The 137,437-nt window shown below is 41.9% G+C and overlaps 7 protein-coding genes across 16 annotated transcripts; 5 read left to right on the top strand and 2 right to left on the bottom strand.

The window, feature by feature from the left end:
- The first annotated feature begins 18,032 nt into the window (after nucleotides 1-18,032).
- On the top strand, nucleotides 18,033-56,042 carry ESYT3 (extended synaptotagmin 3). Of its 3 annotated transcripts, none has more exons than XM_075757124.1 (23): nucleotides 18,033-18,128; nucleotides 28,928-28,969; nucleotides 29,534-29,668; nucleotides 30,215-30,291; nucleotides 36,629-36,695; nucleotides 37,304-37,393; nucleotides 38,464-38,519; nucleotides 41,188-41,308; nucleotides 42,281-42,454; nucleotides 42,980-43,062; nucleotides 43,508-43,556; nucleotides 44,212-44,301; nucleotides 45,157-45,219; nucleotides 45,315-45,383; nucleotides 46,735-46,800; nucleotides 48,181-48,267; nucleotides 49,098-49,247; nucleotides 49,770-50,212; nucleotides 51,398-51,487; nucleotides 52,046-52,177; nucleotides 53,583-53,688; nucleotides 54,236-54,285; nucleotides 55,202-56,002. In XM_075757124.1, exons 3-23 carry the CDS (start codon nucleotides 29,570-29,572, stop codon nucleotides 55,236-55,238), a joined length of 2,199 nt encoding a protein of 732 aa, XP_075613239.1. In that variant the 5' UTR covers nucleotides 18,033-18,128; nucleotides 28,928-28,969; nucleotides 29,534-29,569; the 3' UTR covers nucleotides 55,239-56,002. The 3 variants fall into 3 exon arrangements, with proteins under 3 accessions (XP_075613239.1, XP_075613238.1, XP_075613241.1); XM_075757123.1 differs by lacking the exon at nucleotides 18,033-18,128 and adding an exon at nucleotides 22,526-22,953 and having other exon boundaries at nucleotides 55,202-56,042; XM_075757126.1 differs by lacking the exon at nucleotides 18,033-18,128 and adding an exon at nucleotides 23,126-23,202.
- Nucleotides 56,043-56,492: 450 nt separating this feature from the next.
- On the bottom strand, nucleotides 56,493-68,248 carry CEP70 (centrosomal protein 70). 4 transcript variants are annotated; one of them, XM_075757131.1, is made up of 16 exons: nucleotides 67,866-68,248; nucleotides 67,262-67,361; nucleotides 66,983-67,106; nucleotides 66,487-66,667; nucleotides 66,001-66,170; nucleotides 64,758-64,817; nucleotides 63,978-64,077; nucleotides 63,504-63,592; nucleotides 63,070-63,144; nucleotides 61,843-61,945; nucleotides 60,985-61,155; nucleotides 60,179-60,325; nucleotides 59,500-59,668; nucleotides 58,112-58,226; nucleotides 57,082-57,161; nucleotides 56,493-56,711 (listed from the first exon to the last, which is right to left on the bottom strand). In XM_075757131.1, the coding sequence occupies exons 1-16, from the start codon at nucleotides 67,872-67,874 to the stop codon at nucleotides 56,650-56,652; spliced, it is 1,755 nt and encodes a 584-aa protein (XP_075613246.1). In that variant the 5' UTR covers nucleotides 67,875-68,248; the 3' UTR covers nucleotides 56,493-56,649. The 4 variants fall into 4 exon arrangements, with proteins under 4 accessions (XP_075613246.1, XP_075613247.1, XP_075613248.1 ...); XM_075757132.1 differs by having other exon boundaries at nucleotides 67,980-68,248; XM_075757133.1 differs by lacking the exon at nucleotides 66,983-67,106.
- Nucleotides 68,249-70,464: 2,216 nt separating this feature from the next.
- FAIM (Fas apoptotic inhibitory molecule) lies at nucleotides 70,465-73,918 on the top strand. Its single transcript, XM_010311581.2, has 5 exons — nucleotides 70,465-70,560; nucleotides 71,204-71,339; nucleotides 71,715-71,943; nucleotides 72,493-72,542; nucleotides 73,769-73,918. The coding sequence occupies exons 1-5, from the start codon at nucleotides 70,517-70,519 to the stop codon at nucleotides 73,916-73,918; spliced, it is 609 nt and encodes a 202-aa protein (XP_010309883.2). The 5' UTR covers nucleotides 70,465-70,516.
- A 1,989-nt stretch (nucleotides 73,919-75,907) lies between these two features.
- On the bottom strand, nucleotides 75,908-85,721 carry PARP9 (poly(ADP-ribose) polymerase family member 9). 2 transcript variants are annotated; one of them, XM_075757130.1, is made up of 8 exons: nucleotides 85,294-85,721; nucleotides 84,751-84,788; nucleotides 81,990-82,821; nucleotides 81,045-81,120; nucleotides 80,228-80,602; nucleotides 79,300-79,448; nucleotides 78,044-78,215; nucleotides 75,908-76,816 (listed from the first exon to the last, which is right to left on the bottom strand). In XM_075757130.1, exons 3-8 carry the CDS (start codon nucleotides 82,812-82,814, stop codon nucleotides 76,509-76,511), a joined length of 1,905 nt encoding a protein of 634 aa, XP_075613245.1. In that variant the 5' UTR covers nucleotides 82,815-82,821; nucleotides 84,751-84,788; nucleotides 85,294-85,721; the 3' UTR covers nucleotides 75,908-76,508. The 2 variants fall into 2 exon arrangements, with proteins under 2 accessions (XP_075613245.1, XP_075613244.1); XM_075757129.1 differs by lacking the exons at nucleotides 84,751-84,788; nucleotides 85,294-85,721 and having other exon boundaries at nucleotides 81,990-82,850.
- On the top strand, nucleotides 85,431-92,250 carry DTX3L (deltex E3 ubiquitin ligase 3L). Of its 2 annotated transcripts, none has more exons than XM_075757128.1 (5): nucleotides 85,431-85,605; nucleotides 85,878-86,107; nucleotides 87,502-89,035; nucleotides 89,529-89,618; nucleotides 91,233-92,250. In XM_075757128.1, exons 1-5 carry the CDS (start codon nucleotides 85,431-85,433, stop codon nucleotides 91,280-91,282), a joined length of 2,079 nt encoding a protein of 692 aa, XP_075613243.1. In that variant the 3' UTR covers nucleotides 91,283-92,250. The 2 variants fall into 2 exon arrangements, with proteins under 2 accessions (XP_075613243.1, XP_075613242.1); XM_075757127.1 differs by having other exon boundaries at nucleotides 87,502-89,037; nucleotides 89,401-89,618.
- Nucleotides 92,251-93,601: 1,351 nt separating this feature from the next.
- LOC104631757 (protein mono-ADP-ribosyltransferase PARP14) lies at nucleotides 93,602-113,689 on the top strand. Of its 2 annotated transcripts, XM_075757121.1 has the most exons (19): nucleotides 93,618-93,972; nucleotides 94,095-94,201; nucleotides 94,281-94,314; nucleotides 95,260-95,334; nucleotides 96,093-96,287; nucleotides 97,848-98,108; nucleotides 99,942-100,178; nucleotides 101,050-103,304; nucleotides 104,701-104,934; nucleotides 105,223-105,444; nucleotides 106,065-106,155; nucleotides 107,103-107,252; nucleotides 107,790-107,852; nucleotides 108,868-109,035; nucleotides 109,910-110,116; nucleotides 110,216-110,809; nucleotides 111,991-112,136; nucleotides 112,679-112,853; nucleotides 113,074-113,689. In XM_075757121.1, exons 1-19 carry the CDS (start codon nucleotides 93,762-93,764, stop codon nucleotides 113,361-113,363), a joined length of 5,715 nt encoding a protein of 1,904 aa, XP_075613236.1. In that variant the 5' UTR covers nucleotides 93,618-93,761; the 3' UTR covers nucleotides 113,364-113,689. The 2 variants fall into 2 exon arrangements, with proteins under 2 accessions (XP_075613237.1, XP_075613236.1); XM_075757122.1 differs by lacking the exon at nucleotides 104,701-104,934 and having other exon boundaries at nucleotides 93,602-93,972.
- Nucleotides 113,690-114,924: 1,235 nt separating this feature from the next.
- On the top strand, nucleotides 114,925-137,073 carry LOC104631735 (protein mono-ADP-ribosyltransferase PARP14). Of its 2 annotated transcripts, none has more exons than XM_075757119.1 (17): nucleotides 114,925-115,512; nucleotides 116,478-116,617; nucleotides 116,708-116,741; nucleotides 118,951-119,202; nucleotides 119,786-120,022; nucleotides 121,308-123,610; nucleotides 125,205-125,441; nucleotides 125,688-125,909; nucleotides 126,372-126,435; nucleotides 127,400-127,549; nucleotides 128,247-128,309; nucleotides 129,703-129,870; nucleotides 131,230-131,436; nucleotides 131,524-132,132; nucleotides 132,709-132,854; nucleotides 134,181-134,355; nucleotides 135,901-137,073. In XM_075757119.1, the coding sequence occupies exons 1-17, from the start codon at nucleotides 115,320-115,322 to the stop codon at nucleotides 136,188-136,190; spliced, it is 5,490 nt and encodes a 1,829-aa protein (XP_075613234.1). In that variant the 5' UTR covers nucleotides 114,925-115,319; the 3' UTR covers nucleotides 136,191-137,073. The 2 variants fall into 2 exon arrangements, with proteins under 2 accessions (XP_075613234.1, XP_075613235.1); XM_075757120.1 differs by lacking the exon at nucleotides 114,925-115,512 and adding an exon at nucleotides 116,033-116,108.
- Nucleotides 137,074-137,437: the final 364 nt, after the last annotated feature.

Below are 137,437 nucleotides of genomic sequence, written 5' to 3'. Positions count from 1 at the left end.
TTACTGTCCACAAAGAAAATGTCCAAACAGATTTCATTAGCTGTTCAGGGGTTTAATACAATCCACAGCTCTCTTGGCAAAAGGGTGCTTGGGTTTGGGCGATGAACTCCAGAGCCTCCTGAGAGACCTGTAATCCTCAGGGTGTATTCCCTAGGAAAGGAGATTTCTCAGCATATCACCTTTCAGCTGAGATATCTCCTACTTTCTTGTGGGCAAGCTGGACAGCAGACAAAATTGGTTTTATTCATAGTGAATTGAAGAGTGGTCCAGGCTATTTGTGCTGAAAAGAACATATCTTCTATACTAAAAGGCATGGAAAATGCAGCAATGCATACTACATTCCTAGGAGCCATACTTCTTTCCAGACATACTTAAAAGCCCTAAGAAAAGTTGTTTATTCCAGAGAGAGGAGATCAGTGTAGACACACTGTAAAAAGCCCAGCGAGACAGAAAATGGGAAAGTAGGCTGAAAAAAAAGCCACAGAATAGCCTGTATTATACTAGCTACATGCTATCTCTGCTTACTTCCAAGAAATAAAAAGCTGTTAAGTTTCTGCTAAGTGTCTAATCAGCAAGGGATTGTTCAGAATGCAGGTCTGGATATCTGCAGAGCTTCTCTGACTACAAACAACTGCTTAAATATGTACACATTGCTTTTTTTCTTCTGCAAGTTTGAGGAAAGCAGTTGATCTTTTAAGAGGCACACTAAGACTTGAGCATGTTTCTTAACATGACCATGACAAAAACATTCTCACAGTTTACAGTGAAAGCATTCACAGTTCATAATTCACAGTTTAGGTTAAATCAAGCATAGATTAATTCTTAATCCATCAGTTAAATTTCAATGTCTAGTGAAGATGGAGTAAGTGTTCAGAAAAAATGGTGATTAACCAGAGTTGATCTCTTTTTTTTCTACAGCAGTATCCTCTTTCCTCCTTTCTCCTCCAGTATTTCCTGGTCATCCCAATGGAAACTAGTCATGTTTCTCCATTCTCCAGTGGCAGACATCACCCTTCAAAGAAATGAACCTCCTTTCTATTTAAGTGATCCTCCTTTATGTGTTTTAAGGCTTTTCAGTGTGCAGAGAAGGTAAGAAAAAGCTGTTATCTTACCATAAATTGTTCCTAAAATACAAAGGGACTGTTTTAACAGCTAGTAATGCACAGACCTCTGTGCATTATATCCCTCCAGGATACCTCATAATATGAAGTTAACTCTTCTCAAGGTGATAAGCTGTCAGAGGCAATCCAGCTGTGTCTAAGAATACCAAATTTGGCTAAATAATTAGAAGTCTTAGATTTTAATATATGAGGCCACTTAAATATCCTCCTGATTGACTACAGATCACTTTCAGAAATAGGATATAAACTATAAGAATTATAACCTGCAGCTGGTGGTTATTCACAGTTCTATGTCTGTTCAGTGTTTCATGAAAAGGACTGAGGTATTACAGAAAATAAATTGGAAGAAAAAGGAATGATGTAATGGAAATTGTGCTTTTGGTGTAACATTACCCAGTGCACTGGAATATTTCTGACGGTTGTTTTTATCTGGATTATCATCTGTAATATACTGAAGCAGAGCATAAATTTTGGAGTGCATTTATACGTATGAAAGACATGTATATATATATTTGTCTTTAACAGACTGCTACTACTTGTTAATAAACACTTGGATGCTTTATAGGGTCTGTTTTAAGGATCAGCCAGCAGGATTCAATAGCAATTGTGTGAAATGGCAACATTGAACATCAGTGCTATTTAAAACAGCATTAGTACAAACTTCAGCCTTAGGGCTATGTTTTTACAATCTGTGGAAAACAGTTTATTAAGGCATCTTTTAATCTGCTTTCTTACGCTTCTGCTAAAGATGCAAATCACATTCTTTTGAAGGAAGTGTAGCATTCAATTCTAGATTAATCCCATGAATGTGCAGATTGAGTTTACATATGGATTGCAAACTAAGATCAATTAATATATTATATATAGCCATATTTCCATACATTCTAATGTTAATTTGTGGATTAACTTATTTTGGGAATCAAAGGGCTGCATTCTTACTGATTTAAGTGGGAAAGTAAGAATGTGTAAACTGATATGCAGGACGTGACAAGTTTATTTCCATTCACTGCAAATGAAATCGCTGCTGCTTCCCTTGTTTGGAAAGGATTAATTGGCTAAATGACAATGCAACAGTTTTACCAATTAAGATATATCCATCTTACCTGAAAAAGCCCGTCTTATTAGCAAGGTTAGTAAACACAGAGTCACGCTTTAGCTTTTCTCCCTTTAATTACATAAGAAATGAGCATTAACCTCTAAATCAAATAAAAAGTGCATTTTAAAAATGAATAAAATGTTCATGTTTTTATATGGCAATGATCCATGAGCTTAACTGCTCAGTAACTGGGTTATTAATCTCACTTACCCATCAAGGTCTTTACAATGTAAATTAATTATATTTTATAAGAAGGCTGGGAGAAAAACAGCATTGTGTATCTATCTGATGTAAAGAGGTGAGTGAAATTCTGTTTTCAGCTTATAAGAATAGTTTCATGAACCCTAAACTAAAGAACCCTTGTTACCTTTGGATTTGTAACACAAGGTGCAGTTATTCCAAGCTCCAGTTGAAGTTTTTCTTGTGGTCTGGGCATTTATTTGGTCTCTCTCCTGCACAGGTTTTATTGTGTCTAATAAGAGCTATGTTCACACTGCATCCTTTGCCTTATGGAAACACTGTGAAGGCTTCTCTCCAACTGTTTAACCACGGAGGATTTTAACTCTTGCTGAGACCTCTCCTGCTCCTTCAGTTTGGTTGCAAATAGCCAGCAGGTTTGGAATTTATCAGGTGAGATATACACAAACAGTGTCATTTCCTTAGAAAGCTGAATAAAGGCAGAGAATAAGGACTTCTCTGTGTACTAGTGTGGGTAAATTTATTTGTAAATGCAATTGTGCAGTGGTGCTCTGCAGTGCCTAATTCCTACAGGTCCTGGAGAAACACCAAACAGGTGATGTGCTGAGGCCTTCTAAGACCTCTGAAAACCACAGCTGTCACTGATGTACCTAGGTTTTGCATAGAAGTTATTTTAAAGAAGAATTGGTTTAAAATTGTTCTTTCCTCCTCTGTTTTCTGCTACTCCTGCTGTCAGCCTGTGCACTGAGTGCCGACAGTGGTTGCTTGGAATGAGTCCTCTTCTTCAAACAGTTGTGGCTAGCAGTATACAGTGGTAAAACAGCCTTCTCAAAACCTTTGGGTTTTTTTTTTTTTTTTTTGAAAATGTAAAAAGCCTTCAGAGAGGACTTCTAAAGCAGTGAGCAGTGTCTACAGCTGTTTGGTCTGGTGGCACAGGAATCAGTTCTTCTAGCTTGAGCAAGCTCTTCGATCTCCTCCAGCTCTGCCTGCTGCCAAAGGGTGGTCAGTGGTAGCTGCTTCAGTGTAGGGCTCGGAGAGCTGTGAGGAATACAGTGCTACTGTCACATACAGTTCTTCTCTGGGCCTTGTGGTGTGTGGTATTGTCAGTAGCAGGCTCTCAGTCTGTGTTCAGAAGAGACCTCCTGCTGTTCCCAGGAATGAGTCCCGTTCATACCACTCCCACAGACTGAAGGACTTGGTCAAAACTGTCTTGTGATTCTTCATTTTTATGGACATCTGAAGTTACACGTGTCATTTCTACAAAGCTGGAATTCATCAGAAGGCTCCCATAAATACTGCTTTACTGAGCCATCCTTTCATTGGTTATGTCTCTGTCCTCTAAGAAAGCTGAATTAATCAAAATGAAAACCAGTGCAATATCATGGCAATAACTTCAACCACAAAAAAAAAGATCCAGAAATCACATGATTTGGCAAAAAAAAACCCCAAAACAACAAAACCAGACACATCTGATAGGGCTATCTTGTGCCACTTAACACCTGCAGAAGCTAATTGGTCGTGAGGGACTTCCCAGATTATGTCTGTATGACCACAGCAGGAACTTGAAAATTAAATCAAGCAGCTCCTGAAAAACTCCAGGTGATTTCAGAACACCTGCAGGAAGAATTTTTCCAAAGCACTGGTACATCAAAAAACCATCTTCTGATGAGCTGCTCACTTGTGCCAGGCACTGTTTAGTTCCAGCACATTCATGTTTTACCGTCCAAAGGTTAAACTGCATTTAAGTGGGTGAGGGCTCTCCAGGGTGAAGAGCAATAGTATGTCCTTATGCCTTTAAAGAAATAAAATTTCCAGGACCCAATCCTACTGCTAATTGAGTTCATTTTTAAATGGTTGCAATTTTTTCCTGCTGTTAGAAGGCCTAACTACTTCAGTCAGGTTCTATGAGCTTTTAATTGCACAAGGGACTGAGTTAACAGTGCATTATTTTTAATCAGTTTATTTTATCTGACTTCAGAATTCTGAACCAAATTATACCTCCATCACCAACTAATTACTGGTTTATAATCATTTCACAGTGTGGAGTCTCCAGTAATCCAATATGCGTTGCCTACAAGTCAACAATGCACTTTGTCACCTCAGGGATATTGGTTGTATGTATTGCTGGCTGAGTTTCAGAGCACCAGATGAAGAAACCAAGGGTTATTTCCCTTGAGTTTGTATTTGCATGATTAGTTCTCTGTATGTTACCCTGAAAATGGGCATCAAGTATCAAGAGAGAACTGCTTTTGAACAACTGTCTCTTTGCTTCCCTGCCTCTGAAGCACCTTTCCCTGCAGGCAGCATCCTGTGTCAACAAACTTGCTACTTTGGTAACTCAGTAGGCACAGATGTCCCCATGCAGGTACTGTCAGCAATCATGGAAAGTAATTTTATATATTGGTACAGAAAGCCAGATACAGCTCAGGATGCTGAAAAGTGTTGTTGATGACCAGTGTCCACCACCAGAGCTAGTAGACAAAAAGCTTCTGATTCCCCTCATAGCTAACAGAACAGGGAATCTCAAATTTCTGAAGTTCAGCTCTTCCTGCTAATAACCTCTCCATGTCAATGCGAGGAGTATTTCCATCCACTGCCAGAACACAGCATAATTTGTAGTAGCTGTTTGGTAACACTGTAGAACAGCCGAAAAGGAACAAAGCCGCTATGTCTGCTATGACAGTAATACCCACCTTGGCCACTCACGTATCCCTTCTACAGGCACCTCTCTACCTGCTTCTATGCACTCTTCCTCAACATATCCTTCCTCCTGGAAAGTTCTGGAGATCCTACTGATGAGTTTCTTTAAAACCTGCCTTCCAGAAACACAGTTCTGGGGTCCTAGCCCAGCGAGGGTTTCCTGTCCACAGCCTTCCCTTGTCATTGACACCACTGGAAGTACTGGTTTATGGAACCAGGGGAATTTCAGTGCCATTCCTAGTACATCATCCATCATTTTGCTATCAGTCAATTTAGTGTAGTCACATTCTTGCCTTGCTAAAAGCAGGTGAAATAGCAGCTGTGAGCTTCTATTCATAGTATTGATATAGGCATTCACACACTTGCTGGGAGGAGTGACTCAAGCTAAACCGGACAATTCAAATCCTGGTAGCAAAAAAGGCAGATGCCAGTGCAGACTGGTCACTGACATCAGTGTCCAGCATCCAAGGAGGCTCGCAGTGCCCACATTTAAATCAACCTTGATTAAAACTAGCATGGACAGCTTTTTTGTGCTGCAGTCACACCTCCCACCTTAGCAGAGAAATGCCTGAAGGTTCCTGCATTTTAGAGTGCAACTCTACTTCTTCAGAATTAAAAGTTAACAGTGAATAAAAATAACAGTTATATATGATGAGTGATCCTGATTACTCAAATAACCAACAGGAAAAAAAGTGGAGATCTGAAAGAGAACCCCTGGGTATCAGCATGAAGCTTCAGCTGATGTAAACTGATCCAGCCCTCTCCTGAGAACACATAGAATTTTTAATGTTGTGTTGTTTGTAGTTCATATTTAGGAAGTGAGGGAAGAAGAGGTCCGTGTGGTTTCAGCGTTACAAATGACTGTCAAAAGGCAAGACTGCTGGCCAGATCTTCAGCCAATGTGCTCAGTAATGCCCAACACAGACATTTAAAGCTCGAGCCAGATCTCCAGAATGTCTGGATTATTTTTACTCAATCTGCATTTTTTTCTCTTTTACTTCTGGTTTCTGAACTGCAAGGTTATGCTCAGAGTACATTCTCAAGCTTTGTCTGAAATTATGAAAGCTGGAACCTTAATTTCAGATATAGTAAATTAAAAAATGTGTTGCTTAATCATCCACAAAATAGTCATTTATAACAGCACCAGACACTGTGAGACTCCAGACTGTTACTGCTGGTGTCCTAAAACTGATATTTCTCTCCTGGTATCAATAAAGATGAACCAGCTTCACCTGAAGACTGGTTTAGGGTCTGGTCCTGTTTTTACAGGGCTAATCAAGCCTCTGAAAAATCACCATGTTTAGATATGTTTGATTCTTTCTGCCTGTCAGTGTTTGAATTTGGCTGTCATCCTTGATGCTTTCTGGTCCAAAGAAGCTGCAGCAAAGGGGTAGCAGGTCTCAAGAAAACTTCAACAGAATACCTCTGTAAGAATTAAACTGTAAACAGCAGAGTCTGTGCTAACATTAAAACTACTTTTCTGCCATTTCCTTTGGGGACTCAAACACTGCATTGGTCAGAAATTCCTGGTCATATCTGGCCTGGGTGTGATAATTGTGGCTATGTCTAGCCATTGTTGGATTCATTATCCTGATGTATTATTTAGAAGACTCTGTTTATACCAATAGGCAGATAAAAAGAAAGTTTGTTTTGCAAAAGTGACATACTGAATTTTTTTCAGAAGTTTTGAGTTTTGGCTCTGATCTGCCTCAGCTGAAAACAACAGGCATTTTGTCACTGATATCAATGGCATTAGTATTAGCCCTTTTCGGCTATGATGTTTCTTGCTACATTAAACATTTGCCATTGACATAATCCTGTATTTAAGGTGATAGATTGCACTTGGTACCCAGGAGACCATTTCATCCTGCTAGGCTGGGATTTCACAGGAGGGGCCTGACAGTAGCCTGCTTTCCTTGGAAAGCCTTTACTTTGTTCTGCTGTGAAACGCTGTTAAACGTTCTCTGTTAAATCTTGTATGTTTATAATGGCATCAGATGCTGCTGCGAATCACCGAGGGAGCAGATGGCAAGGAATTCAAGTACCTAACTCCCTTTGATGCCCCTGGCATTGAAGCATCCAAATATCTTCATAGATTTGAGCCAAAGAGCTGTGCCAGAATGCAAACAAAGGAATCTTTAACCTCAATTGTTGCAGCAACTTGCTGATTGTGGACAGTCTTCCCTTCAGTCTCTCAGACCCCACAGGTTGTTTGCGTTTATTTCTCTGGAGTCTGTTAGACTCCCAAAGGGACAGAGTAACATTACTAATTTATACTAATCACTCTAAAAATAAGCAAAAAGCTGTGGAATAATATCAGGGAGGAGGCAATGGAAAAGCACAACTATCCTATCTGCTGTTCCAACCCCACAAACATACCAGATCACAGTGAAAATCTCCTTTTTCATGAAACATGGTGACATAACTTTATAAGTATGCTGAAAGATGTCAAAATTTCCCGCTTGGTGTACTGATGGCATCTCACACAGGAGAAGTAAAGCTATTCATGTACTTTTGGGAAAGAAGTGATGAACTATTACTGTGATTATGGTTATTATTTAAATGAGTGTCTGTTCCAGGAGTTGGAGATTGAGGGAATTAAATGTCACTGCTAAGGTGGAGTTTATGTATTAGATTAAAATAAATATTCAAGGTAGGAGGGATACATAGTGGAAGAAAGTGCTTCCCAAAAGGATGAACTGAGAATAGATAAAGTCCATGAGAGTAGCCCAGTTGAAAAATATTTTCCCAAAGGGTCTCTTTATCAAATCAGAACAATCCAAATCTGATAAAATGTTGATAAAGAAAACCAAAGGGGGGCATCTGTGACGGAAAGGTCCCTGTGTTTGATCACTGGATTTTTTGGCTTTAAGCGAAAGTTACTGGATGAGACTGAACACATTGACCATGCAAGAGGTCATGATAGTTTCTCTTACCCTTAAGATAAGTGAATATACTAGTCTGTCTCCATTAAACTATGCAAATGTGCAATCTGATTTTAGGCCCCTGAAAGTAAAGACATCCAGACATGATGACACAGAGGCAAAAATAACTATTCGCATCAGCAATTATTTGTTTAACCTGCCGGCAGAACGCAGATCAGTTTAAAGTCATTTATATACAGCTCAGCACTGGAAAGTCTTGCATATGTCCAGACTCTTGTTTGGTTTTGTAATTTCTACATCTGCCTATCTCTGATCTTGTTCCCTTTGAGTATTTGCTGCACTTGCTATGTGTAACAGAAACAGTGTTCATAAATACCCATCAGAAGTCTAACAACACAAAGCTTTCCAGTGATAGCAATGGAATAGTACCTTCTTGGTATTATTGGAGCATTCTTGGAAGGCATATTTACAGATAATATACCTGAGATGAATTCTTACATTGCCAACAGTAGTACAATCCTGGAGTTTCAAGGAGAAGACCCTAATAATTTTTTAATTTTATCACTCAGTGTAATATCGGAGTTACTGGTCCTTTGGCTTCACCCATGGTAGCCAGATCTCAGAAAGGTACTCGGCTCTAATGGACTCTCTTTCAGCTGGAAAGATTCCTGGACACTTCTAACACTTGAACCACTGAATGCTTTAAGGCGTGCTGCCTTTTACAAATATTCCCCAGAAGACTCTTTTTCAAATACGTTCTTCCTGTGACTGACATGTAACATGACAGTTTTACATTTTCTTGTGTTATACTAGACACTGCCAGGGAGATATTTTGTTTCTTATAAAAGTCTTTCTCTCTTTTCTTCAAGATACGATTATACTTCTGGTTTTCTTCAGCAAGAAAGGCCTGACTTTTTCAGACCCATGCAGTCAAGATAATCTATTTCCAACTGTTTATTTGGGCACTTCACTGTTTGTTTGAGGAATTCTTAGCATCTTTTCTTTGATAAGATTAGCAGCAGCAACTCTAAACACATCAGTAATCATTACTGATGAAAGTACCCATATCATCACCTTATTGACATCTCCAGGTAAGGCTTTAGTTCATATGATAGAAACAGATAATAATTTATGTAAAAGCAGCAGTGCTAGACTTGAGCAAATGTCTCCATGGCTGTTAGCAATCTCAAATTTGAGTTATTCTGACTTAGATCCTGATTCTAATTTAGACCAGCCTTCAATTCCTGAAACAATTTCTGTAGAACTGTATTAGTTTCTATCTAACCGTGTTAGCTGCATTCTGTATGAGCGAGGTTTTCAGAAAAGGCTATAGATATTTCATGTGACCAACATTAAAAACCACGAGAGGGGTATGATCTTAGGGACTCCATGTGATGGTAAGGTGTCTCCAGCCAGGCACCCAGAATTTCTAGTCAATTTTAGAACTTGGCTTGAATTATTTCATTAAAAGACAGCAATTTATATCAGAAAACTATTTGACAAAAAGCTTACTGTCTCTGAGCTATCTATCTAATGCATTTTGAAATCTTTTGACTTAATGTATTTTAGTTTGTCCACATCTACTCGAGTAATGTAAGAGGGAACAGCTTGTTTCCTTTGGAATGGAGATAGTATTTGTGAAAGAGCCTTTTCAGGAGTGAGTCACTGATGAAAGGAGGAAGTTCATTTAATATGCTCCCATGAAAACTGCAAAAAGAAAATTGAGTTTTCAGTTTGTCTGAAAGAAAACTGAGGGTTCAGAGAGTCAGACAGCATTAAATATGGGATCTTCAGCTGCCACATGAAATAAACTCTTTTGTTCTGATTTTGATGGCACTCAAAGCAAAAAATGGTATCTGGTTTGTCAAAGGTTTAGCATCTCAAACTGCTGAGGCAAACTCAGTCCTTGCTAGAAACAAGTGCAGTATGAAGTATTTGATCCAGTCACATGTAATTAACTCTGAGGCAGAGCCATCTCCATGGTAGTAGGGGACTTGGCAGTAGAGAGTGCACAGATTGCAAGTCCAGGGAGCGGGACATCAGGTGCCCACCCAGAACAGTTCTTTCCTGAGCATGCCCTGGTCTGGCTGTGAGTCTGAGGTGGAGCCAGACACCACTTCTGCTTGTGCACATCAAGTGTGTCTCTGGACTGTATGCACAGGCATAGAAAGGACCTCCTGTGAGGCATCTTTCACCCCAGTGAGCTGAGATGACAAGTCCTGCATGGCCATGCCAGAAAGTAGTGCTGCTGTGAGAACACATGAAACCTATGGGCCAAGTTCAGCCCCGGAATTCATCTCCACTGAATTCATTTGGTGGTTGTCTGATCAGCACTGTTGGGATCAGTCCTGTTGGGATTTGCTGACTTCAACTAATAATTGTCACGAAATGTTTATTTTAATTATAGTCAAAGTCAGAGGCTTCATCTAGGACCCTTCTTATTACACATGAACTCTTATTAGACCTTTCTTATTAAAGCCTTTGTTTTAAAGACTATACATCTCAAGTCATGAAACCATTCAGAAAAAAGACTGCCTCTTAGTTCTTAACTGTTGAGTTCTGATTGACTCATGACAGCTTCCATTCAGCAGAACATAACTTTTTTATCTTTCCTTCTAGGCCTTTTCAGTATGTATGTTCTGCCAGATTCAGGCCTGCCCTCCAGTGGATGTATTTTCTGCACTTTGATCTGACTTAAATTTTCTATAAGAAAAAGCATTACTGAAAACTACCACCCGAAATCACATAGTAGTACCGGAAAAGCTGAACAGTTCTCAAGGAGATAATTAAGTCTAGTGGGCCTTTGCTCTGCTCCTCTTAACAAAAGACTTTGTGGTAATAAACATATTAGAACAAATGAAGGAACTGGAAAGAAAAGAGCTTTTTCAGCTATAAGCTAATTTCCAGGAAGAAGAAAACAGATGCAAAAGAGCTTGGACAAAGAGAAGGAACAGGGCTACTACTGTGTTTCCAGTTTGAAATCAGTCATGACTTTATTGGCCGTGGTGCTTAGAAGAGGAACATTTTCTCAGGAAACAGTATCTTTGTTTTTTCACACTCACTCAGTTGTGAATGACATATCCCATCTCACCAGATTTTGCTGGTAGATGGGATAGGACAAGCTTTTGTAACTACTATTAGCCTACAGGCTACATTGGGACGCTCTGACTCTGCCATTGTTGAAGAAGCATCCCCAGATGGCACTTTATTTGAAACAAATGGAACATTTTAGCCTTTTGCAAAAGAACTCACCTAAAAAAAGAATTATACAGGACTCAGTTTGTATCTATGATTTCTCTTGCCACCACAGTGGATGTCGTTAAAAAGACAATGGAGCAGTTCTGCTGGTGGAGATCTACAAATAGTTTGCATCTGGCCCCCAGCCACTGTAAAGGGGAGTGTGAGGGAGCGGGATGTACAGTTGGGAGGGTAGCTGTGCTCACAGTACAGCCACTACACCGTGCTGAAGGGTTCCACGGGGTGGGCTTAGCTCTTGCCTTACTCCCACCTTCACGTCCCTCAGCAATACGTAATGGAAAGCACCAAGCTGTGACCATACCCTGGGAGGGGATAAGGGGACTTCTCACCCCACCCTATTGCCTTGTATCATGGGAACATAAGAGCGACCATAAGGGTTCAGACCAGAGTTATCCAGGTATCCGTAAGCAACCACGTAGGGAAGAGTAATGACAAGCACTTACAACACTCGCCCAAAACTCTTCCAGTCTCCAGGTGTTCTCATCTCAGGGATTTCCTAAACCTCAGCAAACCTCTTCTCTCAGCACTTGTCCAGTTTCCTCTGGAATCCACATGATTTTTTTCCATTCCAATTTCCTTTAGCGAGGGGCTCTAGAGTTCTGTTACGCATGGCATAAAGAACCTTCTGTCATGTTTTTCCCAAAGATTCACAATTGTTCTTTTATGTGAGACAGAATGATAGGAACATTCCTGCCTTGGAGTTTTCTGAGTCTTCTCTCTTTTTTATTTATTTTAAAACATTGTGCTTTTGCACCTAGTCTTTGTTTACATTTCTTAGCGATATAGTTTTGACTACTGATTGGCTGCAAGGTAGTATGTATCATCTCAGTTATGTACACATAACGTCAATGCTAATGGCAACCTTAAGCTTACATTCTAATGATTGGTTTTCTTGCAGTGAAAGAGAAGTTCTTAATGATCTCAGTAAGGAAAAGCCTAAAAGCAAAATCTCCCTTAAACCTTTTCCATTTATTCCCTTAAATATTTTCCATTTCTTTGAGAGCACTTCTGTTCACACCTTTACCATAAAAATGCTGTTCTTGGAAGAGTAGATCACACTCAGCCATGCACACTCCCAGTCAGTGTATTCTTTTATGATATTCCTGCAGCACCACGTAAAGCTGAAGGTTTAACAGATGACTCAATTTCAAATCCAAAGACAGGAATCACATCCAAAGTTTAACTTCAGTGATTTTGATTTGCACCCCTCAAGATTTTTTGCCAGAAGTATTTCATGTCCAAAACAAGAAGCTGTAGTGGAACAGTGATGTCTAATGAGAACTTTCTTCTGCCATCTGTACTGGACGTGGTAAGGATATAGGAACTGACATGAATCTCTCTCCATCAGCTCTGTGTTTTCTGGTCTGTTATATGTCACCTTCTTATGTAAAATGCCAGACCTACAAACCTGACTTTCCATTCTTTGACTTTACCAATTATGTCTTTCCTGTTTCAACTTATTTCTAACTTACAGTGCCACCTTGCATGTGCTGTACACCAGCAGTACAAGCCTGAGTCACTTGTTTGTCCACTTCTCTGAGCAGTGTCTTAGCATGAACCATTTTGATTCCTGTCTCCCACTGAAATTGCTCCTGTTGGGTACATGGATGTGAAACAATCTGTGAGTTTTTGTAGCTCAGTGTTCAATCGGTTCCTTGGCCGGTTGCAGGCCACTGCACACGGATCCTGCCAACATTTTAGGCTTTAAACCCTTTCCCAAAAATATTTCATAATGATACTTTTTTCTCTTCCTCTTTTTTTCCCCCAAGACTTATTTTGCTGGGGTTAGTCATGTTTATTGTATATATGTCTTTTTAAAAGAAAGTGAACTAGTGAAAAACTGTCTCACATAGCTGAGGTCACTATTAAACATACCCTAATCCATCTGATTTCTTTGTACACTTGTTGCAACTCCACTTCTTGCATCCATCTTTAAATTAGATCATAAGTTCTTCAGAGACTGACCTGTATTGTGGAAGAATGTAGACAAATGAGTTCAAGAAAGCTATGATATGACTACGGATCCTTTATTTTTTTAATTTGTTGCTTGCAGCAATCTGGAAACAAGGTTGCATCATGTAGATCACAATTGTGAGCCAGACAGGACAATCAGCAGCAAATGTATTGGACTGAAAACACCCTCTGTTTAAGGGAAAAAATGCCGATCGCTTTGCTAATATGAGGAAGTTTATCTCCACTAGGTCTTTCCTCTGTATTCAGTGACAGAAGCAGTTCATCAGAAATGTCAGCTGCTCTCTAGCCAGGTGCAAAACTGGTATCTTAGTAGTCGGCCCAGAAAGGGATTATAGTGAACAAAGCTAGCTCCAAGCCACAAAACTGAGGTTTTGTGGAGCAAGTGACACATAGTCCGTTCCCCCATGGTTCCTCTGTAACACAGTGTACTATAACACAGAGATACAAATTCCTATGCTCTGGACAGCAGGTAGCTCATTTCTTCATTGATTTTTTTCCCAATCTCAAGCTGTTTCAGAGACTACTAAGACATACAGTAGGATAGCATTGTACAAAAAGTAAAGAGTACAAAAAATAATATAGCCCTTCTGCTAATAATGTTCCCTGTGTGGATTAAAGAAACTCTCTCGGCCTGTGACAGTGCCTCTCCTTCCTTCCCTGCTTGTGAGAAACTACAGGCACTTGTGCCTTCTCTTGGCAGGAGGAGAATTTCTTCTCTCATTGACAAATACTTCCTCGGAAAAAAAATGTTTTGTTCCTTAAATTTCCTGTGTATTAAATTTGACCTGGTAAAGGATGGTTATAAATTAAGGTGGTGAGCCTGAAGTTGTAGAAACTGAGTGGCAGAAGCTAGCTAATTTTCCAGACAAATGTTTTTTCTAGTGCAAATACACAGTGAAAACATAAGAATTTGTTGTCCAGAGTTCCAAGTGATCACACTGAAATACTACTTCCTAAACACCTGTTTGTGAGCACTTAATATGCAACAATTGAATTTACCCTGAGAATGAACAGTATTTGCCATCTGAAATGAAACTCATAAAATGGCGAGATTATATCAACTGCTACCTTTTTTCTAAAGCAAAAAATATGATTTTAATTTGGAGGTTGTGTGTTTTGAGTTTTTTAAAACCTTGGAAGTCTAAGCATGAGAGCAGTAAACAATGACTCCAGTTAGCACAAGCTCAGATGTAGTGCTGGCTCCCCTGACTCAATAACTCTATCTCTTCTGCTTTCTGAATAAGACCGAGGCCACAAATATACTGCAAACATTGGCTTGGAAACCAGAGACCAGCTAGAATTCCTCATTGTGTCACCGAGCCAGTTGTTTAACTTCTCTACCCCAGTTTCTGGCCTTAGAAATGGGCTTTAATGTTATTAGTGTTATGATGTTGAACTGCAGGTCAGACAATCAGCTGCTCTGTATTAATTTGTCTCCACTAAATGTAATGGAGCCAAAATAGTTTGCAACAGCCACTGATGTGTTTCTAGTCACTTATTCTGGTATTCCTCAGTGCTGAGCATTTGCTTACTTTTCTATGCACTTCTTTTTTTATCCATAATGGAGGACATCTACCCTTGAGTACCAATCTCAATATAGCACTTAGGCCCTTACATACCACTTATGCACTTTTATCACTTACCAAAGACTTGGGTGACAGAAGAAGTCTTTGGGAAGATTTTTCTCTAGGACATAGAGCTAGGAGAGCCTTCCATACCAGCAAGGATACCCTGCACTTGCACAAAAAAGTGAAGTAGGAAAGACTTAGAAAAGCTGGGCTATTTTGCAAGGCTCTTGCTATTGTATTGCTGTCAGAGACTGACCTGAGCAACATGCATTATTAATGCATTATTAATAATTAGTTATTAATTATTATTGCTGTTGTCACCAATGAAATATCTATGTAAATCAGATTCAGGACTGCTAACACTTAAACAGATGCCAGTATCTCAGTCCTGGCCAGCAGAGGCCACTAAGAGATTGTAGGAAGAGCTGTTGTACAAGGCCCTGGAGGCCTTGTCGTTCAGCACACTCACTGCTGGAGAGATAGCTTCTTGGCTGTGCATTAGAACTTTTACTAAAAAGAAGGAATCTTCTTAGGGTTTTCAAACTTTCCATGTTTTTTAAAATAACCTTGGGATGAATATTGCTTTTGCTGCTGGTCTGCGTTCTGAGTGGGCTGGTGCTTGCCAGCAGTGAGCTGCAGCAGGTGCAGAGGGAAAACTCTTTAGAAAAAGAGATCCAGGATACTCTTCTACTTGCACACAGTGCTAGGGAGGACTTTGTAACAACACCGTGCAGTTTGGTACAGCTACCCAAAGACAGACTGCCAGCATGCTCGTGTCAGGGTTTAATGGTCAAGCTGAGATGTCGCCTGTCATCCTTTTTGGATGGACAGTTGTAAAAGCTCAGGTGTAGCCCATGGGGCCCAGCTGTCTGTGTCACAGGGATGCAGCAAAGTGGCTGAGATGGGCTTTGAATCTGCTGAGTTTACTGTAATCTCATGTTCCTCTTGATGGGGATTTTGTGTTTGTGAATGGCAGTGCTAGCTTACTCCAAAGTTGTCTTCTTTCCTCAAGTTTTTCTCAATCCCTTTGGGTTTTATAAAACACACCTAATACCATCATGTCTTTCCCCAGAATTCATCATTCTGTGCCTAACCTCATTCAGTTCTAGGGTACACATTGCTGCAAAGGGCAAAGCATTGGGTAAACGAAGCCAATTTTGGCTTAGTAACCTACTTCCACAGTACTGTGCAATTCCTTTAAGTCATGAGCTTGTTTGTGTGCTGCATCTGCTCATGACAAGCTAAGAAAAGTCATCTGAAAATTCACCCAGTGCACGTCTTCAAGTGTAAAACTCTGGCACAGAGCAGTTCTGCCTGCTCAAAATGGTTTCAGGACACTATTGGATTCAGCACTGACTGCTGTGAACAGGCTTTCCACTGACCCTTCTGGAGCTTTGAAGGCAGCACTTCCCCAAATTCAGGTCTTCATTTTAAAGCATCAGCTCTTTGCTGAAAGCACACCCTGAAAACAGGTGTTAGGAGCTCTTCAGTCAGGCTGTATATATTTTCCTTTCTTAAAGAAAAGGCTAAGCACACTAAGCGGAAACTCAGCAGGCGCTGGGAGGCACATCCTTGCAGAGAGGCAAGATGCTGTTACTGCTCCCTGGCAATAACTTGGCTCAAGGAAAGTGGCTTCTGACTGAATTCCCAGCCCTGTGCCAGCCTGACTGTGCCACTGCAAACTGTGCCTGTGCCGTCTTTGGCAGCCCACACTTCGAGTGGGAGATGGCAGGCAGGTGTTCCTGTGTCAGGATCCATTACCATGGAGGGATGTCTGAGCAGGCAAAGACGCAAACAGCGTTCCTCACAGTTTCACATGCGTTGTTACTCCTGTTGTTACTCTGTAGGTCTGACTCTGGTCTGTGTCCCATGCTGTGTGAAATACAGATCACAGACATGAATAGGCCTCAGGCAAATCTGCACTTTAAATGGACTTTATTGAAGGTACATTTATGACTGAGCCCTGTAGCAGAAAGAAAGGAGCAGAAAGTATCAGGTTTTACCTCCCTCCTTTCCTTCTGGGGAGAGAAAGTGTAGCAGAAGATGTATCCATTACTTCTTCAAAGCCTGGATATAAAGAAAGTAGCTTCACAGGGATGGTGTTATTAGGTAAAGCAGGTACAATTTATCAAGAAAAGTCTTTATTTTGTGACAGTCCAAATGGAAAGTATCGGGTAAACAAGATGTAGCCCCCCCCCCCCCCCAGAAACATAACCCACAAAGTTCCTCCTTCCTGGTTTCACCACTGATGGGGTGGTACCAGCTGGGACAGCAGTTCTGTAGCTCATGGATTATCTTCTCCACTGCTTGACACTTTTCATGTGTTCCACAAAGGTTGAGCACTCAAATTCCTTAAAGAAAAGGTTCCTGTGAGCTCAGTCAAGTCCTTTAAGCACTTGAAATACAGCAAGATGTAAGTTTACAGTTTACAGAATACAGATTACAGACTATGCTCTAAATTATTAATAAGCTTGTTCTCGAACTTCATCATGGACTTGAAAGGCAATTTTTACAGCCTAATGTGTGTCAGTAGCCTGTACCAGCATGCTCATTCACTCGGCAAAGTAGAAAAGGATTTAAAAGGACACGGAGACAATTTTTTTTCCTGGGGTTTTCTTGCTGCCTTTCGCTAACATAACAAAATCTAGAAAATATTTTATTCTCCAAGAAATGTGTTGTGCTATTTTTAGATTGAAGACGTTGTATCTTGGACTCGCAGATCCTGTTGCAGATACAATTGTTCAAACTGAAAAATGGAATGAATTCATGTTATAACAATGGCAAAATTTTAAACAAAAAGATTTAACAGGCTGTGCTTCTGAGATTAAAATGTATACTACGATAACAAAAGTTGTACTCGGCAAAGACTTTTAAAAATGAGCTGAAGTTCCCCTGGCTTGTTTCAGCTCTCTGCTGATTCTGTTACACAGTCTAATTTCAGCAATATTTGACTTTTCAGGTGAGAAATTATTTTTCCTCAATCCAGATTGCAGATTATGTATCAAATCTAGTCTATATACTAACATCTATGATGGGATGCTAAGCCACTTTGTGACAGCATCCAGGGATCTGTCCTAGGCAAACAGGTCATAACTACTTTCAGGTAAGTGCTGCTCTAGCTCTATTTTCTGTACCCTGCCTACCTGAAGTAAAAGCTGTTGTGTTCAGCAGGTGGCACCAGCTGCTCATGGGTCAGTGCAGGCTCCGAGATGACACGAAGTTGTGCTGATGTGTCCTGTGACAAAATTTGAGTCGTCCCCAGAGCCAGGAAAGTGACACTCCAACTCACAGCCCATCTCTGGAAGCACTGGAAAATGCTGTCCTCACTGTAAGGGAAGTTTATACTTGCTCCCCTCCACTACTGTCACAGATTGTGCTTTGTGTTCTTTCAGTTTCTTGTGCCTCACCTGTTCCATTATATAATTTGTGTATACAAAACAGAGCTTTTCTCAGTGCTCTGCTAACCCAGAAGGCCACTGCGACTTTCAGTGTCAGAGCAGAGTGGGATTTGCTGGCAGGGTTGGGCAAGGGGCTCTGAGACACACCACACTTTTACCTGCTGTAGTAGATGCTCCGCATCCTGCTGCACTGCCATCACATTAATGGCCCCTCTGTAGAAAGAACAAGTGGATGTGTGAAATAAATTGCTGTTACTGGGTTTGTTATACTGCCAAAAGTACCAGCTATTCAGTGCCTCTCTTTCTGCCCGTTGTATGAAAGCAGCGAGAAGCCATGAACAAGGCAGACACAAGGCACGGTACGGGGGAGTGAGCTCAGTGAGGCAGAGCCTTTAAAAGCAAGGGTCATGTACTCCCAGCCTGGCTTTGCACATATTCCCAACTAAAGCCCTGGTCTTGCAGTCTTCCACACATGATTATTTTCCTCATGAGAAGAAGTCTTACTAGCTTTACTAGTGCAGACCAGGTTTATCATTAATACCAGTTAGTCCTAGATTAGGCATGGTTTAGCTAGCCAGTATCCCACAGCTAGGCTTGAGGTTGGTATTGTTTTATGATTCCCAAAACAGGACATACATTCATAATTATTTTCATGACCAAATTACACATCTCCAGCCAGAATAATATACCTGGTTGAACAATGTAACACAGGCTCATTTTAGCTGCCCAGCTCATATTTAATTTCTGGACAGAACTGGACAGAATGGAGAAGCCACAGCTTTCCCTGGGGAAATGCATTCCAGACTCAGCGCAGACAGTATGAGTAGATACAAGAGGTTTGTCCTATGATAGGCAGAGTCTGGATATGGCTTTTCTTGACAGTGTGAACAGCACATGAATGGAGAGTACGAACTCAGAGGAAACTGAACAATAATTCCCTGTCAAGTGACAAGGAGTGCCAAAAGGGGCAACTACTTTAATCAGGTCTTGATACAGAAGTCATTCTGTTAATGCAAGGAGTAAGGCTTTATCCTTACATAAGTGTTTTCTTTTTTGCTGTGGATGCACAGAGAAAAGACGTAGTACACCTCTAATATTTGCTAGCATTAATGTGGAAATTTCACACTGGTCACAGACCCTGAAGCCACAAGAAAGTTAGAAAGTCATCTTCAGTAAACCCTTTGATATCTCATTGGTATGTGCTTAAATGGGTATTTCAGATTAATTCCTTTGCATGTTCTCTATAGTTAAAAGAAAAAAGCGTTGGCAGTGGTTTTTCATAACTCCCCACCTTTAAAGTGTGTTGCCTTAGTTACCATGGCCAGCTTGAGAGACAGCAAATTTAGTACTAATACATTTTCAAAGCCCTGCAGTTTCTGTAAAATCTCTGTGTCATAATCAGCTACAACATATACTTTTATCATCATGTTAATAAGCTACAGTGGTGATGTCTAGCCAAGTTCAATCAGAGGTGCAGATTGTCACAAGCCAGAACAATAGCCTTGGGTCATTACCTTAGTGACTATCCTGTGTATATTGGGAGAAATAGGTTGTGGAATTTCCCCATAAATGGAAATGAGATTGGCTTCAAGTGGCTCAGATACCTGGTTCTTGAAAGCAGCCTGCTGTAGTCAAAAGTCATACTTTCCCCAGCAGGAAATGGATAGGTCTTAAGTTGTCCTCTTGATTGACGATTCAATATGTCCTCTGACAAGTAAGAAAACCACAAGAAACAATTATTCTTTAAATGGTAACTCCATCATAAACAGAGTTAACAGAGGTCTCAAAGGCTATTGATTCATCTTGTTCTCGTGAGCACAGTATTTGGTTTGAGAAGAGCTCTCTGTGTAACCTGTTGTGATAGAAGTAATTTTTCACCTCTACTCTTTTTCTTTTGTTCAACTTTTAAAATTTTAAGTAGTATGAGCTTAAGTTTAAAGAAATTTTATATTAGTTCTGTAATTGTTTAAAGTTTCTGGAATGTCTTTAGAACTAGAAAGACGCTGTCTCTTCACAAGGTAAAGAGTTGGCAGCAAAGGAACAAGCAGTGCTCAAGAGAGCGTGGCTGGGGGACAGTGCAGAATGGGACGGAGTTCTGCTTTCATGGAAGCATCTCCTTCACTAAACAGCAACTGCGGGCAGTGTTGCAGGACTCAAAGTGCTGTGTTCATTTGTACAGAGGGAGCTCTCTTATTATCCTTGAGCCTGAACCTAGGCTTTTTGTGGTCAGCTGAGTGAAGAATAAGAAAAAAACAAAAAAATTGTAGGTTATTTATTAAATTAACCAGTATGTATTTCACTGCAGTGCCACTGTTTTTCCTACTCAATAAGCTGCCACCTGTTGGTGCTTCTAAACTGCGTAGCTCTCTGAGTTTGAGCTAAATATCTCAAACTCTGTAAGAGCAGTAATTCAAAGGAGGAAAACACTGGACCTGCCTTTTATTATAGCTTCTCTTGGTAGCAAAAGCAACGTTCTAAGTCTTCAAAGCACTAATAGAGTGCCCTGTTTTTTCAGAAGCTTCTGTTTTTCTGAAAGGTCAGACTTTGGGGCTAAGATTATCCATGTGAAGTTTCACCCCATGGCTGAAATGTCATACTGAAAATGTTTTACAAAGCTTTAAATGGCAGTGGGGAAAAATAAATAACAAGTCAGCCTCAGTCATTGATCACGGATAGGAAAAAAAAACAGGTGTATTTTTGCATGTAAACATATGTCCTGATATATGCAATTGTGCAAACTAACCAGTGTGTGATTTTTAATGTATGATATCAAAAGGGCAGATATTCCTTCAGCTGTTGGATCCATCTGGGGATCTAACTTCTGGGGGTCATGCCTTCTGGGGTCAGACCACTGGTCCACTAGCTCTCGGTAGAGACAGGAGTTGCTGTTTAGGGAGAGAGCAGGAGCTCAGTCATTTTCTGTAGTCCTTTCCTCTCAGCCTCCCCCAAAATCCACAACTGTTGTATCCAGGATGTTAGTGAGAACGTTTATGGGCCTTGTTGTTTGAGAATTTATCTAATCCCTTTTTGGACCCGCAGATACCGGTCTGCCTTGCAGCCTCCTCCAAGTTCTAGTGGTTTACTGCTCACTGTGTAAAGAAGTACTTTCTTAAGTGTGTTTTATAATGATTTATCTTTGCAACACCCCCAGGAAGAACAGCATATTCTTTTTCATTCGACAGAAGGGAAAGATTATGGGGTTTGTTTCTAAAAGTACCTGTTAATAGTAGATGTCTCATGCATGAGTTTGTCTAATGTGAGGCATTTGAGGCTTGATTTTTTCAGATGCCTGAACTGATTGCTCTCCCAGATCAGTCATGCACAATGATTAACATACAAATGAGGATCACTTGTGGTATTGCTTGATTTATTGACTGACCAATAGTTACATACCAATTCCATGGCAAAGCAGAGACCAAACCTAGTTCTCCCCAGTCGTGACCAACTTCCTTTTCTTGGAGGTTTGTGTCATTTGTTTTCTTGTGCAGCCGATATCAAAAAGGGACCACGCTAAAAGCTGGCATTATTCACTGATGTTCCAGACTTATCCACTGAACAAAGAGTGGCATTTGCCTGATCCAGGGAAAACTGAAGCAGAAAACACAGTGTAGAACTATGCAATTGCAGCCTGTCTCTTAAGGCATATGCAGAAAGGTATAGAATTAATATTGCTGGGTTACTCTCAGCATCTCAAAATGTGTCTTATGGTTCCCAAATAATGCTGCATTCCCTAATGCATAATTCTCGGTATTTCAAAATCTGAACCCCTACAATATCCCCATCAAAATCAAAGGAGCAGGAGAAAACAGTAATTGTATTCTTCAAGCAGTGAGTGTGTAGAACCAACAGGTTGTTTCTGCCTCATATCCTTCTGTATTGAGCAGCAAGCAATCACCGTGGGATTTGGTTAGATCCACGGGAAAAAATGGCTAAAGGAACCAGGCGCCTCTACGGGCAGTCTCCTTTTCAGTGGTGGGTGTTCCCCCACCTAGCCTTGGGCAGGTGGGAACAGCCCCTTTTCAGCAGCTCTTCATCAGCCGGTCCCTGCCTTTCTACGTGCGTGCGTGATGAGTTCCCTCACTTTACCCGCTCCGATGCGGTGACTGTCCCCTCACCTGCAGGCTACCGGTAGGGCCGGTGCCGGGTGACCCTGGGGGAAGCCAGGCTGACCGGGAGGGCCGCCCGCCCCTTGCGTGCGACAGCGGGGGACGCCCCGCGCTCGGCCCGGGGAGCTGTGGGGGGACGCCCCGGCGCGGCTTGCCCCGGCGCGGCTTCGCGACGCGCTCGCTGGGGGGCGCCATAGTGCGGCGGGGCGGGCCGTGGCGCGCTAGCGGCGGGGCCGGGCCGGGCGGGTGCCCCGGCGGCGCGGGGCGCGCCTCCCCGCCGGGCGGAGGCAGCTGCCGCAGCGGTGCGGCGATGGCGCACTCGGTAGGGGCGACCCCTCGGAGTCGGGGGGCTCCGGCGAGCACCATGAATCCCGCGGCTGCCTCCCGCCCCGCCGCCCGGCGCTCGGGTGTCCTGCCGCGGCTGTTGCTCTCGTCCGCGGCACGAGCGCTGCTGTGGCTCGGTCCCGTCTACTTGGCGGGGTACTTGGGGCTGAGCGGCAGCTGGGTGCTGCTGGGGCTGGCGCTGTGGCTGTGCTGGGGACACAACCGGCGGTGGAAGCGTGACCGGCTGGCTGCCGCTTTCGCGCTGCTGGAGGACGAGCGGGAGGCGGTGTGCCAGGGCCTGGCCGCCCGGCACCTGCCGGCGTGGGTGAGTGAGGACCGGAGGGGCAGAGATGCTCTGCGCCCTCCGCTCTGCCGAGCATCCCTTTGCAGCAGCGGCAGGAGCCCCTGGGAGCGGGGACGCTGCGGGCTCCCGCTGGCGGGCGTGCGGGTGGCTCTGGGCTGCGTGGCTGAGGAGCGCCCGGCTCAGTATGGAGAGCGGGGTATTCTGTAGTGAGCAGCCGAAGGGCTTGGACCGAGCAGTAACGGCTCTAATTTCGAAGTCTTCCTCAGTAAAGTGAGTACTAAAGTGGAAGTTGTTTTAGTCCAGGAAATGTGCATGTCGCTGTAAACGTGCTTGTAAAATAGACTGCTATATCCCCAGGGAAATCTTTCAGATATGTGCTGTTGCATTGCAGCTATTTTGATGTAGAGGATGCTTATTTTAGACCTTCTCATCCAGAAGGCTTTCTCCCCTTCTATTTAGTGTAATTTGAAAAAAAAAATCTGTAAACATTATATTCTCTTCCTGTAAAACCCAAATACTTTAAAGAGCCATCTCTTGATGCTATGGAAAGCATGTTTGCAAACACCTGTTTGTTCTTCACATTTGTTCCTAGCAAATCTAGGTTTTAAAGTGAAGAAACTTGAAACTGAACATTTTATTCTACATATTTGATTATTTATTGGGTTGGCTAATGGAAAAGGATGAGGGTTTTTTTTCTTCATCGTAATTTGCTTGACATTTAAAAACATATCAGCAACTGGCAGGGAAATGCTTTTCTTGTAAGAAAGAGAATATCAAAGAGGTCTATTTGTAAGGAATGTTGCATGGAGACATTTATAGTCAGCAAACTGTTTTATATAGCCTACAGCACTTGGCTCTCCTGAATACTGTGGGAAAGGAAGGCAGTCGGCACTTCTGAGAAGCGAGGCCAGGGTCTCCTAGCAGAACTGGTGCAGCTCCATGCACATGTTCCCTCCCGCTGGGTGCCGAAGTCTGTCTCTGAATGAGGTTTCTGCTTGTTTGTATTGACAGAGCATTTAAAACAACTCGGAGCATTAATGAGTGTGGTGGTGTCAGCTCTTGCCCTGATGCTGTGAGAATAGTGTTGTGTTTTATCCTCAAGTGCCCTGAATCTTGGTAACAAGAAATTGAATTTCTTAGTCATCAGTGAAAAATCAGAATCATCCCCTCAACACACACACACAAAATCTCAAAAGTTTGTAGGTTTTTGTGGTTGAAAGTGTCAAGCTTCATTAGTGCATGGGCAGGCAGTTGATGGAAGGGATTTTTGGTGGCCCTGTACTTGGCATTCACAAGGCTGCACCAAGAGCGCTGTGTCCCCCAAGCACAGGAGAGGTTTTGACAAATGGGAAGACTCCAGCAGAGCCCACTGAGATGATCAGGGGCTGGAGCGCCTGGGGTGTGAAGAGAGGCCGATGGAGCTGGGGCCATTCACCCTCCTTTAGGGGATCCTCGGGGGGCATCTCACTGCCATCTCCTACTGCCTAGCACATCCTCACAGAGAAAGTGGAGACAGATTCTCTACAAGGCCTCGCTCCTGACTTGTGAATTCTTGGAGTTGGCTGCTGGAAGGCAGGATGTAGGACCTAATGGTAAAGGGGCTGCACCATGTGCTTTTAGTTTTAGCTTTTATCTGTGTTGCCACTTCTCCTCCTTTCCTTTTCTGTGTCAGTAACTTTTGTTTTTCATCAGTTGGTGTTTGCTTCCATGCTTGTACTTGATGTTTTTTAACTCCCATTCCTCAATGTGATCTTCTACTTCTCTGTGCTAATCTTGGAGGCTGATTCTCACCTATTGTCTATTCAGTATATTCCCTGCAATGTTGTCTCTTTTTCATTTTTGCCTTTCAGTGTTCATGAGCCTTCAATTGAAACAGTTCTAAAAATGTCCCTTCTGTTCTTCTCTCCTGATACGCAGAGGTGGGAGTAGGAATACACTTCAGGCTAGAAGGAGCATGGATTGGATTTGCAGTGCGTAATCCTAGGAAAGGTTCTGGAGGTGTGAAGCAATGGCAGTGTCTTAGGAGACTGGTAAAGAGTTGTCTCCTCACATACCCTATAGTAAAATGAGTAGGATCTGCCCAGTGGAGATTTAAGACCAGTCACTGATGGAGCTAGTTGATTAAAAACCATTCTTCGTAAGAGCAGTGCAGTGTCTCCTTCAAATGTGACTCAGGTTCCGCTCAGTCTTGGTATCAGTTGTTAGGAGATGTATTCATATTGCAGCCTTTCCTTCAGGGGGGACGCTGGGAGGGTTTCCCTCATCTACTCAACCATCTGTTTCAGGGAATTTGCAGGGTTACTTTGCAGCACCAGTTTCTTGGCTGAAACCAGCCAGTGAGTTTGGAATAGAGGCATTCCTGTGCTAGACAGCTTACGTGGGCAGGCTGTGCTTCCTTAGGAAACCAGGCTGGAAATCTGCGTCAGATCTGTGTCTTGGAGAGGTGAGACTTGCTGGCTTCAGCCTATGCAGCCTTTAGCCTGACTTTTGTAGAACCAGTCAGTGCCCAGAGCAGAGGGAGCCAGGCTTCTGGCTCCTGGGGGTGGTGGTGACTTCTCCATGTTAGCAGGTTGCAGGTGAGAACATCTGAGTATGCTGAGTTTCTTCCTGATGTAAAATTCCTTTTACCAGGAGAAATTGATATTACTGGGTACAGAACAGTCCTTTTAAAACTTTGCCTGTAAATTCCTTGTTCATGCAAAAGGCTTGTTTAGACATTTTTTTTGTGCCTCTGAACTGGGAGCTAAAAAGCCCGTCCCTTAAAAAAGAACCCCACACCTCCAAAAAACCTAACAAAACCCCAGACAAACCACCAAAACCCCCCTGATGAATAGATTCCTGTGTTGTACTTGAACAAAATGGCACGTTGTGTCAGACATGGGTTTTGCTTTTGCTGTGATCCTTGGTGTAGCTTGCTCCAGGGCAAGGTGGAGCCATGCAGAAACTTACACATTTCTTTACCTCCTAGTAATTGGCCCTTACCTAGTGTTTTTGATCTTCAAAGCTCTTTTCAAATGCTAAGTAATTTTTGCAGCATTCCTGAAATATTGGCAAAAGTATGCCTGCTTTTGTAAATGGAGAAAACTGATTTTGATAGTGTAACTGGCCCAAGGCTACAGGAGTAAGTCTTATTCTGAGACAGCGTTAACTTTGGCAGCTCTTGGTGGCTGATTTTGGGCATAGTAGGAAGTGTTTTGTGCTTCTCTTACCTGTGATGTACTGATGACAAACTCGAGGACGAGACCCTGCTGCCAGGGCTCTCAGCAGTAATGAGGGTCAGAAGTGAGTCTGAGGTCCAGAGCACATGGCTAAAAAGTATGGAATTGTGGATGTTTTTTCCCACAAAAGTATTAGGACACAATAAGTTCTTGGAGTAAGCTGTTGGGTCAAGAAGAGAGCTTGGTGAGCTCTGGGCTCAACTAGAGCAGAACTCATCTTCTGCTAGAGGGACATGCATGCTATGGGAATACCCGGTGGGTAGGAGAGGCTTTGCTCAGAGTTTATGTCTTACTAGACAGAAGATAATCTAGATGCAACACTTGGATACCAAGCTCTGTGTCTTCTACAGAACTGCTCATTGAATTCATACTATTGAGTGCAGCTGACCTTTGGTATTGGGAACCCACTGAAATCTGGTGGCCTTTCGTAATAGGCAGAAAGCTGTTTTTCAGCAGAGACATGTAGTTGGCCAATTTCTATGGTGTTTGCCTCTGTGAGAGCACTGTTGTGTTAGCCAAGGAGCTCCTGGTGGTCTGTGGTACCTTTGAGCTACAGCAGTGTTATTTCTTCCATCTGACAAAGGAAACTGAGGCACAGAGTGCCTGGGTAGGAGCTGTGTTGCAGACACGTGAATGAGGGGGTGCCAAGTGGGATGGAAATGTACCACAATCACTGCTAATCCTATCACAGCAATCTGAGGTGTGATACAGGGATCTGTGATTCATTGCGGTTGCTTTTGGAGTTTGCCCTGGGCTGTCTGGTTTAGGTGTCTGTGGCTCAAATAGTGAATTCAATTTTGTTTTTTTTTTTTTAAGGTGGGTCTGGCTGCTGCCTCCTCATGGTTTTTTGCCTATTTCCAGATGCTCCTATATGCTGTTCCAAGTCTCCTTGGACACCAGCTTGCTTCTTGGATGCCTCTTGCAGTTGCACCTTTAGCAGCTTTGGCTCTAGTGAATAATTCCAGCCAATTTTAGTGATTTATTTTGTGCTATGTTTCTCCTCTTAATGTTGGTGGGTTTCACACAAGGGCTTTCTCACTGGGATGTGGTGACCTAACTGTTGTCCTGAGTCCTGGTCTGTCCTTCCTTTTGGGTCACGTCCCTTTCCTCACTGTAAGATCTTTTGAGGACAGCTCATCACACTACTTCCGTCCCTGCTCTGTCCTGCCTGTGGCTGATCCAGGGCTGTGGAGCAAATGCTGTTGGACATTGGTGCTTGGCAGTTGTGTTGGCGCTGGGGACAAACTGCCTTCAGGCCACCCAGGATTTACGTGCCCTGGTGGAGGACCTTTTTGTGAAAGATGAAAGGCTGGCAGGTGAAGTGGAGGTCCCTTGATTCATATAATCAGCCTTACTGTAAAATGTCAGCTGTGTTTTATCTGTATTGATTGTCCCTTCTGGTGCTGTATTCTCACTTTATCATGCAAATAGGGCTGGGTAGGCTGACATTTCAGTGAACTTGCGTAGTCTTGTTTAATGGAAAAGTTGCTATTCAAAGCATCAAAAGAAATTGCTTATAGAGAATATGGTAATATCACTTTGGGTTTTTTTAATGTAATAATTGGAGATAATTTGAAGCATTATTTGAGCAAGGGAAATGGGCTCTGAAAACATACATCAAGCTGGAATAAAAGGCAAGCTGGTGTCCATTCCATCCCAACATCTCTGAGCACCTCTCTGAAAGCTGCTGAATTAAACAGCAAGCCTTTGCCTGAAGAGTGTAATTCATAGCTCTTGTATCAGGAGGTAATTTATTGTCCTACCACTGACTGTTATCAGGCTAGATGATAGTCAAAGGACTCCCTTTGTATTCGGGTGCTTTTGTAGAACTGAGCAGGGCCCAAATGCCCATTCTGAGAAGCTGCTGCATCATCCTTCGCTTCTGCAGTAACCTGCTACCAGCTTGTAGCATTGGCTGAAAATACAGCATCTGTTAGACTTTCATGTGTGATTGTAGTAAGGTGATTGTGGCTCTTCACTCAGCAGCCTCTTGGTGACGTCAGTTAGTTACTTGAGAGTGGCCTCATATCTGACTGTCCTGATTCTGATTAAACAAGTCATCGCTTCAGGGAACTGGAGGGGTTCTGTAATGAACACACACACTTCTTGTTGGCATTTGATGTGTCCAACATGAAAACATGGTGCATTAATGACTACTTCATTTTAATTTGTCCTTAGATCTTAGAAAGCTCTGAGAGGTGAAAATACTGGACTGTTACACGACAGTGTATGCTAATAGACTTCAACTCCTACAGTGCTGCTTTTCCCTGAAGCCGTTGGCACTACATTAGTATTAGTGGAGAAATGCTGCCACAACCAATAAATTGAGTTTCCCAAGCAGGTTCTTGTTTTCCAAAGTGCGCTGTCCTGGGTAAGGTGAGGCAGTGCAGGAAACAGGTCCTGCACAGCTCGTGACCTTGAAGGGAAACAGGTTCTCGTGGCTTCCCAAGGCATGACCAAGAGAAGGATGAGAAATCTAACGCTGCTTTACATCACGAACAGGATATGACACTTGCTTTAATCATATAAATGTGCCTAGAGGCATGCTAGTACATCAGTGCACGTGTGTTCTTTTGCCTTTTACTATTTTTTACTATTTTATTTGCCTTTTACAACTTTTCAAGGAGGTAGTAAATTATAAAGGGTGTATGTATGAGTCCAGAGGGATCTCAACTTACCGCAGAGCGTGGAACAAGTTTTAGAGTATCTTTTGCATGTGTTGCAGCATGCAGAAACAGATGGCATGTGGCACTCACTTCATTTTTCTTTGCATGCAGGTTCACTTCCCTGATGTTGAACGAGTGGAGTGGCTGAACAAGGTGAGGAGCTCTGAACTCCAGTTCATGAGGCCATCTGCTCTGAGCTGCATCATGGCACAAACTCTGCGGGCCAAGTCTGAGGAAGTTATCAAGTCACTACAATATGGCTCAGTCATATCAATGTCTGTACTTAAGTCTTGGAGCCACTTAAGTGTAGAGTTACCACTAAGGTTTTGGTGAGAACCAAATGTGTGCCTGGCTGATACAGGTTTGATGAATTTGACCACAACACTTCATTCTGAGGTTAAAAACAAAAAATGAGTGTGTGTGTGTATATATAGATGTATATATATGTGTATATACATATGTGTGTATGCGCTGTGGTTAGAAGCAGTCAATAGACTCTGTGGTGCTGAAAACTCATCCTTCAGTTCTTAAATTCCTTTTCTGAGGAACTTAGATGGATCCTTCCGTAAGGATGACTTAAGAGCACAAATGTGACTTGGTATTTTACAAGGACAGGCATTAATAGCCAGGTGTTCTGTAATGTGTGTGTCTGTTTCTCAACAAAAGGTATCTTATACAAAGAATCTTCAGTGTGTTTCTGCTTTTGCTGTTCTTTAGGTCCTTGTACAGGCTTGGCCATACTTTGGGACAATCATGGAAAAAACATTTAAAGAAGTTCTTGAACCAAAAATCAGAGCAAAGAACGTACATCTGAAAACATGCACGTTTACCAAGATCCACTTTGGCGAGAAGGTAGTGTGAATCCTTTGCAACACTGGCAGTTCAGTCTCTTCTGAAAAGTTCAGATGCAAGGGGAGTCCGATGTTCAGCTCCTTAATAGCTCTGAGTGTTTAACAAAATGGTATTGGTGCAACACTGCTGCCTCCTTTGTTACCTCCTCATGTTGACTTGAGTGTCTTCACTGTGAAGGAAAGATCATATACAAGACACACACATCCCTTCCCACCAGCTGTCAGTATCACGGGACTGGAGATAGAAAAAGGGGCATGTATCCACATTTCTTTCTGTTATACCCGTGCAATAGGAGTTGTCAGTGCTTCCTAAGGCTTGCAGCCCAGGCTGCTTGCAACCAGCCCTGTGTTTGAGGACTACCAAGGCTGTTCACGCTACCTCTCTAAGCAAAAAAACTTGTGGGGTTTACTCATAGTTTACATGCAGTTGTGCAAAGTCTTTAATGGATGCTTCTTTACTCAAATCGACTGAAGCAAGTAGGACTTCTCACTTAGGCTTAACTTGAAAGATATTAACTATGCTGTATCTTGTTTGTCTATGTTTCAGTGCCCTAGAATCAATGGAATAAAAACCTACACCAAAGAGATCGATAGAAGACAAGTTATCCTAGACCTGCAGATATGGTAACATTGAATCAATGATTATGTAAATGGTGCTTAACTCACTGTCCATGTGACACCTGTGCGTGAGTTGTCATGCCGGACTGGAGATGTGGTCCACTAAGATCAGCATGAAGTGGAGAAGTCCTTATCTTATATCAACCTAGAATGATATGAGATAATCTGTCCCCCAGCTGGATGTCTTCCATACTTACAGAAGGGAGACATTGTGCATCAGCCTTTAATTCAGAAAGCAGTGTCACCTGCACAGGTCTAGGTTTTACCTACTGTGGCCCATCACTGCTGCCATGGGTATAAGAATGTGTACCTTGGCTTTGCCGTTCATGGCAGTAAGAACCCAAGTTTTTGAACTATATTCCATGTTCTGACAGCTCTTGGGCACGGATGTGCTTGGTCTGTCTTGCCCCATTATGGTTCCTCTTCAGTCCAACCTCTCCAGTTCTTCCAGAACTACTTGTGCTGTTTATTTTTTCATTTCTTCCTCTAGATTAATCCTCGTTTTACTCACCATTAGTTCCATATGCCACCCAACACATTTGCTTTTTTTTGATTACAGCTGTTCTCTGAGCAGCAAACTGCCTCTAGCTCTAACAACAACAACAAAATTAGATAAAACATTTGATACCTCCCAGGCTGTTTTGAATGAGCTTGTGTGTTTTGTTAACATCAGAGCCACTGCAGAGCTAAACTCTCTCCTGGTTTATCCTGGAGAATGGAATTACTGGGGGAATTACCACTTGCATGCTGCTGTAGCTCTATAAGTTTAGTGGGCGATTGAGCTGCCTAATTTAAATGGCTTTTCTTCATGGTAGTGCCAGGAAAAAGCAGTGTGAGATTACAGAGAGTCTTGGCAACAGCACAGAGCTGCTCAGAACTGTGCCTGCTGCTTAATGTGGCAATGGCATGGCAGCATCCCCAGCCCTGGCAGAGCACCATTGCTCCCTGCAAAATGAAATGCTTGATTTTCAGCCAGAACTTGTTGTGCTTCAGTGCTGTCAGTGAAGTGCTCTTTGTAATAGCTGGACCAGTTTTAGGGCCTTTGGCAAATCATTCGTGCTTTCCACGTTGAGATTGAGGGATTTGATGCCTTTAAGGCTCTGCAGGAGGTTGCTGCTGTTCTCTGTTAAACTACTTCTCCAGGCTGCTTCTCCCACATACTCATTTTCACTGTCTTTTAACAATCCTCTGCAGAGGGATTCCCCCACCTCCTCATTCCTGTCCCTCTGGCAGACCCATCAGCATCTCCAAATTGGCCAAACACTTCTGTTCCTCATCCTGACAATGTCTTAAACCTGAACTGTCATCTGATAACCGACGTATTTTCTGTATTCACACGGGAGTGTTCAGACTACCTTGTCTCTCTGATGGGGGTCTCTTCTCCTGGGCTGTGATAAAGGACCCAGCTTCTCTTATGTTAATATATTAACTTCAGTTTCTGCAGCTAAGCTGGGTACAGTGTCCATGCTCTCCAGGGATGGGCAGAAACAAATCTATGAACAGGGGTGTTATTTACCCGCCTTTTTCTGGATTGCCAAAGGAACATGGTTTTTTTGCTTCAATAAAAGAAACGGGCAATCTCCACTTTTCTGGAGTGAGGCAAACCCCCATTACAAAATAGACTCTCTTAGCTACACGAATAGAGCAGATGGACTTGAGCTGCCCCAATGTGAAGCTGCTGCCCTTTGCACTACCTCTCGATCACTGTATGCTGATGAGGTTTAAATGGCTGGATACATTCACAGAGCTGCATCCTGGCACCACAGCTCTGGAGAAGAGAGGGATGTGCTGTGCGTGCCAGTGCGGGGCACTTAGTCACTGTGGTCTCGGCATTGCACTTCCATCTCTTGGATTAAGTTTCAGAGAAGCGTAGCTATGTTGCAGCGATCATTAAAGGATGAACGTGTCTGCATGTTATAAACATGACTCCTTTGCCTTGGTGCTTGCTAGCTGTAATTTTGTGGGAGTTCCCTCACTGGTGAACCCACGTGAGCTTGACCTGCCTGCTGCGTGCAGCACTGCCCAGGGCGGCTGCAGCGGGGAAGGCCGAGCAGCTGCTTCACGCAGGGTGCTGTTATCCTGGTGGACAGCACTCCAGCCGTGGCAGCAGCCCTGCCTCGCTCCAGTTACCCTTTGTGTTAGGCAGTGTCTTGCATCCAGAAATCTCAGCAGGCTCTGTAAACGCTTCTTGCGTTCAGTCTCACATCAGTACAGGAGGAAGGATTTTTTTCCTCCAGTTTTATCAAGGAGGCAACTAGTCTTTGAAGCTGAGAGTCTTTGACTTGGCCAGGGAAAAACACAGGAAAAGGACAGGAGTAGAAAAAACCTTTCCCTCTTAGCCTTTCTTTGTGGTCTGTATGGAATAATTTGTGTCGTTTTAATAGCCACTCACAGGCATATGGTCCATCAAGTGCTTCGTTTAATATGTTTGTGCTCCTGATCTCCGTAACATGATGTGGCGCTGAATGCCATGGTTCAGGCATTCTGTGCTGTGTGAAGAAGACCTTCCTTTCCTCTGTGTTAAATTTGTGATGTAATATCAGAAATTGCATCCTTTGCTTGGGAACTGTGAAAAATAGCACATAGAGGTCCCTTACTTGTATGAGCAATACCTGTCAGCAGAGCCAGTGATGCAGTAGATCTGTTATCACACCGAGTTACCAAAATGAACTTGAGAAGTCCCTTTGATTAAATCTGTTAACAACAGCTTACACACCCAGAGCATTGGGAATGGTTATGTAGAATATTGTCTCATTACAGTCTTGACTGTCCCATGTGCAAGGACTATACTTGAGGTTTTGGCAGAAAAAACAAGGGTCAGAGGTAATTACTTGTGAGGCACAGAGAACCTTTGGCAAAGGCAAGGAAGGAGGCTATAAGTCTTCTTTCAAAATCTGGTGCTTGGTCCCTGAGATGATGCACCCAGTTGGTGTAAATCAAGTTGTGTAAATTTTGTCACGGCTTATAGGACTGAACAGAAATGTTGACATAATCAGTGCTTACCCTCAGGTCTTCTGTACAGGCAAAGTTTGTCATTTATCTGTCTGAAGGTCCTGGTGTCTGTACTCTGTTTATGTATCTGCTTTCCAGCACAAATATACCTGATCTACAACTTTCACATGACATGTAAGAAAGTGTCAGGGTTCTTGCAGTGGCTAAATGAAATATGAGATCCCCACCAGACTGGGCTCTGAAATCCCCAAATCTGAAATATGAGTTTCTAGCTGGAAATAAACTGGCAATACTCTGGGATCTCCAAACAACTTGCCCTAGATCTAAATCATGAATCAGTCCCCTGAGCATAGGGAGCTGACAGTTGCATTCTCCAAGTGGATTAATGTCAAAGCATTCTAGAAATGTTCTCCAATAGTGCGTTTTCCAAAATGGGAACTTTTCAAGTGCAGCCACTTGGCCTCCTACAGCTGCTTTTCATCCCAGTAATTCTGCAGTTGCCTGAGCCACTGTGTAGCCATGTAATCATTGGCTATAATTATCAGAATTTCAAAGTATTTGAAGGCACTGTTACCTCCCAGAAGAATATCTTGGAATCCAGTTGCTTGCTATTTCATTAATCTGATTTAGTACTCAATTTTTCATTGGAAATGTTTTGAATTTTCATTTCCATGCTCTTCTGTGGCGCTCACAGTACATCAGATGTCATAGAAGAGTAGTGTAGTAATTAGTATGTATATCTTAATTAAAAATATAGGTGCATTGCAATTTACTCTTAAAAGAGAATCTCTGGACTTCCTAACTGGCGAGTTTTCAAATCTGGAAAGACAGTCTCTGTTATCTAGTGCAGAATTGGAGAAAGCAGTCAAAAGAAGTGTGTGATAATATTTTGAGCTTTGGTGGAGTTTGGACTGCCTAAGTTTGTAGGATCTTGCAAGAAAATAAAAGCATTTTGGAAACTTGTCAGTCTTGAGCAGAAAAGGAACACTTGCCCTCAGGAGCCTGACTTGATAGGCAAAGAGGAAAGGCAGAGGTGGTCTGTTTTTTCTCGTATTCTGTGGTACTTGGTCATGTTTTCTTGTCTCTCTTATTTGTGTGATACTGCTTGCTCATTTACCCAAGTCCAAAGTCAAGCAGAATAAGCAGTAGTCTGTTTTACAAAGCACTGGAGAAGGCTGGACTAAAGCCGGCTTTTAGCATGCGGGCCAATGAGAAGATGGGGCCCATAGGGAGTTACTTTATAGGGTGAGAATTGCACGTGCCCTTTTTAAAGGCATACGTAGAAATCCAAGTTAGTCCAACTTGTCGTTGTGTGCTCTTGTAGTATCCCTGCCCTCAGCCGATGGATTGCCATTGTATCGTAAACACTGGGCCCAGCTTTTCCACCTGAGCATAGAAAAGATACAGATACATGCACTTGTACAAGCTTCTCCAGTTCTCATTCACAGTGCAAGGCATGCTTAGCTGCATCTCCTTGTGCCATACGCAATTTAGGAGAAACAGATTCCTCTTCCACTTCTCACAGGTGGGTAAAGCGTTGCCCTGTGGATAGTGGCAGAGGGGTTCAGCCCTACACACTTTTGAGTGTCAAGGCTTGAGTTTGGCTCAGGTGTGCTCTGTCTGGGAGAGGACAGCAGAGCACAGCAGGGTTACACTGAGCAGAGGGGGCAGTTGAAAGCACAAGCAGCTTGGACTGGAAACGAAGAGTAAAACTAATGAACAAAGAGTGCATCCTTCCTACCAAGCACCATGGCATTGGGTGATGCCAGTATGAAGCAGACTTAAGGATAATTAAAGGCTCAGGCTCTGATAAAAGGGGTAAAGGGTTCTCTGACATCTAGACTTTAAAACATGGTTGCATGTATCAAAGTGTTACTGGAGAAAAGAAACATCTAGGACTGGGTGGGAAGAGTTTTTGACTGTGTGAAAAGGCATAAAGGTTGTAAATTGAAACACCACAACTATTATTTGTTGTGTTGGACACTGGCAACAGCTGAACTAAATCCTCTTGGATTAATTACTGCAAATTGAGGAACTAATTTTGGCTTCTCATTTAGACTTCTATTGCGACAAAGTCTATTAGCACCCAGTGTAATGAGCCATAAGATGATGTCAAAATTGTAGAAATTAATAAACGTAAAAATAAGTTTGTTTAATTCTGTGACTAGCTTATAAGGAAGATTGTGTTAATTTTGGCATGGCCTGTGAGGTTGATTATTTAAGAAATGAGAATGCTCTAACTTTAAAGGCTTTAATTTGTATGTTATGAGCTTTTTAAATTCTGCTAAGTGACTCTCTGTAAACAAATATTTGAGAACTTTGCTTGCAAAAGTGGAGACAAATTCACAGGATTATACATTCTTAGCAGCTTTTTTGGCGGGAGGAGGGAATCTGTCTATATGCAAATAACAGTGTGAATTAGTGGCAACTGCCGCACTATTTGCCCATCTACATGTGGTCAGAGCAAAAATTTTGTCATTTTTCTTTGATTATGGGGTGAAATTATGCACACAGGTGGCAAGCACAGCACATTCAGTTTGCTGCGGTACCTTTACACCCTGCTTTACCTGCAGGGTGTTTGTGTGTCTGCATCCAGAAAGAGCTATTTCTCAGAGAACTGAAAGGGAACTCGGTAGCTCCCCTCAATTGTTTTCTGCCAGCAGCATCAACAAATCTGCTAGGTTCTGCTCCCTGGGGAGTGGCTATCAGGTTTTGCATAAGGTGATGTTTGTACTTTTACTAAAGTTTAAGGTGGTTTCCAAATTGCAAAAGTACCTCGCTTGGCATTCTTTTTATTTAAAGCCTGATGTTCTTCATGGCAACTGACCAAAACCTGATATCAGTCACTCTCTTTTAATTCAGTCTCAAGGAAACCAGGTTATTTTTAGTGATGAATTTGTCCTTCAAGTGGGCTTTTGGGTTGTGGGCAAGATGAGGACCCCATATGTGATGGCAGGATGGCTCTGCATCAGCTTGGGAGCTGGGTCACCAGGTTGTGCGGTGGGATCAGGTCTTCAGCAGAGAATGGAGCAAGAGGGCACTTGGCTTGTGCCCTCTTGTGACTTTGAATTTCAAATGAGCCTGTTGATCCCCTTCTTGGAGCCAGCTTGCCTCAGCCAACTGCCAGTCTTAAGAATGGAAAAGTAACCTTGAAATACAGATGTTGCTTTGACATTTTGCAGGTAAATCTATATCCCAGCTGACTGCAGGGTTTCTCTTGTGAAGATCTGACCCTTGTTCAATGTGCTCAACTTTCCCTTTTCAGTTGCTTGAAAATCTGTCTCTGCCTGTGGGGTCAATCACTAAATTAATTTAATTTATACTCTGTACAGCCCAAAATTTGTCATTGGACTATTGCAAACTGTGAAATAATGTGAGAATTTTCTTTCAGCTACATAGGGGACTGTGAGATTCACATGGACATATCGAAATTTAATCTTGGAGTGAAAGGCATACAGGTGCGTGCAGTGGTAACGTTGTCTGTTCAAGGCGGTGTGTGGCAGGAGGTAGCATGTCCCAGTGGGGAGGTCACGACACTTAACTGGGAAACCACCAACTAGCAGGCTTGGAATGATTGGCTTTATCTCCTTGTGTTTTGGCTGGGGAAATGATGCTGTCCTTGGAAAGTACCTAAATACCACTTTTAAGCTTCTTAGTGTGACTCTTAAACAAAATCAGTCCTAGAGTGTTGAGCTTCTGCCACTGGAGTTCAGAGGGGCTGTGTGTTGGTAGAGAACTTCAAAAGAGCCAGTTCTGCCAGTGTGTTCATAAACTAGTTTAGATTAGACCAACAACCTGTTCATACAGTGTTGAAAGCTAATAGGCAGATCACTCCATTGTATGGCAGTCAGGATGGCAGGGAGATTCCACAAACTTAGAAAACATTGCCTGACGTCAATAGCAATGGTTTGGGGGGAGGGAGTTATTTCTGTTACTAAACTGTTAGTAAAATGATTTCAAGTAGGATTTTTTAAAATTATCTCCATCACTGAAAAGCTCACAGTTTTGAGACTGTATCCTGAGAGTACCTTCAGACTCAGTTTTCCTTGGTCTATTCTGTTTGCAGTTGTATGGGACTCTGCGGGTGATACTGGAACCTCTTCTAACCGACCCACCTTTTATTGGAGCAGTGACCTTGTTTTTTATGCAGAAACCGGTGAGTCACTAGTGAACTGCACTCTGCAGCCTTCTTGATACTTGGTCTGTCTTAAAGCATGGAATGATCTTCAGCAAGTGACACATGGTGTCCATCGCTGTAACCCAAACTGCATGGCTGAATGCCTCACAGTGCAGTTGTTTGAATAGCAAATTCCTGATTGTTCACTGCTCCTCTCGGACCCCAAGAGAATGGGAATGAATTTGCCCTATTCTTTTGTAGTAGTTAGTAGTGCCTAAAAAGTTACTTGCTTCACTCTAAGAGTAGGAGTCCTTTCGATGGTGATGGCACAGCCGCCGTTTCGTAGGCCTTTGCTGCAGGGTTCCTAGCAAGTGGATTTTAAATCTTCCCAATCATAGATTTTAAATGCAGTCATCTTGGAGACCATGCAGTCATGGTCATGCTATGAAAGTTTGCCTGTGTAAGGTCATGTGCCTTGTGGTTGAATTGTGGTTTACTAAAATATGAGAAACTTTCTAGTCTTGTAAGACCCAGTTATCTTATAGCACGCAGCTTTGTTTGCTTGTGGGTTATGCTCTGCTTGAGTTCATGGAAGTCATACATTTTTGATCTTGGTTGAGGTGTTTTTGTGGTTAGATGTAGTAACATTATTTTAGAACATGAAAAAAATCCTTTTTGTTTATTTTGTGAATAGAAATACAGACTTCTGAAGTCAGGTGGTGTTTGTAAATCCCCCTGCCTCAGGGCATAGGCCAACCCTTAAGTGAAAGGATGAGGAAACAACTTCAAAGTCTAGGTAGAGCTGTCAGATTTACTACACGTGACCCCAGGGTATCTGCCAGGGGCCGTTGCTAGGGACTGAATGCTGTCTTTCCTTGTGCTTGCAGGGCAAGTCCCTGACACCCTCGTTTCAGGTATGGCAGGTAAAATAGATAAGGGAATTGATAGCAGGTGTTGGTTTTAATGTACAGGTGCAGTCACTTACTGTTGCAGGTTTTGCTTTCTTTAAACAACTGACTTAGAAGCATTTACTGCCCATTGAAATTCTACATTTGTTCTGAAATAAATTTTAATGATGCTGTATATTTTTCTCCCTGATTTTCTTGTAGCACTTGGAAATCAACTGGGCAGGCATCAGCAACGTCCTGGATATCCCAGGGATTAAGTGAGTGTCACCTTTGCTTTGCTTTATTCTTCTTTAAAAAGCCTTTGGAAGCTGGGAAGGCGTTCTTCAGTAATCATCAAAGCTATTCTTGAGTGTTGCGTAAAAGGTGTTGTGCTGATACTCATCCCGTTGTATCTGACTGTGGAGTTTGCAAAACCTGAGAAGGGTTCTTTTTACATTCTGTCAAAATTCCTTGAATTGCTCCATTGCATTTGGGATTCAGGATGGAAATAGTAAATCCCCAAAACTACAATGGTCTATCAACTAAAAAAACAAGCCCTTCTGTTTCCCATGTGCCAGTTACTTGCAAAGGTAGGTGAGGTAGATCTAGGTGACTCGCAGTCTGTGCTTATGTTTATTTACCTAAAAGTGAAAAAAGGCAAGGTATCACAGAGTTGCGGTCCCTCTGAGAGACTGAAATACAATCAATCATAAAACAAACTGCACCAGATTTATAAGGAGAAATGTCCTTCTCTTCAGAAGAACCTAAAGGGTGAGCAGAAAAACGTAGCTCTTCCCCAATGCCTCTTGGGTTGATCTGATACATAAAACTTGCACAGCAAGGATGAAAACGTTAGTGGTTTTCAGTACTAAGTTTCAAACTTAGTTTCTACAGATTGGAGATTTGCTTTTTCCTTGTCCCTCAGTGTAAGGAGAAAATCTGTTACACAAGAACAAAATATATTTGTTTACTCAACCATTGCCTTTCTGCCTTTAAATGCAAATGCAGACACCTCTGCTCCCCTTTCTTCCCCTGCAGCTCGCTCATCGTTTGCAGACTCATAGGAAGTGGCTGGCTACTTTAGGTGCCGGTTTATACATTAAAGGGCCTCTGAAGACCTTTGATGTTGAGTGAGAGGAAGCTTTCTTTTTTTTCTTAATTTCAGGCCAGAGTGGCCTTTTGCCCCGAAGTTTGCCCTGAGAGCTCCAGTTTTTATCAGGGGAATTAATCTCTTCTTTTCTAACATGGTTTCCTTAATCCTTGCAGGGAGAAGGCGTGTAGGTGTTCCAACCTACAGCCTCTCACATAATTAAGTGCAAATTTGGTGTCCTAAATTTTCACTCCCTGGATCTCTCACAGGGATTTGAATGCAGAAACCCTTGCTTGTTCATCAGCACTACACATGAAAGCCAGGAGCAAAACATGCCTGACCGTGAATAGGCTGAAGTACAGGTTGAACAAGAGCTCTCCCTTTCAAATTAATTGGGCTTACTTAAGAGAGTAAGGAAACTGGATGCAGTCTGTCCTCATGTACAAGCTGTGTTTAACTGGCTGTACCCTGAGACTCAAGAGAAGGGACAATTCTGTGACCTTTCTGTGAGTTTATTTGACAGGAAAGCCTGACCAAGGGCTTTCAGGCTCCTGTTTTTACATTTGGAGTAAGAGAGGACTTTCTGTGTGAATCCAGCCTCATCTGTGAACTGTGACAATTTTGTTGCACAGTCTTATCCTGAGAAGCTGCCTTATAAGCACTAGATTTATCAAAAGAATGAAAGTCTTTCAGGTGTTTGGTGCTCTTGGGTTTTCCTCTTAATATTGTCTTCTGCTCATGCTGAGTTGTAGTTATATGTTGAACTCCTCTCATTAATCACCTGGAGGGTATTGGACATCTGTAATAGCCATATACTCCTTGCTCAGGAGAAATAGGTCAAATTAGTTGTCCCCACCATATAATAGAGCAATTCTAAAGAAAAGATTTCAAGTGAACAGCTAATAGTTTGTAAATTTTAAGGAAAGTTCCCTAAACTACGGGACAGACAGTACTCTCAGTTCAGCCAGTGTGATCTCCTGTGTGCCAAAGGTCCAGTTATTTCAAACAAGGTTTTCCTTGTTAGTGCAAAATATACCAAGATACAGAGTCTCATCTTTTACTTGGCCTTCTATTAAAAAAAAAAAAAAAAAAAAGCCAAACTCATTTTGTTTTGAATGTGGCTGGCTTCTTCCATTTTACAGGAAGGTCTCAGCATGTGGCCGAGAGCAGACAGCAGTGTGAGCTGGTGCCATGTTCTAAGTCTAAAACCAAACTGCCTCGAGGTCTTGAGCCCCCTGTGAAATGCTGAAAATTCCAGATTCCCTCCTCACCTTGGCTGTCTCTGGTGTCAGCATTCCCAAGGAAACCCAGAAGGCATATTTGTATGACTTGTTTGGGTGCATGACAACTTCATCGTATGGCCAGAGCTCCTGTTCATCATTTGCAACCTGCTGGAACCAAACTCACGTCCATCCCCAGTGACCCTAGACTGGAACGTCCCTGTGTGCAAGTGGGTGCTGCACTGTGTGTGCCACAAGGCAATGGCAATTACGTGCAGAATGATAGGGAATAAAATTAAAAGGGATCTTGAGAGGCTGCCCCACACTCATCTTCTGTTCCACAGCAGCTCAACCGGACAAGAATTATTGATAGGAGACAGACTGACCTTCCACAGTGATCCACATCTATGCTTGGTGACTGGTTCTATGTTAAACTGTCCTATCCATTTCCTCTTGTTCTAAGCTAAATGTCCCAAACATGAGTTTCTTCTGCCCGTGTGCAGTGAGGGGAAGGTCAGCAGTATCGCTCATTTTGCAGTGCCCATTTCTTGCGCTGTGCCTCATTCTTTTCTCCTAAATGAAATTGTGATCAATTGTAGAGATTTAGGTTGTTTTTTTTTCCCCCTCCGCCTGCAGTGTAATGTCAGACTCACTAATTCAAGACCTCATTGCTGCACGGCTGGTTCTACCAAATAGGATCACAGTGCCTCTGAAGAAGAACATGAACATTGCCCACTTGAGGTTCCCTATCCCGCATGTGAGTTTGTTTTGTTTTTTTTTTTTCCCAGTGATCGTGTTAATCTATATGATTGTGCGTTTGCTGCAATGGGGATGCATGCAAGCTTAGTGCCTTAGGTTCCTGCATCAGCTGTTTCAGCCTGGATTGTAGGTAATACTTCAGAAATATAAAAGCAGATGATGGATAGTTCTTAATTTGGGAGGGGGTCCAACCTTCTGTACATGATATAAGAAGTCTGTCTAGACACTGAGCTCATTTACCAATTTGAACTTTTAGTCTCATTTGAGAATACCACAGATCTTCAGTTAGAGAAGGTAAATAAATGAGCAATGAGTGTGAGGCTACTTAATGTTTTTCACTAATGCTGTGAAGGAGTGTAAATAGGGAGCTCAAAGGGTGTCATCTCGTTACAGAAAAAAATTTAAGGAAAAAACTCCAATAACAAATCTCCTAAATGCTCTACATATTCAGATCTTCAGCCTCCTTCATCCATCAAATACCTAATACACTCATTGATGAGGTTAAATATAAATGAATGACAAAGCGATGCTCCCTATTGCAAACTTGTATCATCAAATTGAACTCGAATGGCCACACTGCAATAAAATGAGAACCTGCCAATGGGTGCTAGGTTCCTCCTTCAGTCAGTGGGAATTGATCTTTACTCTACACTTGATTAGATTGTGGCTGTAATCCTGTGTGCATACGTATGTTTCTGATTTAAAAATAAATTGCAGAATATTTCCTATGCAATTATCTAGATTGGATTGTGTATCTGTTTAAGGTGGTTTTTTCCCCTCTAGGTAAATGGTGGAAGAAGTGTTTTAATACAGCAGTCATTGGAAATACACTGTATCAACACAGATGTCTTTGCAAACCTGTCGTGGTGACTACCCTTGCTGCCTGAAATAACTGGTTTTAGGAGGTGGCATGTTATAATTATCCAAAGATTGCATTGTCATGACCAATTTTGTATCTTATTTTATTCAGGGAGTAATAAGGGTTCATCTGCTAGAAGCTGAAAACCTTGTCCAGAAAGACAGTTTCCTTGGTGCAATCCGGGGGAAGTCTGACCCATATGCTCTTCTTCGCGTTGGCACAGTGCAGTATCGAAGCAAGACAGTTTCCAGAGATCTTAATCCCATTTGGAATGAGACATTTGAGGTACTGAATCTATTGATCTTTCCATCTGTAGGATGCACAGCTGTTTACATCCCTGTGCTTGGAGGACCTACTCTTAGCTGACTGCACTGGAGCAGGTGGACTTCCTTGTTACTTGATTGAGGCACTTCTGTCCCTTAAACAAGTTCAAATTTACATTGCAAACTTGAAATGTCATTCAGGTTGATCTGATTTACATATGTGGGTTTTTGGAGGAGGTGCAAAGAACTGCTTTAAATATCAATCAGTGCAGCAGTCTGTACAGCTGTAGTCTGCTCTAGCATCGATTCCTCTCTGCTTATTAGGGATACCAGTTTGAGGGGTTTAGCTTGTAGTTCAAAAACAAGCAAACTGGTTCTGAAATATTTTCACCTATAATCAATTGTATTTGTTATGCAATTAGCCACGAAACAGCAGGGAATGTCCTTAATGTGTTGTATAGCTGTGAAGTGTCATGTTCTTGTCCTGAGCCTATATGAACCTATGTAAATGGTTTTTATTTTTAATCAATACGTCTTTCTCTTCCAGTTTGTTGTTCACGAAGTGCCTGGTCAGGACTTAGAAGTGGACTTGTATGATGAAGATCCAGATAAAGATGACTTTATGGGCAGGTAAATTAACATGACCCTTGTTCGAGGTCTGGTAACCTGTGCGACGGGACACCCAGATTATTCATACTGGAAATTTAATTTTGAGGGAGCCTATGCCCTTTGTCCAGATAGCGATACGAGCGATTAGTTCCTAGTGCAACTAGCTTGGACCAAGGTAGAGAATAGTCCCAGACTCCCGCAGTGAATCCTAGGAAGCCATCAGAAGTGATGGTTACTACACGACTTGAGATTTACTTCAAATTTATTTTAGTTTTGAAAGTATTTTGAGAGGGACACTTCAGAAGTGTAAGTGCGTTCTAGTGCACACGCACTCAGGTAATGCACAGAAGTTGTTATTTGGAACAGATTTGAGCGTGGGCTTTTTTGGTGGTGGCTTCTTCTCCCCCCAACTGCAGGATGCTGTGTGCCTAAATATACACTGAAATGTTTGGGTTTTGTCTTTCAGCTTGCTTATAAGCCTAGTGGATGTAATGAATGACAGAACTGTGGATGAGGTAAAGACCACAGCTTATTTCTAAATGTGGTTGGTGTTGTATGCTTACATGTACTCATTTGTGCTCTCCCTCTGCTACTACATTGTTTCTGCGTGTTTAAAGCTTCCTTGCACGCTTGTGCTGTGGTATTTTCACAAAAAGAAAATACCTTTGCTCAGCAAACCTAAAGTAGCCATTACAATAATTTTTACAATCAAGCTGGCAACCTCAGACAGCCCTGAGGTTACGCTGAGCCAGCAGTGGGATATCTTGTGTTGATATCTCATGTCCTGTATGTACCAAATGTTTTGTACAAGGCTACAGATAAAGTTTGGTGAAGCAGTCTGATTGCTGAGGGAAGAAATGATCCGATCTTATTGTGGTTCATCCTGCAACCCAGCACTCTGCAAACAATGCCAGGGTGCCTGTCTTGTGCTGCTGCTGGTTGGAAATATCTGTGTGCTTTGCGTGTACGTGGGTATCTCATTTTTGTTTTTTTCTGGCTTGTGTTTCTAAGTAGATGGGCATGCTACAATCTAAGTGTCAAAAATACAAGCTAAGGCACTCAAAGTACAATTCATATTGTCTATTGTACATAGGTCTCAGAGACTGTAACGTATACATAAGATTATTCTGCCTCACAGTTCTCAAGTTATTCTTTGTTCTCTCCATTTAGTGGTTTCCCTTAAGTAAGACAACAAGCGGACATTTGCATTTAAAACTGGAGTGGCTTTCACTAGTAAATGACCAAGAAAATCTACATGAGGTGAGTATATTTGCTTAAAGGATTGAGATGCTCTGATCCCTGTCCAGGGATCAGCAAAGGAGTGTGTAAAATTAGGAACCCCAAGCAAACTCATGGGAGTTTTTTTTTTTTGTCTGACAAAGTTTTGATGTGATTTTCCCCCACCCTCCCCTCCTGAAGAGGAAGGGCATTTGCTTGCCCCAGGTCCCTTGGTAATTCAGGAGTAACTCAAATCTGGCAGCCCTCTTTGCTTGAATTAGCAAAGCTTTGTTTGACTCACTGCAAGGTGGCCTCTCACAGTTCCCTTCTTTGATAAGTTTTCCCTTCCTTCTCCATCTAGGATCTGTGTAGGACCCCTGTCCGTAACCTGTACTAGTCATAGAGAATTACCCAGCACTGGTGCTTGTTAGGGCCGTGGTTCCAAATGGTGTGTTATGTGTCCAGCAGAGTTGCTTGGGTAAAGCCCTTCTCCCAAGGATGCTGTTTTTTCATAATCAAGCAAAAGCATTTGAGTCCCACTCAGTGAATAAAATTTGTTTCCATGCTCTGTTCTGCTGACACTGGATCACTGATGTTGATATACGTGGTTGAGCATGTTTTCAGGTGTCTTGCTGCACTGGGGAATCCAACCAGTTCTGCACTAGAGAGATTGAAGAGCATTAAGGCCAGTGAATTGAAAAGACACCTCTTCTGGTCTGCTTAAAACTGTCATGCTGTATTGGCTTGGGCTCCTCTAAATTGCAAGTTTTAGGAGAAAGGTGAAGAGCTGCTTAGCTTTCAGGAACTGTCCTTTGAATTTTTGTTGTGCTTTATGTTGTCCTTGATGGGTGATCATGCTTACCTTGTGTTTTGTTTTGTCTTTTCTGGCCTTTGCAGGATAAGAAGGGTCTTTCTACAGCTATTCTGATAGTCTACTTGGACAGCGCCTTCAACCTTCCAGTAAGTACACACTGCATGCAGGCAGCCTTCACTTCTGACCTTTTTTTTTAAAACCCACAAATTAATTGTTTTTAAATACTCTCTTACCAATTCAGAAAAACCACTTTGAGTATTCCAATGGTGAATGTGGAGCAAAGAAGATCAAAAATAACAAGTACCTCAAGGTAAAAATTATATTCTTCTCCCATACTTGCAAAACAACATTCTGGGTTATGCGGTATCATAGCAACTGAAACTAGCTGTCCTTAAAAGAAATAATCTCTTGACTGTCAGAATCTAAGTGACCAGGGGTTCAAAATAGTTATTGAAAGCCCACCCCCACCCCCATGAAATTCTAGGAGATTCAAGGGGGAATGCAGCACAGCAATACTTGATTGTGTGTGGGGTTGTCTTTATTTTTATTTTATACTTTGGACAGAGAGTTTCCAGACATCAGACCAAGTCATGTTATCCTTTCTGCTGCTGCAGGGGTTCTTCCCATGCTGAGCTGTTGTAGCTTGACCTCCCCCATTGGGATGGGAGGAATATGCTTGTTTGTGGTAACCTTCCTGTCCATTGGAGACCTGACCAGCAGATTCCTTCCCCCTCAGTTTTAGAGGGATTCGGAAGTCACTCTGTCATTCATGCCTCATCTCTCTTTGCTTCTGTTTACTTTTTCCCCCAACTACTGCATTATTCTATTGTGATGTAAATGGTGGGTATAGGGAAGCTTGTTTTTCTCTGTTTTTTCTTGAACAAGCTATACACAACCACAGCTCTGAGCAATGGATAAAGTTTCCCATTCTCTCTGACTAGCTCCCCTCCTAAATGCAATCTTTACAATTTACATGAGTTACCAGGACTGTGATACACATCACATTGAACAATCCTTAATTCTGGACTTCATTATATTCACTCTGTATACAATGTTGTGCCAAGAGCAGATCCTCAGCCTCAACTTCTATAGCATTAGTGCAGAGAAGCACAGTACAAGATGTTCATTATTGCTTCTGGAAAGGAGGAATTGTTACTTGATGCCAAAGACTCGCTTCTAGCTCCTTTACAGCAAGTCCTGAGCCTTGGAAACCAATTCTGAGAGTCCTGTTTCATTCAGGAAGGATGAAGACTTCCCACTGAGCTTCAAGTCTCTTCTGTTTCCTCCCAGCTTCTGACAAATTTTTAATTGCTCACCTATTGAAACCTAAATACATAAAACTACTTGGACCACTCAGTAGATAAGGAATTGGCTGGGTGGTCACGCTCTTTAATGTCCCTCCCAACCCAAACCATTCTATGATTCTATGAAAATTTTGGCTTAAATATGTATTCTTCGTGGTAGAGGGTAAGACTGTGCTGTGTTATGGCTGGAGTCTTTCCGGTGTATTGCACTCTTCAGGTGTCCTGCATCTGAAAACTTGTCAGCTTTCCAGCAACTTATTTCAAGTAAGAGCAGTGGTTTGATATAGCTTCCTGTAAACTATAAATGTCTCTTTTTTTTTTTTCCTGCTTTCTTTTTTTCCTTGTATTAAATGACAGAAGATGGAACGAGAACCTTCCTCCTTCGTCCTGCTCACAGTAGGAAACAAGACTCAGAAAAGCAAGGTGAGGCTGTTTGACTCTTCTGCTTTCCTGAAATACTTTGTGTTTTATGGGTGAGTATCTCCTAGTAGCCCCTAGGAAGAGTAGGACTAGTGAAGCTGAAGAGCTGTAGTTATGGTGATAGCTGCAGAGGCCAGAGGTGGGGGCCAACCAGCATGTGGAAGTACTGTGTCACAGAGTTGTGCTCGATTAGCGGATGCCTGATCAGCTGCTGTACAGATGTGTGGCTTTGTGCTCATAGCCATGAGGTCATGTTGGCCAAGATAACCAAGTTCTGTGAGGGTTGAAGAGGGAAAAAATGATAGGTTTCCAATCTGGTTCATGCTTTCTCAGGACAGAGTGTCATTTGCATCAAACTGGTGTTTGTTCCCTCATCAGAGTCTCCTGGCTCCTGTGTTTCACAGGTTTACTGAATTTTTCTTACCTGGACAAGATATGTCTGGATCTCTTCCACTTCACTTTCTGTTCCTTTTTCATTATTTAATATTTGCTTTTGCCTGATGAGTATGAGCAACAGCTGAGTTCTGCCCTCCCAGCAGCTGCTGTGTTTATTGCCCTGCAGCTGGATGGGGATGAAGATGGCCCTACATTCTTTTGGACACCCAACAAATAGGAATGAATCCTGTTGGCTATGCATGATCGTGTGGGGCTGGCACCTGTTTTCCTTTGTTTCTTCCACCTGCTCCATCCAGAAATTGGATTCTGCTTGCATTTTTAGCTTTTTAGCTTTCCCTTTTCCCCACCACATCACCTGCCTCTCCCAAGGTAGGTCTGACTTCCAGCTTCCCCCCTGCTCCTTTCCCCTTGCTGCCAGCACTCGGGGTCTGGCAGAAGCAGCTGGTTTATGGAGTGGCCTCAACTGCAGCCCCTTGCAGATGCTTTCCATGCTCTTTCATCCTTGAAGTGGATGGCACTGAATCTGTGTCCTCCTACTCTTCCCACGAGCTCTACACCCTTCAAACTGCCCCTCTAGCTTTCCTCCCCTTCTCACCAGCTTGCTGCAGCTCTGGGAGCTGGCTCTGGGTGCCTGCAGGCTGGAAGCAGCACTCTGGCTCTCCTAAGTGGAGAGGAGGGAGGGAGGGAGCAGTGCCTTGCTGCAGGTGGGGCAGGGTGCTGGTCCAGACAGTGCTGGTTGGGGCCAACTGCAGCTCGCCAGACTTGTTCTTCAGCATTTCCACACCCCACAGAACTTGTTCTGGTTTTGCCAGACTTTGCTTCTGCATGCTTCTGACCTGGAAATTTCACTCTCTCCATACAGCTGGGGTGTAGCATCACTGAATAAAACAAGAGGGTCACCATGACCCTCTCCGGTGATCAGTGTCAGGGTATTCTTTGCTGCTTACAGAATAAGCTAATGTATATGCCACAATCTTCTTGTTGCAGACCTGCAATTTCAGCAAAGATCCCACGTGGGGCCAGGCTTTCACCTTCTTTGTCCACAGTGCTCATTCCCAGTCACTCCATGTTGAGGTGAGAGAAAAACCTTTCCTTTAAAGTCCAAGAGGAAGAAACCTCTTTTATGGTGGATGTGATTTCCATGCTGTTTGTTTCTGTGTGCTTGTACTGGGGTCCTCCTACTTAAAAGGTGGACGAAGCACCTGTTGCACAGGCAATTCTCTGTTAGGTAATGCTGGTATTTACCTTTGCTGTAGGATCATGTGATGCATGATATCGTAGTTCAAAACATGGGACATTTCTGGCTGCAAAATGCAAAGGAGATTTTAGACAGGTCTGAGTGTAGTAAAACTATGAATATTTCGCTGCCAGAAATCACAGCCTTCATAATTCTCAACCAGAGTCCTTTCTCTGCACCTTGGTATTCTGTTGAGTATGAAATCCTGTGTCTCACTAGCGTACATTGTAGCCACAGCCAGGTCTGCGGGTCACTGGGCTACAGAGGTGGATTTGAACTTGGAAGGTGTTTTGAGGCTAAATAGGCTAAACAAACTGTTATCTAAAAAGCTTGTAAAAATGTAGACCAGTTGTCATCCCAGCTGCCTGGGACATTTTCCCCAGAGCAAGTAAGGAAAGTCAAGTAAATCCCAGGGCTGAGTTTTTCTGCTAAGGCAGTTCCTTCTCTGTATAATAGATGGGATTTTTACTGCAAACATACTAATTTGTTACACTCCTGAAATAGTGGCATCACCCATTTGGAAGTAACCCTACTTGATAGTGTTTCCAGAAGTAAATAAGCTGATTTTGGTCTCTGTCTGAAATACCTTCTTGCTTTGCTGTTCCCAGTGGTATGCTTTCCAGTTTGCCATCTAATAAAAACTTTTTCCACCCTCCTACCCTCTCAGATAAAAGACAAGGATCGGGACAGTGCCCTGGGAACTTCAGTGGTGTGTCTCTCCCACTTACTGAAGGACCCAAACATGACTCTGGATCAGAGATTTCAGCTGGATCATTCCAGCTCAGACAGCTTCATTAAGATGAAACTTGTGTTGCGGGTAAGTTGTTCTTTGCCATATTCACTCGGCTTCCCCAGCAGAAGCATCCGATTCCTACCAGGCAAAAGAGATGAAAGGTGGGTGTGGAGAAATGCAGCTTTGCTTCACAGACAAGTAGAAAGTCGAAGTGCGACAAGGTCTTTAAGAGCACATGGTGGAGCTAAAATGAAATTATGAGCCCCATGGTATCCCTGGGGCTTCCTAAAGCTTAGTGCATGGCCATTGCTGAAAATCTTCTCATGACAATTAAGATTTGGACTGAGAAAATGTAAGCTGGGGAAATCCAAGCTGCTAAACAGTAAGAGAGACTGATTCTTAGGAATTGTTTTCTCGTTGTGCTCTGGATCAGTGCTTAGACACAGAAGGACAAGGGAAGGGAACACCACAGCCTAATCCCATAAACCTCTCTCATCTCTAATGGCAGATTATAGTTTTGTGGTGAATTTCACCCTAGGTGGCAATGCTGGCATTAATCCCCGCGCTTCGGGAGCAGCACTCATTTCTCTCCCTTGTCATTTTTAGGCCTTGAATGTTGAAGAACCCGATCCACAGAGAGTCAAGGCCGGTGTCAGTGCCTTGAAGCAAGGTCCTGTGCATGTCATGGAAAAGGGTGGAAACCAGCAAAAGTTTGGCTCCCCACCAAACCCAGAAGTCTCAAAAACACCTCATGTGAGCAAAGACTCTGCAGCGCTTGAATCCCTGCTGAAAAAGGACAGCAGAGACAACCTGGACACAAATGACAGTTCAGCAGCACCTGTACCAAGTGAAACTGTTGCTGGCCTTAATGAGGCAGAGCTCGAGCAAAATCCAGAGCATCACCTGTCATCAGCATTGCATACCAGAGCAGCGGTAGCGCCCACGTTGCCAGTCGTGCAGGAACTGAGGCTTGCGCCCAGTGTCGCTTCACTGGGTTCTCTGCCTTCTTCTTGCTTTGAATTAAGTAGCAGTAATCTGGAGCTTCATAAGTAGGTGGTTCTTCCAGCTGAATTGTTCTTCTCTTGGGAAGGTTTAGGTTTTATAGATCACTGTTGCATACAGTTGAATTCAAGGCTACTAAGTCATTTGGAGTCTTGGGTCTCAAATTACCTCACAAAAAATTGACTGAAGTATTCCAGTCAACAGCGAAGTACATTACAGGGTCACTGTCAGATCAGGTGTAAAGTGAAAGCATTGTCTTCTCTGGCTCTCCTAAGAGATGCTGCATGTGGTGGCTTTATATTGTTTAAGAGCCTCTCACATAGAATATCCTGGGTCCCATAACACTCATGATTTTAGCAACAGGATATTGGAAGCCTGAATATCCCACTTCTGTAAAAACATAAACTCTTGATAAGCGTATCTGGCTGCCTGAAGTTTTGGATGCTGTGTCTTATCCAACCAATTTTAAGACTCTGATAATGCTGTGAACAAAGCTTTTGTGGATAGGTGTGCTTGTGTGTGTGTCCTTCCCACAGCGCAAAGCGGGAGGCTGCAGGTAGTCTGCTCCGTCTAGGAGGACGGAGAGCCAGATCCATTCTCCTGCAGCACAGAATGGCGCTAGTAGAATCCTTAATGAACTTAAGTAGCAAAGAAGGTCGTCTCAATTAAGAGAGCATCAGAGCAGTTTTCAACCTGAACATCAAACCCAGCTCCAGTTGTTCAATCTCATACCTCTGGACTGGCAAATTCTCTACCTTTGACCAGGGCCTCATTTAGAAACCATTTTAAAGCCATTTTTGAGCAATGTTTTGGATTTGAAACCACTTTAACAACATGCAGAATAAGATGTAACAAAGGTCCCGTTTGGCATACGCAGACATCCTTGAAGGAGCTGTGTAACGTGCTAACCTGTACTTTGCCACTCCATCTACAGCAGGGCACTCGGGCGCTTTTTTGGCCACTTAAGCTGTGGGACTGCAATCAGGTACCTGTCCAGAAGGCCGGGTAGGCAGTGCTGGCACTAACGGGAGTGTTGTTTCTGTGGAGCCTCTCTGGTCCAGCTGCTTTCTAGATAGCAAGCCTTAGGATGCCAGAAAGAACAGCAGTGCCTTGAAAGTTGGTTTTAGTTGAAAATACATCACCAATTTCTGAAGCTTGTGTCCTGTTTTGGGCTGCTAGATCTGTGTATGTGGTCTGTATTTAAAAGCTTTGACTGTGCAACTGTCTTACAGCGGGACTGAAATGCCTCTGGGAGAGATTCAGCTGACGGTGCGGTATGCTTCAATACGGCAGAGTCTCGTTGTGCTGGTGAACGGCTGCAGGTGAGGCTGATATTTGCTTGCATCTCCTTGTAAAAGAAAGGGGAAGAGCTCTCTGAGCTTGTGTCATTCAGCAAAGCAGGAGCAGACCCACATGCAGCGTAAGCTGCCCAGCCAAGTTGCCCCCAGCGTTGGCTGACTTCAGTCTATGCAGCCTGACTGAGCCCAGGTCAGTGGGCCAAGTGGCAGGTCTGTGAGAGAGGCCAGCAAGTAGTGCTCGCTGCAGTAGAGATACTTTAACTTCATCCACCCAAAACTTCCTCTGAACAGCTTTGACAACTGCTGCACATCTTGGGATGTCGTGATAGGCATCATGACAAGGATTGACACCTGTGACAATTTGTAAATGTTAATTTAGGAACCCTGATAAGTGGCCACACGCTCAATACTGAAAATTTTGTTTAACTTCGCATCCTTGAAGTTTTATTTGCTTACATTCCAACTCCCAAGATAAATGTTTTTGGCCCATGAAGGGTTGGTCTGATTCTGAGAGAGACAAGGTGTTAAAACACACAGTGGGAGAACCTGCCTTGCTTGTCAACACTGTATTTCTTTTCACAGAAACTTAGTACCCTCTTCCAATCGTGGAGTCGATCCATATGTTCGTATATACCTGCTTCCAGACAGAAGATGGGCAAGCAGGAAGAAGACTTCCGTGAAGAAAAAAACTCTGAACCCCCAGTACGATGAGAAGTAAGAAAATGTTAATTATGATTGCTGCTGAAATAGTTACCATCTCTGTATAATAAAGGGCTTACATAGGGTATGCCTCTGTTGGGCTGAAGGATTGTCTCGTGTGAACATTTGCAGGCCTTCTGAAAAAAAAAAAAGGCACTTTAACAGCGGTTTGCAAGTACTTAGGGCTGGCCTTGCTCTGCCTATGGGGGTGTCTGTCCCATCCCCGTCCCCCCTGCAGGAGGGCACAGCTTCATCCCACCCCCTTCCCATCCCTGCAGATGAAGGCTGCTTTGCACACAAAGCTCGTGTTTAGGTTCCTGTCCTTGTGAAGGCACGGTTTCCACTGGGGTACCTCGCAAAGCCTACTCCTCTGTGTGTACTTCTTTGCCTGATGCTCATTCTGACAGCTTTCCCAAAGTCCACGGCAGAAATACAAAGCCTTTTGGGACTGGCCGCTCCTTGGGCAGAGGGATGGATGTTGTCCTTGAGACCTCTTTGCTGACAGTTGGCATGTCCACAGCTTTGCCACTGAAATGGGTTTTGTATAAAAACACAGTAATGCTTAGACATACAGCTCTTCTGAGAGGTGGTTTTAATCCCGTATTTAGAGGAAGGTACACACATATATGGGAATATTGGGTGATCTGGGTGACTCATTTTTTTTCCTGCATTGAGTCCTTTCTGTACATGTCATTATAGGTCAGAAACTCAGAAAGATTTTAAAATATTTCGTCTTACCACTCAGAACACTAGAGTTGTAGATGTTGCTTCTGCCTGTTCTCATGTACTCCAGATCTAGTGCCAGCACAGCTGTTAGGAACAGCATCTCTAGTGACGCCTCTTGTACATCCTCAATTAGGTACAACAGGTTGAGCAATACTCGGCTCCAAAACACATTACCTGCTTTACAGCTCTGACTTGAGGAAAAGATATTCAGGTGGGCAGAACTCAAGTGATTTAGGTGGACAAAACTCACTTGGCAACAGATGACGTGTGCCAGAGGCCTGAGTCAGAGCCATTAAGAATTTAATTGCCACAGGTTTCAACCTTTGTCTGCTCTTAATGTGGTATAAGCCTACTTTGTAAACTTGGGGGGTTGGCTCAGCTATTTCCTCTGAGTAATACAGGTTGCATGGAAAACACGCTGATCTTCCTGTGAAGGGGAAAATGAGGGTAAATAGCATTTCGTCAGGGATGCATTTTTCCTACTTCCCCCTGGTGCAAACTGTCGCAGTCTTTCATGAGACCTGGAAGAGATTTCTTACAATGTGACTAAAATCTAACTATAGAATTGCCTTTTCTGTGTCATCCTTTCTCTGTTAAGTCCTGGCCGCTGATTCTGTCACTCTATTCTGGCCACCAATGCTTACAGGATTTTAATTTTTGACTGAAGTCTCTCCTTTCAAAACTTCATTTTTAGGTTCGAATTCTTTGAATCTTTGGAAGATGTCAAGAAAAGGACACTGGACATTGCAGTGAAAAACAGCCGGCCCTTCATTTCACAGGAACGGAAGGAGCTGGGGAAAGTAAGTGTAGAGAAGGTACACAACTGATTTGATAGAGCTGAGCCGTCTGAGCGATGCAGTTCTAGTAACCGAGTGTCAGTGATAGGACCAGCAATCTGGAAACAACTTTTTCTGCCAGATTTTCACCTGAAATCAGGCTCTATCTATGTGGAACCTTGTGTGGTCTCATGCGATTCGTGTGCCATGCTGCTTCACTTCAGAAGGGTGCTGCTGACATAAAACCGTGTCTCCTGGGCTCTGCCCCTGCGCATGTGGGGAATGGCTCCAGCACTGCAAACATGGTGCTGAGAAAAGACGTGTGATTAAACCCAGAATTTGCCAACGGTGCTTTAAGCTTTCGATTCTGTGAGAAGCGATGAATTCTCAAGCTGTGCCGCTCAGCAGCCGAGTGGCAGGGCTGGGGCCAGCTAATGCCTGGCGCTGGGAGTGCAGGAAACTCGTCTCCCTTGACCCACGCGAAAGTGGGTCTGACTTGGGAGGAGCGCTGGCTTAGCTCATCATTTGTACGCTCAATAATGTACAAAGAAATCAAATTTGCTTTTTCTAGGTGCGGATCGACTTATCGCAGGAGGACTTAATAAAAGGTTTTGCGCAATGGTAAGTTCTCCTCTCCGTACTTTCAAACCCTGCCAGTTGCTTTGCTGGGAGTTTGCAGGACTGTTGGTAACTGGGCTGTGGAGTCTGGTGAGCAAGAGGAATGTTTGACCTGCAAACGCAGGACTAACTTGAACTAATTGGGTAGTTTTATCTAAGTTGTGTGTTAATCCAGTTGCTAGTGCAACACCTGCCCTGTGAAACACTTTTAATAAGAGGCCTGTATGTCAATTATAGTCTTCAGCATATTTTAAGTTACCATAAAAGCCACTGGGACACATAAGTAAAAGAATTATGTTTATTAAAGTAACCTTGCAACAAATTTTAACCTGGATAAAGATCTTAACTAAATTAACCCTCTGATCAGCAATATATATATATGATAAAACTTTAATTACAAAGCATTTATAGAAACTATTATAATAACCCACTTAAGTTTCGCCTGTATGTTCATTGTGGTTCAGAATTAAACCTTAAGCCTTGGTCTGAGGCAAAGATTAAGAACTAGGGTGGTGTGGGTTTTTTTTTTTTTTTCTCCCCTTCTACGTCTGTAGTTAATGGCCATAGCGCTTCCTTCTTTCTCCTTCAATGGAGCCCAAGGAATGCAGTGGGGGTAGTCCAGGAGCTTGCCACCCAGGCAGGCAGTGAGCCAGCAGGATGGAAAACCAAGTTCCCCTGGCCCAGCTGGCCTCTGTGTCCCACGTAAGCTTGTGGCAATTACTGGAGTAGGAGAAAAAAAAATGACTCATCTAAAGTTCCCGGTAAAGAGCTGAAGCTTGAGGCCATTGCTGAAGCCTCCTTTGCCGTGCTGCCGAGGAAGCAGAAGCAATAAGGCAGCCCAAGTTCTCTCCATTGTGGCAGGTAAAACTTTAAAGAAAGTCTTAAACTACTATAATTACTTCTTGTGTCTGTCTTGCAGGTATGAGCTGACAAGGAGTAGACGCAAGAAAATGTGATTTCTTTTCGTGTACATAAGTTACTAAGTTTTCACCTTTATATGAATGTACATATTTCTTGTAATTAATGTGTTTTGAACAGCCACTGCAACTTTGAAGCAGTCTCCAGCTCAGGCCATGTAAATTTAATGATCTTCCTCAGAGATTAGTTCTCACAGAAGGAAGAAAAACAAACAAACAAAAACCATCCCCCACTGGGAATAACTTGTCCCTAAAGAAGTCGTCCTTTATTTTGGCTGGTTTTGGCACATCTTCCCCAAAGAACCCTTAAGTACAAGTACGCTCTGAAGGCAGTGCTGTATCTGGAGAGATTTTAGACTGCCAGCTCGTGGCATTACTTTTACTTTCATGTTGTTTTAACATGAAATCATCGTACTTTTAAAAAAGAACAATTTTTTAACCAGCATTCATCTGTAGGGCTACAGAACTCATTGAAAGAAACTGTTTAAAACTCTAATAGCAATTATTTTTTGAGAAACTAAGAAATGGATATTCTGCTGTTCAGAAGTACCTTAGCAGATTGTGGCTGCAGGGATGTATATAATGAGCTTCCCAAAGCGGGGAGAGTAGTTTACTAAGATGTCATTAAGGTTTTAGTTTGTGATGCCTTAATGTGTTTTGTTCTTTGTTACAGTACATTTCAAAAATCTTGTAAACCTCGATAGTAATGTATTCTGCCTGAGGAACAGCAGAGTTTTGTAAACTAAGCTTTATTAATATTGGAGCAAAATATACCAAAATATTTTTGGAAGCTTGGTGTACTTGTTTCTGTACAATAAACTTCTAACTGTCTTGCATAAGAAACTTGACCTATGCCTTTCTCAAACCGACTTTTGAAATATGACCACAAGTAACTTCAACTCTGTACTAGGCAGAAACCCATAAACCACCCCCTGAAGCACGCTTCAAACAGCTTTGGCCTAGGTGCCATTAATCTGGTCTGTCTTGGTCCACAGCCAGAAAGAATACTCACTGAGTAGCAATTTGCTCACATCCGGAGCTGAAGCTGTAAAAGGCACTTTAAAAGAGGCTCTCCAGAAAACCAAGATGGAGAAGTGATGAAAGTGGGAGGGCCGAGGCGGCTGGAGCACCGTCATCTCCTACCCACTGTGTCAGCAACGTTCAACATGCTCAGTGGTCAGAGAATGGCCAGTGGGGTGCTGCATCCAGTGTACCGGTTCTCTCTCTGGGATGGAGTAGACCAGCTGACAGAGGTTATAGTAAATTTTTCTTAAATTCACCATGAAACAAGAATTAGGAAAAATGAAAAAAATGAAACAGCTTTTATTTATGTCAAAAAAAATCTGAAACTGGTGATGAGGGTAACAGGGTAGAGGTAGCTGTTATGTCATATGCATCAACAGGTACATTCACAGGTAAGAGTCTGGTCTTCTCTAGCAAGATTTAACTCTTAACTAGCTACCAACTTCAAATTTCGCACAGTAGGCACAATGTCATCCAGGTTACGGATCTCTGAAACAGAATGAAAAGCAAAACTGGTAAGGCCTATGTACCTACAACATCCTCAAGTTCAGCCAAAATTCTTCTGTGAATGTTAGAAATACAGCTAGTGAATGAAATAAACTCCTCACACCTTTTAATGCTTTTGGAAAAAAAATTCAATTTAGCTTATCTTAGGAGTAATATGATTGAATACATGCAAGATAAAGTATTTTGGTTACTTCTGACAGAAAGAAGAGAGAGAGGCAAAAGTTAGCACCTTCCCTCATATCCTTCCTTGTGTTTTAGCACACCAGGAGTAAACCCAACACGTTAGCTATTTAAAGTTTTAGGAGGAAGCACTGGCATGAAGATAATTACAACTGCTGCAAATATTACTCACCCAGAAGACAGAGCAAATCTTGAATGAGAGCTTGAAATGGTGGAAAGAAGCACTCATGTTCTTCTAGCTTAGTGATTATACTGAAATGGGCAAGTGAGACTGTCAGATAACAAGTGCAAGGGCGATTTAAGTCCATCTCTGTGGCTGTTTTGCCATACTACGACGTGACTTTCTGAAAACACTGCTACTTAGCAGTATAAAAAAAAAAAAACATTACACCAAAAATGCGTTCTCAAGTTCTGAAAACCACAGCCAAGAAGTGTTAGCTGTCAAACGAGGATCTCTAATTTCACTATTTGTGCCCTATACACAGCCTTCCTTTCCTTCTTTTGTGGCACCAGGTAATTTTTGGACTGGAACATCAGTCTTTCTATGCTAAATATACTGCCTGGGGGCAGCTGATACAACTGCCTCCTAAGTGGAGCAAGGATTGTTTTATGAGCAGCTATTCTCTAGTTAAAACTGAGGAGTGCAGAAAGGCTGAGGAGTGAGTTAGAATTGTTAACTCAGCATGTGTCAGACTTGCTGCCTGCTGCAATTAATGCTTAGGCTGTTTGCAGAGCCCACGCTGAATGCGAGCTCCTATAGTTCGCTACCAAGAATATGTCTGTTCTCACCTGTTGAAGAACAGAACGAGATTTGTCCAGTTCCCAAAATATTTGTAGGCAGCTTGAGGCATACATATGTTCTCCTAGCAACTCACAGGTGAAACCTTGCAACACTTTTCTCCTCCCCACCCATGTGCAGTATTTGCTTTGTCTCCTTGTGAAACACCCATCCTGTTGAGGCTTAGCTGATCACCTTATCCATGCAGATCAACAAGGTGTTTTGGAACCTTCCAGCCTTAATTTTTTCTCTTTGCCAGCTTCATCCTTTTGAAAGTATTCAAGAGTAGTAACTAACTACTGTTACAGCTCACCAACTTTATAACAAATTATTCAAGTTTCTTTCAGTATTAGTTTTAGCCAGTTCTCCCAATTGCTAAATTTGATGGTTGAAGAACAGTCACCAATGGAACAGCCCCACGTACCTGTGGATGTCCTGGGTCCCCAGAAGCTGCTGTACCTGCTCAGTCACGTTCTCATTAATTATGTCACACAGTTTCCCAACAGTATCCACTACCACCGTGGGTGGGGCTGAACTGTCTGTGGAAAAACAAACACTTCATGTTTCTTGTACCAGTAATAACAGGAAAGTACGTTAGACACAGTCCCATTCTTGCAGGTGCCCAGATTTTGTTTGGTTTTCACACACCTAGGCGTACGAGTTCCATCATTCACAGAAAACAGAAAGCCTGCGGTCAGAAACAAAGTATTGTTAGCTTGGAGTGGTGAATCTCACTAAGCCTTTAGCGGCTAAAACATCTTGTCAGCACTGTGTATTTTCACAGCAGAGATGGTACTAAAGGACACCCTACAATGTCAGTGGAAATCAGCCACTGAAATTATATATAGAGAGAAAGGGTTATACATTCGGTTCCTGTAACACAGCAGGAGCATGGCATAGGGGCTTGGCCAACAAGGAACCTGCTCAATAAATACTTTGCTAACAGCCAGAACTTGTTTCAGTATTGGATTTCACCTGCTCTGACTGAAGGTAACAGGCTCCTTGTCCTTTTCTCCCCCAATTTCAGAAGAACTAGGCTTAGAGAAGGCATCCTTGGAGCTCCATTGGTTTGCAATTATTAGGGCACACGAGACTTCCTCGTCTCCTGTGTCGGCTGGAGGCAGGAAGGCTGCTCCCCTCCTCAAATGGGGCTCAGAAGTCCCTAGCAGTCCAAGAGCCTTCCCTCAGGCTGTACGCCCTACCAAACCTTCAAACCCAAGAGCAGCTTGTACTTCTGCTGTTCTCCAGAAGTACAAACCAGAGGAGAACAGGTACTGGGAAGGATCTAAGTGTGCCTCTGAGTACTGGCACTTCGGTTTTGGCATTCAACAGTTTTTTTGGTTTTTTTTTTTTAAGTTTAGCAGCATAAGACAGAAGTTTCTGAGGCCTGGACATAATTACACTTGAATGAATTACTAAGCAGAAATCTACAGCAGAGGCTGAGTTATTTTTTTTCTTAAACTTGAAATCTTTCAAGTAGAGAATGAAAGAAGGTCAAGAAGAATTATGAAGTCAGCTCACAGGAAACAGTGTTGTGAAAAAATAAAATTTAAAAATTCAATTTCATCTGTTATTCCTTTCTTGAGCCTCCCTAGTATTCCTCAGCAACTGCTAGAGGCTTACAAATAATGGGGTTTTGCTATTTAAACTCCCAATTGACAGCAACCTATTTTTATCTTCCTAATGAAGAATATACCTAGTTTACTCATTTCTCAGCAGCTCAACTTATTTTCTACGAAGAGACGAGCCTTTCACTTGTCATCTTCTTCCTTTGGAAACGGTCTGAACAACCGGTAGGTGGTAAGCCTTTACCTAGTTCCAGGAGCTCGTGGAGATTTCTCATAGCGTTGGTCATTTCCCCGAGCTTTGTGTAAACCTCATTCATTCGTGGATAAATGCCGTTCAGAGAATTCACGTCAAACAATTTCTGGAAGTGAGAGACTATTGCAAACAGGGTCGGTAAGGATGGTGCCTGGCTGTTCTGTGGCAAGCAGAAAGAATAACTCATCAATGTTATTGCTTAATGAAGCAAGGATTATTCTAAACCGTGAAACATTCTTAAAACTAGCCTATGAAGAAAAATGGGTGTAACTTCCCTTATTAAATCACGGCATTTCAAATACTCTTAAATCTGAAGACATATTTTAAATAGAGTTTCCAGACACGAATACCCAGCAAACCAAAAATACTCTTTTGAAAGCTTTCTTCTCTGTTGCTTAGTGATACTGACTGAGAAACAGACAGAAGAGGATAATACCTGAGACTACAGGGCAATGCAAATTCATCGTTGGCCAAATGACTTTGATTAAAGCAGTCTTCCCCAAGGTGAATTTAGCCATTATGTTTAAAATAGTCTTTGACTATTGGAATGTCTTCAAACAGCTATTTCTTAAACCCCACAGGGCTTTCAAATGCACAAATCTAATCACCGTGTGAAGAACAAATTTAAGAATTCCACAGTAACTGATTATAAACCCCTTGTAAGAATTACCTTTTCCTTATTTTCTATTTCTTCCAAAATTGCATCTACCATGAACTGGAGGTCTTCAACGCGTATGGATTCTCTGTTATCTGATGCATCTGCAGTGTGCCAGGGCACCAATTCCAGAGACATTTTTCTCAAGGACCTATGCAAATCCTTTTAAAAGAAAGGAGGGGACACAACTTACTTTAGTAACTGCTTAAAGTTGTTTTTATTATAGAAAGGGGCAGATTTTCTGTTTCTCATATGCAAAAACATTCCAGTACTTGAGACAGTAAGGTTTTCATTTTATGAAATTTAAGCACAGTGTCTTGCTTACATTCTTTGATTTAAAAAGAACACTAATAATCTAAAAATTAAAGTACTTCATATATTATAGTTTCAGTGAAATAAGAAGTGTGAGTCACAAAGAGTTTGGTTTTAAACAAAATCACTTCACTTGTATTTAGATCAAAAAGTTACTGTTCTGGCAAGACAAAAGGAAGAAAGAGAATGCATCATTATTAATGTGTGAAGTACGTAGAGTCTATAGCTTAAGTGTCTTCTTAGGGACTCAGCCAGTGAACAAAAACATTTAGATGATATACACAGAGGAATATCCCTGGTCTGTAGGAACACTGCACATTTTTCACCCTACTATGTTTTAAAGTGGTATATAAATGTACAGCAGAATTATTTTTAAAGTTTAACACTAGGTCAGGCAATAACAAAAGCTACACACAGGAAAAAACCCCAAACCCTACATGTAGGGAAGAACCGAGGAGTGGTCAGTAGATTAAAGGCAGAATATAAAGCCAAGTACAGCAATGCGTTACCTTTAGGGCCATTAGCTGATCTGCCCACATTTCTATAGTGAGCGGAAGGTGCTCAAATCCACATTCCTGTCCATTCTCTTTTATGTAATTTTGCACTGGCCCTTTACTGCGCCTGTATATTAATGGAGGAGCTCTTGGACTTCGCAAAATAGAATCAATATGGGACAAAACCTTCAACAACAAATAACAAATGTTATTGCTCAAATATGTCTGACATTTTATAATAAAATCCCTCTCCACCACAGTCATGATTGTCTAAACCCTAAATCATAAATAGCTCCAGTAAGTTACTATCAATGAATTTTACAGATGCATTCAATATGTAATAGATTCAAAGATTTAAAAATATACTAGTTAGAAGATATGTAAAAGTAATGCAAATATACTTCCCTTTGAGGGATATTTAACATTTCTCCACTTGAGGCATTGTTACTTCCACAGTTTACATTTTGCTAAGTTTTATTATATTTGTGGTTTGGTTTTTTTTATTCAAAGAAAAATAAAAGCCACCATCTCCTCAGGCATGTTTAAAACCGTAACATAAGGATCTATTTTGCCCAAGTCCTTGAACAAATGCCCTGTCCTGAAAAGACTTCACCTAAATCATTGACTTGATGTTTGCCAACCTAGACTCTGCTTTCTTGCTGTATTTTCAGATAGTTTACACAAAAATAGAACAATTAAGAACAAGGCTACATTAACTGCCAAATGCAAATTACACATCTTGTGTGGACTACTTCATATGAACTCTTAGATTCAAAATAGCATGCTTCAGTTTACATAGTTAAAGAAAATTCATGTATTACATTTCATTGTAACAGTGCTAGATGATACACAGTACAGATAAAATTTGCATACCTGTAAGTATTGCTGGCAAACTGCCTGCAGCTGATCTACTCCTGTGATACTCTCGGGTTCTTTCTTTTCTTCTGTTCTTTCTCCACTACTACTCCCTGAAGATCTACACGCCAAATACATGCAATGGGTTACGCAAGTAGCCTTAACAGGAGATACTACTTTCAACTTCATTAAAGAAGCAGGTATGTAGCACATATACTTACACCGAAAAAGTAAAATCTCCATTTTACGATGCCTGCCAATAGAATTCCATCAAACTGAACCAGCTGAAGAATACAATACCTAATGTAAATATCACTAATTTATCTCAAGTCTCCATGTTGAGGTTGTTCCGGATTGCATACTAATTTAGAAGGGATACCACCAGATGTACAGGTGTTCCGTTACCAGAGGTTCTACTACGGCTGAAGACTTAAAATCCAGAATTTTACTCAAAAGGGTCAAATTCAATGCTCACAGTCTTTATCTGCTTCTGCCTGAACATCTTTCCTGGCTTACTATATATATAGCTCCCCACACTTCTTGTCAAATCTAGGATGACTTTCTCGAAAACTACCATCTAAGTCTTGTCCACTGCATGAGAGAAAAGACCACTCAAATAATGAAGTAAATGAAAGAACTGTAAAATGAAGAACTGAACATTTTTAAAGTTTAAAAGTAATGTCTTTTTCAGGCTATAAAATATTTAGCATTCAGTATACACATGCACAAATGATTAAGTGAAACAGATAAAAACCACTTTGTCAATGCTGGATCTCTAGTACATTCAATATATTTTCTTAACAATGTTTCTGAAAAAAATACCTTAAGCCAATTTCTAAGAATAATACGGACATTAATTCAGTAGCTGTAGCATTTTGCCAACTCATACTTTCTTATTCATAATCCATAATGTAACCAGTAGCTTGCTTTATAGCTGGCGGAAGCAGCAAACAAGAGTTTGGTCCTGTCCATATTGCCTGCGATAGCACTCAAATCCAAACCAGAAAGACAAAATGAAATAAAGGAGACACACTGCTGTGCCCCCATTTGGAGACCACGCCATCATTTCAGAGATTCACAGGGTGTCTGCAGAGATACAGTAGCATGTGCTGCCCATAACCAGGCTCCGAAGACTGGTGATAAGGTACATGCTTTACAAGCTACTATCTGCGTTACAGGTTGCAGAGTATCTTTGCCTTAAGAAGTTCAAAGGATTCATGAAAGTTACTGAAGAAATATACTTACTGGATAGTTTTCTTTAAAGTTTTCTCCAGTTTCTTCACTTGGTGCTTGTAAAGCTTTAATTCCTGTGCAGTTGGTCTGTTAGAAAGAAAAAGTACCAGATTTTATGTCTTGCATTTGAAGGTGCCTATAAAACTCATCCAAGCGGAAAAGTAAGAAAGCTTTGCCAGTGCCACAATATCATTCCGGAAATGAAATTCTGCAACACTTCTACGTGGCGACAGCAACAAACAGCAAAATAGCCGTTAGCAGTTGTTGTTATTAACAGCATAGGGAGGGAAGGTTGACTGTTGCTGCCATATCTTACTTCTATGCATTGCTTTTAAAGGCAGATTTCATGCTACGCTTTTACAACTGCTGGTGCTTTTCGTTTCTTTCTTTGTAAAGCAAAGTCTACCAAAGTGCCCTGGCAAAGAATGATACTTATCCTTTCTCACCTTATCTCCAAATCTTTCTTGAGATTTATATTTTCAACCAAAAGCTGTTCATTCCTGGCTTTTGTTTCAATAAGTTGTTTCTGGAAAGACTGCAACATAGACTGTGTTATTTCACTCATTCCATAATCAACAGGCTTGACCACTTTAAAGTACGTATGTGTTAAGAAGGGTTCCCATTTGCCTGTATAACAAGACAGCTCGGATGAGGAATTAGTCACCTAAGATCAAGAGCCTGCTGCATTAGACTGCAGGTGGAAAACCTGGGATTAAGGAGGTCTATTCAGTTCCCAGCAAAGACAACTCATAACATCGTGCTGAATCTTTGCATAAAGACAGTGAACCCTGCCCAGAGTTTACAAATTAAGAAAACATAGAACAGAGGGGATAGAAATCAAACACACACATGTTTCTATGTGGCTCCTGAAGGGTTACCATTTAGAGATCTGCACTGACTTATTCTTAGCAGTTCCATACCATGAGCAGTGCTCTATAATTAGGAGTAGCATCTAGATTTAAGATTTCTTCCTTGCTTTTTACTTCTCTCTGTACCTGGTCTTCATCTTTTTTGTATTGCCTATTGGGAAAAATAAATTGTTTCAGTTTACTGTAATTCGATTACCTCAAAGATCTAAGTTGGCTTAGTTAGCAGTTATGTACAATAATGTTTCCATAAACTGCAAAGTAAATAGAATAGAAATTCCGTCCTAAGATGCACTGCTCTGCTCTATTACTTCTGGGAAGCTGTTTCATATACTAATTAAGTGCACTTATTCCTCGAGAGAAATTCCAGTACAAGCAAATCCCAGTTTTCAAGATAATAATCTCAAATTATAGGGATGTCTCAAGGATTTGCTTGTTGCTTTGTACCACGTAGGCACTGCAACAGAGCTGAGAAGCTGGTATTCCTTTTGTTTAGGGAGATCAGTCGACCGAGCACAACTAATGCAGTAATTCTGCCTGTGAACCATGGCAAAAGGGAAAGGGGAAAAAAAAAAGAAGAAAGAATTATAGCTGAAGTGTCTAAATACCCCCGGCTTCCTAGCTGTACTAGCCTCCTGACTGAGCAGCTGCTTAGCCTGACTGACATCTATTCCCTGGATGAATCCAAACTTCCCAGACCATTACAATCCTTTGCTGTTTCTTGCATGCTAGTGATGTCCGGAACACAGAATATTTACTATTCCAAGCTTTAAGAACAGTAAGGAGTAAGAAAACTTTGAACAGTAGAACCATAAGGCATTACATGAGACCTACCTTAGCTCCTTTTTCATTTGGCTAATTTGAGATTCATAATAATCAATTAGACAAAGGAACCTGAAAAAAGGAAAAAAGGTATTCTGAATTTCAAATATTCTCAAAAAAATCGTGCCTGAAAGATACTGTGACCATCCCACAGGAACAGGCCAGCGTACAGAACTGCACTGCACTTCAGAGGTGACTGCATCAAATACTGGATTCTCTCATATCAAACATAGTCACAGTTTTCCAAAATGGAAAAGTAGAGACACAAACTCTGTACTAGACTAAAAGGGGCAAAATTATTCAAGAGGAGACAAAAGCTAAATCCACCTGACAGCCTCCTCAGCCTGTGACTATGTTTACCCATCAATCTTAACAGCGTGGCACAGCCCCGAGTGCTAGGGCTCAGTGACCATTGTAGGAAGTGGAGAGCACAGGTCCCACACCGCCTGAGAACATCCATTTCCAAAGAAACTAAAAGTGCTTTCAAAGTAAGCGGTTACAAAAAAAACCCAAACCAAACCAACAACAACAACAAAAAGCACCACAAAAAACTGAACAGCTGAGAAAGCACAGGGAACTAAATTCAGGGATCCTTCTTCTCGTACAGTGGGGGCACAAGAGAAGGGCTGCTCACACACAACCCCTTTTACATGCTTCCCAGGTAAAGGTTACTAGACAGGCCTGGAAAACCAGGCAATGTCAGCACAATAAAGTGATGGCTACCTGAGACCTAAGAATTGGCAAATCTCTGAGTATAGCAGAACTATGGAGATCTTACTGCAAGAGACATAGGCTTAGAATACTTTCTCAGAACTGTCACCAAAGTAGCTGGGAAGCCTTACAGCAAGCAGGCAGCCAGCAGCTGCAAAGACCAGTTGCACTTCAGAACTGACTGCAAACTGGACAGGTTTTTTAATTTACATTTTAAAATATTAGAACCCCAGGATGAGATCACCCTAGCAGATACTGTAGTTCCAGAGGAGAGAGAATCATTCCCTTCTCTTTGCTGACACCTAGTGTATACAAGGGCTGATAATTTTTTACTTTCTGCCATAGCTTTATCCGGCTCACATTTATTATACAAGAAAAAAAATACTGTATTGATGTACCTTTACAAGAATTAATTTCAGCTTGCACTCCTAAGGTCTCTAGCTTTTTTTCCCCCCATGTATTTATTGAGAACAGTCAGTTACTTTAAAATCCATTTCTTCATTTAATGTTACAGGTCATTCACCAATATAAGAAGATTGCTTACTGTTGATCTAGAAGAGACTTGGGAGCTCTTTTGCAAAACCGACAAAACATTTTGTTTTGAGTGGCAACACGCCGTTGCTCCTCCATCCCAACTTTGCATAGCTCCTTCTGCAAACGGGCAATAATCTCTTCCTGTTCTTGCAGCTTCTCCTGCTGCTGTTGATATTTTGCCTGTGAAGAGAAAACAAGAGCATTATGAAATTATTCTAACCCACAAGCTGGAGACTGTATTGTAAGTGCTCAAGTAGGCACCCAGTCCCAAGGAAGATTACTACTTGGTTTTTAGCCATACTGAAGAGGCAGTGGAAGGAGGATACAGATATTTTTCTAAATTATCTCTAGAAAAATTCTGCATGAATTGAAATATCCTAGCTATAAATAGGGTACTAATTCTATGAGTCATGTTTGTTTTGATCAATGTAAATATTTTTAGAGCTTTTAAAACAAGTCCAAAGTTTGAATCCTCAGACAGCACTATCTGAATTACGTGTGAAACCTGTTGATCTTTTTGAAATTCTTTGACTTGATTCTGTTGCTGGCAAACTTTAGCTATCGTCTCATCTTCCAGCTGACAAATTTTGGACTTTATGTTTTTCACCACATTTTCCAAATCATTAGCCCGTTGTTCTTGTCGAGATGCCCGACCTCGTTCCTGTCGTATCTCATCTCTGAAAAAAAAAATTAAAAAATTCTTGATTTAAATTAAACTCATTTCACTGAAGACAGTGAAAGAAGCACAGGCCTGACAACATTATCTCATGATGCTCAGTAATAGTCTGTGGCAGCAAGTACAGGAAGAAGCAGCAGATGAAATAACACAAGAGTTCATAAGGAACTAGGCCTACATTGCTGTATATTGGACAAAAATCTCAGGAAAAAGGTCCTAGGCCTCAGGCGTGACAAGAGCTCCACCTGGCAGAAGATGGACACTGATACTGCTTTTGCTTTGCATTAGCAAGTAAGTTCCTCCCCCTGCGTCTTACCTAAGATAACGATTAGCTTCCATAAGCCCCTGCATCATTTTCTGCTGTCGGTCGGTGTCTTCCACCAGCGTTTTTAACGCAAGTCGTATTCCTAGAGAAGACTGACTGTCTAAGACAATCATATCTGGAGATACATAAAATAAGCAAAGTCATAATGAAAGGCTTTTAATAGCTGAAGAAGATCACATCTCCGCTACCATTTGGAAGTGACAGCTTTAGAGATGCCTTATGAACTTAGCCTTACTATTTTCAAAAGCTTCTAAATTAGCAATTCCTTACCTGATATATTTCTGCAGCTTTGTGGGGCAGCAAGACTCACCGGTTTCAACCCACGACGCATTAATAGCTTGTTTAGGTTCTCCCATTCTGCCTTCTCCTGCTGCAGCTGGGAGAAGGAGAAGAAGAAAGAAGAGACAGAAACCTGAGTTCTCAGGATCAGCTCACAGTCTCCCATCTGTCCTGTTGTATAGGCAGTGGAGGATACCAAATGCCCCCAAATAAAAACCAACCAACCCCAAACTCCCAAGAAGCCCCAGCCAGTATAGGAGGGTTTGTGAGACTTTCCAGTAAGATCTGTAAAAAATACTGGGGAAAAGCATACTTAATAGTATACAGAATACTCAGTTCTCCTGATCACTATTAGAAGGAGAAATATGTGCAATGAATAGAATTTATTTTTTTAAAAACCCAGACAACCAGCTCTCAGATAATCCCAATGCACCAGAGGAGCAGTGGGCCTCGACTCCCCTTGCCCACCTCAGAGGGAGCAGTGCCTGCTTTGGCGGGGGGGGGGTGTGTGGGGGTGTTATTGTGTTTGCTTGTTTTTCGTCCTGTTTTTAACTACCAAGCAGTAACAACAGCCACCTCGGGTCCACCACGGTACCTCTGTCATGGCGAGGGCCGCCCGCTCTCGGACCGCCGCCAAGGGGCAGGCCGGGCCCCGCGCCGCCGCCCGCAGACCGCCACCGGGACGCAGGAGAGGAAAGGGGTCGGTTACCAGGACGCGGAGCCTCAGCAGGTCCGGGGCGGCGGCCGATCACGACCTGGTACCGGACTGCTCGTGGCGGGAAGGCGCGGAGCCGGTCGGGAGGGCGGTAGGCCGGGGCACGGGGTAACGGCCCGCCCGCCGTGAAGGGAGGGGAGGGAGGCGGGCGGCCACAGGGCGGCGCTGGCCGCACGCCGCCATTTTGAGGCGCGGGGAGCCGAGGGGGAGGAGAGCCCCGCGGAGGTAGGAGCGGGGCCGGGAGCGGCGGGTCGTGGGGTAGGGCTCGCTTGATCTCTTCTCAGGTGCCTGGGCGCTGCCTTCCCTTCCCGCCCCGGGGACGTCCCGACGACATATCGACATCCACCGCCTAGGCGGGATGGCCGGGCTCGCCCGCGCTGAGGGAGCGTCTTCCCGGGCTCCTTGGAGACCGCCCGGACGCTAGAGGAGGAGAAGAAGGAAGCAGACTGCGTCTCCGGCAGCGAGTGCTTCCGCCTGTTGCTGCGGGCCGGGCCCGGAGAAGGGGTGGGACGTGCCGGGAAACCTCCTTGGGTGCTGCCGGGCCAGACGGCCGGGGCACGCAGGGGCTCTGCGGCTTGAGGCTTGGGCGAGCGCGGTTCGCGGTTGGTGTTCTCGCTGGGTTACGGAGCATCACGCGGTCAGCAATAAGCTGTTTGAGCAGGGATTTAGAAACGTCGCTTTCAGGACTTAATTTGAAAAACAAAAAAACCAACCACTGCTTTGCTGACAACAAACACGGGCGGTGGGGAGAAATTTGCCGTCTCCGGAGTTCATAGACTCGCTAGTGCATCACCCCCCGTTGTCTGCTAGCAGGCAGGGATTAGATGGATGCAGAGTGGTAATCCTATCCTAGTTTTCAAAACAAGGCCTTATGTATAAAGAAGTAAATCTCATTTTGGGCTGCTGACTTGATTAACAGAAAATGCAGTGAAACGAGCCGGTGGGTGGTTAGTACAAATCTGCTCCCTTGGGTTGGAGCCAGCGGTGAGCGCTCGAGGGCTGGCTGCGGCAGGCATCTCCCGGTCCTGTGGTAGTGTATGGCTTTTTCCAGTCGACTCCGATGGTATCGACTGTCCTTCGGAAAACACAAACCTGGCCTAAAGTTTGGGTTCAGGTTTGATTAAAAAGTGTGTTACCATATTACCGTGTTAAAAAAAAAAAAAAAAAAAAAAAAAAAAAAGGAACTTGTGTGTTCTCAGATGTTTCCTAACCTTTTCGGCATCGATCCTAAAATTCATGCAGCAGGGTTACATACCGCCAGGGGTGATGCCGTCCCTGCGGGCAGCCTGTAGACACGCTCCAGGTGCCACCTCTGCTGGCATTTCTTCTTGTGCTTGAGGCCACTTGTTGTGTGGATTAGCTGGCAGGGACAAGCCTGGGTCTGTCCTGAGGCCCTGGAGCCTGCTCCTTTGATGAGAAGGGGAAGGGGGAAGCGCAGAAATATACCCCACCTGACTTCCACCATGTGCCAGGGGATGTGAACCTTCCCAACCCGTAATTTAAGAACAATCAAAGCAACCTCCACGGCATTTATTAGGTGGTGCACGCTGCTCACTACTGTGAGAATTAAGTCCTTACATCCTGAAAACAGTTTCAGTGTTTTTAAAGCTTATTTTTCAGTTTATGAACAGAAATGTGTGTAATTACTGACAAAACCATGGCCAGTAATACAGCAGTGTACTTGAGCATCTTTTAAAATAGAAGCTTAGGTCAGAGCGAAGGATGTTTTAAGTTTTAAATGTACACTCCTCTGTTATGCTGAAGAGAGACCCTAGAACTTACAACTTTTAATTAATTTTTCACTGAAAAGTACAATTTATAACAAAAATCACTTATTTGCACTTACTTAAAATATGCTTATTGATATGCACAGACTTAATGCAGATAGCTCTTACATAAATTAATCTGTTTACTGCAAATGATAAATTAAAAATATCAGCATGTCATAAAACACAGTCATCATCTAAAACTGTTCTAAGTAAGAAACAAGTGATTTCTTTCTGCTTCACATAGACTTTACGACCGAATTGACAGGTCAAATATTGCTAATGTGATTGTTGAAAACTACTTTAGTGGTTTAGAAAAATGAGTAGGTTGAAATTGTTGTTCCCTGTGCTATTTCATTTTCCCTGAGGTGGCAACAATCCCTAGTTTGTTACGGTTTGTGACCAAGATGGGCAGCTCTGGTTCCTGCTTTGGTCAAGTTGTTTGTTTCTAGCTTTTGCTCACAAGTTTGGCAAACCATTTTTCCATCAAATAACAGACAAAGTTATGATGTGCTAATAAAGTTAGGATAAATTGCACATACTAATTTTGCAGAAGAATACTTATATTTGCCTTTTTGTGAAGAAGAATTATGTTTGTATTTCATCATATTTACGGTAGTGCATGATAGTTCATGACACTTAAAAAATGTCCTTTATCTTAAATGGAGAAAATGAGGAAAATTTAGGCCTCAGCACTTCTCTGCTGCTATTCTGCTTTTCTTTTTTTTCTTGCTGCTAACTGGATTAAAAGCCATTTTGGTTACTATGGCATCCCGTGAGGAGATTACTGTCTGTGAAGATGAAGTAAGGTAAAAAAAAATCAGAACTGTGGTATGAGCAGATTTGGAAAGATATCCACAGTTCCAGCGGTCACATATGACTGTATCTAAACTTTAAAAATTACTTAAATGAAAGGATATCTTGCCAGATCTCCTCCCCTGTGGGTGTCTGTGTGTGCAGAGTTGCATTTCTGAATGATGTAGGTAATGTTTACGAGAAAGATTACAGACAAATCTGTTAAAACAGATACTAGCTAAACCGATCATCCTATTTTTCAAGTTTAAAAGGCTAAAACACTTCCTTAGAGACCAATCAAAATACAGTATTTTAACACCTGCCAAGAAATCGCAGAACTGTCCAGGAGCAATCTGAATTCTAATTATAATTTTGTAACCAGACTGTCAGCTGAAATGGAAGTTTTAGAGAGTAGATGGATATATATGTTTTTGTATAGAGTCTGTTTAACTGTCTGTTTATATTCTGTGATATTTTATCATATTTGAATGTTCAAAAAACATGAAAATATAAGCAGTTCTGTAAGCTTATTCTTTCAAGTCTCATTTTTCATTTGTAAAAAGTGACTTGCCCTGAAGCGGTAAAGCTTTGAACTATAGACATCAGTAATTGAACTCTTTCAACAAGAATTAATTTACTTTGTTGGTGTTTCCATAGGTCTCGGTACAGCTACTTAGAGAAGATGACAGATTTGGTGGCTGTTTGGGAAGTAGCTTTAAGTGATGGTGTTCATAAGATTGAATTTGAACATGGGACCACTTCAGGAAAACGTGTTGTCTATGTTGATGGAAAGGTGAAATTGCTATGTGCTCAAAATTCACTATGATACAGATTATATAAGTGCACTTCCATGCAACAGGCATCAGAACAAACAAAAGACTAATAAATGCAAGTGAGGTATATTCAGTTGATTAACTTTACTTAATTTAATGAAATGCATCATTCTTTTTTTCAGTTACAATTAAGGTGTGAGTATTCATGAAGTGCTTTGCTGTCCTTGGGCAGAGGCACTGTAGACGTACAGAATAATGCATATGTGTTCATTCTGAAATAATAGTTAAGTACTGAGCTGTTTCCCGAGTTCTAGTTCAATTTTTTTTTTTTTATGTACTAAAACATGCATTCAAGTTCATCAGTTAATACCCATTGTCTTTGTTTTATTCTACAGGAAGAAATAAGAAAAGAATGGATGTTTAAATTAGTGGGTAAAGAAACTTTCAATGTTGGAGCAGCCAAAACAAAAGCTACTATTAACATTGATGCAGTCAGTGGCTTTGCATATGAATATACTTTAGAGATCAATGGAAAGAGCCTCAAGAAGTATATGGAGAACAGGTCAAAAACAACCAATACTTGGGTACTGAGCTTGGGTGGTACGGACTATAGAGTTGTTCTAGGTAAGTAAACATTGAATGACTTGATGCTGCTGCCTTTGAATAAACTTGTATGCATTTAATAACTGGTAATTAAGAGAAAGCACAGTTCAGTTGCTAGCTCTGTTACAGTTTAAAATCCTGTGTGGTCTGGAAGTTTGGAATTAGATGCCAAGACAGTCTGAAAAATAATGGTCTTGTTACACCTATGTGAGCCTGCTGTCAGTGTTCTATTCTACAGCAGCATGGTCTAGACTCAAAAAAAGGAAAAAAAAAAAAAAGGTTGGAAGGAGTTAGGGCTTCTCCCTAGCAAGACGGTTCTCCAGGTGAAGCATGTTATAGAAGCATTATCTTACTGTGATCAAACCTGCTGTGTGTGTAAGTTTGATAACCAGATAGCCAGGCTTTCCTTCCAAAAATCATAACCCAAAGGTGCCATGGCTAATTAGGAACTCCTTTTGGGAACTGAAAGTAAAATTCAACAGTAAATTTTTAAAATTCCTAAATCGTCTTGTCTGTGGAGGGAAAACATATTGTGTTCTTTCTACTTTTTGTTTTCTTTTTCCTTCACAGAAAAGGACACTATGGATGTGTGGTGCAATGGCCAAAAATTGGAAACAGCGGTATGTGATAATTTCCAAAGGCTTTCCACTAGCTATGGCTAGGTAACCAAAGCTTAGCAAAATAAGCCACACAGGGACACGTTACCTCGCTTTACCACAGAGTATGAGCATCCGCCTAGGCAGCCAGTACACTATTAGTGTGTTCTGAATGTCCTTCACTGTATTTTATAACTGACAGTATTTCACTTAGGATGCCAAACATCTCTCTATTTAAGGATAAACAATGCTTTTGTTTACACTTTTTAGAGAAGCAAAATAAATCTTCTGGGTCGGTTGTCCAGGGTTTTTAGGGAGAAAACTTTCAGGGGAGTGGGATGGACTTGAGTTTGATGCAGAGCGCCGAACCACCTCATCCAAACCTGCTCATGTTAGTGGTAGCTGAAAGTTGAACACGTGCAGTCTGTTACGACTCACGATTTTTTTCCATCTATAGATGGTCCCTAACACTTAGGGCTTAAGAGTCTCATTGGAACAAATCAAATCTTTTGTCTTTCTGTCACATCTGCGTTAATTTTTAGAGCAGGCTGACAGCTAGAATGCTTAAACTATTTGGTGTCTTTTTCTACTACAATGGCTTTCAATATGCATACTATATGCAGGCTTCCCCGTCCTTGAAGGATGTGTGCTCTCAGCAGAGAGTTGTCCCTGTCATTACTACTGCCACAAGTAAGCCCCTGGATGAGAACAAATTGTAAAATCAACAGTTTTGCGATACTTGAGAATAGGATATTAAAATTAATTACATAACTGCAGCAGGAGCTGCATATCCAAAATACACAACTGTTATACCCAATTCAGAGATCTCTTTGTCCCGCTGTAGACGGCACCACTAAATACTTCACGTTTTACTGCCACTTCAGCATAGGTTCGTGTGGTACTTACTGGCTGTACTGCACAGCTTGATAGGAAACTGTCTTTTCTATTTTTGTTTTACTGACACAAATCAATGCTATGAATTCACAAACTCCAACTTTACCATTTCTGATTATGTGAAATTTTTATTGTCATGTAATACCCACAAATCTTTAACTGGATGCTTTGACAAAGCCCTAGCTGAGAGTCTGCAGCTTTGTTCAGCATTTGTGCTGTATTTGTCACTGGTACCTTCGGCTGCTCTAATTGTGGAAACTACAAGTGATCTTGACTTTGGAAACAGTGTGATGCACTCAAGCTTCCGTTTTACTAAAATAGCACGTCTCATTTTATTCCTGTCTCCTTTCTCCCAGGGTGAATTTGTAGAAGATGGGACTGAAACTCACTTCAGTGTTGGTGATCACAGCTGTTGCATTAAGGCTGTCAGTAGTGGAAAACGAAAGGAAGGAATTATTCATACCCTTATTGTGGATGACAGAGAAATCCCAGAGGCTGTGGAGTAACCTCTAGTTAACTGATTATTGTAGGACTAAGATCAGGAATTTTCAATTACTGTGGTAATTATTTTAATATGTACTACTTGGTACATCTAGTTTGTGCTGGGTTTATTTTCTAGTTTCTGCATATGAAATTATTTTTGTTGAGGACCAGATGAAAACCATTATATACAACCTCTTACATTACCAGTTTTTAAAAAACTATATAGACACATAGAATATATATTTTATCACTAAGTGCAGGGAGCACAGGTGAACTTACATAGAAATTATATACTAGAAAAAAAATATCTCACTATAAAAAAATGCAAGGTAAATATTCAGTAAGTCTGAATCCTTATAGACTGCGGGCGTATGTGGAAGGAGGAGGAAGCATGTGCTGGGCATTGGAATAAGCTGTTAACATTTTCTCCATAATTTTTTCTATTAACATTTTTCAGATGCAGTTAAGAAGAGTTACAAAGTTAATAAAAAGGTTAATAATGAAATACATTGTACCAGTACTTGTGTAACAGTATTAAAATAATACTGTGCTATAAAGACTGTTCTCTATACCAGTAGGAGAAAAGATGTTACATTTTGCCAAGAAAAAAATCTTTGAGGTTTTCTGAAAACTGATGCTTGCTAGAAATTGTTGCACTAGTTCAGAAACTCTGCACTGAGTTTTTCCAAAACAGAAAAAAAAAATTCCTGCCATGAAACTCCTTTAAAAAATGAAACCTCCCAAAGCAAGCTGAAAGAAGAGCTTATTCTAGTTCAGTGCTGCCTAACAAACCTTCAGTCTACAGCTGTGTGTTTTCCTGGCAGTAATGTGTGCATCAAGAAACATGAGGAAAAATGGGACAGAAATAGAGGAGAAGAATTGGTTGCCTAAATGGAAAAGTTAAAATAGAAATAGACTAATTCTGTTTTCAAACTTCCAGCGTACTATCTAAAAGCAACCTTGGGATTTCTGTGAGAACAAGACTCATATGTGTTAGGTGGTTCTTACAAGTTCAGGGGGGGTGTTCCCATTTAACATTACACTAGAGCATAGGCTCACACATGACAAAAGCTACCCTTTTGCAACAATGTAGACATAGCTAATCTTAAAAATAATTTTAAAAAACCCAACCAAAATATTATTATATTAATTTAAAAATTTGTTTTGCAATGGCTCAAAAATTTTTCCACTTGCAACCTCACTTACAGTTCAGAATTAGACTTTTATAACTTAACTTAATTTCTTTTGGACTTGTGAGTGGTTCCTAGCACTACTGTCTTGGCAGTTGCAGGTGCAGTACAAATGTACTGGGAATTAATTAACAAATTATTTTGAAAAGTTTTATGAAACACTAATTTCATCTGTGTTTTAGGGTTCAGACTGCTCTCCATTAGCCCAGTGCTTTACATGCGGATGAAATGCTTTTCCTATGACGATGTCATTGGTTTTTAATAGCTTTATGTGAGCCTTTCTTCTCCCCAGATAATTACAGCTTTATCCTCAGATGACTTTTCATTCTAGAAGCAGACATATTGCCACTGTTGTAAGCTGTTCAGGTGTTTGGTTAGGGCCATAACTAAAAAGTGGTGATTTAAAATGCTTCAGATTGGACAAATATGATAGTAGCTTTTAGTTTGGGGCAATAGATTTGTTTTAAACCCTGCTAACGTCAGGCATAGCTTCAGGCTTTAGTACAGAAGGTTTCAAAGTACCTGAGAGCTGGACCGAATCCTTTTACGCTGAAGTGAGTGTAATAGCTCTTAGGCTTTTCTGTTTACTGGCTTCAGGTCACTGCAGAAGCAATGTGGGGATTTCTACAGGTGACACTACCAGTATCTTCTAAAGATTACAAAGTAGATTATCGAAGAGCAATTTCAAGCTGTAGCTGGAGCCAGTTCTCTACTATTTTGTAGCCGTTCAAAGAGATTGACCACCACTGAGAAATCTGAAGCTCAAATACAGTCCAAGTCATATTCATAAGACTATATGGAAAAATGATAGGTTAGCTGACATTGTCATTCATACTTTTTATTTTGAATACATACATCTACAATGCTTGGAACGTCTTAACTAATAAACACTGTACAAGCAACTACTGTTAGAAATCATGAAGTATTACCTCACATTTATCATAACTATGTGTATTTAGTAGCATGTCCCTAAGTGGGAAACAGCTTTCACCTATTTAAGTCAAAAGAAAATTTAAGAATCAGAGGCACAACCATGATTTCCTGGGTTTCACTAATATATGCAATATCTCAGATTAAGAAAATCTAATGGAAGAATGACAACCTATGCAAACATCAAGTGTATAGTCACGTGCTCACAGCACTTTAAAGCATAACGTAAATGATCAGATAAATGTTAAACTGTATTTTATGATGCTTTGCCTTCTATTTCCACTCATAGATAATTTTGTTCTAATCTCTAAATTACTGACTTACTTTTTTTGTTCATGGGTATTTCAGAGCACTTTGCACAAGGCACTTTGATCCCAGCACGTTACTAGGTAGAACATCCTCTTAAAATCTAAGTATTAGACTTTGTTCTGAGGGGGGTCTTCACAATAGCTACAGTTCTGATTAATTCTTACTCAGGATGCTACTGGTTTCCTCAGAGGGTGGTATCACTCTCCCAGACTTGAGAACAAGTCAACAAATACTGTGGAAGGGCCCCAAAACTGTTGCAAATGACAAAGGTGTCGGGATTGTTTACATCATCTACTAAGCTGTCATATATCTTAATGTCATCCCCCTCCACTGCCAGTGGCATAATATAAGATGGCTTGCCTTTAATGTATAAGCCTGTTAATACATCAGCCTCAAACACATACATTTTAGAGTCTGTTCCCCACGTATCTTTACCCTCGATTAGGCTTTTCAGGTTCCTTTTAAAGTAGATGCCAGCTCCATATTTTTGTTCTGGAAAAAGAAAGAAAAATTTTCAGAAGGAAAAAAAAAAAAGCCTTTAATAATTGATTCTTTTGGGGTGGTAGTACAAAAAGACTGCTTGATTCAGTATGACATTTTATGTTACTGCTCAATGCATGCCATCCTTTTAGAAATAAATTTTCTTTAAGTGGCTGTGATGCTAGCACTGACCTCCTACTGAAATCATGAGCAATGACAGCTGATGGCCATTCTGATTTAACTGCTACTCCAGTGGTGACCATTTGGATTTCACTGTTAATCCAATAATAAAAACATCACAGTACAATGTATTTATATAAACACTTCTGTCATCATGTGCTAGGGACTCTGATAAGCACCACAGAAGGGAATATTTTAATAATGCAAGCTACAAAAATAAGCTTTGGGATTTATAAGGAGAATGCTGCATAAAAATGCTATTACAGTATCACGTGGAAAAGTGCAAAGAAATTAAATTAGACCATCATCCTAGTTATTACTTTGAAAGTGTGAAAATGTGCCCTGTACATTGCATAGACCAGGAAAGGCAAATCTGTTTTTTGAACAGTTTATTGCCCAACATCCCAATTCTGCATTTGACAAGCAAAATATCACACCCTTCACCTATTGCAGGATGCAGTTCTAAATCCTTCTTCGTTCCGTTTCTAAAAACATCTGTCTGCTATGCTGTCTACTACAAGACTGCATAGACACCACAGCTTTTTTTCTAAGTGTACTCTAGTTTGAATGGCAGCCTGCTTGGTCCGATTATCTGCTGTCTCCAATCACATCTGATCTGAGCAGGGGCTTAGGCTAGATGACCTTCAGAAGTACCTTCCAGCCTCAATTATTCTGTGATTCTTTTGAACGTGTTTTAAAGCATTGAGCTGCTGAATGCATGTTTGCAGCAAGTAAAGAAGGACGTTGACTTTCTTTAAAGAGAGATGCAACAAAAAAAAACTTGGACCTGGCATTATGTCTACATTAACGATTCTGTCCAGAGTGTCCAGGCTAGGCTAGAATCCAGGCTTATCCTCCCAGAGCCTTACTGACTCTACAGTATCAGGAAGCAAAACCAGGAAAAATCTTACTGTAGATAAAAAAAAAAAAGCTCATAGGACTCTAAAGGCAGGTAAGAAATAGTTCTTGTTTAGGAATGCCATTTTTTCTGATTTTAATCCAACTTTAGTAGTCAGTCACTGTTCATTTTGATTAGAAGATGCCAAAGCAAGTTATTACCTGTTGGTGGAGAATACATCCTGTGAAACCCAGTTTGGCATATGGAGCTACAGAACTCAGCAGGAACATGCTGGTACAACTTGTGGGTTATTTTGGAGATACCTTGGTTTTCTTTTTTTTTTTTCATTTGTTGGAATGCAGCAGATAAAAGACAATTATGTATCTTTTCAATCTGTAACATAAATAAAAGTGTAATATAAGCAAACGGAGACCATAATTCATGAAATCCATGAGTGCTCTTGTTATGGCTATGTTCTTCAATGTAAGAACCTTTGATTTAACTTACATACATTGACCACGTAGTAGATATCTAAGCGTGCAACTGATGCAAAGAAAAAGAACCATGCCACTGTCCCATGCCTCTCATTGCAATCAGTGGGAATATATCGTAGCATACTGATTTCCAGTACTCGAGTTGTGCTGAACAGATTATCAACCATACGTGAGAATAAGCCGTGTGGATGCTTACAGCCCAATCTTGTGAAGAACTGCAAGTTAAAACACTCTTAAAAGTCATTTAACTGAGCTACGACTGATCCTTGGTGCAGCATTGGTTTAAATTCTGACGCAGCTTTTGCATTGAGATCCAACCAAGGCTTTAGTCCTGCAGATCAAGCAGTGCTTGCTTTCATCTGGTTGGTATTTGCTATTATTTCAATGTTAAATACCTTTCTCGGATGAAAGGCAGCTTGGCACATGGTAGTCTGGTTTCCAGTTACCCACTGTTACTACAAATCCCTCTTTACAAACTTCTGTACTTCTCTGTGTTGCATAGCTTCATCCTCCTCCCATTCAGTAAAGCACTGATGCCCAAGCAAGGTCCCAGCTTCAACACACTACTAATCAGATCATAACTCTGAGAAATTCAGCTGCTAATTTTTGGTGTCAAGCTCACAAGAAGAAAACAGAGACACTGCATTAGTGTCCTGGAATGTTCAACTCATTCTTACATACCAATCTTGTACTTTTCTGGAGTCCTATAAAGGAACATCTGAAGCATGAGATAACAGAATATACAGTATAGTTAAAAGGACTTCTCAGACTTTAACCACACTTTTTGAGTGATTATTTGCATTGTTTAAAATAATTTTTATTAGGAGTAAAGATTACATTGATTTTAAGGATTAGGCTGATTTGATCTTAATTTTTAAAAACAATATATGAAATAGTTCATCAGAGGTTTTTAAGTGTATGTTAAACATGCTAGTTCAAATATATCACCTGAGATTTACTTTTTACATTAATACTCTCTTTACCTTGAGAACACGAAGCCCAGCTTTTTCAAACTGTTTCTGTCTGTCTTTAAACTCCTGAAGGTGTGATTCCACCCGTGAAATCTGGACACATTTAGTAGTATTTGTCTTGTGAAGGTGTTGTTCTGAAAGCTGACCTGCTTCTGGTTGGACTGGATATAAATAAGGGAGTAAAACTGTCATATATCACAATATCTGAAGTAAAGGCAAGGAGGAGGGATACAATACTCTAGTTTGGTAGTTTAGTTAAGAACATATATTCTCTGAAGAGGGACTGATATGTGTATATATATATATATTCATTTATTCATTTTTTCTACATTTATTAAAGAAATCAGAGAGAGAGAACTGAAGAAAAGCAATTTACCTTCTCCGTTACATCTCTCCACAGCCCAACTTTCATATAATGGTATCTATATTGAATGACTATGCAACACGATGAAAAACGGATCACTCGGTAGCTTTTTGTAACACCACGAGTTCTATCAACTGTTAATGAAAGTCAGGGGCTTTGCAGAACAAGTCCATTGGTGGGTCCTGCAACAGCGCTCCACCTCCAGTTAGCAAAATTGCTCAGCAAGGGTATGTGTTAATTAAGTGCAGATTTTTTAAGTCTCCAGTGGCCAGGCTTTAAAGTGAAGCTGTCCTGGAGGAAGCCAGCATTACAGCTGGCTGTACAAGACCACCAGTGCCTGTCTAAACTGGGCCCTACTGGGAATATTGCCAAGTGAGTAACTAAGCTAACAAATGGTCTTTCAGGGGCTCATGTGATAACAGTATAGTAATACTGGTAATTAAAGAAATGCTCAGTATGTGTGTGAACTGAATGCATATCTGTCCACGCTCAGCAATACATGGATATAAGTTGCTTCATACTTGACGTTGTTTAGGCACTTATTTACTTAATTAGTCACTTATTGACTTTACATACCCATTAAGTCCAGCAGTTTGCCTTGTTCGGCTGTAGTCTTCTCTTGCATACGAAGCAGTAATTCTTCAGTTGCAAGCACTGCATTAATCACAGCATCAGGGGGCCCCTGAAATTTCAGTCTTGCTTTTCCACCTCGCACTTCTTCTGACACACATACACTAGAATGCTGCTCTCGAGATAGTTCTGCAAATTCGTTTTTACCAAGGCTAAAAATGTAGTTGTTTTCAATAATAGCATGGCAACTTCCCCGAATTTGTAATACGCTTCGGATCCATGATTCTGCTGCTTCCAATAGTGTACACATATTCCCTTTAAGTTCAATCGCTGGTTCGTTAGTTGCAGTCTCTTTTACACTTTGACTGCCTGACTCTGCACCTGAAAGATATATTTTTTTTTATACAAGTGCATTGGAAGAACGAAGAGCTTTCACAAATTCCTATACATTAACCAAGATGTACAGTGCAAGAAACACACTACTCTTCTAGTATGCTCAAAAAAAAAAAAGATATTAGATACCAGGAGGTAAGGTTTCCAGGGGAAAAAAACCAACACATACTTACAGAATTTATTTGCCTTCCACTAAATTATTTCCAACAAGTTAGGCACTGATGATAACTTTTATGTTTGAAAATCTTATAAGGGACTGCCCAGTTCCATTGCCATTAATGTAAAAATGCAAAGCACTCACACATTTTTGCCTCCCCCTTTCTCCAAGACACATATGCAAATACTAAGCTCTTTTTAAAGGAATGTGATTTCAGATTCTCAAATCTGAAGTGCTCATTTACTTGACATGCCCCTTCTGTTAGTTACTTACTCAAATGATCACTTCTGTTGTTATATAGCTTTTTTTCCAGTTTGTGTGCTGCTGAATCAAATTTTCTCTGGAAAACCTTGAAAGAGAAAAGTTTAGGAGCAGTTTGCAATCTCTGTTGTCAAACACGCAATTTTTCTCTTCAAAACTGTTAGATAAGCAGTTTACAGCTGCAGTTACTTGCTCCCTCCCCCGCCCAAATTCTGAAATTTTTAACAGCTTACGTTTGTCAGCTTTTCCCAAAGTTTTAATCATGACAACATCAAATGCATTCCTGTTCTTCTATGTCTCCTAAGGTAAGGCACCTCACACACTGAATGGCACCTTTACCAACTCCTTGTGGTTGTGACATATCCGGAACTTGGGGAACCACAGTAGATAAAAGCGTTCATTACTTACAGTTTAATGATGATGAATCCTTACTTAGTTTTAAAACCCAGACTATTCCCCTGCCTTTGCTCCAAATCTCCTCTTCATGAACACGCATGGAAAGGCTCTGAGAAGCGCTACTCTGGTAGGCAGTGGATTTGGCATCTGGCAAATTGCCTTTCCTTCTTTTTTCAGCAAAAAGCAAAAATAAGAGTAGACTTCTAGACAATGCATGATAAAATGTGAACTCCCGTGATGAATAAGAAGATAAACATTAACATAGGGATGTATTATTATTATTAATCATCCAATCTTTAGCTGCTTCCTATTATACCATAACAGCATGTATACAAACAAGAAATAAAAACTTTCTACTGTTTAATACCCATTTAGAAAAACAAAACAAAACAAAAACAACTCCTTGCAGCTATAATTTATTTACCATTTGTAAATTCTCATCGGGCTGAGAAGGTAACTATTTAGTGGACTGATACAAATAGCATTCTGAACTCTTGGGCTCCACATCGTGCAAAGACTTGAAGGCAACTCCATGCTCAACATATTATGGGACAGACTTACCTTCTGCTCTTTAATGAGTCTTCTTACGATGCTCATGTGCACGCCTTCATGTTTGATGAAAGCTGAAGTCTGGCTTGGTGAAGCTGAAAGAGTTTCCTGAAGTGAACTGGTATCATCCAGAAATCTTTCACAGGCCTTCTTCATTTCTGCAACTGTGGTCTCGCAACTGTCCACCAGTCGGATTTCTCTGAGACAGCTTGGTGGACTTGCCTCAACAAATTCCTTTATAGCCATTACAATCACTTGAACACACAAATTGAGCGGGAAGCAAAAACCACCCGAACTCACTGCTGGGATAGCCACAGACTTTATACTATTTTCTGGAGCACTAACGTACTTCAGAACATTCACAATAGCTTTGTGAAGTAGGTTACAACATCCTTCCTCTTCATTAGCGATCCACTGTGGACCAACTGCATGAATAATTACCTTACAAGGAAGCTTCCCTGCACCTGTTACTGCTATTTCACCAGCTGTCAGATGTCCATACCTTTGAACATAAAGATTGCTTTGCTCTTGTATTTCTGGCCCTCCAGCATTCACAAGGGCTAAAGCAAGGCCTCCTGCATGACATAGATATTCATTGGCTGCATTTACCACGGCATCGACCTCGTGTCTTCGGAGGTCATCCTTACAAACACAAATGTCAATTCCCTGCTTTAGTTTTTTCCTGTATACCTCAACAGTGCATTTTGTACTTCTGAAGGTCAATGTACAAGCAAACTTTTTGCGAATGAGATTATTTAGACGTTCCTCTCTTTTCTTAAGAACTTCATAAGCATCTTTATTGATGGGGATCACCAAGATGTCTTCATCCATTACCATGCTGGCCCTAGGATACAGCATAAAATAATGTGAAATCCAAGATACTGCTGTCCAAACATTGCTTTTTATATGGAAGTGTGCTTTATAGCTCTCAATTTTATCCTACTGTCATTATTTACCAGTATTTTTTGGCAGTCTGATCCTCTCTCCCCCCTTGACACAGGCTTAGAAAGCCCAACTAAGCAAAGAAATCAAGGCTTCGAGTGTTGTTCATTTTTCTGTTCAAATTAACCTCCCCAGCTAGTAGCTCCTTTCCTCAAGACCTTCTCCTCTTTCCTTCCAATGCCTTATGAATCACAGCACTGTGAGTTTCAGGAAAGAGAAAAGTTCAAGCACATTGGTCAGCTTAACACATTTGGATTCTGAGAAACAGTCAGTATTATGCTGTCCACTGTTTCCTGTAAGCCTGTGAATACGTAAGTTTCATCTTCTCAATCAACAACCAGCTCCCTTCTGTAACCAAACAAGGGCAGACACAGGAGTGGCCAGCTGCTGAGAGACCACACACCCTCCTCTGAAGCAGCCTGTCTTCAAGATTATCTTCTTGTGATCCGGCAGATGGTCAGACCTGGTGAAATATGCCCCCAAACAGCCTGCTCAGAGTCCTCTCAGCAGAGGGATTACCAGCATAGAGCCTGTAGATCCCTTGGGCAAATATCTTTTCCTTAGAAGTGGCTGACCACTTCTCTTTCCCTATTCTTCCTCCAAAGGCACTAAAAGATGACAACAACAGTACCACTGAGCCTGCGGTGACTTCAGGGTTGGGGTTTGCCTTGCTGTTTACCTGAGGAGGAAGCTTGGTTACGATGCATCTCCTTCTGTTACTTCTCTCTCTCTTTCCTACTGTTTCCTCTCCCTACCATTAGGCTGACACAACCATTATCTGGTACATGTTCTTAAATGAATCAGTGATGTAATCTGAATTAAAAAAAAAAAACCCAAACAAAAAACAAACACCACACCACAAAACTTCATTTGATTTAGAGCACCAACCTCAAAGACTGATGCAGCAACGCAACCGAATGGACTGAGAAAAAATGGCAAAAAGGAGGAAAAGGAAGCAGACAAATACGAGAGGAATATCTTTGAAACAGATGCTGTTACAGGGGTTTGTTAACTGGCTGAGTGCCACCATGATGCTGTGCTGCATTTGCCTTAAAACTCCAGCTGGGAAAGCAAATATGAAAAGCCATGCCATAATCAGGGCTTCAAAATGCTTGTAAAAGCAGAAAACACCACTTCTCCCTCTCTGAGCTTGTTTTGCTGAGAGGGCTGAAACCTGCCTCTGCCATCTCCGGGGCATTCTTAGCATTTTGTTACTGATTTCCAGCAAGGTCCAAGGGTGAGTACCCCAGGCCTTTGCAGAGCCAGTGCCACAGAAATCTTATGCTGAGCTTTGTCTTTAATTCTGTGGCTGTCCTTTGATCTGCATTTAAAGCCCAAAAGCAAGTTCTTTCTTTGTATGGAACTTATGAATTCAGAAGGGCTTTTTAAACCACTTTTTTTAGGGAACAAAAATAACGGTAAAGAGTGGGGCAGTTTTTACATTATCACTATGGCTATACAGCCCTCTCCTGGCAGATGTCAGCAGTACTATACACAATAGTTATGTTAATTAGCGTAAATCTGTACAAGTTTAATCAAACTTTCCTCCAGGCTATGCTACCTGCTTGTATAAAGAGTCTAACATTTTGCACTTATAAAGTATACACACTGATTCATCAAAACGCTTTGGAGCTCTTACTTTTAAAAGAGAAATGCAAGCAAGTACTGTTGAAGTAATGAATAATGTTGATTCATAACCGTGTCTAGTTCATACATTTCAGGTTGCTTTTGGCTATTCTATGTTGATGTTTTCCAGTTTGCTGGCTGTAGCTGGCAATTTTCAACTTAAATACAGGAACACAGTTTGCAGATGGCTAAACGTGAGACTTACCTAAACCGTTCTTCTCTTTTGAAGTCTCTGGACTGTAACTGTATTGTTAATTTAAAAAAAAAAAAAGAAAGAAAGAAAGAGAAAATGCACGTTACTGCCTGATGGGCCGCACTCTTACAGCTGCAGTTATTGCAAGCAAAACTGGCAGCACCACCTTTTCAAAAATTTGTATGAAATTTTCTAATATTTAAAACGTCATTCAGAGCTGAAATGACGGGTGAGCGGACCATTGCGGGTGAAGTTACCCCCAGGTTCCTCTAGCTCCCGCTGACCTGCGGGTGGTGAGAAGCCAGGAAATTTTACCTCATTTCGAGCGCCAGGCCAGAGAACAGCACTTTTTTTTTCTTCCCCCTCCGCCCCGTGTCTAAGCGCCGTTGGCAGCGGGGTGCGTGAAGCCCCCGAGAGCCTGTCCTGGCCTCGGCACAGGCCGGCCGCAGCTCCGCGGGCCCCTGAGGGAGCTGCTGCCCCGCGGGGGAATAGGCGCCAGCCCCGGCCCCTCGGGCCCTCCGCTCGCCCTCCCCGCCTCCAGCCCCGCTCTGTTACCTGGAAGATGCCCACTAACCAGCGCTGCGCGGCGCGGCCGTCTCCCCGTCAGCGCCAGGAGTTGGAGCGGGGCGGGGAACCTCGGCCCCGAGCGGCGGAGCGGGAAACGAAAGCGAAACTTGGCAGCGGCAGGCATCATGGCGTCGTCATCGCTGCTGGTGCGGCTCTGTCCCGCACCCGAAGCCGGCGAGAAGGCGATACTCAAGCTCCACAGTTACTTCCAGTCAGAGAAGCGGTCGGGGGGCGGCGAGTGCGACGTGGGGGTGGGCGCCGAGCCCGGCACCTACTGGGTGCGCTTCCAGCAGGAGCGAGGTACGGAGGCGAGGGAGAGGAGCTGGGGCGGGCGGGGCGGCCCTGCCGTGGGCCCCGCCGCCGGGGATGAGGTTGAGCCCCAGTCACCCCGGGAGGGCTGTTCGCACGCAGACCCCGCAGCCGTGGGGGTGTGTGGGGGGGAAATGGCCGCCGAGGGCACCATCTTGCCCCCCTGGGTGGGCAAAGGGCAGGTAGTGTCTGAGGCCGCTTGTAGCCATCCCGTTTTCAGGTAACTTTATCAGCCTTATCTGCCTGTCCCCAAACTACTGCAGATAAGAAAAGTGTGGAATCCCGCACGGATCACGTCTTGAAAATCGGTGGCAGATGCCTGAAGATAGTCATCCAGCCAGGAGAAGGGGAACTGAGCAACAGCCAGTTTTCAGAGCAGGCATCCCCCAGCCACTCCGCCTCTTCCGGCTCTTCCCCACCTCCGCAAAGGTTTGAGGAGCAGCAGGCAGCGCAAGGCCATGGAGACACGGCAACAGAAGTCATTACCAAAAAGGTACATCAGGAAGAGTAGTAACAAGCAGTGTCACAACCTGTCCTGCTTGTAGTTCTGCAAGTCCTTTGCATTGCTTTCTGTTGCGTTTCAATATTTCATGCCAAGCAAATGTCAGTTACATTATCTTAGTCAGTAAAATGGGGACAGGGAGTGACTTTTGAGTGCTGGACCACAGGTCATCCACACCTTTTAACAGACAGCATGTTCTCCATCATGGCTTTGGCACATGCCAGCTACCACTCCCCAAAGCGGCACCCTGGCAGGTTTTGGGGGATAGTGCGCACCAAGGACTGCTCACAAAAGGTGAACAAATTGTGTAAGATTTGGATCCCTTCCTGCTATGCAGACCTCTAACACTATTTCAATGTGTTTTGCACCTTCAAACAGCTCTAATTCCATCCCTTACCTCAGCATTACAAAAATCTGCTCTGATGTGATGTAGCACAGCAAACATTATTTCAGATACTTTAAACTAAAAGTTATGTAGAAAAGAGAAGATCAACTGTGTTAGGGACATGGAGTAGGGCCAGGCTACATGTTACATGATGTGGATGTGGCTCTACCGAGTGATACCTGGCCCAGAGGGTTTACTCTCTTTTGTGTAGTAGCATAGATGTAGCTTTTGAGTTATAGCATGTGCCAACGTAGTGGTTACCTGGCATCTGTAGGAGTATACTTGCTTCTGTCTGTGCAAACTAGAGATGTGAACACGTTTGTTATTATAGAACCATAGAATGGTTTGGGTTGGAAGGGACCTCAAAGATCATCTAGTTCCAACCCCCTGCCATGGGCAGGGACACCCTCCACTAGACCAGGTCGCCCAAAGCCCCATCCAACCTGGTCTTAAACACTTCCAGGGATGGGGCATCCACAACTTCTCTGGGCAACCTGTTTCAGTGCCTCACCACTCTAACAGTAAAGAATTTCTTTCTAATATCTAATGTAAATCTCCCTTTAGCTTAAGGCCATTCCCCCTTGTCCTATCACTACATGCCCTTGTAAACAGGCCCTCTCTGGTTTTCCTCTAGGCCCCTTCAGGTACTGGAAGGCCACAGTAAGGTCTCCCTGGAGCCTTCCTTTCTCCAGGCTGAACAACCTCAACTCTCTCAGCCTGTCACAGTCTCAAATTAAGTAGCAAAGTTACTGTCTTTGTTTCTGCAATGCTGATGATGTTAACAAATTTCATTTTTGCTACTGACTTAGAAGCAGATCGCTTTACTTATCTGTGTGTAATGTCAGTATATATGACATAAAAGAAACACTGTGTGCAAATGTGTGTATGATAATCTGGCCCTGTTGAGATGTACAGAGCTTTTCCTTACTTAAAATACAGAAGCAGCAAGCAGAGAACCTTAGAAAAAACAAATATTGATATCTTCTTGTCTTATCTTCAGATATTTCTTACAGTATCTGCAACTTTGAATACCAGTATGTTCACTGAACAGCAAAGGGAGAAAATTACCATTATATGTCCGAATTTAAAGAGAGAAGGAAATCCTGATGTTGATGGCTTGGAGAAATTGACGGGAGATTTTACAGATATTGAAAAAGCTTATGACTACTTTAAGGGTATCCTTGCAGGCAATGACCCAAACCATGATTTTTCACATTCTGAAAGCAAGAATGGTTTGAAAGATGAAAATGGTCTGAATACCGAAGAAATGTATGAATTTACAGTTCCGTCAGGTCTCTATGAATATTTCATTCATACCTGCAAAGAACAAATTAAAGAACTATGTGAACGTTTTGGAGTGTGTATAAGAAGTAAAGATCATTGCAGTGGAACCACATTAGTATGGTTCACTTCTGCTAAAAGTCCTGCATCAATACAAAAAGCTAATGATGATTTTATCAGAACTTTTCAGGAAAGTGTAAAAGATCTGAAACAGGAAACAATTTCCATAACAAACAAACACACATTAAAGGAGACAGTAATGAAATTAAATGCCAGGTTTAGTAAACTTCTTGCCAAAGAGGCAGTGAATGAATTGCTACTCCGTGGTCCAGTGAGTGAGATTTTAGCTGCCAAAAACTTTCTAAGAGAGGAAGATGAGAACAGCCAAGCTGAAAAGAATATGAAAATATCATCTGAACTGTACGAGTACAGGAATGGAATTGAAGTTGATGCTTCTGTGTTTAAATTGTTGGAAACAATACTAAGCAAAGAAATTGAAGACATTAAAGACAAATTTAATACAGTAATAGAAAAGAAAGACAGTTCATATGGCCAGAAGATGCTCATAATATTCACGCCTAGAATCAAAACTTCTGATATGTCTTCACATGCTACGGAAAGTTTCATCAATGCATTTCAGAGTGCCTCTGCAATGTTAACAGAAAAACTCATCAACTTGAATCTTTCAGAAGGTCAGAAGAGAAGATTAAATATGCTAATTAATGGAAAACAATTGGAAGATCTGCATGTAAAACTTAAGAAGGAGGAAGACAAATTCATCTTAAGTGGTTTACCAAACCATCTTAATGCTGCTGAAAAGTACATTGTGAAACATCTTATTGAAGACTCAGCACAAAGTAAAAGTAGGACACCACTATCCTCTGATCTCAACTATCAAGAAGCCACAGGAGAATCTGAGAAGAAATACAATGGCAGGCAAAAGAATAATCCTTCTTCTGAAGGACAGTCTAAGGCAAAGACAGAAGATGACAAAGATATGTGTCCGATTTGCATGGAGACAATTAATAATAAAGAAATACTGAGAAAGTGCAATCATGCGTTTTGTAAAAGTTGCATCGATGAGGCCATGACTTATAGGCAAACTTGTCCTATTTGTAATACTGTCTATGGAGTCATGAAAGGAGACCAACCAGAGGGAACAATGTCATCTAGAAAGCTGCCTTCAGCTCTCCCTGGTTATCCCGGTTGTGGTACTATTGAGATTACATATAGTATGCATGGTGGTGTTCAAACTGTAAGTATATTTAAAGATTCATAAAAGATATTTTTCCCACAACAAAACCAATATTAGATAATTGGAAAATGGGATAAATGAAAAAGTCAGGGGTGGGGTGACATGCGTTTGAGAGATCAAAGAGGAAAAAACAAATTCAACAATGGATGTTTCAGTGATGACAAGAAAATGTGAATGAAACTTCTATGAAAAAAATTGTCTAATGGGAAAAAAACACGTCAAAATCAGTTATCAGTCATGTTATGTCCTTCTAATTCAAAGATAGGATAAAAAGTATTGCAAAAGCTGGGATGTGTGATTTTCGCACTTTCAAAGCATTTATGATATACAATGTGTTTTGGTTTTGTTTTTTCTACAAAACAGAGCAACCATCCAAACCCAGGGAAACCTTATAGTCCAACTTTTCGAACAGCGTATTTACCTGACAATAAGGAAGGGCAAGAAATTCTGCAGCTCCTCAGAAGAGCGTTTAATCAAAAATTGATTTTCACGGTGGGGCAGTCACGGACTACTGGTGCAAAAGGTGTTATCACGTGGAATGATATTCACCACAAAACGTCCAGGATTGGAGGACCTACTAAGTAAGTAGTCTTCTCTCTACGTAATTTTACTGATACTCAGATGGGGCAGGAAGGCTGTCCTGAATATTTTCCACATTAGAGCTTTCAGATATTTTATAGCGATGCAAGCCATTGGCAAATCTAAAGTATCTGTCCTGGTCTGTCACTAACAAAGTGATTGTGGAATGCTGTATGGATCCATACTTGAATCACCTTTGCCAATTTGGACACTTGGAACAAGGATGAGCTTAATCTTCTGCTGCCCCTCAGGCCACTCATTCACCAGTGAGTTGTGCAAAGTACCTACTCAGTAACTGCTCTGATTAGAAACTATTTCTAGTACGGGAATGGACAGCAAGCTCTTGATAGCACCTAAGGTCGGACTCCTGATCTCATCTTCTTCTGTTACCTGCTGTTTTGCACCAGGAGGTGCTGGTCCATCATGATCCCAGTAAAGAAGGCACTCAGACTCTGTAAAATATGATTTGAAATTATTCTTATTAGAGCTGACAACCAGAAGAAAGAGATTGTAGTACAGATACGGTTATGTCCTTTTAGACGCTGGGAACCCCGAGTTGTGCAGCATTTTCTGGGCCTCCTATCAGGGCACAGGACACCATGCCAACCCTGTTGTAGAAAGGGTTACCCTATTTTGGTTGTCGGAGCTATTACAGGATTTTCTTAGTAGAAGATAACTCTATTCAGTGTTTCTTGAAGACTTGCTGCACTTCTAGGTAACGGCAAGGACATGCAGGTGATGTCATCACCAGTACTGAGTTGGGAGCTGCCCGCAGCAGCTCTCTTAGTGTGAGCTCCAGGCCTGTCAAGCGGGCACAGGATGTGCACAGCACAACACAGGCCTGAAGGCCACACCACACGTGCAGCACAGCATGGCACAGCACTGGTTAACTGTTACGTGGATCACTAAATCCTCAATGTGTAATGGTCTTCTGGTCAGGATCATTACGTCCCACCCCTTGATGCACATACAATTGGCCTTTCTTAAAGATAAGATTAATTACAGATAATAGCAGTAAACTGTTTGGCTCCTGGAAAAAATCTTACAGAGACAAGAAGGAGGCTTGGAACAGTCCTTTCAGGCTTGTTGCAGCCTCTCAGGGGCAGGTGTCTTCCTGCAAGCTCTAAAGATTGGTGTCTAGATTCTCCTTCCTAGACTAGGATCATAAAAGAGCAAAAAATAGTGGTTTTACTTTATCCCCCACTCTGCCCACATGCTCTCCCTAGTTATCACTTGCTTCATACGTACTTTTGGTGAAGCGCCTTAAAATCCAGAGGTCCCATTATGTTCATGTTTTGAGTGCTCACTTGAATACGCTTCAGGTCTGATTTTTGGAAAGATGCACACCCTGTCATTTTCAAGTGAGACAGCAGGCAGCTTTGAAAATCAGGTTCTTAGTGTCAGTTTGGGCAACCAAATTCAGCAGCTGCTTAAGTTTTTAGCTTTACCCTGTCTGTACCACCTCTCTGACCTGAAAAATAGGGTCTGTTTTCTGTGTAGAATAACAAGTGCATAAAATTTGTAAAACGTTTTAAGAGATTTTGATGGGAAGATTCTGTAGAACTGTTAAGTGCTTCATTGCTGAAGTAGCCCAAACAATTTTTTTCTTCTTCTAGTTTTGGTTACCCTGATGCTGATTATCTGCAGCGGGTTCGATCAGAATTGAAAGCAAGAGGAATTGAATGAAGTTTATCAACCGTCAACTCTTAAGTGTAATAAGTGAACATACAGCAATTAATTTACTATTCAAGCACTAAGAAGAAAGAAGATACTTTGTTCAATTGTTGTACTTAAATCACTTGTATTTTGCAGTCAGCTAGGAAAAGTAATTTTTTTTCATCAAACAATATATGTTCTTTTTACACATAATTTACTTCCTTGAATAATGCTTCCGTATATGTGTAACCTTGACAGATTTTGGGTCTTGTGAGTGCAGCATCAGTACGTGTTGCACTTGTCGAATATCAGATTGTGTATCTTATTCTGCTAGTGAATCTGATCTGCATTTTTTCCCACAAGTCTTCAGTCTGACCACTAAAACCAGTAGATACACTACTAGCTTTTATTCAACCAAACACTTACTTTAGCTTTGAGTTATTACGTCTGTCATCATGGATAGCATCATGTAACCCATCTGCTGGAAAATTTTTACGCAGCTGTTACAGTATCAGTTGTGATCAGGTTATGATATTTTGCTTCTTTTCCTTTTCAGGGTATAATGGCATTAGTGGTTTGGATTTTAAACATGAAAATAGCATGGATAATGTATGTGGGGGTACATGGGTGCTGTTGTATTTTTAACCCTGCAGAAGTGCTGAACGCTCAGATGCATTGGAGAAATGAAAAGTAACAGTGCCTGTGGCCACTTCTGGTAACCGAGTGCTGGTTCTGTGCCTTCCATTGTGTTTAAGCTTAAATACAACTTTTAAGTCAGCTTTGCAACTATGAAACCATGTTCTTCCCTTGCTTCCAATAATAGTATCATAAAGATACTTTGTTGCTACTCTGTGCTGTCTAAATAGTCTGCTAATTACCTTTGTGGTGGTGTGAAACAAATAGCTTTCACTTAATGAAGCCATAGTTGGTGGTGAGTTAAGCCATTTTTGTTAGGCTATTGAATATAATTAATAAATAATATATAAAAATACCAGCTGCGCAGTTCTGCATTCTTCTGTACAGGTTTCTTCTCCTCTTTTAGATATGTGTAGTTGTTTTTTGCTTTTTTTTTTATTTAGGAGCTTCCCAGCAACGCCGTGATGTGGGGGGATTTGGCTATATGCCACGTCCTTTTTTTGTTATTATTTTGAAGATTCCCACATTGTGAATAGGCAGTACTACTTTACCACCTTGACCATTAGATTTCTTAATATTGGGCATTGTTTGGTTTCTGTGTGGGTTGGGATGACTTTCCCACTGTGGTTTTCTTTTCCTATATCTGTTTTCGCAGGATTCCAGGTTTCCTCCCTTTTCTGTGCAGTAAGATACCAGCATTCCAATTGTTTCTAAATGACCATGCTTTTCTGCAGACAGAAACAAGCTGTGAAGGTCAAATCTCCCCGACTTCTTTCAGTCTCTCATGTCACTGTCTGTCCCAACAAGCCAGTTCACCGATGTCAGACCCCTGTCTGACAATTCACCGGCTCCCATTTTATCCGTGGCAAAGGCGGAGTTTTGAAACAGAGCCCTATGAACTGTCACTGAAAGCTCCCGAGCCTTTATCCTATAGCCAGCTGCACAGACCTTGACTTTCTAATCATAGCTGTACAGTTTAGGAATAAATCTACCCAATTTGCAATCAAAGCCAGGTTATTTTGCCTGTGTTACAGCAAGGGAGGAGAGCACGCACCTGGGCTAACAGGTCATTAGGGAACTAAAGATTAATTGCCCACTGAGAAACAAAGGCAACCCCAGGGGTTGCTCAGCAGCGTGTCTGACAACACCTGTATTTAGCTGACATCCACCCATGCTTATCATATTTAATGACATTTGGTTATTATCCTTTTCCTCAATGAACTTTCAGTGAAGTTAGAGGGGGCGGTTTTAATTTATCTGCTATTTTATTGTCTCATACTCGAGCACATTAGTAAAATAAGGAGCAAGAAATAGCTGAAAACTGCAAAGGGAAGGCTGAGCACACAGTTGAAAATGTCTGAGCTAGCTGACACGTCGGTCTGAGGAGAATATTTTTCCATTGCAGTCTTGCACAGTTGTAGAAGTATTTCTGATGCAGAATGATGGAAATAGGTAATATTACTTTGTGTCACGACTCGATTTGAAAGCATAATACAGGGGGAGTGAGGTCTGTACTACCCAGTGCCTAACCATTATAAGCTCAGGCATTGAAAACAGCTGTTATTTGTAAGATCGGCTTCTTGTACAACTCTGTGGAAGTACAACGCTACATTTATGATCTCCTGAGCAATGCTAGCTGCGTAACCCGGGCTGCTCTCCAAGGGCGGTAAGAGGCCGCTTCCTGCCCCCGTGAGGAGGCGCGGCGGGGGAACGGGGCCTCGGGCTGACCCGCTCGGCCCGGCCTGCGGGGACCGCCCGCCCCCGGCGCAGGCGGAGCTCAGGGTCGTCGCTGGTTTCTTCGCTGAAGAAACGAAACCGAAAGCGGCGGGGTGGAGGGAGAAGTACAGACGACCATGGCGGGGCAGCAGCCGGGAGCCTTCCCGCTGCTGGTGCGAGGCGACTGGGGCTCCGCCGAGCCGCCGCCCGCCCTGAGGAAGAAGTTGCTCTGCTACTTCCAGAGCCAGAAGCGCTCGGGCGGCGGCGAGTGCGAGCTGCGGGCCGGGACCGGGACCGGGACCGGGACCGGGACCGGGCATCTCGTCGTCTGCTTCGCCCACCCCGAGGGTGAGCGGCCGGGGCGGGGGAGGGGGTGCTAATGGCCGTTTCCCGCGTGTCGGGGGCGAGGGGGGCGGCCGCCACCCTCCCTTCTCCTTCCCTCCCCTCACCGGTGCCTGTCGTGTTGGCAGTGAGGCAGCGGGTGCTCGACCGGCGAGTCCATGAGCTTGACTGGGGACCCAGAGGGCGGCTGTCGCTGCTTGTCACCGAGCTGTCCGCGGGCGGCGACGCCGCGCAGGTGAGGCGGACGGCTCTGGGCGGGGAGGGCCGGGCGAGCGGGTCCGTGGGTAACCGCTCTCCTCTCGTTCCGCTTCCAGGAGGTGGGACGGGCCGGCGGGGCCGCAGCGCCAGGTAGGGTTTGCGTGAAGCGCGGTGCGGGGCTGAAACGCTCGTCCTGGCCCTGCAGGGCTGGGGCTCCGGGCTTGGCCCACCCCGCAGCTCGGCGCTGGCCCAGGGAGGCCGAACGGGAGGAGCGGGGCGGGGGGCGCGGGGAGGTGGCAGAAACTGGTGTCTAGCTATCGAGTGCTTGTACAGGCTGGCCTTGAGCTGTAGTACTCTTGCCTCCCTGCCCCCAGCACTAAATTAATTTAATTCCTAAAGCACAGCCCCGAAGTTTAACTCCAAGGCATGCATAAAAAGTGAACGAACTAACTTTCTATGCAGTTTTTGCTGTGGCTCCAGCTAACATCACGTGTGTTCTCCCTGCGGGCCAGAGTTTGCTAATCATACATAGCCTGCTTATCTCTACATGCAAATTACTTATTTGTGCAAATAAAGGTGGCACACAGGTGAGGATTGGGAGTCTGGCAGACAGCACTGTTATGTTTTGTTTTCTAATTAAGCTGTGTTACTTACTGCTTTAAACTAGCAGGTGGAGATGCCGTGCAGAGTCAGAACACGTCACATGATAGACACTTTTACAGAGGTGCCTGGTTTCTAACTGCTCTTTCCTGCAGGGGAGGGATGTCCTGGACAGATCTCTTGTTTGGCAGGATGGTTTTGGTATGAGGATAGTGCTGTAATGCATGGGAGGACCTGCCCACAGTGGTTCACGCAGCATGGCTATGTGCTAGTTTGGTTTTTGAGATTATGCCTGAGGCTTTCCTGAGTTTGAAGGATATTTCTGTAACCACATTCAACATATAGTTTGAAAAAAGGAACAGAAGGAAGTCTGTGATTCTGGCAGTATCAAATGAAACTAAATTCAAGCTGGTTTAGCCCCTGGGTCTCCAAGAACATGACCTTTTTCTTCTTGAAGTGTACAGTGACTGATGAAGCATTGTCATTTATCTCTAGTTAATGAACCCCAGGTGTCTCTTCCCACCTGCCAGAATAAGGAGGCTTCTGTGTGCACTCAGCAGGAGAAAACAGGTAAGCATGCCACTTATCAAGCAGAGACCAGTGTATTCTTGCATTATTGGTTTTCATTGACCTTTATGCTAGGATAGTGCCATGGTCACCTGGGTGGCTTGTGGTGTTTGTCTATAGTAGAAATTGTCCTCTCAGGTTAAAATAAGTAAATTTTTTTCTTTGTATAAGTCCCTTTAGGAAAGTCCCCACTTCACTGGCTGCCTCAGAGAGCTCAGTTCCTTAGGGAGAATATGCAATGGATGCTGAGCTTTGTTCTGGGTAAGGCTGTCGCTACCCAGACCTTCCCAGCTTCCACCAGCCCTGCCAGGGTGACCTGTGATAGAACATCCGTAGCTGTGTACCCCAGGTACACCTGAGCTCCTGTGGCAGCCAGCACGTGTAGAACCGTGGCAACAGAAAGCAGTGGCTGGAACTGTAAAAGGAGAGGGTGCCCAGGCAGAAGAGTGATGGTTCCCTTCATTGGGGATTTGAGAACAAGCATTCATAGTCGTTACTTCTGCTGTCCTTTCCTGGTGATGAATGGAAGCCTTTTCTCATCAGCTGTTTATATGACAACTCAGGTAGTGCTATGCTCAGCTTGTTTAGGATTTAAAGGCTGTTGTAGGAAACCAAACCAAAATTACTGTTTATTTGCATATTCTTTTCCCTGATCTTATCTGTGATCTGAACAAAAAGTAGTGTGAAAGCTTGGGAGATAATAAGCTTGGGTTTTTTCTTAACTTTTGCCTAAGGCATTAGGATGTGATCTTTCATTTCAGAATCACGTGAGAAACTGGAAGCAGAAAAAGCAACGTCTAGGAAATCTGTCATAGTAACCACTGCCTTTGGGAAGGAAATAGAAGATGAGATTGTGGAAATGTACTTTGAAAATAAAAAGAAGTCTGGTGGGGGGACTATCCAGTCCTGCATCAAAAAGGGTCAGCAAATGATCATCACCTTTCAGGATGAGGAAGGTACGATCGTATCTTGTGGATGTTACATTACTAAAACTCCCTTTTAAAAATAGGCCTTTGCTGGTGCTGGATCTCTTTGTGTGCATTCCTCCAGCAGAAATGGCATAGTATTGCCAAGGAATGACAGGAGGTAAAAGGAGCAAATGTGCCTGTCTATCCAATGCAGATAAGGTTTACTGACAGTGTTTATAATAACCCACAGGGAAAGAAGTGGTTCTCTAGACCTCTCCCAAATGCTTGATCAAGGCTCACAGAGAATAATACAGGAGAAATGATGTCAGGAGCACTGCAGAATAAGTAAGCTTTAATTCTAGTTCAGGGGACTGGATAAAGCGTAGTACAGTATTAACTGCAGATCAAGGGTAAATACTATTTTGTTGTATTTTCTTTCATATTCATTTCAGTTGCTAGGGCTTTGCAGATTGGGAGGAAAAGAGGTAGTAAATATTATGTATTTGTGTCATGGTTTAACTCAGCTTGCAGCTAAAACAACCATGGAGCCCAGCTGTTCACTCACCATCCCACCACCCTCTGCCCCCAGCAGGATTGGGGAGAGAATCGAAAATGGAGGGGGGGGGAAGCAAAACTTGTGGGTTGAGATAAAGACAGTTAATAGGACAGAAAAGGAAGAGAATAATAATGATAAAAGCGTATACAAAACAAGTGATGAAGAGCACAATTTTTTACCACCTGAAGCCGATGCTCAGCTAGTTCCCGAGCTGCCCTCCCTTGTGGCCAAACCCCAGTTATACACTGAGCATGATGCCATATGGTATGGAATATCTCTTTGGCCAGTTTGGGTCAGCTGTCCAGGCCGTGTCCCCTCCCAGCTTCTTGGGTGCCCCCCGTCTTCTCTTTGGTGGTGCAGCATGAGAAGCTGAAAAGTCCTCGACTGCTTGGCAACAACTAAAACCACCTATGTGTTATCAACATTTTCCTCATCCTAAACCCAAAACACAACAATATACCAGCTGCTAGGAAGAAAATTAACTCTATCCCTGCCAAAACCAGGACAATTTGTAAGACAGAGGTGAATGCTCACCTCTTTGGAGAAAATGATTTTAAAGTTGCTTCAGTTTATCTGTAGTTTTCGTATGTTTTCATTTAAGCTAAAGTGCTGTTGGTTTCTTGTTAGCATGTGAAGGATGTATGCAAAAAGAAGAAATTGTCTATGCAGGAAAAATAGTTAAATATAGTTAATAGTTAAAGGTTTTCCATCCTGCTTATCTTTGTATTTATTTACTATTTATTAGGTATTACTAATCTGGAGAATGGTTTCTTGTGCTTGAGGGCAGTAGAAAGAAGGTAGCATTTACCCCAAAAAGTAACAACTTTTCTTTTTTTTTTTCCTCCCTTTGAGGAGACTGGGCTCGTCTAGATCATAGAGTGGCTTTTATCTGGATCCTAATTTTTGATCCAGTTTTGCTTTATTTGCATTACTTCTGTGATACGAAAAAATATGACTGGCCAGATTTTTAAAGTAGAGTGGAATTTAACATATTGATCTGCTGCGGTGGGGGAGAAAGGGAAGATCACATCTTTGTTTTCCTGTGGAACTAGATGCCCAAGAAGTTTTGCAAAGGAAGCATCACTCGGTGAAGAAAACTGATCTGTTTGTTAAACCATGCCAAGTGGAGGACTCTCAAGAATCCCTGCCTTCCGCCATAGTTGTGCTTGAAAATGTGCCAGAGACAGTAAAAGAGTACATGTTAATTATGCTGGTAGAGAACATCAGTGGCTTGTCAGAGGATGATGGTGACTTCAGTGTGGAAATGATCCCTGAAATGCATGCTGCTGTGGTTACTTTTACTGAAAATACTGGTAAGGAGTCAGAGTTGCAGATCTCTTTTATTAGCTACTTGTGTGTGTGAGGGAGACTAAACCAGAAATGAATGTTTTCTGTCATAGGTTTAATCTGATATTGTAATTTTAAATGAGGATTTACTCTACTAAAGTTAATGACATACCTTTTATCTGTAAGGTATAGAGGCCAGTGTAAGTCAGAAGAGGGCTAGCTCTGATTTAGACAGTAAACAGAACAGGCAGGACTGAAAAAGAAACCATAACTTTACACAAGCAACAAAAGGATGTCTCAGATCAATGATAAAGGCTCTCCTTGTCAAAAGGTGTTACATGGGTCTGTCTGAATGGGTTTGAGGGATAATTGAACAAGTATGCGGAACAGAGCTTTTTAAGGTTATTAGGTAGACTGCATCAGGCTTGGGAAATCTACTGCACTAAAAAATAGTTGGAGGCTGGGAGAAGATTAGGGAAGCAGCATCTTCTTACAGCTGTTCTCTAGATACCTGCTGTGGCCATTGCTGGAGAGAGGACACTGGGCTGGATGCTGGGATGCCAAGGCAAGTCCAGCTATCCTTATGCAGAGTGGCAGCTCTCAGTTATGTGAAGCGTGAAATTAACACCATAGGCTTTGCCTGATGCTGCAATACCAAGTAGTTGTTAACCTACTGTGTGCCCACTGTGGTTTTTTAGTGTGTTTGAAACCATACACTTTCTCTTCTGCTTTATTAATGATTGATGACAAAGAATTCTTCCAGGTGATGGAGAGATGTCTGCTCCTACTTCTCATCAGTGAGAGGCTGGGAGGATTTCCTGGTTGACTTGTGGTTGATATTATTAACAAATTCCATCCCAGGACATGGGTAACAGTAAGTGGTATGATAAGACCAGATTCAGAAATGATGTAAGCCAATGCCATAGCTGATGTGGAGATAAAAGCACTACATTACCAAGAGAACTGAATTAAACTGGCAACGATGAACTGGTTCCAAGATTCTTTCAGTGCTGTGGCACTTGAGTCCTTTTAGGGATAAGGTGATTTTATGTGTGCTTGATCCTGGGTGAGGAGGTGGGACAGGAAAGAGAGAATTCTGTTTTATGTGTGGAAAAGTTGTAAATCTCTTTAGAAGGTAAAATATGGTGAAAACAAGTTATATGCCACTTTGAGTCAATGTCATGGGAATAGTTGTATTGCTGGTAATATGTAAGAATGAAGTGGCTCAGAAATCTTAAAGTTGTAAAGGGATTAGTCTGTGGTATAACTAAATAAAGAAGTTTTTAGTCTCTGAGAAAGTGTAGGGTTTCCTACTTTAGCAGTCAGAAATTATTTACCTCTCATCTCGTGGTCCAATCCCAAACTTCTGGTGTAGCCTTTAGGAAATAAGTAGATCCTTTAAAAACTTAATTGTCTGTTTGCCTGACAGACATAAAAGTGACTTGACTATCTTTTACTCTGATGATAACAGGAGGAAAAATAGCCAAAAATAGAATGTGTTTATCATAAAACTGAAGGAATCCAAATCTAAACTGTTGACTTACATCTGATCAGTTGTGTATAAAGCCATAAACCCTTCCAGGGTTAAAGAGACCCAGTGCTGCTCAGTAGGAAAAGTAGTGACAAATTCTGACTATGGTAGTTGTAGTCAACAGTCGTGATCAACCATGTGGTGAATGCTAGGTGACAGGTACTGAATATGTGGAAAGTAGCTTTGTGGGCACCTCCAAGTTGACAGATGCTTTGTAATTCAGTGCTTTGGTCAACACACACAGCAATAGTCTGCTAACATCATAGTAGAAAAGTGACCTAATTTCATGTTGTGGGGTTTTTTTTTTCCTTCTCCCTTTCCTTTCTAGCTGCAGGGGAATTTGCTAAAATGCTCAATCAAAACCACAGAGCAAAGCAACAAAATATTACTGCACGGTGCCTTGAGCTAACAAAAAGCATTAGGGTTGAAAATATCCCACCTAACATATCCACTGACTATATAACCATCTACTTTGAAAATAAGAAGAACGGAGGTGCGCAAGTGGTGGATGTTCAACAGCTGCCTGATGAAGATGCAGCTATCATTACATTCAGTGACCATAAAGGTAAAGCAGAAATACAAAGCCTTTATTTCTTTGAGATCCCTTCACTTAAAGATAAAAATGTGTATTTTCTAGAGAAATGCCTACTTTGCCTTCATAAAACAGCAGATCTGGTACTTTCTCAGCAGGTTTGTGCTAACTGGAGTGCAAGCTTAAGTTTTGGACCAGCTGGGCATGAGGCATAGATTTTTTTTCCTTTTATGCACAGTTCATTTCACCCAGATCTTGATCCTTACAGAGTTTGAATTCAGCAGAGAAAGCACAGTCCCACATAGTGCAGTAGACTTCTCCCCACCACCTTCACCACCAGCTGCCCCATGGCAATGTGAGCTGTCTGGCTCATCTGAGGATGGTTTCTTGGACAGGTTTTTGGGCAGAGAGCAGGTGCTGTGGCTTGTCCAGCTAGTGAAAGAAACATGAGCATCTCTGGAAGGTGGAGGGCAAGGGGGAAGCTGGAGACATTACAGTGAAGGGCAGAGCTGAAAGGAAGTTGAAGAAAATAGATGCTTTTTTGGGGGGGAAAGGGAGGAGCTGTGATTTGATACTGCTGAGTAATAGCCCAGACAACTACCAAGTACCATGTATAACAAAAGTGGGGGCAGAGACAGTGCTGTGTGTGCCTCCTCCTGGAGTGGACAGTGTTGGTTCTTTACTGTCTCTAACTTGGTTTCTGGCATTTAAAACCAGTAACTCTTCAATAATTTGAAATTATTTCTATCTGGGAAGGGGGGAAAATTAATGTAAAACTATTCTTAGACATAATAATCATTATCATGTAGAAAAGAAAGTTTAAAAAAAAAAAACAACCCAGAAGATCTTTTGGTTTAAGTGTTAGCATTAATTTTTTGGGGGTTTGTTTGTTTGTTTGTTTTAGACATAACCAATATCTTGGCAAAGCAGCATTCGCTCAACAAAATGCCAGTCTCTGTCTATCCTTACTACGCCTCGCTGGGATCAGCTCTATATGGAAAGGAAGGACCACAAGTAAAGATGCCAGATCCAATTACATTGCCTCTGGATCCGCATATCTGGTGTTACTTGCTGAGAAATAATAGGCTAATTGAGGCAATAAGTTGTGAAATGGCAAAGTGTAATTGTGTACTAACATGGCCTGAACCGCACTGTGCAGACCCAGAAGTTACTTTGCATCCTTCAGCTACTTTGTCTGAGCAGAAGAGATTACTCTCTCGATTGACCAAGACATGGAATGAAAATGTTTCCACAGCATTTTCACATAGCATATCGAAGTACAAAGCAATTAAATGTCAAGGAAGCACAGAGGTATGGGAAGCCGTTAGAAACAGCTTTACGCACAATGAAGTTCTGGTAATCCCATGTGTTTCCGAGGATTTACTTGTTCTAGTTGGTGAAAAAGAAGTTGTGAACAATGTCACACCAGAACTGAAGTTCCTGTTGGAAAAGGCCACCAGAGAAATTGAAAGAGAAAAGCAAAGAACTGAAGAAATGGTGGTAATGAGTCCAGGGGAATATGCAATTTTACAGACTACTGGTCTTGAAGAAAAAGTTTGTACGGAGTTCCCAGCCTTAAAGATAACTTATGATCATTTGCAGAAGATAATTAACCTGTGTGGGGTGCCTGAGGAAGTTTATAAAGTAAAAGGAGAAATATTAGATAATATGCGCAACATGGCAGAGAAAACACTTGATATCCACCCTTATATTTTCCAATTTTTAGAGCATATTGATAATGAAACCCTGTCACAGAGCCTGTTCATGTCAAAACAAATTAATGCCTTTTATGAGCTTGGCACAGGAGCTATCATCTTGAAAGGGAGTACTCCTGAGGATCTCCTAAAAGCAGAAGAAGAAATAAAGAAGGAACTGGACTATAAAAGCATTGCTTTGGAGGATGAGTCAGTCCTCCAGAAGAAGGAATGGAGCATGCTTACCAAGCAAAACTGTTCTACTGAAGCTGTAAATGTCACTCAGACAGCGAATCAGGTCATCATTGCTGGTTGTTCTCAAGCAGTAGCAAAAGCCTTTGAGGAACTTTTTAACTTTATAGATGAGAACACATATGAAGAAAAGATTATCGGAGGAAAGCCTATGGCGGTCATAATGTTCTTTGAGAAAGAGAAGACCAATGTTTGGGGTGACTTACAGAATAAAGGCGTGAAAGTTGACTTTCGCACACAGAAGAAATGTAGAGTTATATCCTTGAGTGGGCCAAGAAAAGAAGTGCTGAAGGGAGTCACCTTAGTTGAGCAAGTTCTGTCCAGCCTGCATTATAAGCGTGTGGTAATTAAAGAGCCAGGAGCCAGGTCGTATTTCAAAGAGCGAGAACCCTTTTTTGCCGCTAGTGCAAAACAAGACTTTAAGTGTCTAGTTAGGCTAGAAGAGCAGTCAGAACAACAGCCGGAAGAACAGCAAGAACACAGTAATATAAGCAAGCCCTATAAGCAGGTGACCATGGGTGGAATTGTAATAGGGGTTTATAAAGCTGACTTGTGCACTTACCCTGTTGATATTGTGGTAAATGCATCTAATGAAGACTTAAAACACATCGGTGGCCTTGCTGAGGCACTGTTAAAAGCGGCCGGTCCAGAGCTGCAACAGGAGTGTGACGAGCTGGTGAGGAAGAATGGGCGTTTGCAGCCTGGGTGCGCTGTGATCACAGGAGCTGGGAAACTCCCCTGCAAGAATGTCATTCATGCTGTTGGGCCCAGGTGGAGCAAGTTTGAAGCAGAAAAGTGCGTGTACTTGTTAAGAAAGACAGTGAAGAAAAGTCTACAACTAGCTGAAACATACAATCATCGTTCTATAGCTCTACCTGCTATAAGTGGAGGGATTTTTGGCTTCCCGCTGGAACTGTGTACGTATTCCATTGTATCCTCCATCAAGGAGACCTTGGAAGAATCCATGGGGGACAGCAGCTTGAAGGAGGTTCATCTTGTGGATTTTGCAGAGATTAACATTCAAGCTTTCATCAAGGCACTGACAGAAGTGTTTTCGGATCGTTCACCTTCCTGCAGGTCACTGCATCAGACAAGTACAGCTCATCAGCCTAAGAAAAGCAAGATTACTCAAAATAGTGAGAACTTCCCATTGGTAACAACTGAGGAAGGCCTTGACATCATGCTGAAAAAAGGAAGCATTGAAGATGCTACAGTAAGTGTTTTGAATTACCTGCTTTTAAAATATCATTTGGGCTTTTTTGGTGTTTTTGTTTTTAAAAAACAAATGCAAAACCAAAACCTGGCCAACCTTAGATCACCATCTGTAATTAGCAATGTAACATGTTTGACAACTTATTGAAATTGGCTTTCACTGCTGACAATAAGAATTGCAGTTAGATGAGTGTCTTACATGATAGATACGAGTGGCTGTGTAGCATTGCATTTTGTCATCTCCTAACACAGGCACACAGATCCCTATGGTACACGGTGCATTACAGTTTAGCCGAAGCAACCGGGGTCAGCAAGAGTGGTGGTTCTGGACTCCGAACCCCCCTGACCCTACCTTGCTGGTCAGGAACCGCCTGCACACAGCATTGACCTTCCCAGAAATCCTGATTACAGGAGGGTGGTACTAGTGCAAAAGCAAAAGACGGTGTTCAGTGTTGGTTAACACGAGTGCCCTGCTGTGTGAGAGCGGCTGGACTCCTTCCAGATCCACTGTGGTCCTGAGGCAGCGCACCTGTGCACCTTTGAGTCCTGGGCCCAGCGCCACTCTGGTTCTCCCTGCATCTGTAGTGTATCAATCTGGGGAACTATTACCCATTATGTCACTGGTGAACAGTGGCACGCAATATGCAGTTGCTATTGCATTTCCTATGGAGAACCAACTTCACAAATTGATTTCCAGTTGCCTCCAGTATTGAATTGCTGTTAGCTGGCTGATAGCTACTTTACTGGGATCACCAATACTGGAAGCTAACTCCTTTCAGAACTCGTTCCATAGTGGCCAGCAAATCCTTTCAGGAGTAGATGATTCCCACAGCTTATGCATGCAGCTCTTCTGGTTGGTCAGGGCAGAATATACATTACAGAGGAGCTTAATATAGTGCTTGACATAATGTTCATAGCCCTTTGTATTTCTCTCCCTTCTAAGTTACTGCTTTGCTCACTTCTTTCTCCTTAGCTTTCCTCCAGTGTTGTTTGTTTTCAGCTTCTCCTTTTTCTCTAGACCAGTCCTGTATGGAAGGTCTTGTTTACCTCAGTGAACACAGATTTTTCGTCTGCAAGCTTTTCTTGGAGAATAAACTTGCGTAAAAGTTTTTCAAATGGAAGTAGAATGAGTAGACTAGAAATGCAGAATTTTAAGTTTCTCCTGTTTGGCTTTAAACTAATTTCACTGTTAACTCAGCTTTTGTGTGGCTATGGGCAGGCTCATGGTGTTAGAACGGAGCATAACTTTTCTGATTTATTCCAAAACTTTGTTCACTCTCAGGTTGCTGTCCTAAACATTTACATTGTAAATCAGCAGATAGGCTGTATTTGATTAATCAGTGCAAAATTTAAACTTGATACTTAAAAGCTAGAGTTTTTGCTTGTGTGTTTTTCAGACAGACATTGTTGTCATCAGTGTTAGCAAAGATCTCCAGCTTCGTAACGGGCCACTCTCTAAAGCCTTGCTAAGCAAGGCAGGGCAAATGCTTCAGATGGGCTTAGAAGAAGAAGGCCGACGAAAAACACCTCAGGAAGGATCTGTGTTGAAAACAGAAGGTTACAATCTAGGTTGCAGTGTTGTGCTTCATGCTGTCGTACCTGCATGGTCCCAGAGACACACATCTGCAAAGGTTGGTTTAAGGGGTTTTATTTGCCTGAACTCTAATTTAACTGGGCTTTATAATGGGTTTAATGCCACTTTGCCTTTGAAATGGGGGACAGTGTCATAGGAGATGAGAGAGTTTGGCCTGTTCTTTTTTTAACTGTGTGGCCAGTCCCTTGTTGACTAATATATTCCTTGTCATGTATGCAATTATTGTGTTTTAATACCAAGAGATAGCTAAAAGGGAAAGTGCTACATTGCACATACTGGAAAAATATTACTTTCAGTAATTGAAAAAAATAATTGTGCTTTACAGGTCTTGGGCAACATCATCACAAAATGCCTGGAAATTGCTGACGAACTATCTTTAAAGTCAATTACTTTCCCAGCGATTGGGACAGGGAATTTAGGATTCCCAAGGCCCGTTGTTGCTAAATTACTGTTTGACAAGGTATTTGAATTCAGTAGTAAAAACAGAGTAAATTCTCTTGAGGAAGTTCACTTTCTATTGCATCCAAAAGATACAGCTAATATTCAGGTGAGTTACCATGGTTTTCTGTCTCTATTATATGCTGATTTATTTGGGTCTATCTCATGATACTTGGCTATTTGATGATCTCCAAAGAATCCACAGGATGCTTGTTCTTATACTAAAGAAAAAGTTTGCTGGCAGTCTCTGTACAGAAAGTTCTCTTTTTGGTTCTACCCCTCATAGTCACCTGCCTGTCCTGTACAGCACTGCTCCCTTCCTGTCCTTTTCTGTTCCCTGGCAATAATACAGACAAAAGTGTAATTAGTCTTTATCTCATCAACTCACCTAATTCTTCAGTACCTAGGACTTGCCTACAGAAAAATATGCTGCAGCTCCTGCATAGATGCCTTCACTCTTGGAAAAAGAAGTGCTTTCAATGGAGTGCTAATGTCTTTCTAGGAAGAATAATTATGCTATTTATCAATTCTGTCTGTTGCTTACACTGAATAATGTTGCTTTCTGAGAACAACAGTGTATCAAGAATTGCCACCAGCATTATGGCAGATGGTATGAAGTAATTTGTGTTAAGCTCTTTCTAAATGTTCTTTAATTTACTTTTCAAACCTTTATTTCTACTGTGTAATCTAAAGACTTCTACAGGGATTGATTGTAATTTCCTTCTTTAGGAATTTTCAGGTGAACTTGAGAACAGGTGTAGAAATAATGTAGATGCTAAAGTGCAGAAGACTTCTCCAAATAAGGCTAGCCAAGGCACAGGTAAGCTTGTTTCACAGAAGTTGTGTGCCCGTGATTTTTTTTTTAATTATTCTTTCAAGTATTCCAGGGAATGCATTCATTATGGATGTTTAGATATTTGTTTGGTGAGCATGTCATTGTCAAAGTCCAAGTAACAGTCTAAGTGGCTGCTGTAGTATTTTCAGGTTGAGTGTCTGTAATGTCCAAAACAGTGTTGGAGATGCTAAGAAAAAAAGAAATGTACCTGTGATTCATTATCTGGATAGCGTCCCTCCAAATCGGGACATCAGAAGCTATCACATGCCAAGGGCACAAGTAGGGCTTTGTCTTTTATTGCTTCAGCACTTGATTAGATCGTGAACAGTCAATTATCTTCCTCTGTACTGGAAAGGCAGGTGAGTTCCTGGTTATATGTCTTAAAGTGGCCTCTTTAGAATACTCTTAAATCTTTTACACGTTCAGATGACTAGCAAAAACAAAACTAAATTTTTGGTGTCATCCAGCCTAATGGAACTGCAGAGCGTAGAAAATGAGTTATACATTGAAAACTTAATCAAGTTTTTTACAAATAACGCATAGGTTAAAAGTTCCTGCCATGCAGTAGAGAACCTGCCTGAAAACTCTGTGATACAGAGGAGCGAGGGAGTGAGACTTGGAAAGTTTGCTGCTCTCTTACCTTGGAGTTTTGCAAAGGCTTATATAGTAAAATATCACAAAGTATTGTCTGTGTAGCAAGTACGCAACAAAACAAGTTTTTTCTGCCATTTTGGCATGAATAGCAATGATGGGAATAGGTGAAGGTTGATCAGAGACTCCTGTGAGAAGGAGTGATTTTCAGTTAATGTGGCAGGCAGTCCTCTTCACATGCTGAGTCTGGAGGCAAACTGTGGTCTCTGTAGGCGTTGTGCCCATTAACATGTCCCTTATCTCTTACCTCATCGCTCAGAGTCTGTATTTCCTTCCTGCAGCTTTCTCCGGTACCTCTTCAACCCCAGCACAGGATGCACATGAAATAACAATTGGCTCCGTCGTGTTCCAGGTGGCGGAAGGCGATATTACCAAGGAAGAGGGAGATGTCATTGTAAACATAACAAACCAAACCTTCAAACTCAAAACAGGTATTTTAGTTGGTGTTATGTGTGAAAACAGAACATGTGGTTGGAAGGGCTGCATAAGGAGAGTAGGAAGTTGGGATTTTGGGTTTTTTTTTTCAATGTTTCAAACCCTGTTGTTTCACAATGTGGCTTATGTTTTGCTTCTCAGGGTACGAAGGTTCAGTTAGGAAGTGTCTGAAACTTTCTTTTTCTTGTTAATCTATGTTACAGGATAGCATGTTTAAGGCTCTTGCAGAAAGGAAACCCAGTCATTTTAATTTTTTAATAGAATCTTTTTATAGGACATCTCTCGGACTAAAGGAGAAGACAAACCTCAGTGAGGTTTTGACCTCAGTGAAACTTGTTATATACTTTAGACATCACTTTGAATTGAAAAGCATAAGCCTAAAATTTAGGCAACAGTGCTTTTCAATTATAACCTTTACCGTTATCAGGATTGAGATATTTTAGATACTATGTGGTACACAGTTCTGCCTCAGATGGAATTTTAATGGCATTAACAGTAGTAACAGTGTCTTCATATATCTCTTCTCATTTAAGGTGTCTCTAGAGCAATTCTGAACGGTGCTGGAAAAGCAGTTGAAGATGAATGTGCTCAACTAGGTACAACACTTCTGACCTCCTCTCTGAAGGTGTTCATGCATGATAGAGAATCTGTGGGAATACTTTCTCAGTGCCTACCGTAAATCCATCTGAATTATGCACTGTTATATCAGCTAGTTTTTTTATCATTTAATGTGATATTTGTAAAACATCTAATGAGGGAAGGAAAAGAAAAATCAAGAAGAGAGCGCTTCTAAGCATATGTAAAGAACTAAGTCTATTCATTATTGCATCTTCTTATTCCAGTAAAGCTTTCCATGATAAAAACAAATTGAGTCTACATCAAACAGAGCCATAAGGGATAGTGTTGGCAGAAAATAGAGAAGCCATACCTCACCGGAAGCAACTGTCTACCTGTAACTCCTTTTGTCATTCCTGAGTGAGAAAATGTTTGCGACTGGCTTAACTAGCAACCCACTACCACATCTTCTGCATGACCAAGAAGGAAAATCAGTGAAGTTGGGTTCCTGCCTCAGAAGAGGCATTTATTTGTAGACCAAATTCAGCAAATACAATGAATGAGGAGTATGGATAGACAAGTAGGTGGTTTAAAACCATAGAAAATAAGGGAAGTGGGAAAGATGCTGATGTGGAGGTCAGCTTGGAAGACCAACCAAAGGAAAATAATTATGTGGAGGAGATAAGATGTAAACCTCTGTTCGCAGACCAAGAGGGTAATTCAGGCTCGGCAGCCTGAGGGTAGATGGCGCGCGTGTGCTTGTGTGTGTGAAGACAGCGAAGTACTAGTCTGCATGAAGTTTTCCAAGTCTGCAGAGCAAACTTGACAAATAAAGGCGCACACAAAATTTATTTGCCAAACATTTTACAAACATAAAGTGAATCCCTGTGCCTTGAAAGTGAAAATAGAGAGAGGGGGTTGCACAGTATGTGGAAGGAGACTTGAAGCTTATCCTGCAGCATATTTGTCATAATTTCTTATCTCCTAATGAGGATTAGTACACATCTATATTGTGGCTAATTGTGGATTGATTACATTCTTCTACTTATCTTTCAGCCTCACAACCTCACAAGGGCTATATCACCACCCAAGCAGGAAGCCTGCCGTGCAAAAAAATAATTCATTTTGTTGCCCATGATGATATCAAGATGCTAGTCTCCACAGTGCTTCAGGAGTGTGAATTACAGCAGTACACCTCTGTTGCCTTCCCAGCAATTGGAACAGGTCTGTCTTCCCTTCTTGAAATGAAGTGCATGTGATTCTGCTGATCTCAGAGTTCAAGCGAGGAGTTTGGTTTATCTGGAGGGGTTATTCGTTGGCGAAAATATATTCAGAAACTTTAAAACTGTTATTAGAAGGTTATGAAGACCTAGAAAGCTTCACTCCTTGCAGTCAGTTAGCGTGTAAAGAATACGAGTGCTCTAGAGCTGACGCTTTGTTGCAAACAAGGATTCAAAGGTACGTCTGTAGTTCCTGGAGAACCACAAATATCTGTCACAGCAGCCTGATATGTGTGGGCATCTCATCAGAGAGTATCTAGGGAGCTACTTCTCCATTGCTGAAACTGGTAGATGATGCAACTGTGGCTAGCAGCTGCACAAGTAGGGTTGATACGGATGGAATGTGAACCTGTCAAAAAGGCCAGATTGTACCTTTTTCTTCTGTTGCTATTTTCAGTTAATTCAGCAGAAATTCCTAGAGCCAGAGAATCCAGAACTGGGGCCCATGCATGCAGGGACCTCTTGCATTAATAAAAGCAGACTTGCTTTTTGGGCAAACAGTTGGCTACTGGGCCATTGAGCATCAGGCCTGTGGCCTATTAGGTAACGAAGCCGTATGTTCTACATCATAACCTGATCAGTCACCATGTCAACAAAAGTAAACTTCCTTTTTTCCCTTGCTGGAAAGGTGGTCTTGAACCTCCTTTTCCTGGTAAATAGAAATCTTTCCTAAGTGCCACCCCAAAGTTATTTCTGACCTGTTTATGATCCAAGTGACTGTGAGTGTGTTCATAACTGTTCTTTGAAAGATGCTTTAACCATTTGTGACAGTTGTTATTAACACATTTTAAAGGCAAAATGTTTATAACTTGTTTCAGGTGAGGCAGGCCGTGATCCAGCTCTAGTAGCTGATGACATGCTAGATGCAGTAACTGGCTTTGCAAGAAGTAACTTGGCTCCATCTGTGAAAACTATTAAAGTTGTCATCTTTCAGCCACATCTGCTGAATGTGTTCCTTACAAGCATGCAGAAAAGAGAAAATCCTCCTAAATCAGCAGCCAGATTACTTCTTTCCAAGTTAACGTGTAAGTAGATGTCACTTAAATACAGGTGTTAGATCAATCTGTTTAGCACCAGCTGTCAATGGTTAATAATAACTACAATATTTGTGTATTACAATGTAGCATTCTGGAACTCTGAGAAACAGCCCCCAAAAGAAAGAAAAAAAGCAGTTTTGGAAAAGAAAGTCGACATGGCTGTTGCGCAGATTTGTGGTGAAAACAAAAAGAAAGTGGAAGAAGCTGAAAGCTGGTTAAAAAGTGTAATTTTGAAGGAACAGTTTCAAAGAGAAATCATAGATGAGTCTATCTTTCATTTCGGTGAAGCGGAGAGCGAGGAACTGCATGCCCTACAAAAGAAATTAAAAATTGCTCTTCATTTGGATAGTGGCTCTATTCGAATTTCAGGTGTTGCAAAAGACGTCTGGATTGCTTATTCAGCTGTTCAAGAAATGATCCACAAGGTAAAAGCTGCTAAACAGGAAGAGATCAGAGCAGAACTCTTACAAAACTTAATTGAGTGGAAATATTTTGGAAAGGATTCCTATGTGCCCTTCAACAGTCTCACAAATATGCACTTGGAAGATGCTTTCTTGGCAAAACGGAAACATATTTCAGTCATTATTGATGAGAAAAAATACACAGTGGATATAGAAGGTAGATGTGCTGTGGATGACCACGGAGAACGTATAACCATTTTACGTGTTGATAAATCTGAAGGTAGGTAAAAGCATCTTGACAGACTGACATTCCCTTGTTAAAACCAAATTGCATCCAGCCTAGTAAGAGTAAAAAATGGTAAGAATATGCAAAATATTGTTAGGAGCTTTGTGTAGGTCCATTTCTGGAGAATGTAGAAAGGAACTGAATTAGAAAACAAAAAGACAGGAATCTGCAGTTGTTTAATTTTTTTTGAAATGTAGGTGGTTTTTTGAACACTTTGAAATGTTCAGAGCTTCTTTACAAGCTTACTAGCAAGAATTAGATGCTTGTAGCAGTTGTCATTCTAAATTTCAGCTCACTTCTGTTCTTGAGATGTACCCTCTTCCATTTACTTCTGGTAAATGGAAGAGAGTACTTTACAATATAAGGAGCTATCTTTTTCTTACTCATCCGTACAGGACTTCTCCCAGTGTATTATTTTTCTTTGTCCTGCTGTGACTCAGTTTTATAGGGACACATTTTATATGTTAATGGGAACAACTTTTTCTGTCCACTTCACACTTGAAAGTGAAAGTGGACAGGTTTAAGTAACTGTGCAGCTCCCAGTGCCTTAGTAATGCCTCCTGCACATATTTTCAGATTTTTATTTTTTGTTCTCTTACCAAACAATGTCACTTATTAAAAGGATTTCATACTTGTAATTGAGGGAGCCTATAATGCTGGATGTCTGTAGCATATGCGTCAGTCAGTGTTACTGTTTGACAATACAGCTAGATACTAGGCCTCGTGTGAAATGAAAGAAGGGAAGACTTCTGCTTTTGAGGTGGATAGTATATTCTTGAACTTTTTAATTTAAACCCTTTCTTGTTCAGAGGCTTTGCTCCTAGTTGATGAGAATTAACTACCTGGTATTTCTGCATTTGCTCCATGTCCTTGAAAACTTGATTTGCAGGGAAAGCTACTGGTAAAAGATATCACAAAGGATCCCTCTTCAGCTGTGAAGAACAGATTTGTCTAGGAACTACCAATTCAGGCACATCAATTGCCAGTGCAGTGGCGAACTAGAAACTACAGTGCCCCAATCCTGTGGTAAAAGACCCATGGAATACTCTTGGCTGACAAAGACCAGCAGACACTAGTGATAAGCTAGATGTATTGGCATTTAGAAGGGTTTGTAGCAGGGCATATTTCATTTTAAGCAGAGGATTTGGGTAAATATGACTCTGTTTCTTCTGCAGATCAAGAGTCAACAGTGCTCCCTGCAACGTGGGACGATATGCAAAACCAGCGACTCAAAATAGTGCAACTAAAACCAGAAACAAGAGAATATAGAGATGTGCAGGAGAGGTTTCTGCAGACCTGTCAGCCATTCAAAATTGAAAAGGTAAAAGCATGTCATCGTTTCCGAGTGTAAATACTTTGATAACAAGTGATGAAGAATATTAATAACAATGGAAAAATAAATTCCACTGGGATTTCTGAATTGGGCAAGTTTTTATGGCTGTCACTAATTTTAATCAGCATCAGTTTAATGTTGCCATTAAGATATTTACAGCAAGTCTTAAGCAGTCACTTCTTCAGCGCCCAGTGAGACTGCTCTTTCTTTAAATCACTTTTGCTACACTAGAGCACAGCATTTGCTTGCTTAAGCCATGTGTGCTTTGCAGGTAGGAGAGTCATTTGTGCCCCAGAAACCTGTGAAACAGTCTCATTTCCCATGGAGTCTTTTTGTCATGTTTTGGCCTGGTTTCTGCTGTCTGTCATGCCAAAGTTTGGAGTGATTTGACTAACTTATTTCATAATCTGGTATACATGCATTGGAGCTAGGAAGAGAATCTTGAGAGCAGATTGAATTGTTGATACACTGATGTTTGTCATGACAGCAACCTAGAGAAAATTAATGTGTCTTACTTCCAAATTTTGCAGATTGAAAGGATACAGAACCCATTTTTTTGGAAGGCCTACCAAATAAAAAAGCGTGAACTGGATAACAAAAATGGCAACAGAAATAATGAGAAGCTTCTGTTTCATGGGACAAGTAAGGAGTCATTAACCTTAATTAATGAGCGTGGATTTAACCGGAGCTATGCTGGAATGCACGGTAATGTGAATTTCAAAACACCTCTTGCTTTTCTGGATAGGGCTAGGCCTGGTTTGCCATGCCATCTGTACAGTCCTCCCTTGTATGCAAAATTATGTGTTTTGTTAAATCTCCCTATTGCAATTAAAAAGCAAAAATGTCAAGAGATTCCCAGGCTCTGAAGATGGCAGATGAGTGCTGCTACTGATACACTCACAAACATGTGTTTTTCTGACTACAGCTGCACACTTTGGAAATGGAACATACTTTGCTGTTAACGCCAACTATTCTGCCAGTGACACCTACTCTAAACCTGATGTGGATGGGAAGAAGTACATGTACTTGGCTCGAGTCCTTGTTGGAGAATATTCTTTGGGGAAAAAAGGATCAATTACTCCAGCAGCAAAAAACGCTAGTAACTCCATAGATCTGTTTGATAGTTCAACTGATAATGTGAATCAGCCGTCCATGTTCATCATATTTAATGACATTCAAGCTTACCCAGAATACCTTATCACTTTCACTAGATAAGCATTTTGGTTACAGTGAAGCCTGAAAGATGTGCAGTCTTTGTGTAGGTCAGAAACACATAACAAAATATACAATGAAAATAATAAATGGTTTATAAAATTAATTTCTTAAAGCTTGGTTACATTTAAGCAACCTCTGGCACTTTTTGATAGTACTGAACTAGATGGCTTGTTTACACTTGAAGTATCTGAGCATATTTAACGCTTGGGCTCAGCCACTAACGGCTTGATGTTGCATTCCTGATGGCTTCCTACACTCTGTCAATGACAATCTGCATCATTGATTATCATACAGCAGTTTTCAATAAAAGAACTAATTGTAGTTAATGGCTTGTGTTTGTCTAAACTTCTCTGAACATTTAGCATTAGTTTTCAGCCAATGAACTTCAATGAAGTTGACATCTCAAATATGGATTTGCTTGTTTTTAATACAATAACCCAGGTTAGCAAGAGGTTCTACAGAAGGTTATTGAAGTTGCCTGAGTTACTTACATGTAGCCTAAGAGAGACAGGAAAGTAGATTTTGAGAAGGTGTTTCTGTTGTCAAATACCAGCTGCAGCGACCTTCCTGTTAGAAGAGCAAAGAAAAGCACAGGGGGGTTGGGGCAGGTTGCTAAGGCTTAAATAAATAGGTTATCTCAAGGGGGTGATCATTAGCAAGCCAAAGTTCGGAGTTCCAAGCAAAGTAACATCATCTTCTTTGTAGCACGTTGATGGAATATAAAAAATATGTCTGTCTTAGCTACTGTAAGATATTAGAAAGCAGAGTGATGCAGCACCTCCCTATTCTAGAAACTGTTGACTCCTTCAAATCTATCAGTTTGACTTCTTAATTAATTGGATGATTGAGAGAAAATCTTCCACTATTTGCTATTACTTTAAGGTTTTACCATGGGTTGGTGTAACCACGTGAGCAATAATCATTGCAGGGTAAACAGTGCCGAGGGACACGTTTTCTAGGAAAAGTGTGTGAAATAATGTGAACTTGCAAATATCTTAGCAGAGCTGTAAGCATCAGCCTGTTGGTTCACACCCCATCGCTCCCTCTGCAGCAGTGCTGGAACCACTTGCTTTGGGCTTTATTGCTTGTGGTTATGTCAGGTTTGAACTGCTGAAAAATGGTGACACTTGAATTTCTAGTGCTTGAAAGCAAGGTATGGGCATGGGGGGTGAACATCTTAAGTTTTGCTTTTGAAATAACTAGACTTAATCGATCCCTGTAAGAAATACATGTGGTTGGTGGTCCATCAGTGTGACAGGAGACAGAGGTCGGGGTGCTCCTCTGCGGCTGGTGGGTCACTTGTGCCAGTCTGAACTCTCTCTCCAGGGGACAGTAAGGCACTTGTTCTCAGCTTCTCAACCACAAGAAGCTGTGGAGACCAAGGTGTTTTTTCACCAGTGCTTGCGTTACCGTGCCTAGGGCATCAAGCACGGAGCAGAAGCCTTGCAGCAGCGGGCCCTGCGCAGGTGATGAGTAAAACACGCTGCTTCTCCAAACGAGTTGGTACAATGTAAAGGCCGGGGGGACCCTGTTCCTCCGGCAGCGGGATGCGCTTCCGCCTGCCAGCCCCGGGAGGGAGAGGGCCTTGTCCGACGCGGGGGAGCGCCCGGTGCAGGTGGGGCAGCTTTACGAAATTCTGGCGGGTGAAGGAGCCTAAGGGTGCAGGTGTGAAACTGTGACCCGCAGGTCCGGGGAGCCGGCCGCCCGCCCGGGGCGGCTGAGGAGAAGCCGCCTCGGGGCAGGTGTGTCGCGACCGACGGCAGCAGAGGAGACGGGAGAGGAGGGAGGCTCCGTCCCGGCCCAGCGTCCGCCTCGGCCCCTGCGCCTGCCCACCTCCGCGGCCTCCCGGGCCCCGCCGACTGCTGCTGCCTGCCGGGAAAGGCCGCGGGCAGCCCCACCCCGCCTCGCCGCGCCGAGAAACGAAAGCGAAAGGCGGCGAGTACGGGCCGAGCGGCTATGGCGGGGCAGCGGCCGGGAGCCTTCCCGCTGCTGGTGCGGGGCGAATGGGGCTCCGCCGAGCCGCCGCCCGCCCTGAGGAAGAAGTTGCTCTGCTACTTCCAGAGCCAGAAGCGCTCGGGCGGCGGCGAGTGCGAGCTGCGGGCCGGGACCGGGACCGGGCATCTCCTCGTCTGCTTCGCCCACCCCGAGGGTGAGCGGCCGGGGCGGGGACGGCGGGTCCGGGGGGCCGCCGAGGGCGGAGGGGCCGGGGAACCGGTTAGCGTGTGAGTTCCTACGGCACTGAGTAGTGCGTCGTGAGTTGTAACTTACAAGTCGTAACCTTCTGCAAGTTAAAGTATATACACTGACTTATGACAGTTCTAGTGTGTAATGTACGCATCTATAGCATATAATGTCATATACATCCTGTAATACGCAATGTAGAATATATAATGTGTATTTGCTTATATAGATGCTTACATTTGGTGCTTAGCGCTAGCCTCTAGGTTGCATTTTGAATAACACTAGATAGTAAATACATCATACCAGGTATATGTACATATATATTAGTTTTGATGCACAGTAGTATTCTCTGAGTTACACTTGGAATAATAACACTTATGTTAATATCGCTTAATATATATTGTAACTACATATATATATAAAAATATGACATATATAATGTACATGGATTTATAAAAACTTTCAACAAGGTGGAAAGCATTTAGTTGCAGTTATGTTAAAATATGTACACTTTTTTTTTCTTTATTCCTTATCATGCTTCCCAGTTGCTGACTCACCCAGCTGGTAAGTTCAGGACATAGACCCTCAAGCCATTTTGGCACTGGCTGGAAGAAGGTGTGTAAGGTGTGGGGTCAGTACCGGGACCCCCATGCTGCAGCCCTGGCGCAGGGCAGCCCGCTGGACGCCAGCCAGGAGACATGTGGTGGAGCTGGGCTTTGCATGTCTGTTTTTTTTTTTTTTTGCGGAAATAACGTCCTTTGCTGTTCTTTTGTTTCTTTCGGGAAGGAAAGCCTCGTTCCTGCTGTGTTAGCGTTATGAGTTTCATTTTGTGGGGCAATGTATGCCTCCTAATGGAATGGTGGAAAAGTGCTATGTAATTTAAAGTTGTATTTTTATTCAGATTGTCACTGGGTGGTTTTTTTTTTTATTTAGTGAAGCAACGAGTTCTTGAGAGACAGTCTCATGAGCTGCATTTGGGAGAAAAAGGAAAATTGAAGTTGATTGTCACAGAGCCTGAAACAGCACCAGCTGCTGAAGAGGAGTCATTTGAAGAGAAATTAGTTCCTGCAAAGGTGAATAAAAATTGTAATCCTAACCAGAGCTTTGAAATAGCGGTGAGAGTATCAAATCAGTCACTGATATTTTGCTTTCTTTTTTTTTAGTCTCTGGATGCCACAAGCAACCTTCAAACAAAAGGTAAAATGTTAGCATCGCTCCATGTGCTGATTCTTCATAAAATGAAAATATTGGTGCTTTTCTCCACAGCCAGCTCCAGTTCTGTGTGGAGTTGTGCTGAAAGTTTCTGAGTTTGGCAGCCTGACTCAGGTGATACAGGGAAGGGTGTCTGGCCAGGGCCACTGTAGACTTGATCACCAAGGATGGAGTTCACCTTGCCAGACTTAGACCACACGCCTAGTTTTACTTTCTAAAATAGGCTTTTTAATCAGGGGAGCATCTCCAGAGAGGGATTTAGTTCCCTTATCCTAGCCCTAAGCTAAGATCTGCGTAGAAACACCTAAATTGAAGGTCTTAAGCCCAGGCCTGGCGGTTTTGTGCTCCCTACATTTAGGAGAGTCTGTGAAGGCAAGTGGTGCATCTCCCTAGTATCTCAGTGACTTCGGTTAGGTCCTCTTTCAGCAACATTCTCCTAAGCTTTATGATTCAGAAAGCAATCTAGAAAACAGTATTGCACACCCAAATATACCTGCATCTGTGAAGAGTAAATACTCAGCCCCAATACAGACCAGTTAATCAGAAAGTTCTTGTTCAGTGCCATTTTGGGTGCTTTTCCTCCTTTCAAATTGAGGTACTCAAAGTTGTAATCTACTATTTTTTAGTTATATTAGAGAGGACCTCAAAAATCTCCAGATGCTGCTGCTCTTAGTCCCTTTGTTGGGTCAGCCTAGCTTTTGGTTTTGGCTTTTTTGTACTTTCGTCATTGGACATAGTGGAGCAGATGATTCCAGTCAGCGATCTAGAAATTAATAACTAGCATCTGTAGAGCTATTGCTTCTGTGGTTATTTCTTTTGTTTTCCTCTTGTTAGACTTACGCTGCTAGGCCTTCAAAGGCAGCTGTCTTCTGTAAATGTTATGGGTTTGGTATCAGTTGTTGTACCTTGAGAGAGCTTGTAAACCCCGTGAGCGGGCAGAGCCAGCCTGTTTGTGCTGCCCCAGCCTTCCCACCCCATCTCTCTGTCTCTCTCCTTGGGGCTGTCCCCCACAGCCGACCTGCTGGGCACTACTCCAGGATTTAGGGATTTTTTTTGGGTGTTCTTGAGCAAAAGCAAGCAGAGACCTTACCCTGTCCCCCCATCAGATGTGGGGATGTACAACTGCTCCACCAAGCTCCTCTCAGTCGTACCTGCCACAGCCAGAGATGGTGGTCCTGGAGGTTTATACTGAGGGTAGTGAACGCCAAGGTTTCATTTGATGCTCGTCTTTCCACTGCAGTGCAGGGATGTGCTGGTTTACCAAACTGAGAGGGGCTTGTGCTCTTGCTTGTGTTTATTGGGGCAAGGAGTGGAGACCTGCCTTTGTTTGTGAGTATGGCCATCTTGAGCACCCTGGGGTGCCCTTTGGCCTGTGCTAATCCCCCACCGCCCTGCAGTGCTCAGTGACCACCATTTTCCATGACTTGTTGGACAGTTATGTCACCACATACCTAGGTGATGCTTTTACTTTACTCAGGCACGCGGCGGAGCACGTGCTTCTCATTCAGAGGTTCACTCCCACCTCCACCATCATCTGTCTGCAAAGCTGGAGACGTGCCTTCCTCTAGCAGCTGTTCAACTTCCTCGACTTCTGGGGTACTCGGTGGGCACCCCTGTTATATTTTCCGAACGCAAAATTTTGTTGCATCCCTGCCAGCCTTCTGTGCACATGGGTCCTTCAGCACTGCCATGCCGCACTGATAGTAGGGCACAGTGGTCATCAGGAGGCTTTGCATCAAATCACACAGAGCTACTGGTGGCTTATGGTGCCTGCAAATGTCCCGAGCTATGTTCAGGCTTGTTATGCCTGCACCCGGGCTAAGAAACAGATGCAGGGGCTGCAGGGTCTCTCACACAGCCCTTACCCACGCCTGATCACTGTGGCCAATTATCTCAGTGCATTTTATTTTATGTCTCTTACCCAGAGACATACTAATGACCTTCTCTATTGAACCTGTTTACTCAAGGCTATTTTTGTGTCACCAGAGAAGCTGCCTGCAGCCCTGCAGAATATTCTATCTGGGCTGTTTTGGATCCCAAAAAGACCTGAGGTAGCCTGCAGTATTTGATTGGTTAGATGACCTTTTTTTCTTGGGAAAGGAAAGGAGAGAAAGGGTGAGCAAAATCTGTTTCTTCCAGGAACTGTGTAACAATATGTCATGTGGCTTATTTCTTTCTGTTGAAAATGATGCAGAAACCTTGCAGAAAGCAGAGAGTTTTGTTCCGAACAGTGGATCCCAGGAGGAAGCTGACCCTGCAGAGAACATCGCAGAAAACTCTGCAGAGACCTCACGTTCGGTGGTGTTTGAAAACATACAAGGATGCAGTCCAAAATGCTTACGTATACTGTTGGAGAACATCAGCGGCCTGACAGTAGATGATGATTTCACTGTGGAAGTGATACCTGAAATAAATGTTGCTGTAGCTACCTTTATAAAAAGTATCGGTAAGACAGGATGAACACCATTGTTCATTTCCACGTATATGTATGAATAATAGTTTTCTGAGCTTGATTCCTCTCCTGTTAGAGATTTGGACAGTTTTAAAAAGGTCCCTAGACTGTAGTCTCTCAAGAAAGATGTCTTATATACAGCTCCATGACAATGCCTATGATCCAAATGTTACACTGAAAAAAAATAAATTGTGGCATCTTCATTAACTGAAACTGGATGAGAACGTTTCCTTATCTCTACCTTATTTTGTGTTAGATGGAGAAGAGTTAGAAGCAGACTGAGCACGGAGATGAGTTCTGCAAATTATTGAAGTATATTATGTCTCCATTTGAGAAGACAGTGAAACAGTGAGAAGTGCTTAGTTTATACAAGAGGTGAATAAGAGGGGAACAGAGATGTAGTGGCAGTGAATAGCAGAAAGTAACATGGCTGTGTGCATTTCCCCTTTTTTATTAGAGTTCTTTGGCACCAAAGACAGGGAGAAGTAGACTCAGCTCATGTCTCTGCCAGAAGTGATAGCCAGGGCTGATAATGACCCAGGAAAACAGTCAGTTCATATTGCTCTTCTCTTTGCAGATACTGAAGAATTTGTCAAAACATGTTCACAAAACAAGAGAGTTAAAGAATTCAAAATGACTGCCAGGCTTCTTGAATTGACCCAGAGCATCAAGGCTGAAAACATACCGGCCAGTGTTTCCACAGACTACATGACAGTTTACTTTGAGAGTGCGCGGAACGGAGGGGGAACCGTGTCAGACATCCAGCTCTTCCCTGAGGAGAACTCGGCCATCGTTACTTTCGGTAGTCACAAAGGTAACGCTGTCCTTCACCTGACCAAAGTCCTCCCAGGCAGAGGACCTGAAAGAAAATGACCACAAACTTGGATGTTAGGAGAAGCCTGGCTTGCTGTTGCTAAAGCCAGCGTATGCTATCCTGTTCCTAAGAAGTGCTCCGCATTTAGAAATTCTGCTGTGTGCCTAGGGTCTCAGAGTCTCTCTTTTTTTTTTTTTTTTTTAATGTTACCAAAGGTTCATTATAATACCTGCTTTGTGCATGGGTTGTTCCGGCTGGTGTTTTTTCCCCATTTACAGAAGTTTCTATGTGTAGTACAACATGAATTGTACTTGCAGGGAGAGGAAGCAGGATTTGTTAAGGACTTCAGCTTTCACAGTTAGCTTTCAGAAACTAAGTAAGATCAAAGATATTTGTTATCAGGAAAGAATAGAGCTAAAGAACAATCTTGTTGCTATTCCACATGTTGAATCGCTGTCCCGTTTTTGTGCCAGCACAAGGTCTGGTAAATATCTCTGTATTAGGAGACTACTGGCTTAGTAAATTCCTTTACTTTTAAAGATACCTGCCAGGTGATTGTTTTTCTTCTGACTCTCAGAATGCTTAAGAATATTTTGTACATTAAGTTAGTATGTAATTTGCATCACTGTAATGTGGTTTGAAGTCCCTGCCAACATGATAATTCCTTTCTTTTGTCCATTCCAACTAAAATGGCAAAAAAAAAAAAAAAAAGTAAAAATGTAGTGGCACAAAGAGTTTTATTTTGAGAGTAAGGAGTTGTCTTGGGTTTTGGCTGGGATAGAGTTAATTTCCCCAAGGAGCTGGGAGGGGACACAGCCAGGACAGCTGACCCAAACTAGCCAAAGGGATATTTCATACCATATGATGTCACGCTCAGCGTGTAAGGGGGGAGCTGGTCAGAAAGGAGGGATCGCTGTTCAGGGACCAGCTGGGCAGTGAGCAAATTGCATTGTGTATCACCGGCTTTGTATATTCTTTTATTAGTATTGTTGTTATTTTCCTTTGCAGCCAGGGTCAACCCACCACACCTAGGAAACTGTCTTTATCCTGAGCCACGAGTTTTACCTTTTCCTTCCAGTTCTTCTCCCAGTCCCACCGGGGCGGAGGGAGGAGTGAGTGAGCGGCAGTGTGGTGCTCAGTTGCTGGCTGGGGTTAAACCATGACACTCTTTCAAATGATAAAGAAAAAAAAAGTTATTTTATTCAATGTGACAGTTCTAAGAACAGAGTAATTTGCTTGATTTGAAGTTAACGATATATGTGTGTTTGTGTGTGCTAACTTTTAGATCTAAACACTGTCTTGGAAAAGCAGCATTTCCTGGAACAGACACTGATTTCTGTGCATCCGTATTACCACTCCCTGGGAACGGCTCTCTATGGAGAAGAAAGGCCAGCTATCAAGATGCCAGACCCCGTTGGGGTACCACTAGATCCGTACATCTGGCAGTTTTTACAGAGGCAGGCTAACCTGATCCAAGACATAAACCACGAAATGGCAATTTACCATTGTGAGCTAAAATGGCCCCAGACTGACTGTGCACACCCAGAAATTATGTTGTGCCCATCATCATCCCTCTCTGAACAGAAGCCACCAAAGATTAAGTTGATCAAGACATGGAAGCAAGATGCTTCTACTGGGTTCTCGCATATCATGGCACGTTACGTAGCTATAAAATGTAAAGTAAATTCAGTGGATTGGGAAGAGGTGAAAAACAGATTGATGAAGGATGTTGCATTGATTATAACAGATATTTCTGAGGAGATGGTGGTGATTGCTGGCAACAGAGCAGCAGTGGATGGTGCAGAGAAAGAAGTCAGGGAATGCATGGAAAAAGCCATGAAGCAAAGTGAAAGGGAAAAACAAAGCATAGAAATTGCTGTGCCAGTGATCCCAGGGAAGTATGCCGTTTTGCACAATGCTGGGCTAGAAGAGAATATTCACAAAGAATATCCCTGCTTAAAGATCTGGTATGATAACACACAAAAAACTGTTCAGTTGTGTGGATTACCTGTGGAAGTATATAAAATCAAAGCTGACTTACTGGAAAAGGTATTGAATATGCCATGTACATCAGTTACCCTTGATGACCATGTCTTGTACTATCTAAAGCGTGTAGATAGTAAAACAATGTCAGAGACATTATTCACTAGGAAAAAAATTAATGCTTTTTATGAGCTTGAGGATGATACTGTGTTGCTATTTGGAGATGTTCCCAAAGATCTTTTAGAAGCAGAAGAGCAAATGAAGACACAGTTAGAATATGAGTGCATCAGCATGGAGGACACTGAAGTCATTAAAAAGAAGCAGTGGAGGAGTCTTCTTGCCTCCTTGTATAAGAAGTACAATTCTTCCCAGGAAACTGTAGTCATTGGTAATCCTTTTGGAAAAGAAAATAAAGTGCTTATTGCTGGCCTTTCTAATGCTGTAAGAGAAGTTTATCAGAAACTTGGTGATTTTATAGATACAAACTCACGTATGGCAAAAGTAATCCCAGCGAAGTCAGTGATAGTAGTGCAGTTTGTAGAGAAGCTAAAACCTGATGTTTATCTTAAATTGAGAGAGAAAGGTATGACAGTACATTTTGACACCAAGACACCGTGTATTTCTGTGAGCGGACCAAGAGCAGAAGTGTCAAAAGCAGTCACCAGTTTTGAGGAAATTCTCTTATCGCTTCACTTGAAAAAGGTGACAATTGATAAACCGGGAGCCAAACAGCTCTTCAATGATAGGAAGGATGCATTTGTTTTTGAGATAAAGCATAAATTTAGCTGTTTGATTAGTCTGGAAGAAGAAGAAGAAGAAGAAGAAGAACAGGAGGGTGAAAAAGTTGATGATAAAGAGAAAAGAATGCTCTACTACAAGACAGTGCTGCCAGATGGAGTTGTAGTAGCAGTGTATAAAGCTGACTTGTGCACTTACCCTGTTGATATTGTGGTAAATGCATCTAATGAAGACTTAAAACACATCAGTGGCCTTGCTGAGGCACTGTTAAAAGCGGCCGGTCCAGAGCTGCAACAGGAGTGTGACGAGCTGGTGAGGAAGAATGGGCGTTTGCAGCCTGGGTGCGCTGTGATCACAGGAGCTGGGAAACTCCCCTGCAAGAATGTCATTCATGCTGTTGGGCCCAGGTGGAGCAAGTCTGAAGCAGAAAAGTGCGTGTACTTGTTAAGAAAGACAGTGAAGAAAAGTCTACAACTAGCTGAAACATACAATCATCGTTCTATAGCTCTACCTGCTATAAGTGGAGGGATTTTTGGCTTCCCAATTCAGACCTGTGCGAATTCCATTGTATCCTCCATCAAGGAGACCTTGGAAGAATCCATGGGGGACAGCAGCTTGAAGGAGGTTCATCTTGTGGATGACGTGGAAGAAATAGTTCAGGTACTGAGTGAGACGGTAAAAAAAGTGTTTACGGCTGAATCGTCCTCCTCGATGCTGCTGACACAGCATTTGGAAAACCATAAGCTGGGAGAAAGCCAGAAGAAGAGAGAAGAGAATCTGCAGATGGCTAGAGATGATCTGCAGATGGTTATGACAAATGAAGGACTGCGCATCCAAGTGGAGGAGAAAAACATTCAAGAGGTCACGGTAGGTCTTTTATTTTCTGGTTCCTTTCTAACTTGATGTGATTCTTTAAATTCAAATAGAAAACGAATGGTAGTAGGTTATATTGTTTTTCAAGGCAATTGCTACCTAAGGAAACAACAACTGCGTTCTACCTAAACAAGGATACAAGCTTGTGAAACTGATGATTTTCAGGTTGGGATCTGTCTTTCTGCAGCTGTTTCTAGTGGGCAGCTTTGAGTTTCGGGATGCTTCATTCCCAGCTAGGTTTTATTCATTCTCCAGATATAAGGTCAACCTGTTTGAGACATTTGAAAAGAAAAAACACAACAGTTTGGTTTTTTTCCTGAAAGGGTAATATTAAAATACTTTCTGAAAGTATTCATAGTATCTATAGCTATCCAGGTCAGACATCACAGGAAATCAGCACCTGTCTGGGCCACTGCTGTGAGTTATGCTAGCGAGGATGTAGCTTATTTTTAGTTCCCTTCTCTTTGGATAGGTGAAAGACATAAACACAGTCTATGAAGAAGTTACTGGGCTTTAGAAAAGCAACCCCATAAAAGAGGGCATGCTTAGATTGTTTTGCCAAAGTCTAGACTTGATTCTACTTAGGTTCCTTCCCCCCTCCCCCCATTTTCTTTTTTCATTCTTTTTGCTAACAAAGACTGTAATTACTATTTATCTAGATCATTAAGACTCGCACCTCTGACGTAGTATATTTCCCTTATGTTTTTTTCTTCAGTGATGCAAAGTGCATCTTGATAGATTTCTCTCCTTCAACTGGCCCTGATTTTTCTGCTTTGGGAGTTTAAAATGTCCCTGTTAAATTGTCCCGTTGTTTCAATATTAGTTGGTTCCATTGTCGTTTTGGTGCCTGTAAAAGCCTATCCCAATAAAAGAGCAATAGGTGTAAAAAAGCTCAATACGACACATATTTAAAATACTTTGTAATTAGAAGACCTCCAGTGGAACTGCAAAGCAAACACCAGGATTTGGGGCTTTGCCTGTTTTACTTCATGAAAGCACAACCATCTTCCTTCACCTCGTTTTGGTGCCTGAAGTGCTGCTTTTCTGACAATCCCACTTCAGTGAAAAGGAGGAAAGGGACATTACACTTTCTACATTATGTGCCTTATATGATACATATATATTGCACCTTGTGATGGTGCTAGAGACGAAGGAACAATGCTGCTGCAGTTCTTCACAAGGAAATGTAGGAAAGTCTGGGTCTGGGGAGAGGGGGATGAAGCAGACTGCAGAGGTTGGGTTTATTTCACCTGCCCAGACATTGGCATCTGCCTGGGACGAGGTGAGTCACAGCCTCACCTCCATGGAGGGCTTGACAGCTCTGCCTGGGTGGATGGATGGATGACCTGCTCACACATAGACAGCTGTGATGTTGGTTACTCACAGTGGGTCTGATGCTGCCTACCGTAGGTTTCCTACAAGTCCAGGAATACTCAGTATGCAGTAGCTGTGCAGAAAACCAGGTTATTTCTCAGTTGGCATCTTGTTATTCATGCTGTGCTTTGCTTTGGTAGTGCTATTAGTCTTGATGCATATTTTACTTGAAATCTGGCTATAGATTTTTTTTGTTGTTGTAATTTTGTTGCAGACGGATGTTATTGTCAACAGTGTTGGCACAGATCTGAAGTTTGGCGTGGGGCTTCTTTGCAAATCCTTGCTTGAAAAGGCTGGACCAGCGCTCCAAGTAGAGTTTGACAAAGAAAAACAAAGACAGGTTGCTGGTGAAGGGAGTGTGGTCTGTACCAGTGGATGTGCTCTGGCCTGCAAGTCCGTGCTTCACGCCATACTTCCTGTGTGGGATGGAAATAAAGGACAGACCCTGAAGGTACATTTTAATTATTTTAAAAAAATTAATATTTTGAAAACAGATTTATTTGGAATCCTGTCCTGAAGTTTCAGGATTTAAAATAGCTAGCATAGATGACTCAACTCCATTTACTTCTGTTTGCGTGACCTTAAAGATGCCTTGATGCACTGAGAGCTTTTTCTCATCCCAGCATAGTCTCTATGGAACTTATAATAAATGATGCCTTTTTTAAAAAAAAAAAACCATCTTTGCTGTGTTTTACAGACCCTAGAAGATATAATCGATTCCTGCTTGAAGAAAACAGAAGAACTTGGACTGAATTCGATCACTTTCCCAGCTATTGGAACTGGAGGATTTGGATTTCCTAAAACCATTGTTTCTAAGTTAATGTTTGACGTGGTATTCAAGTTCAGTAGTAGTCACACTCGGAAGACTCTCCAGGATGTTCATTTTCTCCTGAATCCAAAAGATATTGATAATGTTCAGGTAGTTTTTCTCAAGACAAAGCCATCTATGTTACATACTGTTCTAGTTACGCCTTAACAATGTATTTTAGTTGTATTGCTTTCTTAAGGGAGTAATTTAGCACTTTCTTACTGCTGTGGGTGGGTGACGGTGGGATGGCTCTCCTCCAGTGTTTCATTCAGTGTGTCTGAAATATAAATTCTCAGCAAGCACAAGCTACAGACAAAATTGGCCTCGCTGCTGGCACTGTAAACACCCGTAGATGCTCGCTCCTCTCTTGACAGAGGAGTTCTGGCAACGCAAAGACAGTATCTGTTATCATACTGTCCGCGCTGAGGCTTCCGCTTTTGTTAATGATACCAAAACACAACTGTATAAATGCATCAGATGGCTCAGCAAGAGCTACGTGACTGTTAATTGTAGAAATATTTGGTATATAAACTCTGAAATACTATCTTTGATACCTTTTTTTTCTCCTCTTAGGCTTTTACCACTGAACTAGAACGCAGGCTAGCTGAAAGTTGCGATGCTGCAGCATCACAGTCATGTGAGTTGTGTAGGGCAGGAGGTGGGACACGGGGGAATGTAAATACTGTAAAGTGGTTTTATACGTATCAGGAAACAGATGAAATGTCATCAAGACACAAAGCATTTTTTTCTTCCTAATGGACTGGCATTCTTAAATTCCATTTGTAAAAATCTTAGAGAAACTTATTTTGTTGAGGACATGCTCATCTCTTAGTGAGGCCAGTATTACCACATGGAACAGGATGTCCTGATAGCAGAACCATAGCTTGTCCTACTCAAAGGGTAAAAGAACTTAGTACCACTTTGCCAAACAAACCATAAATAACAACATGTATTTCTGTACCTTTAATCTCCTATATAGACATATACAGAATGGATAATTTCCTTTCCATTTATTAATTGACGGTAGTGTGACACAGTAGCAAAAAACAGGAGTGAACTGTGTCAACGGCAGAGGCTTATTCATAAGAATATATAGCTCTCTTCTCCGTTGCTGTGAGTATCAGTGAAAGGGAGTTAAGAATGTGCAGATAAAATATGAATTAGATAAGTTTAGGCTAGAAGTAAGGAACAATTTTATACCTGTGAGGGTAAAGATGAAATAACTTACAAAAGTAGTGTGATGGGATTTGAATTACTGGAAATGCTTAAGCTGGATACTCCATTTCTTGTAAGAATGAATTCAGGAAGCTCTGTTACAGAGTTGGTCAGATCAGATAGGCCCAAGAGTCCTTTCTGGATTTATATTATGTGAATTTACAGTAATAGAAATAGTTTCACTTTCACAGTATTTAAACAGGAAGAATACTGTGCCCTCCTGCTTTCAGAAATGGAGTAAAGAGAAAGGCTGAGACTCTCTAGGTCCATCAAACTGACCTAGAGCATATTTCTCAAAAGGATAAGTTGAAGTTTCTATCAATGGAAGAGAATAATAGCCCAAACTAGAGGAGAAGTGTGTTAAGGCATTTTTCTTTCCCTTGCAGGTTTCATTAGGCCTGTTTCAACTCCATTACTGGGAGGTAATGTAATGCAAATTGGTGACATTATGCTCCAAGTAATTGGTGGAGATATTACCAAGGAGGATACGGAGGTTATTGTAAACGTCTCTAATAACACATTTGATGCCACAGCAGGTATTGTACTGAATATTTAACTTGTCGGTGATAAATTTGTGCTATCTTTTAGAAGGGGGGAGGAGAAAGAATTGTCCATATGTGAAACTTTTTTGAAGTATTTTTCAGATGAGAAAGCTGTGATCAGTCAGAAAATAGATCTTAAACTTTTTTTTACGTCCTGAACATTTCTTTTAGTTTCTATTCTAACTATTCAAACAGAAGATATCTGACCAGATTTTTCTTGTTTAATAACAAAAATGCTTAAATAAAAGGGAATTTTCAGATCAAATATAATTCTGTAAAACTGCTCTTGTCCTAATATGTTCCACTTTAAGCCAAAGCCCTGATTAAGTAAATTGACCTGTAAGAAGCAGAGGATTCTTTGGTGACTTTGTGAATTGCAAGCATGAAGGAGATCAAATGATACAATTCAAAGCAATCAGAGTTCAGTGAGGGGCATGCTGTTGGCTGGTGAAACAATAAAATAGAGTTATTCTTAATGATTGCTAATCAATAATGAAGGCAACATTCTCTTTACAGCCAGTACAGTGTGTCATGGAGGGCACTTAGGGGAACTGGCAAGGTTTTGCACTTTGAGAGATCTTGGCCTATGAGAATTTGAGGTGTTTGTAGAGTATAGGAGTTGGGTAGAGTTTTTAGTAGAAATAGCTAAATTGACTTAATGAATATATATGCTTCTCTTCTATAATTTAAGGGGTCTCCAAAGCAATTATGGATGCTGCTGGTTCCCAGGTCGCAGGAGAATGTGCTCAACATGGTATGTGAAAGCATACTATTTTGTTTGATTAAATTATTTTTTGTTCTCTCTGAAAACTTAAAGGGGTTTTATAATTCTCTATTCTGATGGTATAATTATTTTATCTGAAAACATAGCTTTCACTTTTAGGAATTCTGAAAAGTCCTGTTGTTGTGACACCTGCTTTGAGAATTTTTCTTTTCACAACTGAAGAGAAGACGGATACAGTTTTCTGATGCTAATAAATGCTTGGAAGTTAATCTAATTTAAGGTCTTTACCCCTGAAATTACTTGTGCATGTTCCTGACTTAAGAACAGAAACAGTCCCATTGACTTGAGCATAATTTTTAAGCTCACCTATTGTCAGCTACAGGAGAGCTGACATTTTAAAACTAAACAAAGTGGTGGAAGACTGTCTTTAGGGGTAGGCATGTGCAGGACTGGTTTTTAAAAGCTAATAGCAAATCTGGGCTTATATTCACAAAGATGTAATTATTTTTTATTGAAACAATGTAGCTCTGCTTATCACCCTGATCACGAGTTCATCTGTAGTCTGCATTATACCAGACCGGAAGAGCATTAAAATCCCAGTTCACTGTGGTTGACCCCTACGAGCGCAGGAAGGAACATATTCTGGTTGCATAAACAAAATGTCCCTGCTCTGAGTCCAGAAATTAACTTTTTCAGGATGGAGTTTTCTGGATATTTTTCCCAGCCTTTGGCTCTGCAGGCTCTCCTGTTTATCAGCCTGATCTCAGTGCATGCAGAACATCTCGCAGTCAGTCGTTACCTTTGTGACCAGTGAAGTGGTATGCAACTCTGTTTTCATCAGTCCATTTATCCTCACAATATAACTCCACTTTGAGGTGTTTGTAATCAAACATGAGCGCTCTGAAAGAACACAAACATCTTTTTTAAAGATTCTGTACCACAGTTCTTAGATCAGTTGGTCATTACCTTAGTGATATTATTTCAACCATTCGGCTCTTCTGCAGAATAAGAATTTGAGCTTTCAAAGAATAAGGGGCATAAGAAAGGATTTTTTCATATGCATGAATTGTGCACATTCTATTGGCATGCTTTTAAATAAGCACGTTGTATTTAAATTCAAGATAAATTGTTAAGGTGTACTTAATAGGAAACCAGTTGGTAGCAGAGATCTCAGGAAATTAGAAAACACCCAAGTAGCTGAATTACTTTCCCAAAGAAGTTCTGCAATCAGAATATTTACAGAGAAAAACAGAATCAACTAAAACCAGGATAATGTAGCTCACCGTAGATTTCTTTCCGCTTTTTTCACTTCTCTAGTGCGTATTACTCCAGTGTACACTAGCATCAATACAACTAGCTGTCTTATCAGAAGATAGCCACTTTGAAAAATGTTATGTCTCCTTCTTTATCTTCTCTCTTCCAGCTGGGCAGTCTCAAAGTGGTTTTATTACTACCCAAGGTGGAAAACTGTTGTGCAGTAAAATCATCCACTTGATTCACGATAACAATGTGAAGAGTCAGGTCTCCAAAGTCCTTCACGAGTGCGAGCTAAAGATGTACAAATCTGTCGCCTTCCCAGCAATTGGAACAGGTTTGTGTTTTCTTGGGAAAGCAATGAGGGCTGTGATGGAGGTAGTTCAGAAACTGGGACAAAGTTAATACCTCTGATATGGATAACAGTATACTTGTAAAAAAACCCAAAACAACAAAAAACACCAACCAAACAAAAAACCCCAAAACAAACACACACACACCCCCCACCCTCCCCAAAAAACCCCCAACCCTTTGTAAACTGGAATTTGTGAGAGTTCATTGTGGTCAGTTCAAACACCACTCGTATGCTTCAAAAATGCTGCTTTTAAAAAAAGTATAAATATTATAGTCAATATTGATTGAGAAAGAACACCTAAAGAAAAGGTATTGCTCCATAAAAGACATTCTGCCCCAAAACAGACTGAATCTCAGCTGGCGATCCTGCACCTTTCTTCAAACTTTTCATAGACCTTGCTGTGGGATTTCAGAGCCCCACAGAATGGCTGGGTTTGGGGTTTGTAGGCAAAGAAACCTGGAGTTGTCCTGAGACCAAAACCTTGCCTGGCTGACTACAGGAATTGTTGGCTGGGTACAGAGTATTTGCAGTTTACACCTTTTGTAGGTCTTGTTTCAGCCTAGCTGCTCCAGCGGAGGGCTAGAGGCAGGCTAGCTTATTTGACTTAAGCTTCTTGTTAGTTTGGGGAGCAGGGCTTGAAGAAAGCAGAGTATCCTTCTCAGACCAAGGCTCCCCTTGACTGGAAAAAGAAATCACGAGCTGGTCCTTGCTCAGTGTGCCACATTAGGGTAGGAGCTGGTGCATGGGTCAGTGCGTGGACTCCACAGAAATAGTGAGGGCAAGTCCCCTGAACTGCCAGCATCATCTCTGTGGCTGAAATTGGCACCAGTGTTTCAGGATAAGCTTTGGGTTGCACTTCAGGCTTGTTGTAGAGGAATGAGAGCATTTGTTTTGAGCTTGATGTTTCTGTATGTTGAAATATACTATGTTTCCTGAAATATACTATAGATACCTATATACTGTAGGCTTGTGCCAAAATCTTCCGCTGATTTTGATGTGGTTTGACTTTGATACCTGGTTTAAAGACAGGGATAGAGTTAGTGATGTGTGGGTTTAAAAATATCAGGGGGATGTTAAGGCTGAAGTGCTTGTTGGAGCCTCAAAGTAAATGGCAGGGGAGAACCTCAGAAGGGCTTCCTGGGTCTGCTTAGGGTGTCTGCATTTAAGCCTGTGAGCTCCAGGAGTTAAGCTGAGGTTAAGCCTGGGGCTTTGGCCAGAAAGCATAATGGGGGAGGAGAGAGGTACAGAAGTCTGTATGAGCTGGGGACGTGGTCTCTGTTTTCTGTGTGCTGTCTTGATCGACATACTGTTCACCGATGCATGCCTTTTATTTTTGTTTAGGTCAAGCAGGACAAAGTCCAGCAAAGGTAGCTGATGACATGTTGGATGCTATAGTGGAATTTGCAAGCAAAAGATCAGTCAAGCATTTGAAAAAAATTAAAATCATCATCTTCCAGACAAATATGCTCAAAGACTTTCTTGAAAGCATGAAGAAGAGAGAAAACTCAGATTCATCCCCAGCAGATTCATGGATGTCTCTGTTTAAATGTAAGTAGGTGGGTTTTCTGTGTGCATGGGCAGATAAAACTAAAGATCTTTTATTAAAACTAATAGTTAACATATATTTCTTCACAGCATTTTTTTGGGGCAAAAAACATTCCCCTGAGAAGAAAAAGGCTATGGTTTTGGAGAAGAAAGTTGATTTAGCCATATTTCACATTTGTGGAGAAAGCCAAATAAATGTGGATGCAGCTGAGTCCTGGATAAATTCCTTAATTTTAAAGGAACAGTTTGAAATCACTATTTCAGATGAGCTAATTGAACATTTTGGTGAGATGCAAATTGAAGCTTTGGCAGATCTCCAGAGAAGAAAGCATATCACCATTCAGCTTGAAAATAAACTTTCCCCTCCTCACATTAAAATTTCTGGTGTTAGCAGGGATGTCTGGCTTGTTTCTGTGGAAGTTCAAAAAATGATCAAAAAAATTAAGGATACTGAAGAAGAACAATCCAAGGCAGAACTTGTTTGTAACCTGGTGGAATGGAGGTATTCAGGCAGCAATGACAGCTTTGTTGCTTTTGATAAACTGACAAATATGTACCTGGAAGATGCCAAAATAGGTAAAAAAACACATCTTGTTGTCAAAATTAACAAGAAGAACTACACGGTGGATCTGAATACTCTGCAGGCTCATGATGACCAAGGAGAAACTATAAACATTCAACGTACGCCAAAGAATGAAGGTAAATTACAGCTTTGTTAATAATCAGTGTTAAAGGTTTTTTCATTGAATGATAATTCTGATAAATGTGAATTCAGGTATTCCAAAGAAGTAAATTATTCCATAGCTTTTTTACTTTTTTTTTTTTCTCCTCCATTTTTGCTTGTTTGTTTTTCTTTCCCCCTCCCTGGGTATGCCATAGCCAGGAGGTTTAGTTTCATAATTAGTTGCAGGTATGACTGAAATTGGAACATCTGTTTTAAATACAAATATTACCCATATGTGTCTGACTAGTGAGCATAGATGTCATGCGTAAGTCTGACAAAGAAAGTGGTGTATGAAGAATGCGTAAAATTCTTCTGTGGTTTTCAGTCTTGTTTTAGTTAGATATTGGTATGGGGATAAATTAGACTAGAGAAACTGTAAAGTCTTAACAAGGCATTACAGAGCCAGTGATGTATTGAAGAGAGAGAACATTTTTGATATAAAGTATTGCATAAGGTACTGTCCTCAGCCCTCTATGTGCAGTCAGTTTATAAGATGAGCCTACAAAGCTGAGCTGGGTATCTGTGGTAATAATGCAATCTCTGTTTTACAGATAGTCTGCCAGTAGAGCTCCCTGCGCACTGGGAAGACATGCAAGAGGAACGGATTAAACTGGTGAATCTCAAGCCATCGTGCCAGGAATACCTGGAAGTTCAGAACAGATTTAAGAAAACCTGTCCCAGCTTTGTCATAGAGAAGGTGAAATCCTATGGTGGAAAAAAAAAAAGTGAATTATTGGGCTGAAAACATTAATATACTTTCTAAATATTTGGTTTTAAGGTGTCTGCAACCTAATACACCTTTCATATGTCAGTCTCCCCAGGACTGTACAGGGTGGATATAAATCAAATTTCCTAAGAGTTGCCCTGCCATTTCTGCCTTCTAATAATGCAGAACCAGTGACCATCAGTCTTCAGGCTGACTCTGTGTTCAACTAATGTGGCACTCACCAGTTAATGTGGTATTTCCAATTAGGAAATTCTATACTGAAATGGAAGCATGAGCAAATGCACGCAGAATACAAAGGAAAATACAAAGGCCTTGCAGACTGGCCATAAAGCTTTTTAGCGTTTTACTACTTCTTCCCAGTCAGTCCCAGAGCCTTTCAGGCTAGACCCGTTGGTTTTAACCAAAGTGTTGAGATTTGATCCTGCTTATTGAAAAGTATGTAACACAGTGCACAGAGATTTAATTGCAAAGGAGAAAATGGAATTATTCAGAATCAAGAAGAGTGATAAATAGGAGAAAATACAATGAAATCAAGAGTGAGAATATGTGTTTGAAAAAATTTCTTCTATCACGAGATTCAGTAAGCATGGTCACTAAGACACAAGTAGAACAAAATATTAGTGTATAACAGAAGACAAATCAGGTCATGACATGAAGTCTTTTTCTATGGAAAAAAAAAAAAAGCTGTTACAGCAATGCCTTTAAGATTATACTTTGACGCAGATACGCTGTTTCCCCCTGGGCTATATTCACATTGTTGGCATAGGGAGCCAGCAATATCTATCCTCCCACCAATTTATTTTTATATAGGAGTTTCTTATGGGTTGCTAAGCTACATGGTAAAGGAAGTAATGTTGACTTCCAAGCTGAGATCTAGAAGAGAAACTTAAATTCAGTGTAATGCTATCACTACAGTCTACCCTTTAGTGAGAAAATCATCAGTAAAACAATTAGGATGTACAGAAGGCATCTTACATCACTGCCTCTAGCAGTGGTACAACAGCCTATTTCTAAAACTGACACTGTGTAGCTGCCATGATTGCCTATGTACCTGGTAGACTAGGCAAGACAAGTGTATGCCAAAATTAAGCAAGCTTGAAAACCTCTTGTCAGATATTTAGTTTCTGATTTTTCAGGAGGCTCGTGTATTCAGTTCTGCAACCCAAACCACACGCTAACAGGGCATAGTGAAAATTACTTTCATTCTTTCAGTTTGGTTTGGTTTTACTGCTATTCTGCTGTGATAAATATTGGTCCCTACCAGTATAAATATAGTTCTATTTTGTAACTCTGCAGATTGAAAGAATACAAAATCCCTTCCTCTGGCAGACATACCAAATAAAAGCAAGCGCTCTCTCTACAAAGAACAAAAATCAAAATAATGAGAAGTTTCTGTTTCATGGGACAGCTGCATCCTCATTGAGTGCGATCAACTACAATGGATTTAATCGTGGGTTTGCTGGAAAGAATGGTGAGTCATTAACCAAAGCAGTTAATTTCCTAGATGTGTATAAGGTACTATGGAATCTCAGTGTTATAGTGCCGTCAGCACAACACGAAGACTGAATAAAGTTGGAGAATAAAATAATAAACTCCAGAGAATAATCTATATGGACAGAGGAATTAACCGGTTCAGTTAATCCCTTGTTGATGAATGCCACTATCTAGAGGGTATCAGAAAAAGCTCGTCTACTCTGAAATCAAGCCTGGGCAGCTTTTGAGAAATGTTTTGTGTGCTCTGCCTGCAGAAAGGGACATGGAATGCTGTTTGACATCCTTAGCTAAGATACCAACCGCTAACTGCTGGTATTTCCTCTCTTCTTAGACAAAGGCAGGTACCAAAGTAGGGGTACAGACACTTATGTTGCCTCCAAAGATAAGGGCAGCACAAGCAATCAGAAGAATTCACTCCTCTACCATTTTTATGCAAATGAAATCAGTTGAAATTAATGAATTAATTCTTCTCCTTTAATAATTGTTAGAGGTAACTATTAAATATTTAGCAGAAAGACTTTCTGCATTAGTTCAAAGATTGTTTTGTCCAGTTCCTCTCGTACAGTTGTGTTTATGTGTATTATTTGGTAGCATTCAATGATGAAGGACAGGATCCAAAGAAGTGAAACTTGGGCTGAATTGAGGTGCCAGTTGTTTTTAGAGGTCCTGCAATCTTACTTCAAAAGTCCTTACTTTGTGTTCTTAATGTTTTCTTCCTTAAGACATAATTGTAAGTGCCTAGGGCTGACTTGATCTTGAGAGAGCTGGACAGCTTAACTCAAATCTAGTTGACACTTCAGTGTGGTCTGGATCCAAAAGTAGACATTTCTCTGTCTGGATCCTCTAGAGGTACTGAGGCTGACACTTTTTTGAAAAAGTGAAGCCCAACATACACAAAATATATCAGGCTGAGCACAGATAGAAATGGCAGCCACCATTTCTTTTTAAAAGATGACCAGAGGAGATGTAGTTCTGCTTTCCTGCTCTTCGGTAGTACCATGAGGCTGGATTTACTCAGGAAGTGAGAACCCTAGATCCCCATGTCCTCTCTCTGCCTGTGAGCATTGACATCCACCTCTTCATCTTGGCCATGATTTACAATAGGAAAGGCACACTCCTCTTCTCTCAAGCTGGGTAGCCGTGCAAAAATAGCCAAAGATCAGAGCAGCCAGATAGGAAGGACCTGTCTGGCTTGAACAGCTTTCTGCCAACGTCAGAAAAAAGAAATCTGTCTCAGACAAAGAAACATGATTGCTCTGACTTCTTGCTGTGAAGCGTAACTAGAAAACTAATTACAATTACATAGTCATTTTAAGTTGAAAAGGCTCTGAAGATTTGCAATTTGATGGATTTCAGGCTAAACAAGGCTAAACAGAGAGAGGAACCCTTTTCCCCTTAAGAAAGGGCAGTCAAAACCTGGGCATTGATAGAGGGGAGGAAAAAGAGAGGGGGGCAGTTTTTTAGAGATTCTAATGGGAACAAGAACACTAACTATATTTGAAAATGTTGTCTTTCCAAACAGCTGCAACCATTGGAAATGGAACCTACTTTGCTGTTGATGCAAGTTATTCTGCTCAGGATATTTATTCCAGACCGGATACAGACAACAGAAGATATATGTACTTGGCTCGGGTCCTCACTGGGCAGTACTGTGCTGGGAGCAGAGGACTAGTCACTCCGCCACCACAAAACCCAGCAGATCCTACTGACCTGTATGACAGTGTGGTTGATAATGTGAATAATCCAACAATGTTTGTCATATTTAATGACATTCAGGCATATCCTGAATACCTTATTACTTTCAGAAAATAGAATATTCTTAATAGTGTGGAAAATTTTAGCGCCTTTGACACGTGGGAATTAACAGGGCCATTCTTGATTCTTTACATCTAGGTTTCTTAAGGTAACTGGTTATCCATGTGTTTAAATATGCCTTCAAATTATCATCACAATGAGGATAGGAGAAGCAAATAATTTAGAACATGCTATTTCAATACTCGTATTTCAGATTCAGTTATGTGGAAGTGTAGGCAAGAACTGTGAGACCAGCCCTGACCTGTTTCTATGCACGGCAGAGGGGACTGGTAGGAGAGAGCGCTGCTTGGCCTTATATGTGGCCTGAAATTAGAGGTGGAGGGTAGGTCAGCGCACCTATGCGTGTTCCTGTTTCCAGTATTCACCATCAAGCACCGAGTGGCTGGCTGCCTGTGAGGATTTATTTGAAATACTCCACGTTCGGGGAATAACCTCGCTCGCCAAAGGTGTATTCAGGCATCCACTCACCCTTGTTGATGCTGAGAGTCTTGAAGAAAAAAAAATTCCAATATTGAACGTACACTTTGCATTCATTGTTTCACTCCCCTTATACTGTTGTGGCATACTTTGTTACTCCATAGGTATACGTTCCTGTGTTCATACCTGTTTCTTAGGGCCATTCTCCACAGTCTCCTGCATTACGTATATCCACTTCCATGTACAAAGCTGTTGCTTCTGGAATTTTCAAGATTGTCAAGAGGGATTTTGAATTTCTTCTGGTCAGTATGGAAGCATTAACCTTTCTGTAGAATTACCAATTTGCAGTGAGTCAGTTACCACACATACACCATCTGAAAATTTTTGAAGTTCTGTAAAGAGTAAATTTGTATGTATTTGCAAGCTGTATACTTAATTACATTAAAACTGCCAATCAAAAGTCGTACGCATGTGGTTTGAAACTACTTTTACTAAAACAGGTACGTTGTATTACTGTTATTTACACAAAGCAACAACTAGAAGTGTTGCTTTACATTTGAATATGTTACAGTGATGCTATAAACAGAAGCTGAAAAGGCTTGGAAGACAAAACTATTTTCTTGTACTGTCTGAGATTCGTGCCTACAGCCACACTCCAGGTGTGAAATTACTCTGCCGTAGTCCAAAGGAGACCTGTGCTGCAAAGAGCTGCCAGGATGTCTTAAAACCCCGCAGCAATGTTCTCACTGCCTGCAAAGGGGAAAAGTGCTTACTGTATCTAGAGTGGCAATATAAAAAATTTCTGCTTTTCACAGTGGTTTCACAAC

The sequence above is a fragment of the Balearica regulorum genome, chromosome 6 (genome assembly GCF_011004875.1).
Source record: "Balearica regulorum gibbericeps isolate bBalReg1 chromosome 6, bBalReg1.pri, whole genome shotgun sequence".
Taxonomy (NCBI): Eukaryota; Metazoa; Chordata; class Aves; order Gruiformes; family Gruidae; genus Balearica; species Balearica regulorum.
This window is presented reverse-complemented; position numbering and strand designations above follow the sequence as displayed.

Excerpts from the sequence above, each read along its gene's own strand:
- LOC104631757 (XM_075757121.1), top strand. The coding sequence starts at position 93,762 with ATGGCGGGGCAGCAGCCGGGAGCCTTCCCGCTGCTGGTGCGAGGCGAC. Across the intron at positions 107,853-108,867 it reads AGATGAATGTGCTCAACTAG|CCTCACAACCTCACAAGGGC; the intron begins GTACAACACTTC and ends CTTATCTTTCAG. Across the intron at positions 109,036-109,909 it reads CTTCCCAGCAATTGGAACAG|GTGAGGCAGGCCGTGATCCA; the intron begins GTCTGTCTTCCC and ends AACTTGTTTCAG.
- CEP70 (XM_075757131.1), bottom strand. Across the intron at positions 67,107-67,261 it reads AAGCTGCAGAAATATATCAG|ATATGATTGTCTTAGACAGT; the intron begins GTAAGGAATTGC and ends ATGTATCTCCAG. Across the intron at positions 64,818-66,000 it reads AAGTCTCTTCTAGATCAACA|GTTCCTTTGTCTAATTGATT; the intron begins GTAAGCAATCTT and ends TCCTTTTTTCAG.
- PARP9 (XM_075757129.1), bottom strand. The coding sequence starts at position 82,835 with ATGCTGTATCCTAGGGCCAGCATGGTAATGGATGAAGACATCTTGGTG. Across the intron at positions 80,603-81,044 it reads CAACAGAAGTGATCATTTGA|GTGCAGAGTCAGGCAGTCAA; the intron begins GTAAGTAACTAA and ends TATATCTTTCAG. Across the intron at positions 78,216-79,299 it reads CTGGGCTTCGTGTTCTCAAG|ATTGAAAAGATACATAATTG; the intron begins GTAAAGAGAGTA and ends TTTATGTTACAG.
- ESYT3 (XM_075757123.1), top strand. The coding sequence starts at position 22,615 with ATGGCGCACTCGGTAGGGGCGACCCCTCGGAGTCGGGGGGCTCCGGCG. Across the intron at positions 48,268-49,097 it reads CCCAGTCACTCCATGTTGAG|ATAAAAGACAAGGATCGGGA; the intron begins GTGAGAGAAAAA and ends CTACCCTCTCAG. Across the intron at positions 52,178-53,582 it reads AACCCCCAGTACGATGAGAA|GTTCGAATTCTTTGAATCTT; the intron begins GTAAGAAAATGT and ends CTTCATTTTTAG.
- LOC104631735 (XM_075757119.1), top strand. The coding sequence starts at position 115,320 with ATGGCGGGGCAGCGGCCGGGAGCCTTCCCGCTGCTGGTGCGGGGCGAA. Across the intron at positions 123,611-125,204 it reads AAAACATTCAAGAGGTCACG|ACGGATGTTATTGTCAACAG; the intron begins GTAGGTCTTTTA and ends ATTTTGTTGCAG. Across the intron at positions 132,133-132,708 it reads ACGTACGCCAAAGAATGAAG|ATAGTCTGCCAGTAGAGCTC; the intron begins GTAAATTACAGC and ends TCTGTTTTACAG.
- FAIM (XM_010311581.2), top strand. The coding sequence starts at position 70,517 with ATGGCATCCCGTGAGGAGATTACTGTCTGTGAAGATGAAGTAAG. Across the intron at positions 70,561-71,203 it reads GTCTGTGAAGATGAAGTAAG|GTCTCGGTACAGCTACTTAG; the intron begins GTAAAAAAAAAT and ends GTGTTTCCATAG. Across the intron at positions 71,340-71,714 it reads TTGTCTATGTTGATGGAAAG|GAAGAAATAAGAAAAGAATG; the intron begins GTGAAATTGCTA and ends TTTATTCTACAG.
- DTX3L (XM_075757127.1), top strand. The coding sequence starts at position 85,431 with ATGGCGTCGTCATCGCTGCTGGTGCGGCTCTGTCCCGCACCCGAAGCC. Across the intron at positions 86,108-87,501 it reads CAGAAGTCATTACCAAAAAG|ATATTTCTTACAGTATCTGC; the intron begins GTACATCAGGAA and ends TCTTATCTTCAG. Across the intron at positions 89,619-91,232 it reads AGGATTGGAGGACCTACTAA|TTTTGGTTACCCTGATGCTG; the intron begins GTAAGTAGTCTT and ends TTCTTCTTCTAG.